The sequence below is a fragment of the Garra rufa genome, chromosome 7 (genome assembly GCF_049309525.1).
Source record: "Garra rufa chromosome 7, GarRuf1.0, whole genome shotgun sequence".
In the NCBI taxonomy this organism is placed as follows: Eukaryota; Metazoa; Chordata; class Actinopteri; order Cypriniformes; family Cyprinidae; genus Garra; species Garra rufa.
In genome coordinates this window covers 12,624,417-12,768,595 of record NC_133367.1, presented here as the reverse complement: position 1 = coordinate 12,768,595, position 144,179 = coordinate 12,624,417, and the positions used below count along the sequence as shown (strand labels likewise).

At 36.9% G+C, this 144,179-nt stretch overlaps 2 protein-coding genes and 1 pseudogene across 2 annotated transcripts in view; 1 reads left to right on the top strand and 2 right to left on the bottom strand.

The window, feature by feature from the left end:
- Nucleotides 1-50,831, bottom strand: part of LOC141337933 (NACHT, LRR and PYD domains-containing protein 12-like) — a 97,528-nt gene extending 46,697 nt beyond the window's left edge. Inside the window, exons 1-14 of the mRNA XM_073843508.1 lie at nucleotides 50,706-50,831; nucleotides 50,031-50,156; nucleotides 46,381-46,485; nucleotides 46,112-46,196; nucleotides 45,719-45,914; nucleotides 44,242-45,626; nucleotides 43,697-44,139; nucleotides 36,376-36,546; nucleotides 22,399-22,572; nucleotides 22,048-22,218; nucleotides 21,649-21,822; nucleotides 18,199-18,363; nucleotides 10,558-10,731; nucleotides 9,274-9,444 (exon numbers count right to left, since the gene is read on the bottom strand). Of these exons, the coding sequence (XP_073699609.1) occupies nucleotides 9,274-9,444; nucleotides 10,558-10,731; nucleotides 18,199-18,363; nucleotides 21,649-21,822; nucleotides 22,048-22,218; nucleotides 22,399-22,572; nucleotides 36,376-36,546; nucleotides 43,697-44,139; nucleotides 44,242-45,626; nucleotides 45,719-45,914; nucleotides 46,112-46,196; nucleotides 46,381-46,485; nucleotides 50,031-50,089 (3,473 nt within the window). The 5' untranslated portion in view covers nucleotides 50,090-50,156; nucleotides 50,706-50,831. The remainder of the gene's footprint in view (nucleotides 1-9,273; nucleotides 9,445-10,557; nucleotides 10,732-18,198; nucleotides 18,364-21,648; nucleotides 21,823-22,047; nucleotides 22,219-22,398; nucleotides 22,573-36,375; nucleotides 36,547-43,696; nucleotides 44,140-44,241; nucleotides 45,627-45,718; nucleotides 45,915-46,111; nucleotides 46,197-46,380; nucleotides 46,486-50,030; nucleotides 50,157-50,705) is intronic.
- A 9,612-nt stretch (nucleotides 50,832-60,443) lies between these two features.
- Nucleotides 60,444-139,190, bottom strand: LOC141337932 (NACHT, LRR and PYD domains-containing protein 3-like). Its single transcript, XM_073843507.1, has 20 exons — nucleotides 139,132-139,190; nucleotides 132,996-133,103; nucleotides 132,727-132,817; nucleotides 132,337-132,532; nucleotides 130,863-132,244; nucleotides 130,318-130,760; nucleotides 128,281-128,451; nucleotides 123,122-123,236; nucleotides 118,265-118,329; nucleotides 113,775-113,948; nucleotides 112,919-113,089; nucleotides 105,944-106,117; nucleotides 104,178-104,351; nucleotides 102,714-102,884; nucleotides 98,396-98,569; nucleotides 97,045-97,218; nucleotides 96,203-96,376; nucleotides 95,241-95,414; nucleotides 60,797-60,970; nucleotides 60,444-60,609 (listed from the first exon to the last, which is right to left on the bottom strand). The coding sequence occupies exons 1-20, from the start codon at nucleotides 139,188-139,190 to the stop codon at nucleotides 60,444-60,446; spliced, it is 4,530 nt and encodes a 1,509-aa protein (XP_073699608.1).
- Nucleotides 67,998-81,416, top strand: LOC141338853 (uncharacterized; annotated as a pseudogene).
- Nucleotides 139,191-144,179: the final 4,989 nt, after the last annotated feature.

Genomic DNA, 144,179 nt, shown 5'->3' with positions numbered 1-144,179 from the left:
TTTTGTGTGTGTGCCTTCTTTCTTTCTCTTTCTTTCTTTCTTTCTCTCTCTCTCTCTCGGTGCATGCTGGGAGTGTTGGGGTGTGTGTGAGGGTGCTCAAGGGGAGAGGACGATTGATTTATTTTTTTCAGCCTTTTTGGGTTCTTTACTTTTTTTTGTTATTTCTTTTCTTTTTTTCTTAGATCACACGATTTGGGTTTTTCCAAAAAAGTAACATTTGATTTTTTTTGTGAAAGTGTTTGGGATCTTTTGAAGCGGCATCGGGATGGCGTCTGCCCCTGCGGGGGTGGCGTCACCTGTGTCGCTTCGTCATGGAGTCAGGTGTGTACCAGCGCAGGGAGTCTCTGTTGAAGACGTGCTGCTGGCAATTGGGGAAAAAGTTGGATATGAAAACATTACTTCGGCATCCAGGATGAATAAAGCAGTAGTAGTTTTTGTCGAGAAGGAAGATTTAGTCAATCGGTTGGTAAGCGACGGAATTGTGGTAAGTGGCGATTTTCTTATCATTTCACCGCTTGTTACTCCGACGACTAGAGTTACAATATCTAATGTGCCTCCCTTCATTCGTAATGACGAAATTGAGAAAGCATTAACGCGATATGGAAAATTGGCTAGTGAGATTAAAATGATCCCTTTGAGGTGTAAAAACGCTGCTCTGAAACATGTGATGTCTTTTAGACGACAGGTGTTTATGTTATTAAATGAACCAGAGTTGGATATATCGTTTAGAGTTTTGCACGAAGGGAAAGCGTATGTTATCTACGCGAATACTGGCAGCATTAAATGCTTTGAATGTGGGGATATCGGACACAAAAAGCACGCATGTCCACATAAGGCCCAGGTTAGTGAAGTGGAAGTTAGGCCTAGTACTTCGGCTGCTGGTGAGAGTACCAAGTCAATTCATGAAGATGTGCAGCCTCAAGCTACTTTAGAGAGGAACATTGATAATGATAGACTGATTGAAAGTCAGACTGAGGATGTTATTGAAACAGTTGGTTCTGGTAGAAATGATGAGGTTTCTGAATTGGATGATAATAGTAAAATGCATGATGCTGTAACTATGGTTAGTGGTGAAGTTTCTTATGAAAATTCTGAAATATCTAACTCTGCTGAAAAGTGTACTGATGTTGATTTAGGGATGAGAGATGATGATACATTCTCTGATATATCTGACATCGGATCACAGTGTGGAAATGTGGAAGACGTGTATCCACTACAGGACATAAACGATTTTCTGAATGTAACTTTCGGTAGAACGGTTGAAGTTAAAGATTTTTTTTCCTGATGTGGATAAATTTGTGCATACAGTAAAATTGTTGCAGAAGAATGTTAGCTATGAGGCTTTAAGTAAACAGAAAAGGTTTAGATTGAAGAAGATGTTAACAAAGCTACGAAAGGATAAAGCAAATGCCTCACAAAGCAAATCAAATGTTTAAGTCACATGGGGTAAATAACTTTCTCTGCCTTTTTTCTCTTTTTCTGTCCTTTTTATATTTTCTTTTCTTTATGGAGCTGTTGAGGGTGGGCTCTTTAAATATAAATGGGGGTAGAGATGGAAATAAATTGGCAATGTTATCGGAGTTGTTTACTATTAAAAAGATAAATGTAGTTTTCTTACAAGAAACACACACAAGTTTAGATAATCAATCTGAGTGGAATAAATGGTGGCCGGGGAAAAGTATTTTAAGTCATGGGACAAATACAAGTGCTGATATAGCCATTTTATTTTCCAAAGATATGAAGGTCAATGTTTTGGCTGTGGAAGAAATTGTGAGAGGAAGAATATTGTTGTTAAAGATTGAATATGAGGGTTCTAGTTTTGTACTGATAAATGTTTACGCACCCAATAATGGACCTGAGCGTGTGAGGTACTTTTTAAAGCTAAGGAATGCTATTCAGAAAATTGATGATAATATTTGTACTATTATTGGAGGTGACTGGAATTGCACTGTTGATTTTATTATTGATAGAAATGGAGAGGAACCCCATCATGAATCAAGTGTTGTTTTGTCAAATTTTTTAAAAGTGTTTGGTTTAATAGATATTTGGAGAAGAAGAAACACAGGAATTAAACAGTATACCTGGCTTAAAGTATCTAATAGTAGGGTTAGTGGAGCCAGATTGGATAGGTTTTATTTGGGTAAAGAATGGAATAATAAAATTACGGATGTTTCTATTTCACCAGTTGGCTTTTCAGATCATCATTTAATATTGTTTGGGTTGAATATGAAGAGAACCTCAAAGCCCAACTATTTTTGGCATTTCAATGTTAAATTATTGCAGGATGTTTTATTTTGTGAGAAGTTTGAGCTTTTTTGGAATGATTGGAAGTTAAAAAAGGATTCTTTTGATAATTTGTGTATGTGGTGGGAGGTTGGTAAAGCAAATATAAGAATCTTTTGTCAAAATTATAGTTTACATTCTACTTCCATGGTGAAAGCAGGGATACAAAAACTTCAAAGAGATATACAAGCTTTGGAAAGTATTCTTGTGAACAGTAATGATGAAAATGCACAAAAAGAGCATCTGAATAAGAAGAAGGAACTTGGTTCATTATTACAAGAACAAGTGAAAGGGGCATTGATAAGAGCAAGAATTTGTTCCATTAAAGACATGGATGCTCCTTCTTCATATTTCTTTAATCTTGAAAAGAAAAGTGCTCAGCAAAAGCAAATGTATCATCTTCGTCGAACTGATGGAGTTATAACTTCTGACCCAGTGGAAATAAGGAAATTGGCAGTTAAATTTTACACAGACTTGTATGCTGCTGAGGCCTGTGATCTTGAATGTGCTTCTGATTTGCTAAATGACCTACCGAAGCTGGAAAATTAACAGAAAGAATCTTTAGATGAACTAATAACTTTTCAGGAGATTTCTGATGCAATGAGACAGTTATCAAATGGTCGTTCTCCAGGAATTGATGGACTGCCAGCAGAGTTTTATCAATCATTCTGGAATGTACTAGGAAATGACTTGTATGAAGTATTATTAGAAAGTATAAAGAATAAGTTGCTTCCTATAAGTTGCCGAAGAGCGGTCCTTTCTTTGCTCCCAAAAAAGGGTGATTTATGTCTTTTAAAGAACTGGAGACCTGTTTCTTTACTGTGTACAGACTATAAAATACTGTCAAAATGTTTAGCAAACAGATTGAAACATACTTTGGAATTATTGGTTCACAGAGATCAAACATACTGTATCCCTAATAGGTCAATAATGGACAATCTTTTTTTGTTAAGAGATGTTATTGATTTTAATCAATTTAATAATGTTGACCTGGGTGTGCTTTCGTTAGATCAAGAGAAAGCGTTTGATAGGGTCAATCATGCATATCTTTTTGAGGTTTTAAGAAATTTTGGGTTTGGAAATAATTTTATATCATATATTCAACTGTTATATTCTGAAGTTTTTGTGATTGTGAAAGCTGGAGGAGGTTTGAGTGCACCAATATTGGTATCAAAAGGCATTAGGCAAGGCTGTCCTCTTTCAGGACAATTATATAGTCTTGTTATTGAGCCACTGTTGTGCAGGCTAAGAAGGGATCTTAATGGAATTTGTTTCCCTGATGAAAACATTGTGCATAAAATATCACTATCAGCTTATGCTGATGATGTTACTGTTTTTATTTCAAGTCAAAATGATGTGAATGCTTTAACTGAAGCTATTGGACAATATGAGAGAGCATCGGCAGCAAGGGTAAATTGGGGAAAAAGCGAGGCACTCATTATTGGTCAGTGGAAAAGTGGGAAAAAACCTCCAAAATTACCAGGTGGATTGTTGTGGGTAAGAGATGGGCTTAAAATGCTAGGTGTTTTTTTAGGAAATAAACAATTTCAGAATAAAAATTGGGAGGGAATGCTGGAAAAGGTATCTGCCAGATTGTTTAAATGGAAATCGTTATTACCACTAATGTCATACAGAGGAAGAGTTCTGGTTGTAAATAACCTGGCGGCCTCAACTTTGTGGCATAAACTCATAGTAATGGAACCACCTGAAAAATTAATTTGTAAAATTCAGAGGACTTTTGTGGAGTTTTTTTGGAGTGGAGAACACTGGATTCGTGCAGCAACACTATACCTTCCCGTTTATGAAGGAGGTCAAGGTCTGGTGGATGTGCGGAGTAAGATCTGTGCTTTCAGAATACAAGCAGCACAGAGATTCTTGTATCATAAGGGCTTAGCATGGGCTCAAACTGCTAAAATGATTCTACAAAAAGCGGGCAGTCTTAAATTAGACAGACATCTGCTCTTAATGGAACTGGAAAAGGTGAATCTGTCTGGAGTTACATCTTTTTATCGGTCAATGTTGCGATCTTGGAGAACTGTTTTTAAAGTGGAAAGAGATTTTGAAGAACCCGGGAGTTGGATACAGGAGGAACCATTGTTTTTTAACCAAATGATCCAGACAAGACTTTTGTCATCTGTAAGTGTGAGCGCATGTTTACAAAGGCATGGCATTGTGAAGCTGGGACAACTTTTAAACAATAACCAATGGGAATCAGTGGATACCCTGAAAGAAGTAACCGGTTTAAAGTCCTCACGGTTGACTGAAAAGCTGGTGGAAGAAATTGTCAATGTATTGCCAAGCAGCTATAGGACAAATATTGGAAAAGAATTTCAATCAGACACGACAGGTGAACCGGACTTTCCAAAAATAAGAGTTGCTGCTGTCGTCAGTGAGAGGCAAGAGGAAAAATCAGCGGCTTCAATTTTATCTTTTGAAACTCCACAGCTGGATTTGTTTGAAAATACATCAAAGAAAGCCATTTATAATGCTGCAGTTAAAGTTTTGCATCAAGGTCTGCTCAGAGGACAAAGGATCTCAGGGTGGCCAGTTCTATTGACACAAGACTTTCTCGTGAGAGACAGGTGGAGAGCCCTGTACAAACCTCCAGTAGAGAAACGAACAGCAGACTTACAATGGAGGGTTATTCACGGGGCAATAGCTACGGACAAACATGTGGCACACCTTAATCCAGCAGTTGGGGTGGGGTGTAGGTTTTGTGGAATAGAAGAGAATTTAGAACATTTATTTTTAAAGTGTAAAAGATTGGAAGGTCTCTTTAATGCTCTTGACAGATTGTTTCAAGCTTTTGGTGAAGAATTTTCAGAGCAAGTGTTTATAAGGGGTGTGAAATATAAGCTCTCAGAAAGAAGAAAGATGGTTTTGTTAAATTACCTAATTGGAACTGCAAAACTAGCAATATGGAAAACTAGGAAGAACCAAGGGTTACAGTTGAATAGTATTAATGCTGAAGTGATGTTTATGAATTTAGTAGCTGGTAGACTAAAAATAGAATTTGCATATTATAGTATTGTAAATAATGAGATGGTTTTTAAAGATGTGTGGTGTGTTAATGTTTTATGTATTGTTCATGATGGAAATTTGGGTATGAATTTTTAATTTTTTAATTAGTTGAGTTGCTAATGTGAAAATTGTTACGAAATGGTTGTTAAAATAAAGTTGTGTTAAACCTCTCTCTCAATTCAATTCAATTCATATTGCTTTATTGGCATGACATACTTGGATACATATTGCCAAAGCATTCTATACATCAGAATAGAATCAAAACAAAATTACATATAATATACATCCATAAAAAATAAAAAATACATTCATATATATATTTATATAAACATTAATGGTTCTACTAATACAGATGTGTTCACTCTTTACTTCTTATTTTATGACATTTGTAAATATGTTGTGCTACCAAAGAGGAAGTAGGTCCTTCACCAAGTAGTATTTTTAATTTGTTGTTTTCATGGAGTGACTGGAACTCAGGAATAATCTGCTGTATTTGACTGTACAGTGAGTCTCTTAGGGATGTGTATTTGTCACAGTGGAGGAGAAAGTGTTCCTCTGTCTCAACTGCTCCTGATCTACATTCGTTACAGATTCGCTCTTCTTTAGGTAACCATGTCTTTTTATGCCGTCCTCTTTCTATGGCTAGCTGGTGGTCACTCAGTCTGTATTTGGTCAGTAAATGTCTGTGTGTTATATTCCTGACTGAGACCAGATACTCAGCTAGACTGTACTCTCTGTTGAGTTTCACATAACATTGGAGACGACTTTGGTCTTTGGTCTGTTCTTTCCAATGTTGTATGTATGTCTCCTTCTCTTCATTTAGAATTTCTTTGATTCTTCCATGTTTCTCAAGTTTGGTGATATTGAGTGCCTTGTTAGTCAGATTGGACACCATTACACAAAGATGACTTTTTTGAGCACACATTTTTTGTGTTTTTAGTGCTTTAAAATGAAGAGAATCCTCAGAACTAGAGTTTAAGTGGATCCAAAACTTTAAAACTCTTTTTTTAATGATTAGATTTAGGGTAAGACGGCCTAGCTCAGCTCTGCAGGCGTTATTAGGCGTGTTTCTGTGGACGTGAAGGATACTTCTGCAGAACTCCACATGCAGAACTTCTAAAGGGTGTTTGTGCCAATCTTTATGGCTGTAGTTACTCGCTGGGCCCCAGATCTCGCTTCCATACAGGGCAATAGGCAGTATGACACTATCGAAAATCTTTGTCCAAATTCTGATAGGGATATTTATTTTGAATAATTTTGTTCGTATGGCATGCAGTGCTCTGCGGGCTTTTACAAGTAATGTTTTTATTGCCACATTGAAATTTCCTGTGGGAGTTAAAACTAGACCAAGATAGCTGTATTGTAAAACATGTTGTAGAGTAGTGTTGTTTAAAATAAATATATGTTTATGTTCTAGATTTCTGGGTTTTTTCTGAAATATCATAATCTTAGTTTTTTGGATGTTGACTTCTAAGGTCCAATCATGGCAGAATTTAGTTAAAATGTCAAGGTTGTTCTGGAGACCTTCAGGTGTTTTAGATAAAATTAGCAAGTCATCTGCATATAGTAAATATTTTACTTCTGTGTCAAATAATTGTAGTCCAGGGCTGTTTGATTGGACCAGTAGATCTGCCAGTTCATTGATATATATGTTAAATAAAGTCGGGCTGAGGCAGCAGCCCTGTCTTACTCCTCGCTGTTGAGAAAAATAATCAGTCCTTTGCTGTCCAATTTTTACTGCACATTTATTTTGGTTATACATGTTTTTAATTAAGTCATATATTTTACCCCCTATGCCACTTTGAATGATTTTATAAAACAGTCCATTATGCCAAATGGAGTCAAAAGCCTTCTTAAAATCTACGAAGCATGCGTATATTTTTCCATCTTTCTTTTGGTGTACATGTTCATTTATTAATGTGTGTAGTGTGTGAATATGGTCAGTGGTTCGATGTTTAGGAAGGAAGCCAATTTGAGATTTGCTGATGACATTGTGCTGCATTAAGAAAGATGAGATTCGAGAGTTGATTATAGAGCAAAATACTTTTCCCAGATTACTGGTAACACATATCCCTCTGTAGTTATTAGGATCGGTTTTGTCTCCACTTTTAAAGATAGGAGAGATGAGTCCTGTATTCCAGACCTCAGGGAAAACGCCTGAATTCAAAATCATATTAAAAAGTTTGAGTAATGCAGTCTCAAATTCAGGAGAGCTGTTTTTAAGCATCTCATTTTTTATGTTGTCAGGGCCACAGGATTTCTTACATTTGAGGGATTTCAGTTTTCCATTAAGTTCTTGTTGGGTTATTGGATAATCTAGTGGATTTTGGTTGTTTTTGATACACGATTCAAGAGCATTCAATTTTTCAAGGACTTTTAACTGGTTGGGATTATTCTCTCTCTCTCTCTCTCTCTCTCTCTCTCAGGCTGGGGTGGAGCGTCTTTTTGGCGAGAGGGGAGAGAGATGTTGCTGGCGTTGTGTAGTAGCTAAAAGACTTGATAGCTGCTGTCGCTGGCTGGTGTTTCGTGATCTTTGAAACTGTGTGCCTAATGTTTGTTGTCTCCCATTTCTTTAAACTGACTCATTAAATTGAGAAAACCCCATTGTTGCCTGATTTCTTATGTTCGTTCCTTTAGCGTGGCAGTTGTGCTGCCCTACATTGCTGTAAGCATTGTCTCCCTTTCATTCCTGAAGCAGTAGGGGCTGGGTGCCTTTTTTTGTTCTTTTTGTAACTCCTTTTCTCCTTTTTTTTTTTTTTTTTTGGGATAGTTATGGAGATAGGAAAAGGACCACTGTATTTAATTTCCTTTTATTTTGTGGAGTTTAGTTAGTAGATGATCGGGTTCAGTGAGCGATCTTTTGTTTATTATTTAGGCCTTGCCCAGCCCTGAACAGGATGCTTCATTGTGTCTTTATGAAACTGAAAGAAAAGTAACGAACACAAGAAAACTGCTGAAACAGAACCTTTTAAGACTCTTAATTTATGTTGCCTCCCTGACCCTGGACCAGGGGCGTAACAGTTACAAATGTAAGTTCAAGACACCAACTAAATGCAAACACTAACCATTATAATGGTTGCTAAAAAATGTCATTTTCTCTCCAGGTGTCTTCAATAATGATCAACCATCACTTAATTAATCAGTAATTATCTCATTAACTTTAACTCGTTTTTAAGTGTTAATTTAACACTCTGATTTTAACACTTTACACTCTTGAGAGTGGATTAAAATAAACTCCCTGGAGAGTTCATTTAACTCATTTAATTCATTTTTGCTGCCAGTACTGTACTTTAAAAGTACAGAACAATATGTAAACTGAACTCTCTCTCACCATTAGGCCATGGGGCAGCCCTACGTTACAATCCTATTTTATAGTTTGAGGCTGTTTCTATGGAGTTGTTTTAATGATAAATGCCCAGAGCACATTATTGTAATGCTAGGGCACATCAAATGTGCGAACACAAATCTCTTTTCTTGTCTTTTACATAATATGTTCCTTTTCTTTCAGTCTGTGAGGAAATGGATGCCTTCCCACATGTTGCTGGTCAATGTTTTTAAAATTATCTTCAATCCTCAGTTAGTAGTCAGTAAACATGATTCATTCAGCAGTCACAGCAGAAGATAGAGACAAATCTATTCTAAGAAGGTTTGAAGGTGTATTAAAGGCAAATGATGGCAAACACATTCATCAAATACTGTCTATTTTTAATGTGTTCACATTATGTTCTCCAAGCCCTGTGCACTTAAAGGTATAGTTCACTTAAAAATTAAAATAACCCCATGATATACTTACCCTGAAGCCATCTTAAATCTATATGAATTTCTTCTTTCAGACAAATATGATCAGAGTTATATCATAAATATGTGCTTCCAAGCTTTATAACGCGGGGTCGGACTCAAATGAGAATTAAAATAGACTACTGTAACATTTCTAGTCATGTAACATGTGAAATGATGTAAGATACTCACTTCAGTGTGTTAAGTTTACAGTGTTTATCCTGCAGTAGAGCAGCGATCTGATTCACTCGTGTGTCTCCTAGTTCATGTTTACTCATATTCAGCTTTCTCAGGAGTAATGGGTTTTTACCCACAATTCCAGTCACATACTGACAGGCTTCTTCTGCAGCAGGACCCAAAAACCTGCAGAAGAGAAGATGAAGTAAGAGTCAATATAATGTGCATCGACATTTAAAAGCCTCCTTTAGCTATCTGAGGTGTAATTGTACAAAAAAATAAATAAATAAAAAATCCATATTTAAAACACAATCACTTTAATCTAGCTTGAGCAGTTGTACATAGAACTTGCTGCTTTGGGACTAAAACACCATCTAAGCTGTTCGCCGATTGAAACGCAGCTGGACTGCTAACCAATCACAACACATTTGGTTTTTCGAACATCGAACAAACATTTTTGTAACATAAAGGTCTAGTTCAAGAGTTCAAAAGTTGAACATTTTTAAATATACAAATTTATTATTATTATTATTATTATTATTATTTTTCATAAGACAGACAAAATAAAAAGCAAATTCTTTAAATGAAACTCAGGGGCAAAAGCTCACTAGATCATGATTCTCAAAAATCTCAAGATCTTTCTGGCTTGTAAGCATGAGATGAGGAAAGTTAGCAAAGGGATAACTAGTTTGTGACAGCTAAGCATTCATAGCAATATATTTTGTTGATCCTTTAATGCCGGCTCTTACACTAAACACTGGAATGCTGATCCACTAAAAGCGAACATGATCTGTGTTTAGACCATCTCTGGATAGTTTTATTTAACTGATGTCTGTGTTGATTCAACAGTAATTCTGCTCATTATGTGAGGAACCACAGGTTCAGACATTTGTGTGTGTTGAACTATCACTGATCCTCTCCTGACACACATCACATGTTTGTGGCCTGTTATAGATCTGCTGTAGTAGATATACAGTGACATGAATCTGAGTTTGATGGAAAATAATTTCCTGCATTCAGTTACATTAAAACAAACAGGATCAGTGACACTGAATTTTTTTTTTCATGAGAAATGAGCACAATAACACAATCATAAATGTTCTTTATTGAGGCACCAAACTACTGAATACCAGCACATCTAGTGACCCGAATGTATGATTAACCTGTAACATTCAAGATTCATCTTCTTCTTTTTTAATTTTTGATGCAACAAAAATTGTGACCCTTACTGAATTAGTGATATAATATAATATAATCATCATACGTATAATTTATTTACCTTATTTCATCACGTCTCACCTCAGTGTCTTGAGTTGACAGTTTGGATCCTGTAGTAAATCATTGAGCTCCTTCACTCCTGATTGTCCAGGATCATTTCCTGTGAGATCCAGCTCTATCAGGTGTGAAGGGTTTGATCTCAGAGCTGAAGCCAGAGCTTTATAACCTTCTTCAGTGAAACTGCAGTTTGAGAGTCTAGAACCATAAAAAAGAAGGAACCAAAAAAATAATAATAATAAATAAACGTTCTGAGTAGGCTGTTGAGTGTACAAAGCAACAACATTTTTTTTTTCAACTTTTAAAAGTTTTTTTTTTTCTTTTTTTTTTTTATTGCCAACAAATATACTATTTACAGGTGATACATCAAAGGCCAACAAAACATACATGACTGTAAACATGATTTGTGTGTGCATGTGAGTGTGCGTGTAAGTGGTAATTATAACTGTGTCGAGGTTGGAACACAAGGGAACATGTAGAAAAGTACCACAGACATAATAATAATAATAAATAAAAATGATGATAGTAGTATTAACAAAAAATGGAGGATGGAGGGTGTGAATGGTACTCAGGGGTCAGGGTGAGGAAGATGATAAATGGCAGTAATAATAATATTAATAATAATAGTAATGATAATAATAATAATAATAATAAAATTTTAAATGAACTACTTTAATCCAGGGTTTCTGCAGATATGAACAAGTGAAATTTAACTTTTTAAGACCTTTTTAATACCACCCTATATGAAATTTAAGACCGAAACCTGTAATGGAAATAGATATTATATTACATGCATATATGTAATATTTAATGTGTTTAATGTAAAAAAGTAAACACAATTTCATGGCTGTCATAAATTAAATTTATTACTACGATATACAGTGAACTTTTCATATCAGCAGATACTATTCCACACAAAATATCCTCATAAAAGTACCACTAGAAATATCTGATGTAAAAAAAATTCTGAAGCAAAATTTTCATCAGTGCTCTATTAGCTTTTACATCTTAAATCTGCATATTTGATTTACCTTTATAAAGGCCTTTTTTTTTTTTACTTTTGAAATGTATGCATTACCTTTGAAATTTATTTTAACAATTTATCAATAAATTCTAAATGGCTGTTAGCAGTGAGATTATATAATTTACACAGCAAAATTACAAGTGAGATTAATGTTTTAAATACATTTATTGATTTATAAATATATACATTAGAAATGTTGGGTGTGGAGGCATACTTTTAAACACCCTAAACTACCAGCAGGTGGCGGTAAGTCATTTCATGAGCGAGTTATTTCAACTGATTCGAGCAAAACGCTGAATCAGAGTAAAACGTTGCTAGGAGAATGCTTCTGCTAATGTTGCATATTGTCTAATATGTAAGTAACTACTTGACTAACTACTTTTTTATTGAGCTAAAATTAATGTAACATTTGTAATTGTGAGAATTTTCAGCAAAAAGCTCACTTGGTATATTACTGAACTATATCATGTTATAAATAAACTATACATTTGAAATTTTTACCTCAGTGTGTTTCTTTAGAGTGCTGTTACATTCATTTGTTTTAAAGTATGTCACAAATTGACCAAAAATACACTATCCATTATCAATTTCTGTTTACGTTGAATGTATTAAAATATGAATCTTGCTTGCCTTTCGATGCTTCGCTAGTTGTTTTTGTCACTTCAGTTTTAATCAGGCAGTTTGTTCGGTCCGGCAAGTAAAAAAAAACATTTTAAAAGTATCTCGAAGGCTGGCGGTCAGCTAGCTCGACCTATATTTATTATTATTATTGAGAACATTATATACAGAAAAAGGTAGTTCGACCCGTATTCTGCTACTGCGATTCTGTCTGAAGACGCAGTAACTTCCACAGAGGGAGAAAAAAAAATCTACAGTTGTTAGCAACTGGCCTTAGTCAAGCCCAATATTCATTTTTTTCAAGCTAAGTATCGCTAAACTTGGACTTCCCCTTAGCTATAAAGTTAAATCCATTTTACTTCTGCGGTTCAATCCGAGAGAGACTCGCGCCAATAACAGAAAGCTGATTGGCTATTGCATGCTGGTCTCATTTGTAGTTTAAATACAGCAATTTATATTTGGAATAGTGAAATAAAGAACTACAACACCACGGAAACAACAAAAAGAGAATTTAAATGAGCTTTCGAGGTAGCGTTACATGGACATCGGAAAAATAAGACCTGTGTAAAATTATTTAAGACCTAGAACAGCGAATTTAAGACTTAAGGCCTAAAATTTTTTATTTTAAAATTTTAGACTTTTTAAGACCCCGCGGAAACCCTGTAATCAAGAATGAGGGGAGGTTTGAGGATCAAGAAGAGGGCAATTCTATTAATATAGTAATTTAGTAATATATAGGATATAGAAATAGAATATCTATAAAATAAAATAAAAATAAGGTATTCCTTATTATTATAAAATTATAATATATATATTACAAAAAAAAACAAAAAAAAAACAAAACACTATTGAGTTATTACACAGCTGCCCAGTTAATCCCCTGCTCACGTCACCCGGACGGCCATCTAGTAGAGGTGCCGTGGAGGCACAGGGCCCTAACTCCCACCCCCGGGCCACCACGCACACATGTCCAGCTTACCCTATTTGTTTGTACTTTTATTTTTATTTTTTAATATTTAACCCTTTTTATCGTGATAGATGAATGTTCAACTAATGTGAGATGCATTAAAAGAAAAGTGTGACGTGCAGCGTGGGACTATCCCTGTGCAGTCACACTTACCCTATGTGTAATTTTTTTTTTTTTTTTTCTCTTCATGATGTATATGTATGTGTATGTCAACTAATGTATAAAGCATTAAAAAGCCAGACATGTAGTGCTAATCAGTGGCAATAAACTCAGGGTAATCTGAAGGTAAAAGGCCTCCCAATGCACCCACCTGCAGCCAATCCGAGCCACATAGAACAGGGTCACAGATGTCACAGCCAACTGGGGCCCAGAGGCAGAAAAGGAGAAAACAGAGGAGAAAAAAATAAATAAAAATTAATAAACAAATACAAAATAAAAGGGGGGGGGGGGGTAGATGTGGTGTTAGGAAGAGAGTTGAAGAAAAGAGAGAGCGAGCTTGAATAAGAGAAAAAAAATAAAAAATAAAATAAAAATTATACTTATATTAATAATGATAATAATAGTGTATAATGTTAATAATTTAAATAAACTTAAATACTTAATTAGGTGTGATATTACAACAATGTTGCTACCTCCTCTTAACCCTCTTTACCCCCTCAATTATTATTTATTTATTTATTTTTCTTTTCTTCTAGATATTGATGAAGTTGTATGGTTGAGGGTGGCTTCAGACAAAGAGGGTCAGCTTGTTTATAAGATTTAACCAAGAGGGTTGTAATTCTGATGGTGGTTTCAGACAAAAAGTGGTGAGTGGGTTCATGATTGTTGGAAGTTTACAAGAGATAACCAAGAGGAGTGTAATTCTGATGTATTTTTTGTGATTGAAGTGAACTGGTTATCCATGGACATGTACTCTATTAGTAAGTTTTTCCAAGATGCAATATGTATAGTATTCCTTGATTTCCAGTTCATGAGGATAGTTTTCTTGGCGATAGTTAGGGCCACTAAGAGCAACTGAGTGTTTGTATTATTTAAGTTGGTTAGTGATATGTCACCTAGTAAACAGAGGGAGGGAGACAGTGGGACGTGACATCCCAGAAGATTTGAGCCAGTTATGTTTTCCCAAAATGTGAAAATAGGTGTCTGGAGTGTTTTGTGTACAATGAGTGCATATTTCTGAAGTAAAACCCATTTTGAATAGTTTGCGTCCAGTTAGATGAAATCTATGAAGTACTTTATACTGTATAAGTTGCAGGTTGGCATTTTTTGTCATGAAGTAGATATTTTTGCAGATTTGTGTCCAGAAAGCGGCATCGGGAGTAATGGATAAGTCTGATTCCCATTTTGCGTTTGGTAGGCTCAATGTGTTGTCTGATTTTGATATTAACCTGTATAATTTGGAGAGTAGTTTTTTTAAGGAAGATATATTAATTAGTTCTGAGATTGGAGGTGAAAGGTCTAGATTAGTTGTACGAATGTCAATTTTTGATTGAATTGATGATTTGATTTGTGAATATTCCAAGAAACAATTACTCCCAATACCGTATTTCTGGACCAAGTGGGAAAATGGTGCCAGGTTATTATTTAAAAAGATATGCTGAAGTTGTGTTATGCCCTTTTCTGCCCATGTGCGTAAATTAAGTGGCTTCTTGTTAACTATAAAATCTGGGTTATTCCAAATCGGGGTGAATTTAGATGGTGCAAGCGTGGAGTTTGTTATTTGGTGAAATTTCCACCAGGCTGTCAGAGTTGCAGCTATTGTTGGCATTTTAAAACTGTAATGTTTTTTGATTGTCCGGTTAAGGAAGGGTAATTCTGAAGTGTTAATGTCCTTACAAATTGTTTGTTCAACATCTAGCCATGTGTTTTCTGATGGGTTAGGGTGAATCCATTTATGTATATATTGGAGCTGGTTGGCCAAAAAGTAATGATAAAAATGTGGTGCTTCCAGTCCTCCTTGTGTTTTTGATTTCTGTAAAGTAGTGAGTTTGATTCTTGGGGTCTTGTTTTTCCAGTAAAATTTGGTAATTATTGAATCTAGTGATTTAAACCAGGTAATGGTGGGCTGTGTTGGAATCATTGTGAATAAATAATTTAATTTCGGGAGTATAGTCATTTTAATTACTGATATTCTGCCCATAATAGATAGTGGTAAATTCATCCAGCGATGAAGATCATCTTCTATTGTTTTGAGTAATGGTGTGTAGTTTAGTCCAAACAACTCTGACAGCCTGGGGGAAACATTAATACCTAGATATGTGATATAATTGGTGCACAGAGGAATCGGTGGTGTCTGGGATGTCACATCTAAGCAGGAAGAGTGTAATGGAAGTATAGCAGATTTGCTCCAATTGATTGAGTATTCAGAAATTTTTGAGAATGAATCAATGAGTTTAATCGTTTCTTGTAATGATGAGGGGGGGTCTTGTAAATATAATAAAATATCATCGGCATAAAGACTTACTTTATGGTGTATATTTAATGTTTGAACTCCTTTAATGTAACTGTTTTGACGGATAGCTGCTGCTAGTGGTTCAATGAAGATGGTGGATAGTGAAGGGGAGAGTGGGCATCCTTGTCTAGTCCCCCGGTGCAGTGTGAAGCTACGTGATGTTAGTCCATTGGTGATAACAGTGGCTGAAGGTGACGTATACAGAATTTTGATCCAGTTGATGAATGACTCCCCAAAACCAAACCTCTCTAATGTGGAAAACAGGAATTTCCAGTTGACTCTATCAAATGCTTTTTCTGCGTCGAGGGAGACTATGATGGTTTTTGCTTTTTTAATTGATGAGTAATACATTAAGTTAAAAAGTCTGCGTGTGTTGTTTGATGCGAGTCTGTTTTTAATGAAACCAGCTTGGTCTGGATGGATTATGGATGGTGTGACTTTTTCTATTCTATGAGCTAGTGCTTTAGCGATGATTTTAATGTCTACATTAATTAGTGAAATTGGACGATAACTTGACGGAACTGTTGGGTCTTTGTTGGGTTTGAGAAGGAGTGAAATTGTAGCTGTATTCATGTTATCTGGGAGTTTAGATTTTTGTTTTGATTCATTTATCATTCGGATAAAAAGTGGTGATAAGATGGACCAGAAGTGTTAGTAGAACTCAGCAGGGAATCCATCTGGACCTGGTGCTTTATTGTTCGGCATTAAATTAAGAGCATTAAAAATTTCATGTTCTGTTAATGGGGCTTCAAGAATGTTTATTTGATGGTTACTAAGTTGAGGTAGGTTGATATTGTTAAGAAATGAATTGATGTCGTCCTGACTTGGATCTTTTTCAGAAGAATATAATTTATTGTAATAGTTTTGAAAGATTTGATTTATTTCTTCTGGTGAGTTGGTGGACTTCCCTGCTGTGTCTGTAATGACTGGTATTGTTGTTTTTTCTTTATTTTGTTTGATTTGATTTGCCAAATATTTACCAGATTTGTTACTATGATGAAAATTTTCTTGTCTTAGTCTCTGAATGAGAAATTGGGTGTGTTTATTGATTAATTCATTCAGTTTAAATTTGTATTTTCTTAATGCAACCTGTGTTTCTTCTGTTGGGTTATTTATGAGTTAATATTTTAAAAGTTTTTCTAATGCAAGACTTTTATTTTAACCAGATTAAGAATCTGTGGTCAAATGAGAAAAGGAAAAACATTAAGGCCTGACACATTTTTAAATTAAACTATACTTTTACCAAGTTTTAGATTAAGTTTGAGGATGATTCTAAGAAAACGTTTACTTTCTGCAAGACTGTTTCAAGATAAATTAAAACTTTTGTTGGTAACACTTTAAAATAAAGTGTAATTTGTTAAAGCTGCAGTCTGTATGATGATATGAAATTGATTTTTATTTTTTTTTTACTTATCATTTTGATGGAGGGTTCTAAAACAAAAAGCTGCAGCTAACATGAATGAACAATGAACAATACATTGCATTATTTATTAATTAAATTAATTGTTGGTAAATATAAATACAGTTGTTCATTATCTGTTTATGTTAGTTCACAGTGCATTAATGTTAACAAACAAAACCTGTGATCTTAATGCATTAGTAAATGCTGAAATTAATATTAGCTAAGAGTGAGACAGCAAAGACTGTGAGGAAAAAATAAATGTCATATTTGTTGAAAGTATTTTCTAAAACTACAAGTCAAGCTGCAATACCAAACAGGACCCCACTGGATGTCAACAGACCACTATACCAGTCGCATTAACCTGACTGTATATAAAAGCATACAGATCAATTCAGAATTATTAAATAAGCAAAAACCTAAAATAAATAAATAAATAAATAAAACATTATGAACTGTTTGAAAGTGGTGATTTGAAGGCAGCTCAACATGACTAGTGAACAGTTCCTAAGTGAATTTTGATGCCCATATGTATATAAACACTGCTGACCATTGCAAACTCATAATAAAGCACACTTCTTCAGTGAATGTCTATTATAAAACACCAGCCAGACATGTGACACTGAAATGTGCTTGTGCAAAAAGCTATCAGACACAGAGTGCACATTCACAGTTTGTTTATTTGCACACTAATAATAATGGACATGCACCTGTATGATAATGTATGACTCCACTGCAGTGGCTGCAGTAAAAAAAAAAAAAAATGTATGGAATTCTACAGTATGAGAACATTGGGTTGGTACTCCACAATGTGACTTGACACTGACTGGACTATATATCCAGAGACAGAACAAGTAGCTTAGAACAGTGACAGCTGTGGTTGAATGTGACAAAACATCCCTTCCTTTCACGTTTTGGTGGCATGTCAGTCACCCTAATTAACAAACCACCCCTGATACTCACATCAGTGTGTTGAGTCAACAGTGTGACTTCATGACTTCATTAGCATTTATTTCACCATTAGACTATTCCAATTTTTCATCACCTCAAAAAAGCAATGTGTTTGTCAATATTTTATAAATGATGAACTATAAATCTACACCGACACACTAATTTCACATTACTGACCCATTCCTTGCGAAACAGCACCAGTTTACAGTCCAGCTGTAGCTTCACATTCATGTTTAGATTAATCAAATTCAGACCTGAGTATCTGTAGTGTGCACTGTGATTTTCTCAGCAGACTGGAGATTTCTGTCACTCCAGAGTCTCCTATTTGATTCCTGCTCAGATCCAGCTCCCTGATGTTTGAATTAAACATTGATGCCAGAGCAGCACAACCATCATCTGTAATACTGATGCAGCTTAACCTGTAGAAGAGACAACAAAAATAATTAAGCTATACATACAATTACGCAAATAGCCGATTTAGCTACTAATTTTATCCACCAATATGAGATTTAGATGATAATCATACTGTGAAAAAAAAGGAAAAAAAAATATTTTACTTAAGTCTAAACCATACTTACAACACTACACAGAACAAGCAGCTTGGAGAAGGATTTCAGCTTTTAAGGATGGAATGACAAATTTAGAAATTAAATATTTATGTCTTAATTACTTTACTTTCGAATGTTAAACCCACAGGCTTTTATTTTGGTGGAAAACTACACAGTGACCTTTAAGTTTTTGTGTAGACAATAATCAAAATACAGACAGGGTGTTACATATCCCAGCAGAGACAGTAATATATTGGATCACTGTTACACAACAATTAAAGCAGCATATCACTCTGTCCCATGGGCAGCTTTGGGGCTCTCTGATCACTGTCTGGTTCATCTTATACAAACCTTAAAAACTTAAATCTGCTAAACCTGTAGTTAAGCCTGTAAAGAGATGGATCAGCGAAACAGAGCAAGTCTTACTATTATGTTTCTATTTAAAGGATTAAAGCTGCTGCCACTGATCTGGACAAGCTCACAAAGAGTGTAACATCATATATCAGGTTCTGTGAGGATATATGCATTCCTACCAGTACTTGTTTAACATTCAACAATGACAAACCATGGTTTACAGAAAAACTCAGACATCTACATCAGGCCAAAGAGGATGCCTACAGAAAATGGGATAGAATCTTCTACAACCAGACCAGGCACACACTTAATAGAGATTAGAGTGGTTAAAAGGACCTATGCAAAAAGGTTAGAAGATCAGTTCACTACGAATTATCCAAGTTTAGTGTAGAAAGGTCTGAAAGCCATAACAAACTATAAGACACCATCCCCAAGCACTGAGGTGAATGAACGACTTGCTGAAGATCTGAATGAGTTTTGTTGTAGATTCGAAACCCGTTCTCACGATCTCTTCACACAACCATTACCACCTCCAGCAATCCCCCTCTCCCCACTCCTCTATTTCAAATCAGCGAAGATGATGTGTGCCAGGTCTTCAGGAAGAACAAAAGAAGAAAGGCACTAGGTCCAGACGATGTGACACACCGTCTTTTCACAGATCTTCAACAGGTCTCTGGAGTCGTGTGAAGTCCCTGCCTGCTTCAAATGAAACATTATCCGAGTTTCAAAGAAACCCAAGATAACAGGACTTAACAACTACAGACTTGTGGCGCTAATGTCTGTGGTCATGAAGTCATTTGAAAAACTGGTTCTGGCTCATCTGAAGGAAATCACCGGACCCTTACTGGACTCCCTGCAGTTTGCTTACTGAACAAACAGGTCAGTGGATGATGCAGTGAACATTGGCTTGCATTTCATCCTGCAGCATCTAGACAGACCAGGGACTTATGTGAGGATCCTGTTTGTGGATTTCAGCTCAGCCTTCAACACCATCGGTCCTTCACTCCTCCAAACCAAACTAAACCAACTTTCTGTTCCTAGCGCTATCTGTCAATGGATCACCAGCTTTCAGACAGAAAGCAACAGCTGGTGAGACTGGGAAAATTTACGTCAAGCAGCCGCACCACCAACACTGGCACCCCTCAAGGTTATGTTCTATCACCACTGCTCTTCTCCCTCTAGATCAACAATTGCACCTATAAGACCCATCTGTCAAGCTCCTGAAGTTTGCAGATGACACTACGCTTATCGGCCTCATTTAGGATGGTGATGAGTCTGCCTACAGACAGGGGGTAAAAGAGCTGGCTGTCTGGTGCAGTCACAACAACCTGCAGCTCAAACAGCTCAAAACTGTAGAGATGATAGTGGACTTCAGGAGGAACTTTCCTCGCTCACCATCATGGACAGGACTGTGGATACAGTGGAGACATTCAAGTTCGTCAGATCTTTCATTTCCCAGGACCTGAAGCGGGACACTTACATCGACTCCATTGTAAAAAAAAAAAGGCCCAAAGGTTGTAATTCCTTCGCCAGCTGAGGAAGTTCGACGTACCACAGAAGTTGCTGAAACAGTTCTACTCAGCCGTTACCAGACAGTTATTGATGTGCACAGAACAGACTTGATGTTATCGAGTCTGTATTTTGTAGCGGAGCCAAACCAGACAGTTATTGATGGGCACAGAACAGACTAGATAATCGAGTCTGTTCTGTGCACATCAATAACTGTCTGGTTTGGCTCAGCTACAAAATCAGACATCAGAAGATTACAGAGAACGTTTTAGACTGCCGAGAGGATTATTGGTGCTCCCCTGCCCACCCTTCAAAAACTGTACACATCCAGAGTAAGAAAAAGAGCTCAGAAAATCACTCTGGGTCCCTCACATCCAAGCCATCCCCTCTTTGAACTTTTACTATCTGGCTGGCGCTAAAGAGCCCCAAATATCAGGACAGCCAGGCACAAGAACTGTTTTTCCCCAAGGCAATCCACCTTATAAACAGTTAAAATGTTCCTCCCATTGTGCAACAAAAAATGTGCAATAATCTGATATTTATTTGCTACCACCTCCACCCTACCACATCCCTACATCTTCTATTCTATACTATTCCACATTCTATCATCTATAGCACAACTGTAAATATCACTTATTTATTTTTCAATTTTTTGTCTTTTTATATTTACATATGTGTATTTTCTCATTGTCATCTTATTTTTATTGTCTGGGTGTTGTTGTCTCTGTTTACTGGAAGCTAATGACACAAACAAATTCTTTGTATGCGCAAGCATACTTGGCAATAAAGCACTTTCTGATTCTGATAAACACTTTGTTGTACAAATCTGATGAAATCTGTTAAAGTTATCTGGCAAAAAATGTTGGAAATTACCAGTCTTCCAGCTTAGGGTGAAGTCAGGACACACAAAAATGTGTCCCAAATTATTGTTAATGTAATGTAATGGAGAACTATGCGAGTTGTGATGTAGTTGATACCACTGACAGATTTTGAGTGATGCCATCGGTGTTTGAACACACATAGAAAAAGTTGAATTTCAAAGACATGGCTCTTCTTTTCCAGTGTGCTTTGTTTTGCTAAATGCTGGAGAGTACTGGCTGAAGGAAAATATTTAAACTCATTATCTGATCATATGTTAATGCACTTTTATGCATTAACATCTCACAATTTCAAGTTTATTTTGAATAATTGGGCAGTCCTGATAAGAAGTATAAAAATATGTTTAAATTTATGAAAGTGTGGTGGGTCACTACAGTCTGGGTAATTAATGGGATATGCTTTTAAAATACTTACTTCAGCTTTTCCAGTCTACACTGTACATTTTCAAACAGAGTCAAGATGATCTTTATTCCTGGGTTTCCTAGTTTATTCTCACTCAGATCCAGCTCTGTCAGATTCAAAGGGTTTGAATTTAGAGCTGCAGCCAGAACACGACAACCTTCTTCTGTGATACAGTTGTTATTCAGACTGCATAAAGAGAAAACACTTCATGTTTTAATCTTAATATTTATCAGTATGTTTTAGCTGAAATTTGATAAATACGGGTGATTATGATAATAATGATGACAACCACATTGCAAAAGTCACATATGTTGTTGTTGTTTTTTCTGTCAGCAATCTCTTATACAAGACACATAAAAACACTTATTAACAAGAATTTAAAAGTGTCCTTGTAACAATGAAAAAACGTACGTCAGTGTGTTGAGTTTACAGTGTTTATCCTCCAGTAGAGCAGAGATCTGATTCACTCGTGTGTCTCCTAGTTCATGTTTACTCAGATTCAGCTCTCTTAGGAGTAACAGGTTTTTACCCACAATTCCAGTCACATACTGACAGGCTTCATCTGCAGCGGGACCCAAAAACCTGCAGAAGAGAAGAGAAAACAAGATTCAATCCAGTTCTTAACCAAACTTGGTGAAAACAGCATCTGATTCTAGAACGACATATAATTAATTTTGAATTTAATTTATTGTAATGGTGAAATAATATTTCCATGAATAAATGACCTAAATATGACATATTTGGCATTACTTCATCTCTCACCTCAGTGTCTGGAGTTGACAGTTTGGATCCTGAAGTAAATCATTAAGCTCCTTCACTCCTGATTGTCCAGGATCATTTCCTGTGAGATCCAGCTCTATCAGATGTGAAGGCTTTGATCTCAGAGCTGAAGCCAGAGCTTTATAACCTTCTTCAGTGATACTGCAGTTTGAAAGTCTAGAACCAGAATGAAAATTTCACATTCACCATCTTATAAATTACTTAATGTAAATTATGACGGAATTACATTTTATTATATTTTTTTCCATATACAAATGATTAAAAATTTTATTGTAAAGCAAAATCTGAAAATGAAATATCGATTCAAACAAAGAAAGATAACTTTCAATTGTTAGACATTAATTCAATTTAGAATCTCCAGCTTACAGTGAAAATTTTCACTTTCAAGCTTTAATTTTCTGATGCTCCTCATTTGTGAGGTACACTTGTGGTATTCATGGTCAAAAGTGACTGAACACCTGAAATGTAACTTTTTTTTCTTTTTCAATTAAAATTAATGTAATTTTTGTTCTATATAGTACTATGCAACGTCTTAGGCCACTAGTATTTTCACCAGCTAAAATGCTTTTGAAGTCAGTTATTTCTAGGGGTGGGCGATATCTCGATATTTAAAATATATCAAGATATTTTTTAAACTCGATATGAATTTTGACATATCGTATATATCGATATAATGTTTATATTTAATTTTCGCCACTTTACTTGTTTGCCTTCTCTGTGCTGAGCTCGCCCCCGCCTCCTTGCTTTTATTCCTCCTCCCCTCGCCTGTCGTCTCATTCAACATTGTGGTGCCCGCAACCAGCTCGGAGGCTACAGAACTCGTTGCAAAAAAAAGGACAACTGGCTCCATTATATGGAGCTTCTAGCACCACGAACCGAGATTTTTGCGCGATCGTTAACAAGAAACCAAAAGTAAAACACGCACGCACATTCAAAAGCAATTTTAATACCCTGCGTTTAGAGAGCGACTTCCCAATGCACGCAAATTAGGCTACATAAAATATCTAGGCTGTTATTAGTATTTGGGCTATAATAATTTGTGTAGCTCGCTCTGTATCATGCTTGAAAAATTCGGTCTCTATTTGCACTTTGAAAATGAAAAGAGTAGTACTTTGATCGTGACAGATTTATGGACCAGCACAACAATTGAACCATAAATGAGCATGACGATCCATTAACCCCTTAACTGTTACTCCCATTTTTGAACAGAGACAAGAAAATGAAGAATTGAAACTTAAATCTTTATAATTCATGGGCAAAAACATTTTGTAATATGATTTTGATGTACATTGTCCGTTAATGCAATGTCTGATTTCAAAATGTCTTTCAAAGGATGAATTTTGAAATTTTAAGTTTTCATCTGATATATCATTTCTTATTATTTCTAAAGTGTAATAGGGAAAAAGGCAACAAGGATGTCTGTGAAAAAGGTCAGAACTCCTGTTATGAAGTAGATTTTTAAGGTGCACTCTACATAATTTGTAACATGACAAAATGTCAAATATCTATTTAGGAGCCTTAGACCTTTCCAATGCTGTATTAGTTTGTCATGATTAGATTAGGATTTATCTGTAAAATGGTGAAGTAAACTTGGCCATCCCACAGAGTGGACGGTGATAGCCATCAAATGTTGACAGGCAAGTGTTTTTAGCTAAGAATCTTTAAATTGCTTTTCTCTGACATAATAACTTTGGATGTTTGTTTTTTTTAATGTTTAATGTTTTTTTTTTTTCATTACATTATTACATTATTTTTCATTAAATTTCTTTAAATTTAAAGCCAAGTTTATTATGTCTTATTTTACTGCTATGTTACTGCTGTTTGATAACCTAATGTCCAGGGGTAAATCTTTAAAATAAAGTTCTCCAGAATCGTGATCTTTATTCTAAGCCAGGGGTGTCAAACATACGGCCCACTAAGCCGTCCAATACGGCCCGCTGGATGCTTTGAACAATAATATTAATTTTAGTATTTAATTAAATATTTTTATTATCATTATAATTAGTAATAGTAATATTAAATAAAGTCTATGTACAGGTATTCGCTGCAATATTGTCTTTGGTTTTATTCATTTTATTTTATTTTTTATTTTTTTTATCATTGCGCTTCAGCCGGAACCTCTAACACGCATGCGCATTCTAAAGCAGCGCCAAAATCAAATTTTGAATACGTCGGCTAGCTGAAGATGTGTGGCAAGCACTCTCGAATTTAAAAATGTCCAAAAAAAGAAAAATAGATGTAGAAGGGCGGATGTTTCAGGAGAAATGGAAAGAGAAGTATTTCTTCTGTGAGGTCAACGGCAAGCCGGTATGTTTAATCTGCTCACAAGCTGTGGCTGTGCAAAAAGAGTACAACATTAAACAACACTATGACATACACGCAGAGAAATATGATAAATACACTGGACAGCTCCGAACGGAAAAAGCTAACGATTTAGCATCAGCTTTGAAAAAAAAAGCAAGCAATGTTCACAAAAAGAGCAGGGACTGATGAAGCTGTAAAGGCCAGCTATTTGATTGCCAATGAAATCGCAGCGGCATCAAAGCCATTTTCAGAGGGAGAATTCGTCAAGAAGTGTATGGTAAAGGCAGCGGAGCTTGTGTGTCCTGAGAAAAAACAGGCTTTTGCCAGTATTAGCTTGTCAAGAAATACTGTGGCTGAAAGAATTGAGGACCTTGCAAGAGACATGAACCGTCAGCTGAAAGAAAAAGTTAAGACATTCATTGCTTTCTCTGTAGCACTCGATGAGAGTACTGACGTTAACGACGTATCTCAGCTGGGGCTATTTATTCGTGGAGTTGATGAATCTTTGAACATCACTGAAGAATTTGTTGAGCTGGTTCCAATGACAGACACGACTACTTCCAGCGACATTTACGCCAGCCTCATTGGTGCTCTGGATAGACTGGAAGTTGACTGGAGTCGCGCTGTTAGTGTGGCAACGGATGGCGCTCCATCCATGGTCGGGAAAAAGGCAGGCGTTGTGACGAAATTAAAAGAGAAAATTCAAAAAGAGAACCCAGCCCAAAAATTCTGGAATTTTCATTGTATTTTGCACCAGGAAGCGTTGTGTAGCAAAACCCTAAAGATGGACAATATTATGAATGTGGTAATAAAAACTGTTAATTTCATCAGAGCAAAGGGGCTCAACCATCGGCAATTTGATGCCTTTTTATCTGAGAAAAATATTTCTCACAGTCTACCCTACCACACCGAAATTCGCTGGTTGAGCAGGGGAGCCGTGCTCAAACGTTTCTTTGAACTGCGCTCAGAAATCAGTCAGTTCATGAAAGACAAGGGAAAACCGGTGACTGAGCTGGATGACCCTGAGTGGGTTCGGGACCTTGCTTTTATGGTGGACGTAACCGAGCACTTAAATATGCTCAATACTAAGATGCAAGGCCGTAACAAAGTCGTTACTGACTATTACGATTGCATTCGCGCATTTGAGATGAAACTAGATCTGTGGGCGACACAGCTTTCGCAAGGTAACCCAACTCATTTTCCCTCTTTAAAATCTGTGTACACCACTCGCGACAAAGCCAACATGGACAAATACAAAGAAAAAATTGTTGGTCTGCAGAATGAGTTTCAGAATCGCTTCCAGGTCTTCAGTAAACTTGAGAAGGAATTTTCTCTCTTCCGTTCACCGTTTACTGCGAGCGCAACAGATGTACCAGAGGAACTCCAAATGGAACTAATCGAACTGCAGTGCAACACACCGTTGAAAGACAAATTCGCAACAGTCACTGTGGATTTATTTTACCAAAACCTCGGACCGACGTTCCCAAAAATGACAGGTTTTGTGTCCAAAATCCTCAGCATGTTCGGGACGACATATCTCTGCGAGCAGGCATTTTCTGTAATGAACATTAACAAGTCAAACCTGCGCTCTCGACTCACACACAGACATCTTAATGACATTATGAGAGTGGCAACGGCTCAAAAACTGGTTGCTGATGTTGATGCACTGGTCGAGGAAAAAAGAAGTCAGGTGTCAGGAAGCAGGTCTTAAAATCGTAATGTGTACGTGCTGAACCTAATGCATTACAAATGCAATCTAGATTTATTTTTATTTGTTAAAGGCAAGTTCTAATTTCTAGTGTATATTTCATGTTCACATCAAATGAATGATTTTTTTTTTCATGTGAATTAACCATAAAGAATTTAATTTTGTATATATATATTTTACACATAACATATTGAGTTGTTAAATATGTTAAAGGCAGTTTTTTACAATTGTGAAGTGTTTTTCTAGTTTGTAAATTATATTGTAGCCTACAACTTCATATTTAATGTAACTGTCTGTACACAGTCTTTAGCATTTTTTTTATTTCTTATTTTCTCATTACTAAAAAGTATCTAACAAATAATATTCATTTTCAAAGGAAAGGGTTTGGTTTGCCATTACTTGGACTTTGTTTTCCTAAAAAGGAATAAGAGTGTTAATAAACAGTTTCTGAGGACTTGCAGTTTAAATGCAGTTATATTGAATATTGTGTCTTTCTATTTTTTTTTTTTTTTTGCAAATTAATTTGTAATTTAATAATTAATTTTTAATTTTGTAATTTTTTTATGATAAAAAAAAAGGAGATTCGGCCCGCACATGATCCCATTTCTTCTCATCCGGCCCTCACCGTAAAATGAGTTTGACACCCCTGTTCTAAGCCAAAAAAAATCGTGATTCTAATTTTATTCAGAATCGTGCAGCTCTAATATGTATACAGGGATTTTTTAAAAGAAAATTCGCAGAAGCACTTTTTTCTGAACTGCCTACCTCTGAGTTTCAATAAAAAAAGACTTTGAAATTTGGAATATTTGTTTTTGCAGTAGTTTTTGGGGGGTTATTTATCCTGTAAAGATATCGAGATATATATCATATATTGAGATATAGGAAAATATATCGAGATATATTTTTTGCTCCATATCGCCCAGCCCTAGTTATTTCTATCAATTACTGTAGTGTATGAGTAGGAAATATCAGTTTACATGGATTTTTTTTTTTTTTTTTTTTGTACAAGGAGTCTGACAACAGCCAGTTCTCCACAAAGAGATCAAATCTTCATCATCCAGTCAGTCTGGAATGGCATGAAAAAAAAAAAACAGAACAAACAGAGACAGACTAAATCCAGAAGTCTCAAAAAGGCTTCAAGAGAGGCTTGATGTTTTAGACATACTTGTTTACTTTTATTATGTTAAGGATTTGGATAAATATTCAGACATCCTCAAATACTACTTTTTGTTTTTGAAAAGTTGGTGTGAAGCAATATTATTACTACAGCCAAACCTGGACACAGAGAAAGCATTTTGTTACACATAACATGAAATTTCAATAAAAATGGAAGAAAATTACCAGGAGGCCTTTATTGGAGGTTAATTAATCTGTGTCTGATCTGATTTTACTCCTTATTCGAGTCTTCTGACTGTTATAGTGGTTGAGCCTGCTTTGCACTCATAATGTTTTACAGTTTAACTGCTTCCTTGCTGTGTTGTCACTGGTATTCACTATTCAAGTTATGGGGACCAAATATCCCCACAAGGACAGCAATACCAGTAAACTGTGAACATGATACTTTTTTTTTTAAATAAGCTTATAAATCCTACAAAAAGTTTTTTTTTTTTTTATCTAAAATTTTTGTGTGAGGAGTACATTTAGGGCAGGGGTAGGCATGATCGGTTCCGGGAGCTACTGTCCTGCAGAGTTTAGCTCTAATCCTGAAAAAAAAAACTGTCTGTACCTCTCTAGTGATTAGTGTTAATTTCGTCAGACGAGACGAGACGAGACGAGACGAAATATGTTCGTCAACGACCTTTTTTGTCATGACTAAGACGAGACGATGACAAGACTGCACCACTGTCCAAAAACGCTGACTAAGACTAAATTAACATGCATTATTGTTGACGAAAAAAGACGAGACGAAAATGTTTTGCATAAAATAAAAACTAAGATAAAATCTCTCTTCATTTTCGTCTACAATCGTCTCTGCTTTTTCATCAGCTGTTACGGCTTTAAAATATTCAAACTGCGCTTTGGCGCGCTGGCTGGCGCTGAGCCAGAGACGGACGAGCTCTGCACTTGTCATTTAATCACAACTATGCAGTGTTTTTAACCACATAACGCTTATTTTAGGTTTCAGACATTTAAATACACATAAGTACTAGTAAAAGGAGACATTTAGAGTTTGTAAAATAAAATAAAAAAGTAAAATACACACATAGGTCTATGGAAGCAGCAAATAACAATCTATTCAAATATAATTTGCCGATGTGTTTTATTCATATCACATACACATAGGCTTAGTAACTAAAAAGTTCACTCTATTCCTCTTCCAGTTCACCAGCCACTTACTTGCATGTATTTCGGGAGAAACGGATGAATGTATATGTGCTGTAAATACGGCTGACAGGACTCTCTGAGTCTGAACCGCAGCGCGAACAAACATGGCCGCGCCCATCTCACGTTACAGATTACGACCCAGATCATTTATATAGGGTTTTAAAGTACGAAACATACTAATTCACACATATTTGTGAATTGGAATATTAAATAGTTCATGGCATGGTAAGCAAGTGTGTGAGTATTTTGGATAAAAAAGGAAAAACGAAATAAAAGCGATCTATCTGTCATACAGTGTTGTTGTGTCTGTGTTGTGACACGTGACAAGCTTGATGCGTCGCCATGGAAACAATAAGGACGAACGTTCTAAAATAACGGTCGCTTAAAAAAAACTCACTCTCAGGGGTCCGCTAGAATAAAGTCCCTTTAAGGGTATTCTATAGTCTTTGGTAATAATCTCAGTAATAATGTGTTATTTTTAAAAAAAGACTACAATTTTTTGACTAAACCTAGACTAAAATATATTGAGTTCTTTTTTGACTAAAACTAGACTAAAATTAAAAGACTTTTAGTCGACTAAAACTTGACTAAGATACCTTGAGTTTTCTTTTGACTAAAACGACGAGACTTTTAGTCGACTAAAACTTGACTAACAAAAAAAGATATGTGAATGACTAAATATGACTAAAACTAACAAGGACATTTGGCACAAGACTAAGACTAAGACTAAATTAAAAATAGGTGACGAAATTAACACTACTAGTGATCCTCAAGACATTGATTAGCTTGTGAGCTAGTGTGTTTGACGTGTTAGGGCTAAATTTTGCATGGTTCTACGATCATGGTTTAGGGTTAGAGTTGGGGTAAGGGGATATAAGATTTGTACAGTATCTTAAAATATACTATAACTCAGCCATTACACAACACAGAGAGATGAGCGATATGTCTAGAGAAAGCTTGATATGTATACTTTTAAACAAAGTGTTATATTTAATTCAAGCACGCCCACAAGCTACGTTCGCTTTTTATATTAAAATTAGCCAAACAAAAAGCGTGGGAGGTAAACGCCCACCTTACCATAACAAAGCAGCGAGTTTTCTTCAAGTTCATTTGGCTTACTGTTTGTTTCTGGAAGAAAGATGACATGTGGAGGAGATGACGTGGAGATGACAAGAGTGAGGATGAAGTGATCCAAGGTATGCAGTGGAGTAACTAGCACATGATCAGTGTTGCAATGTTGTGTATAAATAAGTTCCAGTTGGTTGCCTGATTTATAAGTAGCAGTAGTTAACACTCGGTTGAGATTAAAAGAGGGAATTAGAATGTGAATGTCTAAAACTTGAGGTTTAACTAGATGGATGTGAAAGTCCCCAAGCATAACTAAGAGGTGCCATCTTCAAGAAAAGTATGGGAGCAGGACATTTAATTAATCCGAAAAATTACCTTGTGGGCCAGGGGGTCGATAAACAACTGCAAAATGGATTTTAAAAGGGTAGGTAATAATATAAGTGGTTTGGGATTAGAAAAATGTGTTTGAAAAAAATATGACCAGAATACCAATGTTCCCAATAATTATGCACACAGTGTAGTAATAGATGTACTGGAATCTGCTTAGTTCACTGTAGATTGGCAATTCCAGAGACGAATAGAAAAAGAAAGTGGTGTGTTAGCAGATATAGGCAAAGTACGCAGGTTGTTAGGTTTGCACTGCCTGCAATGTGTGATGTATGGTTTGCAATTGGTAATAATAGTAGGGATATGAAAACACATAGCAAGTGTTGGTAAAACTGAAACAGAAGTGAAGCAATGTGTAAGATAAGAGGATAATTCAAAAGTGATTCTTATGTCCATTGCCGGTGACCCCACTCGGTGGAGTCGCATGGTATAGTTGATGGTCTTTACACTCTTCACTTGGGCGCTGCCGCTGTATATTAACCTTATTTATACCCATCTGACAAAAAAAAAAAAAAAATTGGAATTGAATTCAGATGGACACACTTTACTGTTTATGGCAACAAAGAGCCAAGCAAGCGCACAACACTGACAAGGTATGCAATCTAGAAGGAGACCAAACGTGATTTGAGCACATCTTAACACAGTAAACAAACAAGCGTTTCGTAGCAAGGACAACTGTGTTAAACACTAATGAGAGTAGAAATACATAAACTTACAAGCTGCTTTTAACTTGCACTGATAAACTGCTTCTCTCAAAGAGTTATTCCTTTACACTGTCTTTTGCTAGCACTTGAACACACTTTACTGTGCATCACAACAAAGAGCCAAGCAAGTGCACAACACTAACAAGGTATGTGATCTAGAATGAGACCAAAGGCGATTTACATGTTAAATAGCATTTCATAATAAATAAATTATGCTTATAGCATTAGTTCTGGCAGGTCATGTGAGTCAAGCTTGCATCAGCTGACTCTCAGATGTACCTAAAGGATTGCTGGTTCTTATTCAAGCTCTATTCAGTATTATTCAGTAGCTTTTTGTTTGATCGGGAGCAAACTAGACGGTCTGCAAATTCCTATGCTTTCTGGCTGATGTATTGGTCACTTTTGAATGCTGGCGGTGCTTTCACTCTAGTGGTAGCATGAGACAGAGTCTACAACCCACACAAGCGGCTCAGGTAGTGCAGCTCAACCCAGCAGCAGGACCGCTACCTCCTACTTTGTGCAAGGAGGAATAGGAGGAGCACTTCCAGAGCCCTGCAAAATGACCTCCAGCAGGCCACAAATGTGCATGTGTCTGCTCAAACAGTCAGAAACAGACTCCATGAGGGTGGCATGAGGGTGCGACCTCCACAGGTGAAAGTTGTGCTTACAGCCCAACACCGTGCAGGAAGTTTGGCATTTACAATAGAACACGAAGATTGACAAATTTCGCCACTGGTGCCCTGTGCTCTTCACAGATAAAAGCAGGTTAGGGGTACATCCATTAAGGGTTTTAACTTCCGGGGGCGCGGCCTGCTGCTGACCTTGTGTCTCGCTGTTGTCTCGTGGTGTTTTTTTTTTTTGTTTGATCAGTTTTTCATTTGCCGTTTTTATTTATTTATTTATTGCTGTTGTTATTTTAAATTTGAAAGTATGAATGTGTTCGTGATCTGCGTGGTCATGGCGTTGGCTGGAGTGGTGCTAGCGGGCGAAGCCTTTGAAGATCGATTGGCGTTATTGGTGCCAAGGACTTATTCGAGAGACTTTTTTGCTATCCCTGCAACATAAGAACTATGCGGTGGAGAAGGAGATTCCATCAAGTTTGTGTCTGCATAAAAGAAGGAAAACAAGAATAAAGAAAAGGGGTTCGAGGGGAGGAATACGCAACAGACTGCGGAGACGCGGACGTTATCATCCACTCCCTGTGATCACGCTGTCTAATGTGAGATCTCTCAATAATAAGATGGATGAAGTTGCACTCCGAGTGAAACGAGAGGAGGAATTTAGGAGCAGCAATCTCATCTGTTTTACGGAAACTTGGTTAAATGAAAATCATAATTTGGACATCAAGGGATTTACCACAATCCGAGCCGACAGGGATAAGGTAAAATCACGAAAATCTGTTGGTGGGGGACTCTGTATATATGTTGATAAGAATTGGGCATCGCAGTATACTGTAATTGAACAGGCATGTACCCCAGATTATGAAATTTTGGGTGTATCGTTTAGACCTTATTATCTGCCGCGGGAGTTTGGTCGAATAACCATACTCCTTGTGTATGTACCGGGACCTAATAACAGCGAGGCAGCTGAGCACATTTCAGAGTGCTTTAATAGGATCCTGACAAAATCGGCAGATCAACCAGTGCTCATACTGGGGGACTTTAATACTCTTTAATACGCTTTCATTAAGTGAGCCGAACCTGCAGCAATATATTGATTGCCCAACCCATTTCTCTCGTACATTGGATCTGTGTTATGGTAACATCGCGGATGCATATAGGGCAATATGTAAAGCACCTATTGGCAGATCAGATCATAATGTAATTCATTTACTGCCAAAATACAGTCAACGTGTCAGAAGTGAGAAACCGGTGGAAAAGAAAATCCAGGTCTGGAATAAGGATACAGCGGACATGTTAAAGGACTGTTTTTGCACCACAAACTGGGATGTTTTCTTTGACTCATGCAGAGACCCTCATGAGTTAACAGACTGTATCACTTCTTATATCCAATTTTGTGAAGAAACTGTTATTGATACTAAAGTGGTTAAAATCTTTTCAAATAACAAGCCATGGTTTGCTAAAGATCTGAAGAAATACCTTAATGAGAAAAATATAGCTTTTCGTGAAAATGATTTTGAGGGATTTAAGGTAAAAAGAAAGGAAATAAGAGCTATGATACAAAAAGCGAAAATTGATTTTAAATGTAAGGTAGAGGATCAGTTAGCAAATCATGATGCAAGGAGTGCTTGGCAAGGTTTAAATAAGATGATGGGGCGTGATTTAAAAGGTCTTGATAATGATATTATAGATACAGATATTTTAAAATGGGTAAATGAATTAAACAGGTTTTATGGGAGATATGATGTAGTTGGCAAAAGAGATAAGGTTGATGAAATTTGTGCCAGGATTCCTGTGGGTTCACCTATCTGCTTGAGAAGTGAACAAACTAGAATGTATCTTAAACAAATTAAGTCCTGTAAAGCACCAGGTCCAGATGGCCTTAGGGGCCATGTCTTAAAGACATGTGCAAATGAATTAACGGACCCTTTAACAAAATTATTTCAGTTTTTATTAGATTCTCAGACTGTGCCTAATATGTGGAAACTGTCATTTATACGGCCCATTCCGAAAAAAGTTGGGGCGAAAAAACTTGAGGATTTCCGCCCTGTAGCCTTAACATCAATACTTGCTAAATGCATTATTAGTTATCACCTTAAATCATATGTATCTGAGCACCTAGATGTATTGCAATTTGCGTATAAGCCTCAAAGAGGGACAGAGGATGCTACACTCACTATGGTTGATACAATTGCTAGTCACTTACAACAAGCAAAGGCATATGCACGTGTTCTTTTTATTGATTACACGTCTGCATTTAATACGATGCAGATACATGTACTTTTAGAACGTCTCTTAGCTTTAGGAGTGAATGGAGTAATAATTCACTGGATTAAATTTTTTTTAACAGATAGATCACAACAAGTTTGCATCAGGGGGGTTAAATCAGATATTATGTTTTCAAATACAGGAGCACCTCAAGGATGTGTTTTGTCACCCCTATTATTTTCTGTCTATACAAATGAGATGCAAATTCAGAGTACAAATTATAAACTGTATAAATATGCAGATGATATGGCACTAGTTGGTACTCTTATGGAAGGATTGTATTAATTATGAGTATGAAGAGCATGTTTTGAAATTACAAAAATGGTGTAAAGCAAGTTCTCTAATGATAAATGTTGGGAAGACAAAAGAATTGATTTTGAATCATCCAGAACCCTTAACAGAAATGACGTTATGTGATCAACCAGTGGAAATTGTGAAGGTTTTTAAGTATTTGGGAACTATGATTGATTGTAAATTAAATTTTTCTGGTAATGTGGATTTTATCTGCAAGAAAGCAAATCAGAGGCTATATTTGCTACGGAAACTGAGAGAATTTTCCCTTAGCCAAGGTGTTTTACAAAGAATTTATATTAGTTTAATTGAAAGTGTTTTAGGGTATAATATAATGGCTTGGTTTGGGCGAATAACATCAGTAAATAAAGTAAAATTAAATAGGATTATAAGGATGGCAAGCAAAATTATAGAAGTTAAGCAAAAATCGATTGATTAGCTGTATGATATGGCAGTTAGGAGGAAAGCTTTGGCTATAAGCAGAGATACAACACACCCTCTGAACTATGCCTTTGAGTTGTTACCATCTGGGCGCCGTTATAGGACATTGAAAGCAATTGAAGTAATATACAGACACACCTTTGCACCATATGCAATAAGTCTTTTGAACAAAAGGTAAGACTACAGTGTTTTTAGGAGGGATGAATGTATTAGTTATTTATTTTGATGTGTTTGTGTATTGTATTGAAATGTGAATTGTTTTGTCTGTGTAAGCGAGAACAAAGACCAATTTTCAGCCAAGGCTGAACAATAAAGTAAAGTAAGTAAGTAAGTAAGTAAGGTTCACGCTGAGCACATGACAGAAGTGACAGAGTCTGGAGATGCCGTGGAGAACGTTCTGCTGCCTACAACATCCTCCAGCATGACTGGTTTGGCAGTGGGTCAGTAATGGTGTGGGGTGGCATTTCTTTGGAGGGCCGCATGTGTTTGCCAGAGGTATCCTGACTGCCATTAGGTACCAAGATTAGATCCTCAGACCCCTTGTGAGATAATATGCCAGTGCGGTTGGCCCTGGGTTCCTCCTAATGCATGGGGGAGTCTGGCCTATCGTTGGTTGGTTGCATGAATGGGCAGGGAGTTTTTGTCTAGAACAGAACTGTCCCGCCAAACCAAACTGTATGCTAAATGTATATAATTTTGACAATAGTGGTCCTGACAGAAATAAAGCATATAGCGTTAGTTCTGGCAGGTCATGTGAGTTAGGCTTGCATCAGCTGATCACATCTACCTGTAGTAATGCTACTCCCATAACGGTGTTCCAAATTAAGCATTATTCCCTAGAACAGAACTATCCCGCCAAACCAAACAGTATGCTAAATGTCTTTCATTTTGATGACAGTGGCCCTAACAGAATTATAATTAGGAAAGTAATTTGTATATGGCAAGACATTATAGAAGGAAAGACAATTTAAACTTTGAAAATTGAAATTATTGGATAAGAACTGATGATGAAATCACAGTTTTATCCACAACTGCTTTAAAAAAAGAATAACTCATATTTTCTGAAACAAATTGAATCAACACTGAACTGATTTTACCTGAACAATGACAATTTTCTGTTGATTTACAGCAGAACTGAATTCTGTTTAAATCCCAGATTCACTGTAAATCTGCTTTGAAACTATCTGGATTGTATATTGTATTGTCACTTTCCAGCGATATCGTATACTATTTGAACTGAACTGGATGATGATATCACTGAATTCATTGATGAACTGCATTTAACTGAAAATCATTGTTTACAATAATGCAATAATACTGTGCCGTTGTTTTGAATAAAGGTGACTTAACTATTGTATAACATGCTATATAACTAAGCATGTCTTGACTTTGCTAGTTATTTTTTATTCTGTTCACCATGAGAGCATTTTCATTATGCATGTTTGTCTGTTTGTTTTAGAAGATAGTTATTTTAAGCAAAATATAAAAACAGTACAGACATCAAGAGGAAAACTAACAAACAGTATATTTTATCAGTAAATGCAATACAAAAAATGTAAGAATAATAATAGTCTAAACCATCATCTGTATGTTAAGTTATTCCAAACTTGAGCATAACCAAATACATTTTGCAAATGGTATAGCACAATGTGTCGGCATAGGACAGTGTCAATGGCAGACTCAATTAACTAAAGAAAACGAACACTACAGAAGGCATAAATATAAAAGTATATCTATGCACAACATACAGACATGTTCATTGTCTGTTCACCATGTCTGGTCCCCCCCCCCCCCCCCTTATGTTTTGTTGAGCAAAATTTTTGTCTATTGTCACACAACTTACCTCAGTATCTCCAAATGACACTTTATATGTTCCAGTCCAGTGCAGAGCAGCTTCACTCCTGAATCCTGCAGATTATTATTGCTCATGTTCAGCTCTTTTAGACTGGTATCTGATTCAAGAACTGTGGCCAGAGCTGAACAGCTTCTGTTTGTTAAGCCACAATCATTTAGCCTACAAGGGAAATAAGATAACAGAATAATTATGAATACATTTACTAAATACAAATAATAAATATATTAGTTAATCTATAGAAATTTAATTACAATGAATTATACATTTGAAAGTGCTAGTTCAAAGGAAAATAATTGCTGAGTGAATTCTGATCAAACATTTACCATTGCGAACATGTTCGCTACCACTGGTTACAATGCACAATGCCGTAAAACATGTTGTAAAAACACAATGCTCTTTAGATAGTTCTCACAAAAAAAATATGCACAAATGTTTGAAAGCAGCTGTTCTGTTTACCCTAAGGGGGTAAAACCCCCTACTCCTATTTATATTTTAGGCTGCATGGATGGGCAGGGAGTTTTTGCCCACAACAGAACCATACTGCCAATCCAAACTGTACTGTCAATAGGGCTGTGATGGTCCCAATAACAATCATAATAGTCAACTGCCACCACAGAGGTCTGTTGCCACCGGCAGTAGTGCATGTGAAGTCACACACTCTATAACAGGCATAAAATACATAGTTTCTCCTGCATTAATTCTGCAGTGGTGGTGTTTAGTGTCCCCACCAACAGAAGCAGCAGCGAGTGCAAGTGCCTTCAGTGCAGCTGAAAGAGTTCCAAAGAGTTCCGCATTCAAATACATGCATAGGCTAAAGCTTGCCGGAAAGCCACAGCAAAAGTAATTACCATGTGGCGGGGGGAAATAGTAAGATATATCAGTGACATTGTCACAGAAATTAAGTTGACCCTCCTGACACACCATCTGGTCATTGAAAATACCTTTAGAGAGAAATGCATCTTTATGGATTACACAATGAAACAGTTTTGTTTTTGATTTGAATTATTAAGTTTTAAAGTAGTAAAGTAGGCTAAAAATGTACAGGTTTCTATATATATATTTATTGTGTCTGTGAGGCAATTAGCTGGGTTATGGTTAATTTGTGTAAAGTGCTCCTGTTCAACACAGAGACAACAGAAAGTGCATCCTTTTGTTTTCTTTATTTTACAAAAGCATGTTTTGTTAATAGTGTGAGTACACACAAACTAAGGTAGAAACTTTAGAGTTCCATATGATATATTACTCTTACCTTTAGGAGCAAAAATGACGGCATATATTTCAAGTTGTTTTCACATTATGCATGCTTTACAAACAAAAGAAATGCAGGGGTGTAAAGTAACAAATTACAAATACTCATGTTACAGTAATTATTAGTATATATGAGTAATTGTACTAAGTCGTTAAAAAATTGTGTACTTTTACTTGAGACCATTTTAAGTGATGTATCACAACTTTTACTCCACTATTTTCCCTCTGTTCGTGGTTGTTACATGCTTAATTTTATTTTATTTTTTATTTATCAATGTGACTGGATAGAGAGAGAGTAATCGGTCTTGTGACTCTTGTTATATCAACTTGTGCACAGAAAACTTTAAGCGCCGACTGCTGCTAATCATGGCTGTTAGGCATTCTTCAAGAAGCAATTAATTCAAGTTATCAGCATCTTCCTCTAAGTTAATTTTGGGTTTCTGCTCACTAAATGATTTGTATATATGCTTGCCTACCTATACATGGCCTGAAATTTGGTGTAAATTAGTGGGTATTGTGTACAAGGTTAATAACTCCGACATGTGCCACATTCATAATGCGGTAAATTCTCTCTCCCATTTACTGAAGATAGACACAATCTGCACTGCCGCGTCTCTCCCGCACATGTGTTGCTCAGCAAAAATGTTGTCAGATGTATGCTAATTATTTGTATGATAATTTGGACCTCTGTACGATCAATCATGCTTATACGTATAATACATATTGATCCAGCTGTGGATCCTTCATCTACCGTGCCCTGATTTTAAGCCAATAAGTACTATTTTGCGTCCATGACACCATCAAATCTGTACTGCAAAAGGACCCCCTCAACATCTGGCAACACACAGCCTTCTGATGACAGTGACTCAGAGAGTTTGGACCTTCCCATTTACTTAGTAATTTACCACATAGTTATTTATTTGTAGCTGGAATTTGCAGGTCTTGTCAGAAAGTTGTTGGTACAGATAAATAGCTATATTCCGTACGTTTGATTTGTCTATGATAATTTTCTTCCAAATACAGTACATTTGAGCTTCTGGTCAACACTTGGAAAAGTCGGCAGCTTTTTAACTCCTGCCTGAGTTTGAGTGTGCAATGCACAGTGTTATAAAGTGTGTTGGGAACACTCAAAAATGGCTGGAAATAAAGTACTGAAATTAAAGGACAAGATTCAGTATGCCATGAACCATTTTTACCACTTGAATAGTTTACCGTGTTGTTTTGATGTATTTTAAAACTGCTGGATGATAGATATTCTTAACTCTTTTTGACAAACAAGATAATGTGAATGACAGTATGTACATTTTCTAAATGTTTAAATTGCAGTGTACCACATTTATTACAAGGGGTAGAATCCACAGCTCCTACTGTACTAAGAGTACTTTTAAATTGACTAATCTTTTACTCTTACCCAAGTAGTTTTTTGAACAAGTTTTTACTCACAGTATATTTTTTTAAAAGTAACGCTACTTTTACTTGAGTATATTTTTTCAGTACCTATTCCACCACCACTGAAAATAAATATAATAAAAGCTAATAAAAGCAAAACCGAGCTACAATAATGGCAGCAACAGCAGCCGTGTAATGGGGAAGAGAGAGAGAAAAGACACAGGCTCTAGTCGGGCCAGTAATTCTGATAAGTTGTCGGACAAGGGCCTGGTGAGGTTGATATGACTTTTTTCCAGGGAATGTTTGTTTAATAATTTAGCATTCTTTATTTAGGCTACTTTCTTTTTTAACTGTATTGTTTCTTTAATATTTACTTTACTGTTTTGTAGGCTGCTTGTTCACAATTACAGCTCTTATTGTCAATAATGTTTGATAATGGCCCTGACAGAAATGGTTATCTATAGTTTTATCTGTCCAACATATACATATACATAACATATTTACTGAACCAAACTGAATCAACATTGAACTGATTTTAACTGAATAATGACTATTTTCTATTGTCTTTTTAGAGGTGCTTTACAGAAGAATTGAATTCTGTTTGCATCACTGATTCCCTATTTTCTTGTTTTTAACTGTAAAGCTGCTTTAAAACTGTTTGTGTTGTATATGAATAAACGTGTCTTGACTTTACTAGCTTTCACTACTTTTTCTGTTGTTTATCATGTTTGTTTGTTTTTAGAAGATACTTATTTTAAGCAAAATATAACAATGGTTCAGACTTCAAGAGGAAAACCCTAACCACACCAAACAGTATATTGTATCAGTAAATCTAAAGCAAAAATGCAAAAATAATAATAGCCTGAAATCATCTTAATCTTAGCTTTTGATATCCAATTTAATATATGCATCATATATGCATAGGATATGCATCATCATAGATTCAATTGAACCATCAAATGTTGTTTAAGTTATCCCTACCTTGAACATAACTAAATACATGAGCTGATAGTGTGCGCATGCGTGTCATTTTTCAAGCGGATGAAATGAAGCACGTTAGTCAAGTTGGTCTATTTTGTTAAACATTTTGTTAAACGTTTACTTAAGGATTCTGTATTGGCTAAAATGGTTTTTATGATCTTGGTCAGGGAAGTGCCGTGGTACCATAATAAATGAGATGTTTGATTAAAAGAAAACATTTGATTTATGAAATAGCTGCACTGTAATAAAAGATAATGACATGCACAAATTGTGTTTGTATTAAATAAACAATGTTTTAATGAAACAATACACAACTATAATTTGAACCATGTACAAACAAAAATTATTATTATAATAAAAAAAATTATTTAACTTTTAAACATGGTGGTATTATGATAAAAATGACGTAATCAAACTACTGCACGAGCAAACCAAGCGGCCCGTTTCAGTCACTCTCTGTGTGAGTTCTCGAATCTCATTCTCGACTCAAGAATCGGTTGCAGCGGTTGTCGGATCACCAGTACACTGAACGAGAACCGGTTTCTTTCGGATCACCAGTACACTGAAGGAGAACCGGTTTCTTTCGGAGCTGATACTGTGCGCATGCGTGACTCGTGCAGCTGCCAAACATAAACAAGCTCCTGCTATGACTGACTCCATCTGAACCGAACTAGTTCTTTTTTACCACTGTCTCTGTGCTAATGCTATGAGCACAGTTAACTGAGGACTTGAATGAGGGGATCTGGTGAAACGTACGTTTATAACAAATAAATCTTTATGGATTGTGCATGTGCATAGTAAGCTGATCGTGTTTCTGATTCGAATTAATTTATCTTATAATTTATTAAATCAAGACTTGTAAAACTTACTCATATGATCACTGTATGTAACTGTATATGGGTGCTTAACTTTTCAGACCAAAATAATGTTTAAGTTATTAGCTACTGACTTTATTTGAATGTTGGCTTGAGTTCCGGAATGACGTCATTACGTAATAGCGTAAAAGAACTGGTGAACCGTTTTTTTGAACCGGTTCGTTGAAGCGAACTGTCCAAAAGACCCGGTTCGCGAAAAAAGAACTGAACTTCCCATCACAAAAATCTAGTCTTTCTATATACTGTATATCTATGGACGAGCTGCTGAAGTCAGGTCCGTGCGTTATTAAGGACCGGTGCGCAGCCTCCGCTGACTTTTAGTAACGCCTGTTTACACCAATAGACGGAATAACTGCGGCCCTGAGACTTGTTTAATTCTTGATCTTCTTTATTTGTATTTTGTTTATTATACATGTATTTTATATTAGTCTTAGTTTCAGCATTTAAGTACTTTTGTTGTTGTTGTTGTTGTTGTTGTAGTACAAGTGTCTTGTCTTGTCTTGTTAAATGTGCCCCGGGTGTGTCATTTGGGGTGAGTTTGGTAGTACATGTTGAGTTTTGTTTGCTTTGATCATTTTCTTTGTTTCTTCATAGGCCTAGTTTTTTTGATGGTTGAACTTTTTGTCAAACCTTTGTTTTTTTGGGATTTATTAAAATAATTATTTTTTTGGAAACTTCTTTTTTTTATGGCCCTCACTATTTACTGCTCGGTCCCTCACAAGCTCAATTTTGTACAATCGTCACACAACTTACCTCAGTATCTCCAAATGACACTTCATATTTTCCAGTCCAGTGCAGAGCAGCTGTACTCCTGAATCCTGCAGATTATTATTGCTCATGTTCAACTCTTTCAGACTTGTATCTGATTCAAGAACTGTAGCCAGAGCTGAACAGCTTTTGTCTGTTAAGCCACAATCATTTAGCCTACAAGGGAAATAAGATTATAGAATAATTAGACTGAATACATATTTATATTTTATTATTTGCTAAATACAAATAACAAAAATATATTAATTTCATCTACAGCTAAAATTACAATAAATTATTAATTTGAGAGTGCTAGTTCCATTATTTCAAGAGGGGAAAAAGTGAATTCTGATTAAACATTTTAACCATTGTGATCATGTGCTCAACATCGGCTACAATGCACAATGCTATAAAAACATGATGTAAAAACTAAGGATGCATCGATCTATTACTCAGTATTGGTATTGGCACCGATACTGGCCTTTTCTGGAGAGACAAATCCGATATTGTGCGTACACTATTCTGTGTTATTGTTGAGCCCCACAAAAGGCACAAAAACATATAAAGCCTCATTAAGTTTTTGTGTGTAAGCTCCATAATTCAGTGTGAGGTACAGATTAATATTTAAGTCGTTAAATTGTTGCGAAGCTTAAAAAAAGGCTCAATAAACTAACGCACAGATTTAATACACTACGTATCAATATCTCTTCCTATTGTACTTTGCCCTTTTCTATGCAAACCCGGAGGGCTGCGCAGCCAGTGCGCTGTGACCCCATGTTGCTTTAAAGATCAACTGAAGTGCCTTGAAACACGCAGCGTTATTCTATGTGGTGACGTACTTTTAACTGAAACAAAAACATAACGCCCAGCCCTGCCCACTAATTTTGAATAGCCAATTGCGTTCCATTTATATCTGTTCGGGCAAGAGCCGTTGAGCTCGGTAAAGCCGCTTTTGTAGCTTATGATGGCCAAGGACTAATAAATTACCCCACAAATTCAATATGAAACTTGCTAAAACGAAATAGCGATCATTATCATGCTGAGGCTGTGTAGTGGCTGTGTAGTTTAAAACATGCTGACCGCACATATGAACGCTTATGATCTGCTCCGCGTCTCTGTGTAGGGGGCGGGACACTACGGACTCTAGAGAGCATTTGATTGGACAGAACATTTGATGAGAAACTGAAGTGCACGGTGATATCATCCAAATCCTTGATTCATATTGGCGGAAATGACGAGACTGTAAGTTTTGAATGCCCATATCTTGTAAACGCGAATTTTGTCTTTGTTTTGCAGCACACTAGCTTATAGATCACATTAAGGCTAATATATTCATACTAAAAGCCAAAAAACTTTAATTTTGATTTCAGGGGGACTTTAAGCACATCATTCCGAGCATGGGATGCACGTAAGCGTTTTGTGCTGTATTGGAGCTTTTGGTATAATAATACTTTTCAGCACAATTAAATATTATTAATAGTCTTTCTTGTTGTGTCCTTGGAGTTATCATATGTTGCTGCCTTGATTATCAATTTAAAATACATTTATTTGAATTTTATAGTATATATTTATATATAAATATATTTTATTAGGTTTTTTTCATCAATGTATTTTGCAACAATACAAATAGCAATGTGTAACATTTTGCCAGATTTATTCAAACACTTTCACTAGATTTTATAAAATAATTGTGCACCCATTATTTTTGTAGAGTATTTCTTGCTTCTGAATTATCCACTAACCGATTTTATAATAGATTTCGATATATATATATATATATATATATATATATATATATATATATATATATATATATTTATTTATTTTTATTTTTTTTGCATTAAAATGTTGTCTATGTACTAGATTGTGTTTAACAAAATGCTCAATTGAATAAAAAAAAAAAGATATATATATATATATATAATAATAATGAATATATATATTTCTCTAATTTTCCACATATTTTCCAGGATTTAAAAAAATCTGTAATTTATTTTCAAGTTTTCCAGGATGCACAGGAACCCTAGATATATTCATTTTTCAGATGAAAGCAAAAAAGATTAACTTACTGAGCTCTTTTGGAGGTTCTGATGACTGCTGATAATCTAATGAGACACTCGTCTGATTTCTTGAATTTCTGAAGCTCAAACTCCTCCAGCTCCTCCTCTGATGTCAACAACACAAAGGCCAAAGCAGACCACTGGGCAGGTGAAAGATCAGCAGATGAGAGACTTCCTTTGCTTAGGTGGGTCTGAATGTCTTTCACCAGAGTTTGGTCGTTCAGTTCATTCAGACAGTAGAACAGATTGATGGATCTCTCTGGAGACATATTAGCTTCCAATTTCTGCTTGATGTACTGAACTATTTCCTCTTTGCTCTGGTCATTTCCATTTTGCTGTGTCAACAGACCTCTTAAGAGTCGTCGATTGGACTGGAGTGACAAACCAAGGAGGAATCGAAGAAAAAGATCCAGATGTCCATTATCACTCTCTAGTGCCTTGTCCACTGCAGTCTTGAGCAAATCGGTCAAGTTTTTTTTGGACTGGAGTGACAGTCCGAAAAGGAAATAGTCCAGATAACCACTGCCACTCTCAAGTACCTTGTACACTGCTGCCTTGAGCAAATCTATCATGGTTTCCCTTTTATTTCCCTGTTCTGTAGAGTCTTGATCAAACACATATTTCTTGTTGATGTCTAGAAACAAATGAGCATAAAGGGCTGCAATAAACTCCTGAATGCTCAAGTGAACAAAGCAGTACGTGGTATTAAAAACAATCCCAGTTTCCTCCTTAAAGATCTGGGTACACATGCCTGAATACACTGATGCCTTATATATGTCAATACCACAGGCTTCCAGATCTGTGTCATAGAAGATCACATTGTTTCTTTCCAGCTGATCAAATGCCAGTTTCCCCAGTGAAAATATGGCATCTTTATCCCAGGAAACATCTGGTGTATATTCTCCATCATACTTTCGTCTGCTTTGCTGGATCTGAAATCTGAGAAAGTGTGTGTACATTTGTGTCAGAGTCTTAGGAGTGTCTTCAGTATTTGACTCCTGCAGTGTTTTGGAGGCATCTTCAGCAAGATTGTTTTTCACAACATTATTTCTTTTCTCCTCCAAAATATTTTGGAGAACAGTGGCTGAAATCCAGCAGAAGACTGGGATGTGGCACATGATAAAGAGACTCTTTGATTTTTTAACATGATCGATGATTTCTTTGGCCAGATTCTCATCTGTGATTCTTTTTCTGAAGTACTCCTCTTTTTGTGCATCATTGAATCCTCGTATCTCTGTCAGCCGTTCGATACAGTCAGGAGGAATCTTACTGGCAGCTGCTGGTCTGGTGGTGATCCAGATGAGAGCAGAAGGAAGCAGATTTCCCTTGATGAGGTTTGTCAGGAGAACATCCAGAGAGACTGATGATGAAATATCAGAAAACATCTCATTACCATTGAAGTTTAAAGGAAGACGAAATTCATCCAAACCATCAAGAATGAACAGGACTTTTTGGTTCCTTCTTGTAAGGTTCAGTCCTTTAGTTTCTGGAAAAAACTGAGTTATAAGGTCCATAAAACTTTGTTTTTCTTGCTCCTTTAAGTTCATCTCTCTAAATGGAAGAGGAAATATGAAGCTGATATCTTGATTTTCTTTTCCTTCGGCCCAATCCAGAACAAACTTTTGCACAGAGACTGATTTTCCAATGCCAGCAACTCCTTTTGTCAGTACAGTTCTGATCCGCTTGTCTTGTTCAGGTGCTTCAAACAAATTTGTGCATTCAACCTGTATCTCCTGTGATTCATGACGTCTGGAAGCAACTTCAATCTGTCTTACCTCATGTTCAGTATTGACCTGTTCACTACAACCCTGAGTGATATAGAGATCTGTGTAGATGTTGTTCAGAAGAGTAGAGTCACCTTGCTTTGCAATTCCTTCAAACACACATTGATACTTCTTCTTTAAGCTACACTTTAGCTGATGAATGAAGAGCAGCTCATCTAAACAAAAACAAAAATTCAGAATATTTTAATCTTATTTTCTCTCCTACATTTATAAGTGACAGTCTGACAAATTGTCACAAGTCTCTTACCTTCTAGAGTATCAGCAGCTTCATCTTGCTTCATCTCTCTCAGGAAGTAGAGAGTGAGATCAAGAGCTGCTTCTTTGATACTGCATCTATTTTCATTAAAATCCTTCACAAAGTATTGCAAGTCCTCTTTTTGTAATATTTTTTGAAACTTGTCCAGTTCTTTCTTTAGAAATGTGATTATTTTTCTCTCAAGGTCCTACAAAGCAAGACAAAAATACATGAAAGAAAAACAAAATCTTCATCCATATTTGGTCAAAACTATTATCAATTTGAGACAAACGTTAAATAGCTGTCAATTTCAATAATAAAACATACATTCTTATTAAAACAGAGAAATAACATTTCTCTCACACTCCTATCTAACAACATTTGTTTGTTGTGCTTTTTTTGTACCTGGAAGATCCACAGGAAACCATCTGTAAAGTCCTTGTGGTTCCTGTTAGTCTGGAAATCTGGATCTAAGGTTTCATTTTGAAGCCTGTTGCTGAATAGAATAAATCAAAATACTGCATTTCATGGGTAAATATGACTAAAATATCTTGACAATATTTTTAGCAAAGAGAAGGACAATATTTTGATAACTTTTTAACCAATAAAGTTTCATGATAATTATTCACTGATACAGTCCACCGGTGAATAAAAATAAGAAACACAGCAAATACCGTTTGGTTTGTGATGCTGTTTCTTCACTGAAGTTTGGTACTGCACCTTTTGACCAGTCACTCTTCACAGACACAGAGCTGGACACATGTGAGCCTGATCTTACACTAATGACACACAGAGAAAAGAAACTTTACTACAGGAGGTTCATCTGTGTTTTATATTGGCACTCATTCTCTCTAGTCCTTCACAGAAATGCTTGCAGAGTTTTAAAGATAGCAGACATTCTTGTTTACAGACTCACATTTGTTTAACAATTTCTGTAAAGCATTTCTGATCAAATTGAACACAACTTTTTCCTTGTTGAGAAAGGTCAGCGCTACACAGTTCTGTTAGCATATTTCAATTAAAGGCACCATATGACACTATAAAGGTATTTGCTTTGTTTATTGGGTATAACAATAACAGTAATGTAATCATAATAATTTTCATATCCATTTTACCCCGAGTCCAAGTCTGAGCTGAAAGTTTCACACTGGTAAACCTTTTTTGCAACTCTCTTACCATCAGATACAATCTTATAAAGTTATAATTTTTCTTCTTCACTGTAACAACCTTATGTCCTGAAGTGCCAACATAAAATACAGTTAAATAGGTGTGGTTTAATGTATTTTATTTACAATTTATTTAGGTGTGGTTTATTGTATTTCATTTAGGTGTTTAGCTCAGGTTTTTATGATCTGCAGCTCTGTAAAGTGTGCTGTACACAAGCTAACTTTTGGTCAGGAATGGCTCAGGAACTGCCTGAAAAATAAATCTTAACCACTGATTCCAAACAAAGCGGGTTTGCTTTCGCATCCAAACACACAGCGTCTCCACAACATGACGACAACACTACAACTCACTGAAGCCTCGTTCTCTATTTGTGTATACCTTTGGACAGAATTATGCAAATTTTTCAAAGAGTAATATTTGGACTTCAGTCAAGGCATTTCTGGGTCAGAGTTCTTTGTTAGATAAAATAAATCACTTTGCAAAAGATTATGATTCAGATTTTTAGTTCTCAGATGTTCATTATTTATTGGCTACTTTTTTGTTATTTTTTAATTAGGAAGTTATATAGCTCTGAAGTTCTGCAAAGCATTTGTAAAAAATAAAAGGTTTGTTGAGGTTTTTTTTTTTACAGCAAACATCTGAAACTCCAGCAATGTTTAAAATGATTCTCTGAAAACAGACTCAGTCTTACTCCTGTTTCTGTGAGAGACTCATCTCATCTTTCCTCACTCCTCTGACATACTGCAGATAAACTGGCAGTGATCAGCACTGGGTTGTGAAAACAATTTGCTGTTCAGTTTGGCCAAGATTCAAAAATAAAACATGATTATAAAAAAAATTCCAAAAAACAATCTCCTTCAAAAACAGAGCACACTGCTCCTTTGTCACACTATTTAAATTCAAAACAGGCAAGATCATTTAATGACTTGCAGAAATTAAAATCCATTAAAATTCTGGCTTACACAAGAGCAGAAAACAAAACAACAACATTCTGTCCAGCTATCTGTTCAATCATGTTTTTTCTGTTAATTTAGCTTGACCCACAATAAAATTCAGTAATTTATGACATTTCCTTTTTATATATTTAACACCTGAAATGAAAGTTTCTATCGAAGAGGTTTCATCAAAACAGGCAAAAAAGCTCCTTAATACACAGAATAAAAGACTTAACCTGGAACACTCAAAAGCATGAAAGACTAAGACTAAAAAAAGCATTAAAACAAAAAGGACACTAACTTAGGGTTTAAAACAGAAACAAAAGCATTGACAGCAATTGCACCATGGACAATTCTTCACTGTATATCTCCAACTCTTTTATCTAATGGTGGTTTATATAACACATTCCATTTATGCTTAACCTCCTTATCTAATAAAAAAAAAAAAAAGCACAAGCTTTGTACAATTTTTTCCATTAACTGATAGAACATGTAAACACAATGATTTACCAGATTTTAAAAAATACCCCATAAAATCATCTAGTTAATAAAAAAAAATATTAATGAATGAATTTAGGATCAGCCACCTTTACCAGCGACTTAATCGGGCTTCATCGATTATGGGCTCATTTAACAACCAAAAAAGAAGAGTCCATAGAAGATGTCCTCTGAGACTCTAAAGAGGTTGCGATAAAACACTGGGACATTGGCAAGGTCCAGTTTTAAAGGGTCCATCAAGAAAAGAGCTCTGTCCAGCTGAAAACCACCCAAACTCTCCAGCTGAAACGAGTTCATCCAGACAGAAATTTCTGTATAAACTGCAGATGAAAGGCTGCTGTCCTACTCTGCAAGTTTACTAACCCCTGGCCACTTTTCATCTTTGGGCAAATATAAAACACTATAAGACCCAGTGTAACTTATCCCACAAAAAATAAAGCTTGTACATCTGATACAAATTCTGGAGGTGGATCAATACAGGCTATCTTATGCAATAGAGATGAAGCAACCAAATTATTAATAATTAAAATTTGCCTCTTGTAGGACATTTCCACTTAGCCAAATGCCAAACGTCCTTTCCTCCATTTTTAACACTCATCCTTTTGGCATTTGACCATTACAATCAAATCATCGGCATAAGCTGATAAATTGACATTACAATTAGAACCAGATATTTGTACACCACTCAGATTACTCCTTATCTGCTGTAGGAATGGCTCTATGGCTATTAAATAGAGCATTCCTGACAAGGAACATCCTTGTCTGACAGCTCTTTCAACTTTGAGTGCATAAACCACTGTTAACCTTCAGCAGATTCTCAACATCAGTGTGCAAGACTTTTATCATATTCAGATTGATCTCAGACAAGTATCTTTTTTGGGAAGAGTGTAAGGGCTGCTCTGCGGCAGCTCAACAGCAGCCGCCCTTTGGCCAAACTTTCATTAAGCAATTCCTCTAAGCACAAGGCCTTGTTGAGTTTCCGGTTGTCTTCTTCAGACACCCTTGACAGGTTTTCCAGAAAACCATTGCCAACAGCAGGCTCTGAGTCACATTCACATTTGTACAGTTTTGCATAAAAACAATGGCTCTCTTTCTAATATCAGTGGGGTCAGTTAATAAAGTGCCAACTTCAGAAAGTAATGCATGGATAATCTTGTCTAACCATTCTATTTTTCTAAACAGAAAAACTATTATTATTTCACTTTCAGTTTGCATTATTGATCATATTTTGCTAACAAAACATGATTAAATAGGTTGGGACAGTGACCTCTCTTATACAATACTTTTGTTGTATCTGATCCCACCATGTGCCCAAGGGGCGACATATCCTGGGAAATACACAGCTAACCTGTATAGTATAAACTCAAAGTGACACTTAAAAAAAAAGATGAACACCAACAGCTTTTAAGCAGAAACAATGTGGAAAATTAGAGAGAAAGAACACTGTACAGCAAAATATACTTCAGTTAGCCATGATTATTTTGACTTGTTTAAGTTACCATATTAGTTACATTTTCCATCTACTAAATGTGCAACCTGAAACCAAAATGTAAAACATTTTAATTCTGCGGTTATACAGGACTTAACATATATGACAAATCAAACATATTTAACTAAATAGCCCTGTTTGTTTTAACCCTTGACAATCTAAAAAAATAGGAAGTTCTAATTTGTTTTGCAAAGCAATTGAAAACACAGCTTGTTGAAACCAGACTCAGTCTTACCTCTGTTTGTGTGAGAGACTCATCTCAGACGGAGAGTCCTTTCCTCGCTCCTCTGACATACTGCAGATAAACTGCTCAACACTGGGATCTTTGTGTCTCTGAAGACGATCAGATGCTCATCATGACCTGAACATGACAATGTGTCACTGAGATCAATATCATGATAGTTCATAGGAATAAATAATCAAGACAATAACTAGTGCTGAATGTTTGAGTTATTAAACAATCAATATAAACAGCATGTAATTCAGATCACTCACTACAGATGGCTTTAGTTACATGAACATTACTATGCAGCAACTTTCGAAATATTATAGTTTAAAAGAACATTAATGTGTTGATCGGGTTTATCGACCTCTCTATCCGGAAGGCCAGGTTTGATTTGATTTGACCACAGAATACTTTCGGTCTCGCGCCTTAACTTTGAAAAAGGGGACATAAATAACCCTTTTAGAATTATTCTTAATGCTACATTATTACAGAATTAAAAACGTTTTAACATGCGTCGTCTTTAAACGATTTGTTTTACTAATAACTTTTTGCTTCCCGGTCGTTTGTTACTTTGACGACAGGTATAACTTATAACTTAACAAAACACGCTTACATAGGGTACAGCTATGAAATCCGTTCATCATTCTCCTAAATAACTGTAATCGTGAAAGTATTCAAACTTACTTGCAATAGTTCAGACGATCTTGTGCTGTAGGAACAGAATCCAGAAGTCTTTAAACACTTTCGGTTTGTGATCGCTGATAAACACTTGTGTGATCAACACGACTGATGTTTGTCACATGATACCACTCCATTTTAGAGAAAATCAGTCCAGTTAACAACAGATCTAGTGCATTACTGACACCAACTGGACAGGAATATAATGCACAAACACACCTGCTTTCTCCTTTCTTCTAACAGCAGATCACAAACTAAAATAGTGCTGTTTCTTCCTATTCTCCCTCTCCTGCAGATAATGCAGAATCATCTCTATTCACCTCGTTCTTGTAAATGTGTGAACTTTGAAGGGTTCGTTGAATAATGACAGACAAATCATATAAAATAATCCATGCCAAACATATCTGAAAGGTAATAATTATTAAATAACAGAATTATATACAGTCCTGTTTTTATTTGAAGAAATGTCTTTACATTCCATTCATCAATAGCCTATGAATTCAAATTGAATGATTTCATTCAGTTAGCCTGTGGGTTATGATGAATAATTAAGATAGTGGGTTTGAAAAAGACAAAACAACACTTTACCTTATATTTAGACCTGAAAATATATTTTTTTTATCATTGTACAATCAAAAATGAAGTTATCTAATTTATGTATTTTAAATTCTACATTTAAGGAAATATTAGAACTAATGAATTTAGAGTCTTTATAATTTATGGCTTTCTGTACTCTTATTCAACATTTATAACACTGTTTTTTTATGTAATTTAAGTTTAAATGACAAATACCACAGCTGTCTTATTTACTCTCAATGTAATTTATTCTCTGATATTTTGAGCTCATTTATCCATTCCTGTCTTTACCACTGTCATCTAAATCCTGAATCAGAATCTGAATAACAAAAGAAAAGTGGATAAGCAAAGCACTTTAGGTGTCCCGGGTTCGAGTTTTAGCTTGTAATGAAGTTACTGATGTTATGAGGTGTTTGTGCACCTGTCGACTTATCTTCTTTTTATTATTATTACTGCAGAACTTATAATTACATACAAGCTCAGGGAAAGATGGTTGTATCTTTAACAATAAACATAATGATCATAATTAAAAAACAAAAACATAACTTTATAGGGTTTGCGCACATCATAGTGTGAGACTACATATACATAAAAAAAAATGCTAAATTTCTTTGAATAATCATAATATTAAATATTTATTTGTTGTTGTTTATAAGCCTGAGGGATGACAGTTCAATTCAACCAGAAAAAAGAGGAAAACGGGTTATGCCAGTTTTGCACACATAAAATAAAGAAATGAATAACATACTCAAGAGATAATGAGTAGGTACTCTTTTAGTGCTTCTTAAGTAAGTACTTATTGAAATTAAGTACCTACTTTATGATTGTTCTGTATTGTAAGATTAGAACCATTAAAGATCTTTAAATCAGTGGAAAACAGTCAACAGTAGACATGTATTTTGCTTTGTGTGTATGGTATTTACCAAATAAACATTTTGATTTTATTATCCATCTTCAATAAACCAGTAACATAAGACCATTGCATCAGTTATCAGAACACACTTATAAAACAGATCAAAAATAAACACTGAAACATGGGCCCAAAATAATTTTGACTCCTTTTTACAAAAACAACATGATGATGGATGCCCTTCTTTAAACTTACTAATAAAGTCATTACTTGAATGTTATTTTAAAGTAAATTTCATCAACTTTATTAAGAATTACATATTTATTTCTGACTAGAGTTGAGGAACAAAAAGAAAGTGATAATCATGTTTATTCTTCACAGCAGCATTAGAATAAAATCAATATATCATCAATAAATGTGACCCTGGAGCACAAAAACATTCATAAGCACCTCAGGTGTATTTGTAGAAACAGCCAACAATACATTGTATGGGTCAAAATGATACATTTTACTTTTAATGCCAGAAATCATTAGGATATGAAGTAAAGCTCATGGTCCATTATGATATTTTGTTAATTTCCTAAATTGATTAGTTATATACATTGCTAAGAAAAAAAAGTGAAAAAGTGAAAAGTGTTTTAAAAGTGATTTTCTCTCTAAATTTGGAGAGAACAGATCTATGAAATGGTTCATTTCTTTTAATAATGTTTGATATTGTAATCCCTTTTGACTTGGAAAGAGCTTTATTGAAATTCATAGAGAATATACAACTTGAATTTCAACAACTCTCAATTTAAAGTATGAAGGTTATTAGTATATGTTTTAAAAGAATACTTGTTCTTATACCCAAACTGTCACGGATTGGCCAGGCTCCACACCCTCCGTCACGCCCAGATCACCGTCACCTGAGTTTTAATCACCATCACCTGCACGCCATCATCACCACCACGAATAAAGCAGCACGCCACACCACACTCACTGTCCGGGCTCGTTCCCACGAAAGCGGACTGTAGTGTCTCTCTTCCCAAGAGTTTCGCTATCAATCGTTACCTGAAATTACTTACCTGTATTCTGTCTCGTTCCAGTCTTCCGAGTTTCCAGTCTTCCAAGTTCCAGTCTTCCAAGTTCCAGTATTCCAAGTTCCAGTCTTCCGAATCGCCATCTCCAAGTTTGTCAGCGTCTGCTCTAAGTGGTGTGTGCCATAAGTCTGCGATCACTCCGTCCACGGGATCGGCCACTCAATCCCCGCTGCACAATTCCTGCAAGAAAGATCACATCCCGATTCAATACCCTGCTCATTCAACTCCCATCCTCTCAACGTCTGCCATACTCACCAGTCTCAGGGTCTTCTCACATCTCCGGCATCGCTGCATTCAATAAACATATATATCTGTTGCACTTACCTTGTTGTCCTGTCTGCTTCCTAACAGAAGCCCGGACCTGAAAACAGTCAGCAGCATGAACCCACAAGACCCGTTTCAAGAGTTGGTGGACTCGCTGAGAAAAGTCCTTCTGGCTTCACCATCTGTCACCCCTTCCGCACCGCCGCTTGTCACGCCTCCCAGCACTTCTTCGGATCCGCTACCATCCAGTCCCATGGCCCGACCAGCGCCATACAATGGCGGGGCGGAGGAGTGCAATGGATTTCTTCTGCAGTGTTCTCTGATTTTTACAATGCAACCTGCGCTCTACCCCACTGATCAATCTAAAATTGCATTTATCACCTCTCTCCTCACAGGACCAGCGTTAAAATGGGCAAACTCTATTTGGCAGCAGAATGGACCGGCCACTCGTTCCATCCAGACTTTTATCACTCACTTCAAGGAGGTCTTCAGTCGCACGGATGGAGAAATATCAGCGGGTGAGCAACTGTATCATTTGTCTCAAGGATCTATGTCTACTCAGGAGTATGCCCTACGATTTCGCACCCTCGCAGCGGCCAGTGGATGGAACGAGCGGTCATTGCTGACCACTTACCGCCTTGGTCTCGAGCCTCGCCTTCGGCTCCAACTCGCTGCCCTAGATGACGCTATGGGGTTAGAGCGCTTCATCCAACAATCCATCCGATGTTCAGACCGCATGCAATCTTACCTCTCTGAAACCTCGACTACTGCACTCCTCCGCCCAGCGGACATCGCCAGCCCTCCAGAACCAGAACCTATGATACTGGAGTCTGGTAGACTATCTCCCGCTGAGCGACAGAGGAGGCTGACCCGGGGTTTATGCCTCTATTGTGGTGCTAGTGGGCACATCAGACTGACGTGCCCCCTCCGTCCTGTTACTGCTGCGGTGAGTGTCATCCAGTCAGACGTTGAAAAAATGTATCCCTTGTCTACATGTGTGCAGTTAACCACTCCTACATCTTCCATCGTAGCCCACGCCCTCATCGACTCCGGGTCAGCGGGTAATTTCATCTCGGGGAACCTCTGTCGCCAGCTCCAACTCCGAACCGAAGCTTCGTCGAGCGTCTACCAGATCCAGCCTATAACCCGTTCCATCACCACAAGACCAAGGATCCACCGGAAATGCCAACCCATTTACCTCCAAATCGGAGTCCTACATCAAGAGGAGATTCAGCTACTGGTTCTGGAGGGCGCCACTATGGACATCATCTTGGGGCGCCCGTGGCTGGCGAAGCATAATCCCATCATCTCCTGGGGCAGTGGAGAAATAATTCAGTGGAGCCATGCCTGTTTTCCCGAGTGCTTTCCAGAACTTCCCCTTCCTGTTCCGAGACCCATACCTGTCAACGCCACGTCTATTGAAAGCCCCTTGGAGAACCGTTCTACCCAGATTCCGGAAATTTACTCCTCCTTCCAGGACGTCTTCTGCCCCAGGAGAGCTTCCCAGCTGCCGCCCCATCGGCCATGGGACTGCGCCATCGACCTGATTCCAGGCGCCCCTCTGCCCAAGGGAAGGATCTACCCGTTGTCACTTCCGGAGAGTAAGGCCATGGAGGAGTACATACAGGAAGCATTGAACCAAGGCTATATCCGTCCGTCCAAGTCCCCAGCAGCTTCCAGCTTTTTCTTTGTCGCTAAGAAGGATGGAGGGCTGCGGCCATGCATTGACTATCGAGTGTTAAACCAAGGTACCGTCAAATTCAAATACCCCCTTCCTCTCGTCCCTGCGGCCCTGGAACAACTAAGGTCAGCCACCATCTTCACCAAGTTGGACCTCCGCAGCGCATACAATCTGGTGAGAATACGGAGGGGGGACGAGTGGAAGACGGCTTTCGTGACCCCTACCGGGCACTACGAATATCGGGTCATGCCCTATGGCCTGGTCAACGCCCCCTCCGTATTTCAGAACTTCATCCACGAAGTCCTCCGGGAGTTCCTCCACAGATTTGTTATAGTCTACATAGATGACATCCTCGTGTACTCCCGGAGTGAGACCGAACATATCCACCACGTTGCGGAGGTCCTCCAAAAACTCAGGGAGCACCAGCTGTTTCTCAAGGCAGAAAAATGCTCATTTCATCTTCCATCTGTTCAGTTTTTGGGTTACATCATCGACCATGAAGGTATCCGCATGGACGAGAGGAAGGTATCGTCCGTCACATCCTGGCCCCAACCATCATCTGTCAAAGAGCTTCAGAGATTTCTTGGCTTTGCCAATTTTTATCGTCGGTTCATCAAAGGATACAGTCTCATTGCCACGCCGCTAACCAACCTACTCAAAGGTAAACCATCCAAATTATCCTGGAATCCCGAAGCTGCCGCAGCCTTCCAGTCCCTCAAGAGAGCCTTCACCAAATCACCCATCCTGCGACACCCCAATCCTGAACTCCCTTTCATCGTCGAGGTAGATGCCTCCACTACCGGCGTGGGGGCAGTTTTATCCCAGCATCACGGAACCACTAAATTGCTCCATCCATGTGCCTACTTCTCCCGGAAGTTCAACCCGGCGGAGAGGAATTACGACATCGGCAACAGGGAACTCCTAGCCATTAAACTTGCCCTGGAGGAGTGGCGACACTGGCTGGAGGGAGCCAAACATCCATTTCTGGTATTGACCGACCACAAAAACCTCCAGTACCTCCGTGATGCCAAACGCCTATGTCCACGCCAAGCCCGATGGTCACTCTTCTTCTCACGATTCCAATTTACCATCTCCTACCGCCCAGGTCCAAAAAATGTCAGAGCCGACGCCTTGTCCCGAATTCATGATTCTTCCGATATCACTGAATCTCCCTGCAACATCCTCCCAGACAACATCATAGTCAGCCCCATAGAATGGTCAGCCCCTCCAAGTGTCGCCACTCCCGTCCCTCGTCCTCCGCCGGGCTGTCCTCCTGATCGTCGCTACATCCCCAGGACACAACGGGTAGATCTCATCCGTTCCATCCATACTTCCCTGGGCACCGGGCACCCCGGGACCAACAACACCCTCTCGCTGTTGTCCGAACGTTTCTGGTGGCCTGGGATGGCAAGGGATGTGCAGCGCTTCGTCAAAGGATGCCGAGAATGTGCTATGTCCAAGAACCCCAGACACTTACCAGCAGGCAAGCTCCATCCCTTGCCGATCCCGAACCGCCCCTGGTCACACCTGGGAGTCGATTTCATGACGGATCTACCGGAGTCGGATGGAAACACCTGCATCTTGGTAATTGTGGACCGCTTCTCGAAGTTTTGCAAGCTCCTACCCCTGAAAGGATTACCCACTGCCTTTGAAACCGCGGAGCTCCTGTTCAATAATGTCTTTCGTCAATACGGCATACCTGAGGATGTGGTATCCGATCGTGGTCCACAGTTCATCTCCCGCCTCTGGAAATCCTTCTTCCGGCTCCTAGGTGTGACCGTCAGCCTCTCCTCTGGCTACCATCCGCAGTCCAACGGCCAGACGGAGAGGAAAATCCAAGAAGTGGGGCGGTTCCTCCGGACATTCTGCCATGGCCGCCAGAACTCCTGGAGCCAGTTCCTGGGCTGGGCCGAATACGCCCAGAATTCACTGCGGCAACCATCCACCGGCCTCACACCATTCCAGTGCGTCCTCGGGTTCCAGCCACCTCTATTCCCCTGGAATGGTGAACCATCTGAGGTCCCCGCAGTGGATCACTGGTTCCGGGAGAGCGAGAGGGTCTGGGACGAGGCCCATCACCACCTACAGAGGGCAGTCCGCAGACAGAAGACCCAAGCGGATCGGAGGAGGACTGCGGCTCCTGAATTCAGGCCAGGTGACCAGGTTTGGCTGTCTACCCGAGACATCCGTCTGCGGCTGCCCTCCAAAAAGTTAAGTCCCAGGTTTGTTGGTCCCTTCCAAGTCCTGGAACAGGTAAACCCGGTAACATACAAACTCCAACTCCCTCCGGAATACCGCATCCATCCTACATTCCACGTCTCCCTCCTAAAACCATTTCACCCACCTCTCACTTCCTCCACAGAGCCTGGCCATGAAGAGGAACCTCCTCCCCCCCTGATGCTGGATGAGGGCGCCGTCTATTCCGTCCGAGAGATCCTCCGGTCCCGTCGTCGTGGTGGTCTCCTCGAATATCTGGTAGACTGGGAAGGGTATGGACCTGAAGAGAGGTCATGGGTCCCAAGAGAAGACATCCTCGATCCCACGCTCACCGAGGAGTTCCACGCTAATCACCCGGAGTTTCCTGCACCTAGGGGACGAGGGAGACCACCACGGCGCAGAAGATCTCGGCCCTCAGGAGCGGGCCCTGGGGAGGGGGGTAATGTCACGGATTGGCCAGGCTCCACACCCTCCGTCACGCCCAGATCACCGTCACCTGAGTTTTAATCACCATCACCTGCACGCCATCATCACCACCACGAATAAAGCAGCACGCCACACCACACTCACTGTCCGGGCTCGTTCCCACGAAAGCGGACTGTAGTGTCTCTCTTCCCAAGAGTTTCGCTATCAATCGTTACCTGAAATTACTTACCTGTATTCTGTCTCGTTCCAGTCTTCCGAGTTTCCAGTCTTCCAAGTTCCAGTCTTCCAAGTTCCAGTATTCCAAGTTCCAGTCTTCCGAATCGCCATCTCCAAGTTTGTCAGCGTCTGCTCTAAGTGGTGTGTGCCATAAGTCTGCGATCACTCCGTCCACGGGATCGGCCACTCAATCCCCGCTGCACAATTCCTGCAAGAAAGATCACATCCCGATTCAATACCCTGCTCATTCAACTCCCATCCTCTCAACGTCTGCCATACTCACCAGTCTCAGGGTCTTCTCACATCTCCGGCATCGCTGCATTCAATAAACATATATATCTGTTGCACTTACCTTGTTGTCCTGTCTGCTTCCTAACACAAACAATATTTAGTGTTTTGTAATAGAGAGGTATTTAATTTCCAATACTCTGGCTTCCTTAAGGGACTTTAATATCCAACATTTCTAACTCAATACATGCATGATCATACAGTGGAAATATCACAAGATTTGGCTAAATAATTAGATTATTCTCGAAACATTTCACAGTTATGAGTTACTCCATTTAATCTAATGGATATTATATTTTCCCAACAACAAAAACAAATCGATATAATATATATTTTTCATTTGAAAAAATCAGATTCTTTTGAATGAAATAAAACTGATGACATTTAATTTAACACTTAGAAATTTCATTTCAAAATAAAGATTGTGTCTTTCACAAGATATTTTATTTGAAATGACTTTAGTTTGATTTGTTATACAGTAATGACTAAGAACTTTGCACAAATGTTCCACACAAATGAGAAGAAATATTAACAGAGAGATCTGACTGATTGGTTCCTGCACTTTTCATTAATTAAATCAAATGCATCTAAAAACAAATATTTGGAGACCTTACTTCCTACAGTCTTACAGCAAGTGCCTGATTTCTGAGCAAAGAAAGTATTTTGACAGAGACAGAGTTCATGACAATACAATATTCTAGAGCTGAAATATGACACTTACATTTAAGACATAGCTCATTAACACTCAAAAAACATTATTCAACAGCTGACCGTCACAAACCAATGTCCTAAACATATTTATTTATTGTTTGTTTGTGTGATAAATTATTCAAAAAATAAATAAAAAATCTACACAAAATCAGATCATTTAAGAGTATTTTGTTAACATCAAAACTGCATCTAAGAAATCAGACACCACCAAGTTGTTTAAGTAAATGGTTTGAGAAAACACTCCACATAGAACTATTATTTTTAATAAACTGTTTTAACCCATTTATTTAAAAGTGCTTTTTGTACTGTTGAGAATGGCATGAAAATAAAGAGAAGCACAATATGATCTTTACAAAGTTTTCCTCCAAGGTGTGTGACCTCCTCCTTAACAGAGATCCCTTCAACTTCCTCAAAGTTAACACTCTTCAGTGGAAATCTCTCACATTTGCTAATATTAAGATTGAGACCAGATATCTCAGAAAAAATAAAACTGACACATGGTCATGATCGAAAAACTACGATAGACAGCATCTGTCTTCTGATGATTTAACACTATCAGAGTCTCTTGAGAATGGATCATTACTTACTCTGTAACATGGAACAGAAGAGAAAGAGACAAATCAGTGTTCAGTGGAACAAATCAGTTAGTATTTCAATTTTAAACAGTTTCTTCAAGTTAGATTTACATTATCTTGCATAAATATTTCTAAAGCAATATTTGTGTTTTAAAAGAGAAACACGTGCTAATGAGTGAACGCCAAATATAATAAACCACAAGAATAAATACTAACGTGATTTTGCCTTTCAGTTAAATGTTCCACTAGTTAAAGCTGTTTGTCCTCTAGTTTAAACATTTGTATTGGTCTCAGAGATTAAAGTAAGTGTAAAGTAATGTGACGTGTTGCTTGTCAAAGTAAAAACACACAAGAGACAGAGACATTGATCATGTGATGCTGGACGGCTGTGAGCTGAAGCTGGAATCTGCAATGATTTTACCAGCGTTTTCCTCCAATCTGACCAAATCTATTTCAAACTGGAATGATTCACTATTACTGATGGCATTAATAAAGCAGCTGTTGTTGGAGAAAGCTCTGAGAGTGTGCTTTTCTGCCCTCCAAAGGCAAAGCACAGTAACTACACATTTGGTCAACATTGAGTTAAGGCTTAAAATGGACTTTGTGACAACTGTTTTGTCTTGTGGCAAAGTCTCCTGGTTCAATTTTGTCCCGTTTCAGAGAAACGAGAGCATCAACATGTTTGACAAGCTGGCGTAAAAACTTTACAGCCATTTTTTCAGTTTCAGTGTTGGCGTACCCCTTTTAAATAAAGCTTGATGATCATTTGATCATCTCCTTTCAAAAATATTTGAAAGTTAATATTTGTCCACATATCAGAGGTAATTGAAGATCTCTTTAATATCACAAAGTTAAGTTTACTCACAATAGTTCACAGTTTGAGTCTCGTAGCACATCACTGAGACGCTGCTTTGAGTCTCCAATCTTATTGAAACTCAGATCAAGCTCTTTTAGAAACTGCAGTGCTTTTGTGTTTGTCAAAGACTGAGTTAAAGAAGAAACATCTGTAATGCCACAGTCTTTTAGACTAGAAAGAGACAAACAGAGGAAGAGAAGATCATCTTACAAACAAATCATTAAGGAGAAGAATTTGACACAAATATAATGTGAACCCATGAACCCACTCATCATGAGATATTGAGTAGAAAGTGTTTCGGTTTGAACTGTTGAAGTGATTTTAATCAATTTGATTCTTGTATGTGAATGTTACTGACCTCAATCTCTCCAGTTTACAGTGTGAATCCTTCAGTACGTCACATAAGTCATTCACTCCTGTGTTTGTGATTGGATTCCCGCTCAGGTTCAGTTCTCTCAGGTGTGATGGGTTTGATTTCAGAGCTGAAGTCAGGATGAGGCACTGTTTCTCTGTAATACAGCATACATGCAGACTGGAGACAGAAAGAGAAAGAACAATGACTCAGATCTATAATGATCATGAGCAAATGCTATACAGTCACTAATAAACCAGAAAACTCATGAAATCTTAATGATATGAAACAAACCAAGACAGGAGTATTTGAGGACACTAGTTACAATCCAAGTCTGGATTTGTCCTCACTCAACAAATGCATTTTATTAATTTAGATTAATATATAGGATAAATGTAGACACAATCGAGAAATGAACACTTAAAAGGTCTAAATTCATAATTTTAATGCAAGACAATCTAATACATTTTTTATACAGTTATTTTATTATGTCAAAAAAATCTACTGTCATTTGTTAAACTTGTTTTTATTCTCTTTTCACTTATGTCTTGTTTCACAGCAAACTTTCAGCAAGTTTATTTCTCTTGAAAGGACTGACTCACTGGCCCGAAAGTCCAGCGATCTGGTTTAAGGTTTTTTGCATGTCCGGTCTTTTCACAGCGCTTCAAGATTTAGTTTCAATTTTGATCTGGCTCCGTATTAATCTGACTCCCATTTTAAATATTTATTAAATTTAGACTGTATTTCCAATCAAAAGGTTATCATAAATATATATTATGAATTAATTTAAGAATTTTATTATTCTAGACATTCCATCTTTTCAATTATCCGTTCATCAGGGACCCAATGTCGCTTTTATGTCTCACGTCGGTCTTTACGTGGATCATACGTCACAAATAATTAATTAACTGATAATTAATCAGTTGTAGGAGACTAATGCACTCTTGACCAGCCGCCTACTGCTTGCTTCGTACAAAAGTGTAGTTTACTTAGTCTTTCCCATGCTCAACTTGTTAACTTCAGTGATAAGCAGAAATCAGGAGGTCTTCAGAGGATGTGCCTACTGCTTCATCCGTTCCCGAGCCTCCAGTTTGTCCAATCCTGGTCTTATTTTGTGGTAACATCGGCCTCCATGATTTAATAGTCATAATGATTTCAGGAAATATCAGAATAGCCGAATATACTGTAACATTTTATTTGTCAGGTAAAAATGTATTATGCCAATTACACAATTAAACAATGAGAATCCAATTCGGTTACAATTTAGATAAATACATAACCGCAATGACTCAAAGATGTATCTAAGAATAGGAAATGCATACCTGACAACAGAGAGACACACTGCAGCATTAGAGACCTGAAGCCTCATGCAGTGTGGGGGTTTTGACTACAAAGATCCCAAAGTTGTGTTTCTTCACTTGCCTTATATACCAGACCAACACAAACAAATCTTCTAATCAGTTGTAAAAATACAAAGACCTTTTGGTCTTTCAGGTGTTCTTGCAACCCCAGGCTCGCACCTGGTTGGGGGTTCCCATCTGCCCCTAAAGGGAAAACACACCCAATAGCAGCAAACCCAATTCTATGGAAGTTTTCATTCTTTCTTACAGTATATGTGACTGCTATGAAATTGAGACCATTTTACCAATCACACAGAGACCATTAAAATGATATACATAACATGAAGGAGAAAAACAATAAATTCACAAGATATAACATGTGGATGATCTTACTGATTTTCAGCAAAAGCTTTTAGGAAGAGAGGTGTGAGAGTGAGGGGCGAAGAGAGGGGGGTCAGGGTGGAGTTGATTCTTTCTCTTTGAAGATCGATTCTCCTGATTGCAGTAGTTTTATTGCTTTATTGCATTTATTGCGCGCAAGTAAGTACTTAAATACTGTATGTTAATAGGCAATTGTTGCGTTTGCTACTGCTAGATAAGACGTTCTTGCTTATATCTATTTTATACTTCTGTAGTTATCTATATCTCTGCCTATATATATATATATATATATATATATATATATATATATATATATTTATATGTATATATATATATATATGTATATATATCCATATGTATATGTAGACTTGGATTAATTCGTTGGTGATAGTACATTTTTACGCGGGTCTAGACGGACTGTTGTAGTTTGTTTACACAGATAATGTATTTATCTGGATTAATTCAACTGTATTTACATTAAATTACTCTCAGAAAGCAGTTATTCGTTCTGGTGCTTTGTATTGCTAGCATTTGTTGGTGTTAAAGTATAGTTTTGATTGCACTTATTCAAATTAGACTACTGAGCCACGGCCAAGGGAAGCTTTTGTTCTCACGTGGTTCCCTTTCCTGAGCGCGCTTAGATGTGCTAAGTGCGTTCAATCTTAGTTTCGATTTGAGCCATTTGAGCCATTTGCGTACGATCTATTTGGGCTGACTCAGCAGAGGGGGAGTACCCAGCTGTTTTCACTGAACAGTCATTTGGTGGTGTATTTAACTGCATCATAGCAGCTGACGCTGAAGCGTCAGCGGAAGCGTTCAGCCTCCTCGTGTGAAGACCGACAAGGGTAAAGACAGCGACTTGTCCTGCGCGACTTAGCCGAGCAACGCAGCCGACAACGCACTTCGGTATTCTTTTCCTTCATCTCACTCCTACTTCTGCCCTCCTCTATCATGTGTTTCCAATTCATTCCGGTGCACTCTACACATCGCGCTAACATCAAACGCACACGTCGACGCAATCTTTCTAATCTGCATCCTATTCACACCTCTTCCACTGAAACTTTCTCTTTGACTGTTGGCCTCTGGAACTGTCAGTCAGCTGTCAACAAATCTGACTTCATTTCTGCCTTTTCTTTGCAATCTGGCCTGAGCATCCTAGGTTTGACTGAGACCTGGATTCGTCCAGAAAACTCAGCAACCCCAGCCGCTCTGTCTAATAACTTTTCCTTCTCCCACACCCCTCGTTACACTGGAAAGGGCGGCGGTACTGGACTGCTCATTTCTAACAACTGGAAATACTCAACCCATTCTCCTCTTGGCAATTATAACTCATTCGAATGTCATTCAGTGACTATAACAACTCCCATCAAACTCCATGTTGTAGTAATTTATCGTCCTCCTACTCAACTTGGCATTTTCCTAGAAGAGCTGGATGTGCTACTATCCTCATTTCCAGAGGATGGCACCCCATTTCTAGTCTTTGGAGACTTTAACATTCACCCTGACAAACCCTACGCGACTGACTTCCATACACTCCTAGCTTCATTTGATCTCAAACGCACTATCACTACACACACTCATAAATCTGGAAACCAACTTGATCTCATTTATACACGTAACTGTACTACAGATAACATAGCAGTCAAACCCTTACACATCTCTGACCACTTCTTCATTACTTTCGACCTACATCAAGTTACCTGTGCACCACCAACCCCTCTACCTGTTACTTTTAGACGAAACCTACGCTCTCTCTCAACTTCCCGCCTTTCGTCTTTAGTATCCTCCTCTCTTCCCTCTCAAACCCACTTCTCATCCCTGGATACTAATACAGCAACGGACACCCTGTGCTCGACTCTCACGACTTGTCTAGATGATATCTGCCCTCTCTCCTCCAGGCCAGCACGGGCCGCTCCCTCAAACCCTTGGTTATCCGAGGTTCTTCGTGAGCAGCGCTCCAAACTTAGGGCGGCTGAGAGGAAATGGCACAAATCTAAGGATCCGTCTGACTTGAGTATGTATCAGTCTCTGCTGTCATCATTCTCTACCCAAGTCCACACTGCCAAATCTTCATACTTCCACAATAAGATCAACAATGCTCCAGACACACGAAGCCTCTTCAAAACTTTCAATTCACTGCTTTGCCCCCCTCCACCACCTCCCACCACTACTATAACAGCTGAGGACTTCGCCACATTCTTCACAGACAAAACTGCATCTATCAGCAATCAGTTCTCAGCTCCACACATACAGGAACTAAAATTGATCTCACCCGCATCTGGAACTCCCCTCTTCTCCTTCAGTCCCCACTCTGAGGCTGAAGTTAGCAAACTCCTCCTCTCCAGCCATCCGACGACATGTCCTTTAGATCCTATCCCCTCGCACTTTCTCCAAGAAATCGCTCCCACAATCCTACCGGCGCTCACACACATCATCAACTCATCTCTTCTCACAGGCACCTTCCCTACTACATTTAAGCAGGCCCGGGTAACCCCACTGCTCAAAAAACCCACTCTAAACACTTCACTTGTAGACAACTACAGACCTGTCTCTCTCCTTCCATTCATAGCAAAAACGCTGGAACGAGCTGTTTTCAACCAGCTATCTTCATTTCTTGTGCAGAACAATCTATTGGATACCAACCAGTCAGGCTTCAGGAGTGGCCATTCAACTGAGACTGCTCTACTGTCTGTCACTGAAGCCTTACGGATTGCAAAAGCTGATTCCAAATCATCGGTTCTCATTTTGCTGGACCTATCTGCTGCTTTCGACACAGTGAATCATCAGATCCTTTTGTCCACCCTCTCATCGCTGGGCATCACAGGAACTTCACTTCACTGGTTCAAATCCTACCTCACTGATAGGTCTTTCAGGGTGGCCTGGGGTGGTGAGGTATCCAAAACTCAACAACTGGTTACTGGGGTTCCTCAGGGATCAGTTCTTGGACCCCTCCTCTTCTCCATATACACTACATCTCTAGGCCCCATCATACAAGCACATGGCTTCTCCTACCATTGCTATGCTGATGACACACAGCTCTATCTCTCATTCAAACCAGATGATCCATCGGTAGCTGCACGAATCTCAGGCTGCCTGGCGGATATCTCTGCATGGATGAAGGAACACCATCTCCAACTCAATCTAGCAAAGACTGAGCTCCTTGTTTTCCCTGCCACGCCGACTCTACAACATGACTTCTCAATCCAGTTAGGTTCATCAACAGTTACCCCTTCAATTTCAGCCAGAAATCTTGGTGTAATGTTTGATGACCAATTGACTTTTAAAGACCACATAGCTAAAACTGCTCGATCTTGCAGGTTTGCACTGCACAACATCAGAAAGATCAGGCCCTTCCTAACAGAGCATGCTGCACAACTCCTCGTCCAGGCCCTGGTCATTTCCAGGCTGGACTACTGCAATGCTCTACTAGCTGGTCTTCCACCATGTACAATCAGGCCTCTACAAATGATTCAGAATGCAGCTGCACGCCTGGTCTTCAATGAACCAAAAAAGGCCCATGTCACACCTCTCTTCATATCCCTTCACTGGCTACCAGTGGCGGCTCGCATTAAGTTCAAGACACTGATGCTGGCATATAGGACAGCCACCGGCTCATCACCTGCATACCTACGTTCACTACTACGAGTTTACACTCCCTCTAGATCTCTGAGATCCTCTAATGAAAGACGCCTCGTTGTACCACCACAGAGAGGCATGAAATCACTTTCCAGAACATTCTCATTCAATAGTCCTGCCTGGTGGAATGACCTTCCCTCCCATATCCGGAATGCACATTCCCTAACTGCCTTCAAGCGACTTCTGAAAACCCATCTCTTTCGACAATATTTGACTCAATAAAAAAAAAAAAAAAAAAAAAAAAAAAACCTACTTCTCTCTTTTCTTGATCTTCCCTTTCTATCCAGTACTTATCCAACAATGCCGATATATGGTATTTTTGAGCACTTCCTAGGTTGACCTGCCTCCTTAGGACGAATCACTTGTTGCATCCCCAATTGTAAGTCGCTTTGGATAAAAGCGTCTGCTAAATGAATAAATGTAATGTAAATGTAATGGCAGCTGTTTTGAGTTCCTGTGTTTTAATTCCATGAGGAGATAATTTCACTCCTTACACTCTTTCTAATACACATACAAACCCATGAACTAATAGTATTGCTGAATCTTTCTGATGATGGAGAAAAAGCAGAAGTTGCAGCACTATAAATGATGTGACTTGAGTCTGTCGTCTTAAAATAATCTAAACAGTACATTGTAATCTGACTGTAACTACTGTACAGTATTGGGTTAAAATAACCCAACTAGTAACTCAACTATGGGTTGGCATAGCAAATTCATACTGTTTACAAAATGAGTAAAAAATATTACATTCAAAACACACAAATGTGCACATACAACTTATATTTGGGACAAATGTGACTCTACATAACAAATGTGACTGTATGGGTCAAAATTATCGATTTTTATTCAATGTATTTTTGGCTATTGTGCTACTTACGACTGGTTTTGTGGTCCAGGATCACAAATATGTATGAATTCATATTCATTCATATCAAAACATTCAGTACACAAACAAGACAACCGTAACATATAACTTTATCAATAAAACAAAAACAAAACATCATAAACACAAGTAATAATAAAATAATAATTAAAAAAAAACTAAAATCAGCTGCTGGACTAAAAAGGTTTTACTGATCACTAAATGCTACGTTTTTAAGGAAGAGGTGTGTTAAAACTGTGTCGAAAGACTGTTCTGCAAATGGGTGCAGATAGCTTTGGTTAGTTGATGTCATGCTTGTAGTAAGGTCTTCTGTTCCATTGCCTCCCCGTTGAAAATACTAAAAACTTGGGAGGAGTTCTTGGAATTAGTTCAGCATTGCTGGTGTCATCCAGTAGAGTACTTCCTTCATTCAATCCTTCCTCAATGATAAGATGAAGCAGAAGATGAAACATTTTTACAGATAAACTAACTTTTTTTCATAATTGTTAGAAGTCATGATTGAAGCTGAAAACCTATACTACCAATCAAAAAGTTTTTAATTAAATGTTTTTGAGCAGCACATCAGTAAATTAGAATGATTTCTGAAGGATCATGTGACACTGAAAACTGGAGTAATGCTGAAAATTCAGCTTTGAAATCACAGGAAAATTACATTTTAAATTGTATTCAAATAGACAGCAGTTATTTTAAATAGTACAAATACTTCACAATATTACTGTTTTAGCTGTATTTTGGATCAAATAAATGCAGGCTTAGTGAACAGAAAATAATTCTTTATAAAACATTAAAAATCTTACTGTCCAAAAACGTTTAACTGGTAGTGTAGATGTAAAAGTACCCGTACATGTAATTTGATGGAGGTAAATAAAATGCTTTTTTTACTATGTGAACATTTGGCACTTTCCCAGTGAATTGATATGTGATTCATCAATAATATGATCTCTTCACTAATCCTCCGTCTCTCTCTATGTCTGTACCTCGCTCTCGCTCTCATGACCTCTTCACCTGTGAGAGAGCACACATGTTCGTATGGTTGACCCCGAGAAACATCAGAATAAAGAAAACACAATCAATAAAGAAATTGATTTTCCCTCTACATTTGTCCAAGAATGATTGTTGTTGTTGTAAGGTTTGCCCAAAAAAAAAAAAAAAAAAAAACTTTAAAAATGTTTATAAACTAACTCTCTCACTATCTTAACACAGAGGTCTGTGCGCGCCTCTGTGTGTGTGTGTGTGTGTGTGTGTGTGTGTGTGTGTGTGTGTCTGACCGCCCCCACAGCTGCTCCTGTCATTTTCGCAGGAATTACGAATGTGTAATTCCTGCAGACACAGAGGTGCTGGTAGTGATTTAACACGGTGGGGAAAGCTGTGATCTGCTGATTGGTCAGTTTGAATGTCTCACATCTGGTTTTTAGTCACATGGTCAAAGGAAGGGATAAAAGAAGATTGTAAGTGTTGCTCAGTCTCTTTTTCTTAACTGGCTCTATCTTTTCTCTGGCTCTCTTCTTGGGGATCTGCTTCCAGGTAATATTTTATATGCATAATGGACACAATCACATCATCCAATACATGCATTTTGTAACCAATTCAGATGTAACCATAAGGAAATGCTGTTATTAAACTATATCAGTTATACATGTTGTGCTAACTAGTCTTGATTCAACATCAGCATTAAAGTGCTATTTACTGCAATACAATTAATTCATATAATAGCATATTTTGTCATTATTATCAGTAGCATTGGGTGGTCAACATTTCTTTCGTCATTTAACCGCTGTATTGAAACCACACTTACAAAGATATTTAGTCAATATCCAGTGGATTTTCATTCAAATGTTACTTTCCATTGGTTTACAACTTAACAGTTTTATACAGGTTTAAATTAAGTACAATTACAATTGTTTTCATAAATTAAATATCCATCTGATAGACCATCAGAACTGTAGCATTATTTTATAGGCTATTCATCTTTATATTGTGTTTTAAAACATTTAGTTACAGAAACATAGGTTTTGTAACAGTATTTCTTAACCCCTTAACTGTCACCTGTCCACTCTGTGGGACGCCTAAGTTTCTTCACCTTTTTACAAATAAATCCTAATCTAATCATGACAAACTATATATTGTCAGAAAGGTCTAAGGCTCCTTAATAGATATTTGACATTTTTTGTATGTTAGATTCATTTATGACAAGAGTGCATAACAGGAGTTCTGACCTTTGTCACAAACAGACTTCCCTGTTGCCTTTTTCTCTCACACTTTAGAAATCATAAGAAATATCAGTTGAAAACTTAAAATGTCAAAATTCACCCTTTGAAAGTCATTTTAAAATCAGACAATTTATTTACATGGGAAAAGTACATTAAATTCATATAAAAAAATGTTTTTGTTCATGAATTGTAAAAAAATAGGTTTGAATTCTTCATTTTCATGTCTCTGTTCAAAAATGGAAGAGACAGTTAAGGGGTTAAAGTATTTCATTTTATAAAAATGCATCAAATTGTTCTCTTTATGTAGCTGTTGTCTGCTTTTACTTGTCTGCAAAAACTCCATTGTCTGCATGATTTTTATTGTAATTGTTTTTCCTTTTTTTAATTCAGATCTGATGGAGGAAAAAACTGGAGAAAAAACTCGCTCACAGACTAAAAGTGTTTCTTTACTGAAAAGAAGAGACAAGAAAAGTTTCACCTGCACTCAGTGTGGAAAGAGTTTGAAGAGCAAACAGTATCTCAATGTTCACATGATGATCCACACTGGAGAGAAACCCTTCACATGTGATCAATGTGGAAAGACTTTCAGATACAAACAGAACCTCAGGGTTCACATGAAGATCCACACTGGAGAGAAACCCTTCACATGTGAACAATGCGGGAAGAGTTTCATAACAAAAGGACAGCTTAAGGACCACATGAACAACCACACTGAAGAGAAGCCATTCATATGTGATCGTTGTGGGAAGAGTTTTAAACTAGAAGTAAACCTGAAGATGCACATGAACACCCACACTGGAGAGAAGATGCATGCGTGTGATTATTGTGGAAAAGTATTTTTTTGGGCTACATGCCTGAAGAGGCACCTGAGAGTTCATACAAAGGAGAAACCATATTCATGCTCTGTATGTGGAAAGAGTTTTTCACGTCTGCAGACTTTAAAAGTTCATCAGAAGACACACACTGGTGTGAGAGATCACATGTGCTTTGAGTGTGAGAAGACTTTTATTACAGCTCAACAGTTAAAACGGCACCAGATGATCCACACTGGAGAGAAACCTTACAAGTGTTCAAACTGCGACAAGAAATTCAGTCGGTCAGAAACCCTGAAAGCACATGAGAGGATCCACACTGGAGAGAAACCGTATCACTGCACTGAATGATGTTTCTTAAAGCAAAGTTCGGGAGGAGCACGTCAGATACTTAGCCTAATTAACACAGCTGGTACTCACTCAAGCCAATCTACATCATGCATAAATACAGCCGACTCACCTCTACCCATTTGACGGATTATCAGCATCCCTCCACCACCCCATCTCCTCACTCCGAGTTCCTTCTACACATATACATGGGGGGGGGGGGTACTCTAGGTTCGGGCCATTCCCGAGCTCGGAGCCCTTCCCCGGACAGCACGCCAAACATGCTTACATACTCCAGCTAATTATATGTAAGTGGGAACTCGTGAAATGTGGGAAGAGTTTCACTCACTCACCTAATCTACTCATGCATACCAAAAGGATTCATAGTAAGTAGATCATCTTTCAGGACTCCTGTAGCATCCTCAACAAACCTGACACAATAATGAGTAGGAAAACAGAATCTCTTCTGTATAAATCTGTCCTAATCAGCTCTAACATGAGACGGGGAAAAAAAACATCTTCTGTAGTTTTCACAGCGAATAAAGTTTCACTTTTTCAAAGTTTGCATCACTATCTCTTTTAGTGAAGGACAGTATTTTATTTTATTTTTTACATGTAGACACCTTTCTTCTTCAGGAAGCTAAAGAGAATGTAACACTAATGTGAAATTAGAAAACACAAAGGTTGTCATCTTCTACAACATCCTGGACGTGTCAGCATTCAAATGTTGGAAGTGGAAGAGCTCTCATCACGCCTGAGATCCAGAGACGCACCTGTCCACCTCGATCTCCAGCGGCTTCAGCTTTTGTTGAGTCAGTGCAAGCTGGTAGATCCAGAGTCAGTTCCACAGAAAACGAAGAAGTGAGCAGAGATGTCGGGAAAAAAAGGAAGAGATGTGATGTGTGCCCATCCAAACGTGACAGCAAAACCAGAACCATGTGTGTGAAGTGCAAGAAATTCGTATGCAGAAAGCATGCACTTGCTGTGTGCTCATCTTGTCTTGAGTAATTCCTTGAATTTATGAATTTAGTCTACAGAACAAAAAATGACCCAACTTAGGCAAAAAGTGAATGTTTTTTTCATTATACAGCAATATTAAATTCTTCAGTTCTGATGTTTTGAGCAGCAAATGCAAAACAACAAAAACAAGTTAAAACAAACCAGCAAAAAAAGTCAGCATACTTTGTATTTTCAAAATTTGTCAAAACAAAACTGTAAAAAAAAAAAATAAAAAAAAATAAAAATGTTTTGGAAACATATTCATACATCATATGTTCCATTTGATGAGTATTCATATTAAAAGTTTACTGTTAGTACCTGAGTCTTTGTTGTTTTCATAGTGTGATTTTTGGCAAATTGTATTGAATCCAGTTAGGGTCAATTTGACCCAGACCGTACAGGAAGTAACTGAAATCGAACAGTACATGAGGGTTAAAAGAACATTAATTTGTTGCTCGGGTTTTTCGACCTCTATATCCAGAAGGACAGATTTGATTTGACCACAGAAAACTTTCGGTCTCGCGACTTAACATGGAAAAGGGGGAAATAAATAACCCTTTTAGAATTATTCTTAATACTACATTATTACAGACATAAAAATGTTTTAACATGCGTCGTCTTTAAGTGGTTATGTTACTAATAACTTTTTGCTTCCCGGTCGTTTGTTACTTCGGCGACATAAGTTATAACTTAACAAAACACGCTGATATATAGCTATGAAATCCGTTTATTATTATTCTAAATACCTGTAATCGTGAAAGTAATCAAACTTACTTGCGATAGTACAGACGATCCTGTGCAGCAGATACAGAATCCGGAAGTCTTTAAAACACTTTCGATTTGTGATCGCTGTTAAACACCTGTGCGATCCTTCACGATTGATATTTGTCACATGATACAACTCCATCTTAGAGAAAATCAAAGTCCAGTTAACAACAGATCTAGTGCATTACTGACACCAACTGGACAGGAATATAATGCACAAACACACCTGCTTTCTTCTTCTTCCTTCTAACGGCAGATCACAAGCTACAATAGTGCTGTTTCTTCCTATTCTCCCTCTCCTGCAGATAATGCAGAATATGCTCCATTCACCTTGTTCTTGTAAATTTGTGAACTTTGAAGGGTTCGTTGAATAATGACAGACAAGTCATATAAAATAATCCAAGCCAAACATATAAATCTGAAAGGTAATAATTATTAAATAAAATAATTATTTTATTTGAAGAAATGTCATTACATTCCTTTCATCAATAGCCTATGAATTCAAATTGAATGATTTCATTCAGTTAGCCTGTAGGTTATGATGAATAATTAAGATAGTGGGTTTGAAAAAGACAAAACAACACTTTACCTTATATTTAGAGCTGAAATTAACATTTTTCATCATTGTACAGTCAAAAATGAAGTTGTAATTTATGTATTTTAAATCCTACATTTAAGGAAATATTATCCTGTCTAATGAATTTAGAGTCTTTATCATTTACTGTCTCTCTAAACTCTTATTCAACATTTATAACACTGTTTTTTTTTTTTTATGTAATTTAAGTTTAAATGACAAATACCACAGCTGTCTTATTTACTCTCAATGTAATTTATTCTCTGATATTTTGAGCTCATTTATCCATTCCTGTCTTTACCACTGTCCTCAAAATCCTGCATCAGAATCGGAATAATAAAAGAGAAGTGGATAAGCAAAGCGCGGTTTACAAGAACTAAAACTGGTGCATCCATCAATCAAAATGCGAATGCAGGGGTTAAATTAGGATTTGTTATGTTGTTTGCAAAACGCCAGGCGTAAAACAGTGATTCTTGGGAATTTGGATAAAACAGGTTTTAATTTAAAAAAAAAAAGTGTTTAATTACACCATCTGAATGTATATTAATATAGACCAAGGTCTTAGCTTTTCAGCAATGTACTGGTGTCACCTCCCCATTTTAGGCGTTTTACTTTTTAGCGTTTTATGTTTACTTTTTGCTTAAATCAAACAAAAAATGTTTTTTATTTAACAAATGTATTTTTGTATTAAAAGAGACTATTACTTTAATAACTCAGCAGCACTGAAAAAATATATTGTAGGCCCCTATGCATATTTATTTAAAAAAATATATTAAAACTCCCTCTGACGGTGGTGACAGTGGCCTCATTACAACATAAAATTCCAAAATGTATACCACTCAAGTCAACGGCTTCTTGTTTAACAACTTTATTTAACTATTTGGTCCAACAAATAACAATCCTGAGCACTGTGATAAAATATTTTTCAAATATTTCAACACCGTCAGACAGAAAACCTGACGGTGGTGACAAAAACCTACTATTTCCCATGATAAGCATTAGTTGTTCACATTAGCCATCTTGTTTTCACTCTGTTGCTAGCTACTTCAGACTTGTTTTTAAAAAGTATACATTTATGTCATAATCAAATCTAATATTGTTTATACAAAAGAGACGGTGTTGACATGTTATGGTTGCCACAGTAGCAGTGTCCAAAAATATGAACAAGTTTAAGAGAAAATAGCAAATTTACAGGAGCTTGGCTGATCTTGAAGCATGCAGTAGAGCTGAAGATTTGATAATGTGGTCCTCAGGAATGCAGTTGACCTTGTAGTTGCCTGATTTTATTGCTTTTTATAAATATCTGACGGTGGTGACGCATATGTGGGACACATTTTGTGCAACCAAAAATAATTGTAAATATTATTCAAAACACAGTGTTTGTAATTTTTGATACATATTACAATGTACTCTTTCATATAGTAAAATTATTATTCAATTAAATGATTACTTTTTGCTTTTTTAAATCAAGCTGAAATGATTATCTCCTATCTGAGGACAAGTGATTTTGTAGGCAATGGGCCAGATTTGATAATTAAATTAATACAAAATTTAAAGAAAACTATAAAAGAGCCTTACATATGTGCAACTGACCCTCTGATTATAATCTTAATTCTTTTGATTATGAATGTTCTTCATTTCCAACAGAATGAGCACTTTTCTTGTTGGGACATGTTTTTGCCAAATTTTCAAGAATCAGTGAAAAGCGTCATTTTTTAAAGAAAGTGCCCGGAGCTGCTGAAGTTACAGTAAAACACGACTTGGTGGCGCTCAAGCACAAAACAGTGTTGCCGGCAAACGCAACAGCGACTACAAAAATCTCGATAAGAGGGAGTTGTTATGGAGTGGAATTGCAGATTAAATAGGATTCAATGGTGAGTTTCATGTCACTTAATTTTCTTTCATGTACATAGGCTTGTAACTTTTTCCTGCAAACTTATGATCATAGACATAATTTGTGTGTTGTATTGGAGGAGGTTAAACATAAGTGGGAAAGCTTACGTGATGCACAGTGTGTGAATGGTTTTGACAAGCATGTAAATACTGGCTTTCTTCTTCTGTGTGACAAGCAAGTGGCAGAAGCGTGAAGTTGCTCAGCGCTACCTTGTGTACCGAGGTATTTCTGTTTTTCATTAAAAGGATAGTTCACCCAAAACAGCAGAACACAAACGAAGATTTTTAACAAAAACTGCCAGCCAAATAATGGAAGTGGATGGGCACCAGACCTTTAAAAGTAAAAAAAAAAAAAAAAACATGCACAGACAAATCCAAATTACACCCTGCGGCTCGTGACGATACATTAATGTCCTAAGACACTAAATGATTGTTTTTTGCGAGAAACTGAACAGTATTTATATAATTTTTTACCTTTGATACACAACCACGTCCAACTGTGCCGAGCACGAGCTTATCATCCGGCTCGTTACACGTGTACGCGCTCTGGCGGAGTATACACCGTAAGGGGAAATCAGTGAAAAGTCCTGGATGAGTTCGCGCAAGCAAATGTAATCTTTTAGGTCTAAATCGGTTTGAACAATCAGTGCAACAATCAGTGCGATAAGTGCAAGTAATTACCATTTTGAATAGTCGCTATACCCACAATCTCTGTACACTGTGTAAACAATAAGTGGCGTATACACGCGACAGATCGCTTGTTTGCGTATACTACGGCAGAGCGTGTACACATGTAACGTGCCTGATGCTAATATCGTGCTCAAGACAGTTGGACGTGGCTGTGTATCAAAGGTAAAAAATGATATAAATACTGTTCAGTTTCTCACAAAAACCGATCATTTCATGTCTTAGGACATCAATGTATCGTTACGAGCCGCAGGGTGTAATTTGGATTTGTCTGTGCATGTTTTTTTTTAAAAGGTCTGGTGCCCATCCACTTCCATTATTTTGCTGGCAGACTGCACCGATTTTTGTTAAAAATCTTTGTTTGTGTTCTCCTGAGGAAACAAAGTCACCTACATCTTGGATGCCCTTGGGGTAAGCAGATAGGCTAAACATCAAATTTTCATTTTTGGGTGAACTATCCCTTTAAGCGCCATGCGAGTGAATTCGCCGGTGAAAATCGATTGGGTATCCTGGTGAAAAATGTCTCGAAAAACGCTGGCGATAAGCGCACACGATATTCGTCCCGGTGTGCACAGGCCTTAAGAACGTTTTAGACAACATGCATTGTATAATTGTCACGATTGCCAACTGGAGTGCTCATGAAGTCCTTTTCTGAGCACTCCAGTCTGGACTCCATTTGTTCCATTTCCCATAATCCCTCACATGACACTGATCACACAGTCAGTCACTTCCTGGTCACAGACTATATAAACGTCCTGTACACACACACACACACCTTGCAAAGTCTTGTTTTGCTGTAGCTAACATTTCTAAGCGTTTATCCCCCGTATGTTTTCCTGTTGCCGATCTGTCTGTTCCTGTTTTTTGATTGTCTGCCACCTGACTTTTAACCCTCGCTTGTTTTGTGGTTTTACTCTGTTTTGCTCACCGCCTGCCTCGACTTTCTGCCTGGACTCTGACTTTGATTCTGGATTGTATATATTGCCCTGTATGCTGTTGATCGACCTGGACTGTACAACTCTGATTCCTGCTTCTAATGAAGCTGCATTTGGATCCTCACCCCACTGTCTCCCTCGTTACATAAGACTTCGCCATACCCAGATCCAGCAGCTTTATTCAACGCCAGCTCAACCATGGGCCCAGTCCAGTTACTACATTTGCAACAAGGAAACTTATCTATTGAGGAATATGTTCACCGGTTTTGTAAGTTATCATACCAAGTACCGCTGTTTGATGAAGTTTTGTTTAAAGATCTGTTTCATTTTGGACTCAATGAACCGATTAATTCACAAATACCTGGAGGGGAATTTAATGGCAGTTTGATTTTCCCATAGTAACCTCCAACACAGAGCCACTTCACAAAATGGCAGACGAACCTAAACCTCTGCACAAGATGGCCGCCGACACAGAGTCGCTTCACAAGATGGCCGCTCTTCCAGAGTGTGCACCTGTCATGGCCACGCTTCCTGTGTCAAGGCGAGCCACAGTTGATCGCCAGAGCCAGCGCCCACTAACGTCAAGTGTTGCCGACCAAGCCAGCGCCCGCTAGCATCACACCTGCCAGGCCAATGCTCACTTACGTTGCTGCTGACCATCCCAGTCTGGTATCCAGCATGAGAGATAAGTCACTGATGTCTGCACACGCAGCTGGTATCCCCAAACCCATAGTCCTATGTCCTTCGGTTCCTGAACTAATTGCTACAGCGCTTCCCATGATGGGTGGCGCTTTATTGTGCGTCTGGGCTGCGTACACCACCGCCGCAATTTCCCCGGAGGTGTCGGCTAACGCCGTGGATCATCATGAGACGGGGACATCTGCTTCAGCTCTCCCCTGTTTGCCCCGTTCAAGCCACGGAGGCCATGTATGGACTGTCTGTGTGCCCTGTTCAGGCCATGAAGGCCATTTATGAACTACCTGCTACTACTGTACTAGCCATAGAGGCTGAATCGGAACTGTTTTCCTGCCTGAATTTCCCACCCTCCCTCCCTACTGCCTCTGTCTCCTGACAGTCCCTCGGCTCACCTTCAACCCATCATCGGTGCGGAAGGCTCAGCTCCCTTGTGCTTTTCAATCCAGAACTACCTACTATAGTGTCCACAGATGCCTCAGACTATGTGATAGGAGATGTTCTTACCCAGATACATGCAGACAACGCGGAGAGGACAGTTGCTTTTGCCTCACACACTCTTACTGCAGCAGAACGGAAAAACTCCATGGTAGAAAAAGAGGCACTAAGCATGCATTTGGGCCACAGAGAAATGGAGGACCTACATGTGAGGAGTTGGCCCCGATGCACACACACACACACACACACACACACACACACACACACACACACACACACACACACACACACAAGTGAGCACACTCCCACTAGTACTAGTACGCACTAAAAAAAATTGGGTTAAAAACTATGGGTTGGTATTGCACCTTCCCATCTGTGGGTTATTTTAACCCGGTGAATTGGGTTAAAATCCAGTTGGGTTAAAAGTGACCCAACAGTTGGGTTAATTATTTATATTAATTAACCTCAGTATTTTCTTATAAATTTACTTAATAAAACTACATTATAACACTACTATGTTTTCAAATACACATTTTGTTTATTTAAATATGCAAATAATACATTTTTAACAAATGCATTTCGAAATGTACAAGTTTTAGTAAGTACAGCAAATTCATACTGTTTACAAAATAAGAGAATGTGTACAAATGTTACATTCAAAATACACAAATGTGCACATACAACTGACATTTTCAAGATGTACACTGAATTTAAAACCAACAAATGTGACTCTACATAATAAATGTGACTGAATAAAAATCGATAATTTTGACCCATACAATGTATTTTTGGCTATTGCTACAAACATGCTACTTACGATTGGTTTTGTGGTCCAGGATCAAATGTGTATCAATTCATATTCATTCATATCAAAACATACACAAATGTGCACATACAGTACACAAATAAGACAAACATAACATAGACCTTTATCAGTAAAACAAAAACAAAACATCATAAACACAAGTAATAATAAAATAATAATAAAAAAATAAAAAAAACGAAAAACACTCAAATCTGCTGGCTGCTGGACTAATAAAGGTTTTACTGATCACTAAATGCAACGTTTTTAAGGAACAGGTGTGCTAAAACTGTCGAAAGACTGTGTGCTGCAAATGGGTGCAGATGGCTTTGGCTTTGTCATACATGTAGAAATGTTTGAAACACAGATCCGCTGCTTGTAGTAAGGTCTTCTGTTCCATTGACTCCCCGTTGAAAATACTAAAAACTTGGGAGGAGTTCTTGGAATTAGTGCAGCAATGCTGGTGTCCTCCAGTAGTGTACTTCCTTCATCCAATCCTTCCTCAATGATAAGATGAAGCAGAAGATGAAACATTTTACAGATAAACTAAACTATTTTCATAATTGTTAGAAGTCATGATTGATGTTGAAAACCTATACTAGCAATCAAAAGTTTTTAATTAAATGTTTTTGAGAAGCACATCAGTAAATTAGAATGATTTCTGAAAGATCATGTGACACTGAAAACTGGAGTAATGCTGAAAATTCAGCTTTGAAATCACAGGAAAATTACATTTCTAAATTGTATTCAAATAGACAGCAGTTATTTTAAATAGTACAAATATTTCACAATATTACTGCTTTAGCTGTATTTTGGATCAAATAAATGCAGGCTTTGTGAGCAGAAAATAATTCTTTATAAAATATAAAAAATCTTACTGTCCAAAAACGTTTAACTGGTAGTGTAGATGTAAAAGTACCCGTACATGTAATTTGATGGAGGTATATAAAATGCTTTTTTTACTATGTGAACATTTGGCACTTTCCCAGTGAATTGATATGTGATTCATCAATAATATGATCTCTTCACTAATCCTCCGTCTCTCTCTATGTCTGTACCTCGGTCTCGCTCTCATGACCTCTTCACCTGTGTGAGAGCACACATGTTCATATGGTTGACCCTGAGAAACATCAGAATAAAGAAAACACAATCAAGAAAGAAATTGTTTTTCCCTCTACATTTGTCCAAGAATGATTGTTGTTGTTGTAAGGATTGCCAAAAAAAAAAAAAAAAAAAAAAAAAAAAACTTTAAAACCGTTTATAAACTAACTCTCTCACTATCTTAACACAGAGGTCTGTTCGCGCCTCTGTCTGTCTGTCTGTCTGTCTGTCTGTGTGTGTGTGTGTGTGTGTGTGTGTGTGTGTGTGTGTGTGTGTGTGTGTGTGTGTGTGTGTGTGTGTGTGTGTGTGTGCGTGTGTGTGTGTGTGTGTGTGTGTGTGTGTGTGTGTGTGTGTCTGACAGCCCCCACAGCTGCTCCTGTCATTTTCGCAGGAATTATGAATGTGTAATTCCTGCAGACACAGAGGTGCTGGTAGTGATTTAACACGGTGGGGAAAGCTGTGATCTGCTGATTGGTCAGTTTGAATGTCTCACATCTGGTTTTTAGTCACATGGTCAAAGGAAGGGATAAAAGAAGATTGTAAGTGTTGCTCAGTCTGTTTTTCTTAACTGGCTCTATCTTTTCTCTGGCTCTCTTCTTGGGGATCTGCTTCCAGGTAATATTTTATATGCATAATGGACACAATCACATCATCCAATACATGCATTTTGTAACAAATTCAGATGTAACCATAAGGAAATGCCGTTATTAAACTATATCAGTTATACATTTTGTGCTAACTAGTCTTGATTCAACATCAGCTTTAAAGTGCTATTTACTGCAAAACAATAAATTCATATAATAGCAGCGATCGCCCACATATTTTGTCATTGTTATCAGTAGCATTGGGTGGTCAACATTTCTTTAGTCATTGAACCGATGCTGGGAAACCACACTTACAAAGATACTTAGTCAATATCCAGTGGATTTTCATTAAAATGTAACTTTCCATTGGTTGACAATTTAACAGTTTTATAGTGACTTAACAGGTTCAAATTAAGTACAATTACAATTGTTTTAGAAAATTAAATATCCATCTGAGAGATTGTCAGAACTGTAGCATTATTGTATAAGCTATTAATCTTAATATTGTGTTTTAAAACGTTTTATAAAAATGCATCAAATTGTTCCTTTTATGTAGCTGTTGTCTGCTTTCACTCCAAATTTTGCATGATTCATATTGTAATTGTTTTACTTTTTTATTTCAGATCTGATGGAGGAAAAACGTGTCAAAACTGGAGTAAAAACTCACTCACAGACTAAAAGTATTTCTTTACTGAAAAGAAGAGGCAAGAAAAGTTTCACCTGCACTCAGTGTGGAAAGAGTTTTAAAAGCAAACAGAATCTCAATGTTCACATGATGATCCACACTGGAGAGAAACCCTTCACATGTGATCAGTGCGGGAAGAGTTTCATACATCAAGGACAACTTAAGGACCACATGAAGATCCACACTGGAGAGAAACTGCACGAATGTGATTAATGTGGAAAGAGTTTCAGATACAAACAGAATCTCAGGATTCACATGAAGATTCACACAGGAGAGAAACCGTTCACATGTGATCAATGCGGGAAGAGTTTCAGACAAACCGCATACCTTCAGAAACACATGAACATCCACACTGAAGTGAAGCCATTCATATGTGATCGTTGTGGGAAGAGTTTTAAACTAGAAGTAACCCTGAAGATGCACATGAACACCCACACTGGAGAGAAGATGCATGCATGTGATTATTGTGGAAAAGTATTTTTTTGGGCTACTGGACTGAAGAGGCACCTGAGAGTTCATACAAAGGAGAAACCATATTCATGCTCTGTATGTGGAAAGAGTTTTTCACAACTACAGACTTTAAAAGTTCATCAGAAGACGCACACTGGTGTGAGAGATCACATGTGCTTTGAGTGTAAGAAGACTTTTATTACAGCTCAACAGTTAAAACGGCACCAGATGATCCACACTGGAGAGAAACCTTACAAGTGTTCACACTGCGACAAGAGATTCAGTCGGTCAGAAACCCTGAAAGCACATGAGAGGATCCACACTGGAGACAAACCGTATCACTGCACTGAATGTGGGAAGAGTTTCACTCACTCACGTAATCTACTCATGCATACCAAAAGGATTCATAGAAAGTAGATCATCTTTCAGGACTCATGCCGCATCCTCAACAAACCTGACACAATAATGAGTAGGAAAACAGAATCTCTTCTGTATAAATCTGTCCTAATCAGCTCTAACATGAGACGGGGAAAAAAACATCTTCTGTAGTTTTCACAGTGAATAAAGTTTCACTTTTTCAAAGTTTGCATCACTATCTCTTTTAATGAAGGACAGTATTTTATTTTATTTTTTACATGTAGACACCTTTCTTCTTCAGGAAGCTAAAGAGAATGTAACACTAATGTGAAATTAGAAAACACAAATGTACTGAAATTTAACATTTCAACTGGGTGCTACTTCCCTGTTTTTAATGAATGCTTTGCTATTTTGTTAGTCGATGAAATGCTCTTATTTGATTCACTTTTACTTTTCTTATTTGCTTCAAGGAATAGACTTTTATTGTTATTCTTTTTTTCATCACAATTGAACAATTTCAGAATTGTATTTACATCTAAAAAAGCCATGAAAGATTGCTTTTGGGGCTTTCCATATCTCTGTCTGTCTACATCAGAAACTCTATTACCCTAATTTTTGTTTAATATGTAGTTTTGCATATGATTTGCCAATTTAAACTGCATGTATATATATATATATATATATATATATATATATATATATATATACTGTTTAGTCAAAAAGTCTGTAAAGAGTATTATATGAACATAGATGTTTTACAAGTCTAGTTATATTGTGGTATTGTGTTTTCTAGCAAGTTTTTGTTTTACAAAAATAAATGGTTGAGAAATTCAAACTCATGTTCAGTGCATTTCATGCTAAACTACTAAAAATACTAAAATGTGGAAACTCATTGGACGTAATGTTTTGATTATTAAATTAACTTAGAGTTTGAATAGCTTAAAGGGGCTATATGCAACTTTTTCCCCAAAATAAACGTAACAATAGCATTTTTATTTGACATTTATGACTCAAACATCTCCTGATGAGCATACTGACACCTTGTCAGCTCACAGTGGGTGCACCTATAAGCCTGTATCCTATTTTTCCTATTTTCTGTCGGGTCGGATTTATCGCGCGCTGTCTCTGGATGTGACATCAAGCTAAGAGAACTGTAAATAAACTATAAACTGCCTGTTAAAGTTCATTTCATTCTTATCGTCAGACTTAAACTATGCAGTCACTGTTATGGCATATACAAGATACAAATGTCCAAACAGCATTTATTTCATTGGTCTGTTAAACTGTTTAACATAAAACACAATTATTTTTATGGTAACTTTCTTACATTAATTTCAGATCTGACGGAGGAGAATTCTTAAACTGTTCACTCGGTTTAACAAATCGTGTCCACGGATTAATTAATGTGTACCCATGAATTTCCGATCCTTGCGCTCAGATTTTGTAAACCATGTTTGATTTTTGAATCCTAACCCATAAATTCACAATCTGTGCGTATCCATTTCTGTGGATTTGTAAACTGATGAAGCCTAATTTTGTCCTCCTAACAATGTGAAAACTTTAGTAAATGTAACAAATACAGTGAATGCATTTCTGTAGGCTGTGCTACACATTTGCCAAAAAAAGAGGTTTAAAATATAAACATCACATTCTAAAATAAAAAAACTAAAAAACTAAAACATAAATCATTTCAAATGATAAAACAAAACACAGACTAAATGTTACACAGTTCACTGTGTTCACTCATCTGAATATAGTAAATGAACATAGCAGTTGTTTTACATCTGACAACTGTGGCAATTACCTGGATACCCCTTTTACAGTTACTGCTCTCTTAAATACAACATGTAGAATATTAAACATATATATTTTAGCAAAATGTATATTTTACTCTGAATGATTGCACTCTTAATCTCTTCAATTATTTCCAACATTAAATAAGGACTCAACCATCACATTTAAGTCATCTACTGGAGAAACATGATTTAAGTCCACATCACGCATCTGTGGAAGCATCTAACTGAGCAAACCACAAACAATATTAGTTTTTCTCTGCTCTTTTCAAGATTTGTGCTCTGTGTGACTCCTATCTACTCCAGTTATAAAAGCTGCTGCTGGTTCAGATTTAACAGATGAAGTCATGCCTCGACTGTTGTGTTCATTTGTCAGAAAACTTTTAGCTCTATGGATGTCGCCATTTTTGACAATACTTTACTCACCATTGCTATAATCACAGGTAATAATCACAAATATAATACTTTTTGACTTCAATTACTTGTTCTTACAGACTGCTTTCAAAAATGCCATTGTAAACTGTTGTGTGTAGAGAACGTTTCTTTTTCAGTTTGTGGTTTTGTTTTTCTTTACTTTTATTATTTTAATAATGAATTGGCTTAAACTGGCCTCTGCTTTACAACTCTGGACAAACATTAATGTTTTATCATTTTGAATTTACTTTTTCATGGTGCATTGCATATCCTACATTTCAAACTATTTGTTCTTCAATTTGCATTCTATGAAGAAGACTGGGAATGATGTGGAATAACTTGCCTTTTCAATAAATAAAGAACATAAATTGTGACAATTTATCCAAATAATCTGAAACATTATATGTTTATTAAAACAAGCTTGAAAATAAAACTTCAAATATAGACAGCTAAACAATTGTTTGCATGTAGGAATGGTGGAAAGTGGATGTTCCTCACCCAAAGTTTGGCCCGCAATTTCCACAGCTGGTGCACACAGGGGTTGTGGTGAGCTGATGGCAGAATGAAGGAGAAAAGCTTGGTCATGTGAGTAAATCCTTCTCAAGTGGTATTATAAAGAGAGCTGGTCGTTCACTCCCACACCTACAATCCCTGCTGACACTGAGACTCGAACCCATGACCTTCAGGTGACAAGTCTGACTCTATAACCATCAGGCCATTGGTTAGAGACCATAAGTAGTAACTGATCAATGTCTCCTTCGAGCAAACATTGCAAACATGGAGGAAAGTGTACTAGGTAGGGTTGTTGAGTTACTGATGTTATGAGGTGTTTGTGCACCTGTCGCTCTGATCTTCTTTTTTTTTATTGTTATTATTGCAGACCTTATAATTGCATACAAGCTCAGGGAAAGATGGTTGTTTTTTGAACATAATAATCATAATGACAAAAAAACACTTTAACAGGTTTGTGAACATCATAGTATAAGATAATACACAAAGGAAAAAAAAGCTTAAATATCTTTGAATTATCATAATATTCATATAATCATAATGCATAATAAAATTCCTATGTTGTTCACAAGCCTGAGGGATGAGAGTTAAATTTAACTAGAAAAAGAGAAAAACAAGAGAGATTTAAGCCAGTTTTTCTTGTGGAGGAAAAAAAATCTTCAAAAGATAATGAGTAGGTAATCTTTTAACAATTTTTCACTTTTTATTAGTATATGTTTCAAAAGAATACTTGTTCTTACTCTCAAAAAATATTAAGTATTTTGTAATAGAGAGGTATTTAATTTCCAATACTCTAGCTTCCTTAACAAACAGTTGTGAGGCATTGAGATGAGCAGCAGCAGGTCTTTAAGTCACAGCAGCAAACAAAGCTATCAAATCTACAAAGGTACCAGAGATAATTGTAGCTATAATATGAACAAACAAACAAAGGCAAATAATGCAGGACACCTGGATTCTTCTTCTAATGTTTGCCGGCGTTTGTCAATCAGCTTTAGTTCATTGCCGCCACCAAATGGACAGGAGTGTGAAGCACAAACAAACGTGGGCTTTTCTTTTCTTTCTGCCACTGCATTTTCTCCCTTCAGGATGACTATCGGAATTCCTATTTACCTCTGGATTCCAAGCAGAGCACCAAATAGAGACAATTAGCGTAGCTGCTGTTCAGAGTATTACAGAGTTTTGGAGCCAAATGTAAAAAAGCTTTACCTCCTCCTTTAGTGGACTTTGCTATCCTAGGTACCAAAAGTCCAGTGTTTAATGACCTTAGGGAGCATGATGGACTGTAGCGTGGTAAGCGACTATTTAGGTATGCAGGAGCTAAACCATTAAGAGCCTTAAAAGTAGTATTTGTAACTGAAACAGAACTTAATAGGTAGCCATTACAGAGAGCACTTACATCATGTGAACGAAGAAGAAAAGGAAAAAAAAAAAACTAAAAAGAGAAAAGAATGCATTTGTTTAGAAACCAGTAACAGGTTTGGAGTTAAGTTTGTGTTTATATTAACCCCTTAAGCCCTGAGGCCATTTTTGCCTCACTCGATGTATTTTTTTCAAAGTGACACAATAAAAAATCAAAAATAAAAAACAAATAAATAATGATTCATAACATGAAGACTGTAGCAAGTAGAGTCTAAAGGTTGGTATTGTTTGATAAAAAAACTTTCTGTACTTTCAAAAGGAAAAAAAAAAAAAAAAAAAACTAATTTGGACATTCTTTAGCTGAGAAATCACTGACAAAACTGTAAGAAAGATTTGAGTGCTCAAGAAATTTTTTTCATATCTGTCTTATCTGACATTCAATATCTCCGGACAGAAATAAGGAGAGAGGACTTTTTTTGCTAATGTTTCCCAGAATCTTAGCTGTTTTGGTGAGAGCATAATGTATTCAAAAGTTACAGTATTTTGTAGCAAAAGGGGTCTTTTTGTTTAGCTCTTGACTACGTGAATGAATGTGCCATACACAAAAATAATGACTCATAACTCCAAGACCATAGCAAGGACAGTTACAAGGTAGGTATCGTTTTATATAACTTTTTTTCAATATTTTTTAAAGGGAAAAAATGTTTGTGTTTGAATATGCTTGTGTTGAGAAACAAATGAAACACGCCAAGGGAAATATTTTATATCATTCTTTTTTGACATTCAATGTCTCATAAAAGAAATTAGGTAGGAAAAAAAATCTTTTTGGTCATGTTCCCCAACATTTGTGCTGTAAGTGAGTTCAATTTTGTGGTGATATCATGAAGTATTCAAAAGTTACAGCATTTGGAACCAAGGTAGCCCTTCGTTTAGCTCTTTAAAGTTGAAACTGTGGTTTTAAATTTGAAGTAATCAAATCAAAGCTCCAAACAATTATATTTATTTTATTGTATTTGATGAGACATTTCAAATGACTCTGACATATTAGAATGCATGGCACAAAAACATTTTTTCATAAATTATGAAAAACAAATCTATTTATCTGCAAATAACAAAATTAAGCTCAAAACCACAGAAAAGAGAGAGAGAGAGAGAGAGAGAGAGAGAGAGAGAGAGAGAGAGAGAGAGAGAGAGAGAATTTTGAATTTCAAACACCTTTATTCAACAACAGAATTAGTCACATAAAACAGTTTTCACAAAAAGCCCATCATTTTATAAACAAGGTGCAAAAAGAAGTTCATTTTCAAATATAGAACACAAAGCTCCTCTATGACACCATATTTTTTCAAAAACATTTAAAGAGTCCATAGCTTTATAAAAACGAAACTCAATTAAAAGCCTCAATTTTATCATGGCGGAAAACACCTTTTCAACAGTACATTCAAGATTCTGTTCAATTTTATCCCGCCTACTAACGTAAATGGCCATTTTGGCTGACCCCAAAATAAAGTTCAACAACTGGCATTCACTTTGACGTTTCTGAACATATTTAAAACCCAAAATAAAAATATGCACGGAAAAAATCTCATTAAAACAATTAAAAAAAAGTTGCAACCCCTCAAATAAAGGCTTGAGTCTTGGACAATATGCAAAAGCATGAAAAACAGTCTCCCTCTGAAAACAAAAGGGACATTCACTGCTAACATCTGGATTTAAAACAGAAATAAAAGCATTCACAGCAATAATACCATGCAGAATTCGCCACTGTAAATCTCCAGCTCTTTTAGCTAACGGTGGCTTATAAAGTGCTCTCCACTCTGGTCTTACATCGTTATTCATCATAAAAACAGTGCGCCATGGCGTATCCAGTCTTTCATGTAATCCCTTTTTGTTAAAAGATTTTACATAGGCTTGATACATTCTTTTTCCTTTGCTTTCACACAAATCTATACTTGTCACCTTTTCTGATTTTAGCAAAAAGCCAGTATAATCATCTAAATTCTGTGAAAGCAGAAGATTGGGAAAATTATCTTTTTCATTAGGGGTTAATTCCCCTTTACAATACCCCTGAAGCATTTTTAACTCTTCCGTTGTAAAAGTAGATTGTAACTTCTGTAATACTCGTGTGACAGTTCGAACAGATTTGACTCCTAAGAGAGCAGCTACATCATCAGCTCTTTCAAAAGTCGGGCCAGCCACTTTGATTAAACATCCGATCGTTACAATCCTGGATTTAAAGAAAGCTTCCGTCAGAGTCCCAGAACCACCTAAAATGTCCAAACGTGGTCCGTAAATCAGTGGTTCCTTCAATAGCCAGAACAAAGATGATGTGACGTCAGCCCTTTTCACTTGAAAGAGGTCCCAGACTTTAAAAAGGTTCCTGTAGAAAACTGGCATCCTGGATGTGTTTATTTTTTGGGGATTTAACAGAAACAAGGACTTATCCAAACATAGTCCTTCAGCAGTCTTTAAAATCGTACTGGCCACTGGCCTCCAAACTAAATTCTCTGGACCAGTAAGAAAACGCTGTATAAATTGTAAACGAAAAGCTGCAGTCCTACTTTGTAAATGTACAAGTCCTTGTCCTCCTTCTTCCTTTGGTAAATATAAAACATTATGTGGTACCCAATGCATTTTATCCCAAAAAAAAATCGATTAAAATAGATTGGATTTTCACAAGTAAACATGCAGGTGGTTCAATACAAGCCAATCGGTGCCATAAAGAAGAGGCCACCAAATTATTAATAATAAGGGTACGTCCTCTATATGATATGTTTTTTTACAATCCATTTCCATTTCATTAAGCGACCTTTCAGCTTTTCAGTTAAACCCTCCCAATTTCTTTGAACAATCGTTTCATCTCCTAAAAACACTCCTAAATATTTAAAACCATCTTTCTTCCAAATTAATCCATTCTGGAGTACTGGTACCCTTCTTTCCCATTTACCAACTAAAACTGCTTCACTTTTACTCCAATTAATTTTTGCTGAGGAAATTATTCCAAAATCCCTCAAAGTTTTTAATAACGTATCCACATCATTCTGTTAATTTAATACAATGACAACATCATCAGCATATGCTGATAAAACTAAAGTGCTTTTACAGACGTGTAAGGAAACTCCTTCTAAACCCCTTCTCAATTTGTTTAACAGTGGTTCAATTGCCAATGTGTAAAGTATCCCAGAGAGAGAACACCCCTGTCTTACCCCACGACATACTTTAAAAGGAGCACATAAGCCACCGTTAACTCTCAGTACACTCTCAATGTCATTATATAAGACTTTTATATATCCAATAAAATCAGAACTAAAACCAAATGCTTGTAACGTTTTCCACAAATAGTCATGTTCTACACGATCAAACGCTTTCTCTTGGTCTAAGGAAATCAAACCCATATCTATACCTAGAATTTTTGAAACATCAAATAAGTCCCTTATTAAATGAATATTATCAAAAATGGAACGTCCAGGCACACAGTACGACTGACCAGGGTGGATTACTTCCTCCAAAACTCTTCTTAATCTAGTTGCCAACACTTTTGAAAGCATTTTATAATCGCAGCACAACAAAGATACAGGTCGCCAGTTTCTTATGTCTCTCACGTCACCTTTTTTCGGCAAAAGGGTAAGGACCGCTCTTCTACAGCTCAGCGGCAGAAGTCCTCCGACTAGACTGTCACTAAGAACTGCTAGCAGATCCCTCCCTATCACAGGCCAAAAGGCTTTATAAAACTCAACTGGGATCCCATCTATCCCAGGAGCCTTGCCATTCTCCATACTTTGGAGAGCTTCATGCAGTTCACCTAGACTTATTTCTGTCCTGAGTGCTGCGTTAGACTCTTCAGAGACCTTTGGCAGTTCCTCAAAGAAACACTGTTCGACAACCTGATTTTCTCTGTACTCACGACTATAAAGCTTTTCATAAAAACCATTTGCTATTTTCCGAATTTCAATAGGGTCTGATATAAGAGAACCCGTCTCAGTGAATAAAGAGTGTATAACACGTTTTTGACCATTCTTTTTTTCTAGACTAAAGAAGAATTTTGAGGGAACATCCATCTGGTCTATGTCTTTAAATCGTGATCGGACCAATGCCCCCTGTGCTTTCACTCTTTGTATGTCAGATAACACAGATTTCTTTAAAAAAAAGGCTTCAATATGTGTTTGACTTCCACTTGATTGTGCCACTCCTTGAAATCTTAAAATTTCATCTTCTAAAACCTTTATAGATTTAATTATATCCTTTGTGACATTTTGAGTGTACTGTTGACATAATTGTTTGATCTGAGTTTTACCAAAACTCCACCATGTTTGTAAAGACTGAAAACTCATTTTAGTGTTTCTAAAATTTTCCCAAAAGAATTTAAATGTCTCCTTAAAATGTGCATCACTTAATAAATGTGTGTTAAAATGCCAGTAAGCACTTTTCACCTTAACAGAATTTAAGGTTACTGTACATATAACTAAACTATGATCAGAAAACCCGACTGGGGTTATGAAACAGGTCTTGAAAATACTAAGATGATGCTTAAAACAATAAAATCTATCCAATCTCGCTAGTGACAACACATTATCACGGGCATGTGCCCATGTATACTGTTTTACATTCCCATTAAAACTCCTCCATACATCACATAAATCATTTTCTTCAATCAACTGAATAAGTCGTTTACGAGAAAGCATGTGTGGTTCTACATGGTTTCTATCCACATTACTCTCCACACAGTTAAAATCTCCGCCTAAAAATAAATACTCTTCACTATTGCATTTTTCTAAAATTTCAGCAAGAGTTTGTAGAAACACCATTCTTTCTGTCGGCAAAGTTGGAGAATATGCACAAATAAAAACAAAAAACTGATTCTCAATCTTAGCTCGAATCTTTAGCAGTCTGCCTTTCACAATCTCTTCCATCTCGGTAGAACAGGGAGTAAAACTGTTTGCAAATAAAATAGCAACTCCTCCACTGAGTGAGGATTTATGGCTTAAAAAAGAAAGACCTTTAAATTCTTTTTCCCATTCAACAGCATTAAAAGCATCACTGTGTGTTTCTTGTATAAATAAAACATCAATTTGTTTCTGATTCATAGTTTCATATATCACTGTGCGTTTTATACGATCTCTAGCTCCATTCACATTTAAGGATGCAATGCGAATGTCACCCATTTGAAAATACAAAAATAAACTTAGATCATAAAGAAAAAAACAGACAAATTTGAGCCAGTTTACCTCCATTAACTTTTCAATTGGTTTTGCAATTTTGTCACAAATTTTTTCAACCTATATACTTCTTTGTTTGTGAAACATCCATCATTAATGGACATCCTAGTATTTTCCACAAAGCGTTTGATGTCTGGAAAATAGTCAGCAACCTGTACCCCCCTCAAATTTTTTGTCAGTTTTAAAAACTTCCTTATTTCCTCAGTATCATAGTCTTGACATGTCCATTCACTCTGAGAGCAACTAGATGCACCAGAATCAGAGAAATCACTCTCATTCCCATTATCATCGACATCTGACTCCTTTTCACCTTCTGTTTTTCTAGCTTGTTTCGATTCTGAGACTTTGTCATTCTTTTTCCTCTTTAAAGGTGTTTTAAAGACAGCCTGATCTATGTCCATCATTAAATCATCACCTAAACTGACACTCTCCGAAAGAGACCCTTTAACCGGCAATACATTGACATGTGAAGGATCCATACTCTCGTCAGCCTTGGACTCACTTTTACCCATGACAGGAAAAACTAACTGGTCTCCATTTTCCCCCACTATGGCCTGATTCACTCCTTCTGCCTGCACCAGAGGCAGTGTATAAGTCAAGCCACTGGTAGATGGCCTAGGTTCAACTTGAGCTGCTCCAGGAACATTATCTGTTGTTCCTTCATCTCTGACTTGCAAACCATTTTCACTCGAGTCATCTTGCGTGTTTTTATTTTTATCCGGGCAAAAACGCACTAAATGCCCTATTTTTCCACAGGAAAAGCACTTAATCACATCAGTACTTACAAAAACATTATAATCAAAATCCTCAACTCTGAGTTTCAGATTCAGATTAAGCTCGTCTCTATTATCACTCAGGATCATATAAATGAACCTTCGGAACGACACTACATGTTTAATCAATTCTGACTTACTCCCAAGAGCGATTTTTTTCATAGGACTAACTATCTTTCCAAACCGTGATAGTTCTTTGATTAACATTTCGTCCTTAATGAACGGTGGAACGTTGGACAGCGTGACTTTCTTAGCGGGGGTAGAAAGGGGAAGCACCGGGATAAATAGACCACTAATTATCACTCCCTTCTCCACTACTTCGTTCGCCTTCTCAACAGAACTCAAAAACAAAACAATAGCGCTATTCATTCTAGATGCCGCTAAAACGCATTCATGGCCAACAACATCTCCAACAGCCAGGATGCACTCCTCCACATTCACAACGGACACCACTTTCACTCCGTGACGCCGTGTAAGGGAGTCCAAACTAGTGTTTGTGTTTTGGGCTGCCATGCTTCCCAGTGAAACACTGGTTGCCGACGCCAAAAAAACTCAAATAAACCTTCTTTTACCAGTCAAAAACACCACTAATATATAAAAAAAAATAAAAATAAAAAAAGGATAGAAAAGAAAGAAAAGAGAAAGCAATTGTTTAGCCACAGCGGGCAAAACAGCACTCACACTCACCACGCGCTCAGCTCACACTCGCTCCACAAACACTCACGCATGCGCAGAGAGAGAGAGAGAGAGAGAGAGAGAGAGAGAAGGTTTAGAGGAACTAGGCAGCACTGGTAAGGAGTTGATCAAAAAGGTTGGATGCATTCCAAACCTGAATGATACTATTATTAGAAGAAGAAAAAAAGTTATATAAAAATATAAAATATTCAGAAATTCTCTAGGTTTTACATTCTGCTTGCCAAGTGTTCAATAGAGCATTCCAGCTGATTTCTTAAATTCATGGATCTAGGTATTATGTACACATTTCTATCATGAGAATCTGCTGTAAATAATGATATGCCATTTTCCATGATCTGAGCATGTTTCATGAAATAACAAGCGCAATAAACATGAGAATGTTACAACATGTGCGTATTTGGAGTTGTATGTTATAATTTGATGACTGATAGATATAAAAGACTGATTATAAAATGTTTGATGTCATTTAATGGGTGTACTTTTTGAAAATAATGAAGTTCTGAATAAAAGAGTAAAGCGTAACTATAATCATTTGCCCTGTTGCGCAGTAGGAGAATCCTAAAGAGATATTACAATAGCTTCTAACAGAGAGACCTGGTCAAGATTGCAGCGGACATGAGATTTTAAACCTTCAGTAAATCCGGCCAAATCAGTACTTACCAAAAACAATGATTCCGACTTTCAACTTATATAATACAATTTATGATTTAATTTATATGGTTTGATTTTGCTTTAAAGTTGCAAAGATTAAAGTGCTAGATGTCTTAAAGGGACAGTTCGTTTAAACCTGTATGTTTCTTGTTTACTTTCAATCGTCTGTTGAACGTATGTTTTGAAGAATGTTAGCAGCCGATCAGAGACACTGATACATTTCACAAAATATTTTCTCTAATGTTTTTGTGTTTGGAACAACATGAAGGAGAGTAAATGAAGAAATAATTTACTCTTTTTGGGTAAACTGTCTCTTTAAATACATATAATAGGAAGATTTCTGTTTTATATATTAGACAGAGCAGCACAGTTTCTTCTCAAACTATTTTAAAGATTACTCACAGTTTTATGTTTAATGTCTAAAATTCTGTAAGAAGGAGAATCCGTTTATGTAGCTTCAATACTTAAAACAGGCCAAAAATAATACTCAAAAAAACAAAAACAAATTGTTTTAACTGTATGTATCATTTTATTTACAAATGAATGAATGTATTTGACTATTTAGAGGAGAGTGAAAGACACAAATGCTGTAAACTGGTGAAAATGTTTAGTTGGTCTGAACTGATAAAGAAAAGACTCACTCAATATACTGGACATCTGTACATTAACAACAGAAACACACATAACTAACCTAATATAAAATGAAATGGAATTATAGTGTGTACAGAATAAGATATAATGTGTTTTAAGATAGAAATTACACACTGTAGACTTGTTTTATATCTTTTGATACATTTAAGTGCTGCACTTGACAATCACTTTTTGATTACAAACATTTGAATAATTATAAATGAGTTTAATTAGCCAGACAAACTCATCTGAGCTTCTTCCTCTGTTACATCTTTAAATTACACAAAATGATCATTTGCTTGAATACTAAATCAACATGAATCATTCAGTATCACATGTTTCTAACACACATGCTGCATTATTTGATTGTAAAGTCTGAGTCTCTTCACCTGTATGGATCACATTCACACATTTATCACACATTTCTTTCTCCTCATAGACACAGTAGTGAAGCTCATCTGTGGATCCTCTCCTGATGTTTACTGCTGTTTTCATCAGGATCGAAAACTATGATAGACAGCATTTACCATCTTTTTCTGAATCAATTCTATGAGGGACTCCTGACAATGGATTTTAATCTACACTGTAAGGTCGAACAAAAGAGAGAAAAATTAGTGTTCAGTGGAACATACTGCTTATCAGTTACTACTTTTAAAATTAAAGTTACATTTAGATGATCTTCCATAGATATTTCTAAAACAATATTTGTGTTTTAAATACATTGAACATGAACATTCATATGTTTGTCTGTTTGTGTGACTCCTGTTGAGACACTATAAAGAGAAACACATGCTAATGAGTGAACGCCAAATATAATAAACCACAACAACAAATACTAATGTGATTTTGCCTCAAAACTAAAACCTTTCAGTTAAATGTTCCACTAGTTAAAGCCGTGTTTCCTCTAGTTTCAACATTTGTATTGGTCTCAGTAAATAAGTGAAAGTAAAGTAAGTGTAAAGTAATGTGACGTGTTGCTTGTCAAAGTAAAAACACACAAGAGACAGAGACATTGATCATGTGATGCTGGACGGCTGTGAGCTGAAGCTGGAATCTGCACTGATTTTACCAGCGTTTTCCTCCAATCTGACCAAATCTATTTCAAACTGGAATGATTCACTATTACTGATGGCATTAATAAAGCAGCTATTGTTGGAGAAAGCTCTGACAGTCTGCTTTTGTTCTCTTTCCTCCTTTGTGTTCAACATTTTGATCAACTTTACATTTCATTCTGACACAAACCCTTTGAAATAAAGCTTGATGATCATTTGATCATCTCCTTTCACAAATATTTGAAAGTTAATATCTGTCCACATATCAGAGGTAATTGAAGATCTCTTTAATATCACAAAGTGAAGTTTACTCACCTCAGTTTACAGTTTGAGTCTCGTAGCACATCAATGAGCCGCTGCTTTGAGTCTCCAATCATATTGTCTCTCAGATCAAGCTCTTTTAGAAACTGCAGTGCTTTTGTGTTTGTCAAAGACTGAGTTAAAGAAGAAACATCTGTAATGCCACAGCCATAAAGACTAGAAAGAGACAAACAGAGGAAGAGAAGATCATCTTACAAACAAATCATTAAGGTGAAGAATTTGCCACAAATATAATGTGAACCCATGAACCCACTCATCATGAGATATTGAGTAGAAAGTGTTTTGGTTTAAACTGTTGAAGTAAAGTGTTTTTTTACAGAAACATATAAAACAGTATTTCTGAAACTTTTTCTTCAGATGGAGAAATGCCAGAAACTGCATTTCATGCAGCGCTACAAATGATCTGACAAGAGCCCATTGATTTTAATCTAAACAGTGAACTTTAATCTGACTGTAACTGCTGTACAGTATAATGATACTAACTCTAGTTTCTCCAGCTTGAATTGTGGGTTCATCAGTAGATCACTGAGGTTTTTCACTCCAGAGTCTCCTAGTTCATTCCAGCTCAGGTCCAGTTCTCTCAGGTGTGATGGGTTTGATTTCAGAGCTGAAGTCAGGATTAGACACTGTTTCTCTGTAATACTGCATCTCCACAGACTGAAGACAGAAAGAGAAAAGACAATGAATACGTCAATGTAAAGTTTTTAAATGCTCTACAGTTTAAAAATAATTCATTACACTTATTTTACTAAAGATTTTTACAATTTTACTTTTCATTAAAATTAAAATTGCTTAGTTGGGTCAACACAATTAAGCTGGTTTACATTAAATGAATTTACACTAGTTTGGGTTAGCTCAACCTTAGTACATTTGTCAAGCAAAATCTTGTGCGGAAACAAATTATTATTTATTTATTTACTGAGGTCTAATTATTATAATTATTGTTACTTTTAAACAAGGAGTTTCACTCATAATTATACACAAAAATGAACAAATAGGGGGGGGGGGGGGATGGTGTCCGTACTGACATTTGAATAGATTACACAAGTGCCACAGTCTAAGCACAAATGCAACACTTCTGCATAATAGGAACTACAAAATTCAATAAATGTACAGAAACTGTCCAGTAACTAAACAGTATTTCCCTTTACAGAAAAACACATAAAATAAGGCTTCTTCCATAAATGTACAATCATGCTGGGAACTACAAATCTTCTGCTCAGTTAGTTAAAAAAAACAAAAAAAAAAAACAATGCAGTTTTAACACAAATAAATGAAATACATTTCAATTTTAAATGAACACAATGCAATTTAAGACAGAATGCTCAAAAACGAGGTAAAAATAATTTAGGAGTGTACAGTCACAAATACACACAAAACTCTTAAAATAAACCGAACAGTAAACTAATAATACTGTAACTGCTGTACAGTATAATGATACTAACACTAGTTTCTCCAGCTTGAATTTTGGGTTCATCAGTAGATCACTGAGGTTTTTCACTCCAGAGTCTCCTAGATTATTCCCGCTCAGGTTCAGTTCTCTCAGGTGTGATGGGTTTGATTTCAGAGCTGAAGTCAGGATGAGACACTGTTTCTCTGTAATACTGCAATCATACAGACTGAAGACAGAAAGAGAAAGAACAATGACTCAGACAAGAGTCAAGTTCATGTAAATGTAGTAAATGCATTATGAGTATGGTCACCACTATACAGTGTAATAATTAAAACATTGCCAAAAACCTTATTATATGACCAGAAACAAAAACAGAAGAAGAAAAAAAAAAGATTTACAACATCATCAGAGGAGAGAAGAGATGTTGTTGTGAGGGAGAAGGAAAGTTGTACAGATGAAAGATCAGGAGGGCACATAAATTAGAAATACATTATGTGCACAGATAAATCATTTAATCAATACAATATTCCATTAAAAATAATGGTAACACTTTAGAATAGGTAACACCTATTAACTATTAACTATGACTTATTAGCATGCATATTACTAGAATATTGGCCATTTGTTAGTACTAATTAAGCACATAATAATGCCTTATTCTACATCCCTAATCCTACCCAATACCTAAACCTAACAACTACTTTACTAACTATTAATAAGCAGCAAATTAGGAATTTATTGTGGGAAAAGTCGTAGTTAATAGTTAATAGGTGTTACCTATTCTAAAGTGTTACCAAAATAATAACTGTCAACTTTAATTTCATGGTGAGTTTATGAAAGTAAATAGTCAACTTTAATCTGACTGTAACTGCTGTACAGTATAATGATACTAACACTAGTTTCTCCAGCTTGAATTGTGGGTTCATCAGTAGATCACTGAGGTTTTTCACTCCAGAGTCTCCTAGTTTATTCCCGCTCAGGTTCAGTTCTCTCAGGTGTGATGGGTTTGATTTCAGAGCTGAAGTCAGGATGAGACACTGTTTCTCTGTAATACTGCATCTACACAGACTGAAGACAGAAAGAGAAAGAACAATGACTCAGATCTATGATACATCATCAGCAAATGCCATAATTCACTAATACACCAGCAAAATCATGGAAACTTCTAACATATGAATGAACAAACCAAGAGAGGAGTATTTGAGGACACTAGTTCCAATCCAAGTCTGGACCCAACCTCAGTCAACAAATAAGTGAATTTTACTAATGAAAATTATAATATAGAATCAATGTAAAAACAAAAGTAAAGTTAAAATTAGATCTATTTTCACATTTTTAATGGAAGAATATCATCATATTAAGTATTTAAGCTATTTTAGAGCGTAGTTTACAATTTCAAACTATTCTAATATACTAAATATTAGGGCTGTCAGTTTAACACATTAATTAGTTCTTTAAACTTATGTGATTAAATATTTGAATGCAGTTAATGCACTGACTCCATCCCCAGACCTGTATGTCATCTTATATTTCATATAGTTAACAAATATGATTCAGGGTAACAACTCCATAAATGCATTCATGCAAAAATTCAACATGTTTGTGGAAAAATGCCCCGTATGAGTTTTTGTCTCATATTTATATCACAGGATAAATTATATTACATAAGCAGGGAGACCAGTAGCTACTGCACGAGAGCTGATTATGACCCAAATATCACACGCTGTAAAATTTGATTACAATTTTACAATTTGTATTTTTATTGCAATATTACAGTTTGTAATGCTAACTTGATACTTTCTCATTTAACACACAAAAATAATCTTTTGTGGGTATTTTCACAGTTACATTTCTTTAGCTTTTAAATAATTACGTTTCAATTAAGCTAATAAAAAAACTATCGACTGACAGCCCTACTAAATATGCATTTCCCTTGATAAAAGATTTAGTGAAATATAGCATTAGTCCCCTATAAATATAACTGTAAGATTCATCTGTCATATGTTAGACTGCTTTTTTATCTGTTGTCACTTCTGTTTGTTTCACAGCAAAAATATCTAATTTCGGCAAGTTTCATGCTGTTTTTACAGATACACATAAAACATAGTATTTCTGAATCTTTCTTTAGATGGATAAATGCCAGAATGTGCAGCGCAACAAATGATGTGACAAGAGCCCAGCGGTCTTAATCTAAACAGTGAACTTTAATCTGACTGTAACTGCTGTGCAGTATAATGATACTAACTCTAGTTTCTCCAGCTTGAATTGTGGGTTCATCAGTAGATCACTGAGGTTTTTCACTCCAGAGTCTCCTAGTTCATTACAGCTCAGCTTCAGTTCTCTCAGGTGTGATGGGTTTGATTTCAGAGCTGAAGTCAGGATGAGACACTGTTTCTCTGTAATACTGCAATCCCACAGACTGAAGACAGAAAGAGAAAGAATAATGAATCAGTCATGTTGTTAATGAGCGAGTTAAATTCATCATGAGTAAAAACTATACAGTGCAATAAATAAAGTGTTCTCTGAAAACAACAGAAGTAAATAAATAATCATACAGCCATAAACTAAAGCATTTTGTGATCTTATTTCTTCTTATTGTGATTCATGTCTGAGTGAAAGGTCAGGAACTCATTTTTGATGAAAGCCAGGATAATTGTTGTTTGTTATTGCTCTGATCTCATGTGACTGACAGGGTGAGAAGAGAAGAAATGCTTCTGTGAGGGAAAGGCGTAGTTATTTTCATTAAATATAGCAAAGATGCATTAATTTAGGAAATGTAATGTTTAGAGGAGATTAAATCATCCCAAAATTTCCTCTTCCTAAACGAAGACAAGGCAGAGGTAATTGTTTTCAGTCCTAATGAAAACTCTCACTGTATAAGCCCTGAGTTGGAAAATGTATTAGTTTTTCGATCCTTACAGGTGCGGAACCCAGATGTTCTTGTTGACCAACATTTAAATTAAAATAAATAAACATATCTCTTCTGTTATCAGATCCAGTTTCAGCTTCATTTACTGTCTAAACTGAAAAACCTTCTCACTCCTAAAACTCAAGAATGGCTGTTCATGCGTTTATGTCTCATCTAGATTACTGTAATTCTTTATATTAGTCTCAAATAGTGCGTCTTCAGTCTCCAATTCTTTTAAAATGTGTCGTAAACATGAACGTGACATCAAGCCAATTTGAATCAAATTAATCTTTAATTAATATAAATATTTTTTGCCTTAAAGGTGCTATAGAATGCATTGATACAATATTTTAAATTGTTCTACATAGAAGGTATATGGCTTAGGTAGGGGCAAAAAGTCTCCAGAAGCAGTTTTACAAGTCCATTTACAACCCTATGATTTAACCCTAGAATGAAATGTGCCGTTTTTACCTTATTTGAAAGGTTCATGAATAATAATGATTGGCTGTTTCTCCACTTAAAATCTAAACATGCACCCTGGCACGATGATGATCTGAGGTTATTAATGCTTCAAAGAGACAAGGTGAAGGAGGCTGCACAGATGTCAAGAAATGATCGTAACAAACTATTGTATCGTAAGTTAAGAAACAAGGTTACAAAATTACTTTTAAAAAAGAAGGAATATTCTAAGAAAAAACTTAGATGTGCAGGTGGTGATAGTCAGAAAATATGGAAAACATTACATTAAATAATGTATAAAAAGACAATTTTCAAGGGTGTGTGGAAAATGAGGGGCAGTTTATCATTAAAACCTTAGATACAGCTAATTATATAAACCTTTTTTTATTAATTAACTAAATGTACAATTTTGCATGCACAGTAACGATTTACACGTTTTATGTTATCCCATTGTTAAAATCATGAAAGAAGATATGTTGCATTAATTTTAGTCCCACTGATCAAAATAGAGCAGAACAGACATAAATTCCAGAAGACAAATCATTTCTATGCTAAATTGCTAAAAAACAGTAGCTAATCAGTCATATATTTAATCTATGTTTGCTTAGAGGTGTACATCTAAATCTATAGAAATAAAATTATACCATTACTTGAAAAGGGAAAAACAGATTTTTAAGGATCTAAGTGTAATTAGTATTCTTTTTTCCGTAGCCTAATGGTTAGAGAGTTGGACTTGTAACCCAAAGGTTGCAGGTTCGAGTCTCAGGTCCAGCAGGGATTGTAGGTGGAGGAGTGGATGTACAGCACTCTCTCCACCCTCAATACCCCTGAGTCCCTTGAGCAAGACACCAAACCCCCAACTGCTCCCCCGCTGCCCACTGCTCCAGGTGTGTTCACAGACATCAAGATCCAGTGTATGAATCTCAACAACGGGGACAAACAGCGTATTCAGATAAACGGATCAACTCAACATCACAAAACAAGCTCCTAAAAATTCACATAAAAACAACAAAAACAATTGAAAATAGTAAGAATAAATCAATTACGAAGACAATTCAGCCCATAATTTATTCATGCTGCAATGCATCATGGGAGTAAAGGATGAGTTTTGATTGGCTACGACATGCTTTTTGGATGGTCACTGTTGTTGTGATTCTCACACCGATTCTTCATGTGTGCCTTAAAAAAAACTTTTTTTTAAGACTTTGATCAAAACATTATTATTATTATTTTTTTTACATATGTGTCTGACTACAGATGTGATCCTATTCACAGAGTTTATGTAACCAGTGAAAAAAAAGCCCATAGACTATTATACAAAGCACTACAAAAAGATTTCTTGAAAACATGATCACCTTTGCTCTGGTTTGTCTGGCTGTTACAGCAGCAAAACAAGGTCTAATATTATGTTACGTTCCAGAACGTATTGTTTTTCCTGTGTGGGGTTTTGTGTGTGTGCCTTCTCTCTCTCTGTCTCTCTCTCTCTCTCTCTCTGTCTCTCTCTCTCTCTCTCTCTCTCTCTCTCTCTCTCTCTCTCTCTCTCTCTCTCTCTCTCTCTCTCTCTCTCTCTCTCTCTCTCTTTTTCTCTCCCGATCTCGCGCTCAGGTAGCTCCACCTTGAGTGGACGTGTTCGAGATGTGCCTGAGGATTGGCAGGCTGGGGTGGAGCGTGTTTTTGGCGAGAGGGGAGAGAGATGTTGCTGGCGTTGTGTAGTAGCTAAAAGACTTGATAGCTGCTGTCGCTGGCTGGTGTTTCGTGATCTTTGAGACTGTGTGCCTAATGTTTGTTGTCTCCCATTTCTTTTAACTGACTCATTAAATTGAGAAAACCCCATTGTTGCCTGATTTCTTATGTTTGTTCATTTAGCATGACAGTTGTGCTGCCCTACATTGCTGTAAGCATTGTCTCCCTTTCATTCCTGAAGCGGTAGGGGCTGGGTGCCTTTTTTTGTTCTTTTTGTAACTCCTTTTCTCCTGTTTTTTTTTTTTTTTTGGATGGTTATGGAGATAGGAAAAGGACCACTGTATTTAAATTCCTTTTATTTTGTGGAGTTTAGTTAGTAGATGATCGGGTTCAGTGAGCGATCTTTTGTTTATTATTTAGGCCTTGCCCAGCCCTGAACAAGATGCTTCATTGTGTCTTTATGAAACTGAAAGAAAAGTAATGAACACAAGAAAACTGCTGAAATTTAACCTTTAAAGACACTTAATTTATGTTGCCTCCCTGACCCTGGACCAGGGGCGTAACAGTTACAAATGTAAGTTCAAGACACCAACTAATGCAAACACTAACCACTATAATGGTTGCTAAAAAATGTCATTTTCTTTCCAGGTGTCTTCAATAATGATCAACCATCACTTAATTAATCAGTAATTATCTCATTAACTTTAACTCATTTTTAAGTGTTAATTTAACACTCTGATTTTAACACTTTACACTCTTGAGAGTGGATTAAAATAAACTCCCTGGAGAGTTCATTGAACTCATTTAATTCATTTTTGCTGCCAGTACTGTACTTTAAATGTACAGTACAATATGTCAACTGAACTCTCTCTCACCATTAGGCCATGGGGCAGCCCTATGTTACAATCCTATATTAATAGTTTGAGGCTGTTTCTATGGAGTTATTTTAATGATAAATGCCCAGAGCACATTATTGTAATGATAGGGCGCATCAAATGTGCAAACACAAATCTCTTTTCTCGTCTTTTACATAATATGTTCCCTTTCTTTCAGTCTGTGAGGGAATGGATGCATTCCCACATGTTGCTGGTCAATGTTTTTAAATTCGTCTTCAATCCTCAGTTTGTAGTCAGTAAACATGATTCATTCAGCAGTCACAGCAGAAGATAGAGACAAAATCTATTCTAAGAAGGTTTGAAGGTGTATTAAAGGCAAATGATGGCAAACACATTCATCAAATACTGTCTATTTTTAATGTGTTCACATTATGTTCTCCAAGCCCTGTGCACTTAAAGGTATAGTTCACTTAAAAATTAAAATTACCCCATGATATACTTACCCTCAAGCTATCTAATCTATATGAATTTCTTCTTTCAGACAAATATGATCATAGTTATATCATAAAAATGTGCTTCCAAGCTTTATAACGTGGGGTCGGACTCAAATGAGAATTAAAATAGACTACTGCAACATTTCTAGTCATGTAAAATGTGAAATGATGTAAGATACTCACCTCAGTGTGTTGAGTTGACAGTGTTTATCCTCCAGTAGAGCAGCGATCTGATTCACTCGTGTGTCTCCTAGTTCATGTTTACTCAGATTCAGCTCTCTCAGGAGTAACGGGTTTTTACCCACAATTCCAGTCACATACTGACAGCCTTCATCTGCTGCAGGACCCAAAAACCTGCAGAAGAGTTAGAGTCAATATAATGTGCATCGACATTTAAAAGCCTCCTTTAGCTATCTGAGGTGTAATTGTAAAAAAAAAAAAAAAAAAAAATCCATATTTAAAACACAATCACTTTAATCTAGCTTGAGCAGTTGTACATAGAACTTGCTGCTTTGGGACTAAAACACCATCTAAGCTGTTCGCCGATTGAAACGCAGCCGGACTGCCAACCAATCACAACACATTTGGTTTTTCGGAAGGCGGACCTTCATCAAACCCAAAACTAATCGAGCCATTTGTGCCATCGAGCCTGGGGAGAAAGCTATTGTAATAATGTAAATTATGTAAAAAAAAAAAAAAAAAAATGCGTTTTTTGAACCAATAAGCATGAGAGCATGTTCTAGTGCTCCCCCAAAACAAAATAAAGACTGTGAAAAAGAAACATCGAACATCAAACATTTTTGTAACAAAAAGGTCTAGTTCAAGAGTTCAAAAGTTGAACATTTTTAAATATACAAATTTATTATTATTATTATTATTATTATTATTATTATTATTATTATTATTATTTATTTTTTTTCATAAGAAAGACTAAATAAAAAGCAAATTCTTTAAATGAAACTCGGGGGCAAAAGCTCACTAGATCATGGTTCTCAAATCTCAAGATCTTTCTGGCTTGTAAGCATGAGATGAGGAAAGTTAGCAAAGGGATAACTAGTTTGTGACAGCTAAGCATTCATAGCAATATATTTTGTTGATCCTTTCATGCCGGCTCTTACACTAAACACTGGAATACTGATCCACTAAAAGCGAACATGATCTGTGTTTAGACCATCTCTGGATAGTTTTATTTAACTGATGTCTGTGTTGATTCAACAGAAATTCTGCTCATTATGAGAGGAACCACAGGTTCAGACATTTATTGTGTGTTGAACTATCACTGATCCTCTCCTGACACACATCACATGTTTGTTGCCTGTTATAGATCTGCTGTAGTAGATATACAGTGACATAATTCAGAGTTTGATGGAAATTAATTTACTGTGCATTCAGTTACATTTAAACAAACAGGATCAGTGACACTGAATTTTTTTTTTCATGAGAAATGTCCACACAATCATAAATGTTCTTTATTGAGGCACCAAACTACTGAATACCAGCACATCTAGTGACCCGAATGTATGATTAACCATGATTATTTTTTTAATTTTTGACGCAACACAAATTGTGAAGCTTACTGAATTAGTGATATAATATAATATAATCAACATACGTATAATTTATTTACCTTATTTCATCACATATTACCTCAGTGTCTTGAGTTGACAGTTTGGATCCTGTAGTAAATCATTGAGCTCCTTCACTCCTGATTGTCCAGGATCATTTCCTGTGAGATCCAGCTCTATCAGGTGTGAAGGGTTTGATCTCAGAGCTGAAGCCAGAGCTTTATAACCTTCTTCAGTGATACTGCAGTTTGAGAGTCTACAAACCATAAAAAAGAAGGAACCAAAAAAATAATAATAATAAATAAACGTTCTGAGTAGGTTGTTGAGTGTACAAAGCAACAAAATTTTTTTTTCAACTTTTAAAAGTTTTTCTAATGCAAGACTTTTATTTTAACCAGATTAAGTATCTGTGGTCAAATGAGAAAAGTAAAAACATTAAGGCCTGACACATTTTTAAATTAAACTATAATTTTACCAAGTTTTAGATTAAGTTTGAGGATGATTCTAAGAAAACTTTTACTTTCTGCAAGACTGTTTCAAGATAAATTAAAACTTTAGTTGGTAACACTTTAAAATAAAGTGTAATTTGTTAAAGCTGCAGTCTGTATGATGATTTGAAACTGAATATTTTTTTTAAACTTATTTTGATGGAGGGTTGTAAAACAAAAAGCTGCAGCTAACATGAATGAACAATGAACAATACATTGCATTATTTATTAATTAAATTAATTGTTGGTAAATATAAATACAGTTGTTCACTGTCTGTTTATGTTAGTTCACAGTGCATTAACTAATGTTAACAAACAAAACCTGTGATCTTAATGCATTAGTAAATGCTGAAATTAATATTAGCTAAGAGTGGGACAGCAAAAACTGTGAGGAAAAAAGTAACGTCATATTTGTTGAAAGTATTTTCTACAACTACAAGTCAAGCAACAATACCAAACAGGACCACACTGGATGTCAACAGACCACTATACCAGTCGCATTAACCTGACTGTATATAAAAGCATACGGATCAATTCAGAATTATTAAATAAGCAAAAACCTAAAATAAATAAATAAATAAAACATTATGAACTGTTTGAAAGTGGTGATCTGAAGGCAGCTCAACATGACTAGTGAACCGTTCCTAAGTGAGTTTTGATGCCCATATGTATATAAACACTGCTGACCATTGCAAACTCACATTAAAGCACACTTCTTCAGTGAATGTCCATTATAAAACACCAGCCAGACATGTGACTACACTGAAATGTGCTTGTGCAAAAAGCTATCAGACACAGAGTGCACATTCACAGTTTGTTTATTTGCACACTAATAATAATGGACATGCACCTGTATGATAATGTTTGACTCCACTGCAGTGGCTGCAGTTAAAAAAAAAAAAAAAAACATTGTATGGAAGTGTATGAGAACATTGGGTTGGTACTCCACAATGTGACTTGACACTGACTGGACTATAAATCCAGAGACAGAACAAGTAGCTTAGAACAGTGACAGCTGTGGTTGAATGTGACAAAAAATCCCTTCCTTTCACGTTTTGGTGGCATGTCAGTCACCCTAATTAACAAACCACCCCTGATACTCACATCAGTGTGTTGAGTTGACAGTGTTTATCCTCCAGTAGAGCAGCGATCTGATTCACTCGTGTGTCTCCTAGTTCATGTTTACTCAGATTCAGCTCTCTCAGGAGTAACGGGTTTTTACCCACAATACCAGTCACATACTGACAGGCTTCATCTGCAGCAGGACCCAAAAACCTGCAGAAGAGAAAATTAAATAAACTACATTTCATAAATAATTACTTGTATTTTATTTATTTTGCATTATTTAATCACATCTTACCTCAGTGTCTTGAGTTGATAGTTTGGATCCTGTAGTAATTCAGTGAGCTCCTTCACTCCTGATTGTCCAGGATCATTTCCTGGGAGATCCAGCTCTATCAGGTGTGAAGGATTTGATCTCAGAGCTGAAGCCAGAGCTTTATAACCTTCTTCTGTGACACTGCAGTTTGAGAGTCTACAGTGAGAGAAATGCACACACACACACAGACACACACAGACACACACACACACACACACACACACACACACACACACACACACAGACACACACAGACACAGACACACACAGACACACACAGACACACACAGACACACACAGACACACACAGACACACACACACACACACACACACACATTACAATAGTGTGACTTCATGACTTCATTAGCATTTATTTCACCATTAGCCTATTCCAATTTTTCATCACCTCAAAAAAGCAATGTGTTTGTCATTATTTTATAAATGATGTACTATAAATCTACACCAACACACTAATTTCACATTACTGACCCATTCCTTGCGAAACAGCACCAGTTTACAGTCCAGCTGTAACTTCACATTCATGTTTAGATTAATCAAATTCAGACCTGAGTATCTGTAGTGTGCACTGTGATTTTCTCAGCAGACTGGAGATTTCTGTCACTCCAGAGTCTCCTATTTGATTCCTGCTCAGATCCAGCTCCCTGATGTTTGAATTAAACACTGATGCCAGAGCAGCACAACCATCATCTGTAATACTGATGCAGCTTAACCTGTAGAAGAGACAACAAAAATAATTAAGCTATACATACAATTACGCAAATAGCCGATTTAGCTACTAATTTTGTCCACCAATATGAGATTTAGATTATAATCATACTGTGAAAAAAAAATATTTTACTTAAGCCTAAACCATACTTACAACACTACACAGAACAAGCAGCTTGGAGAAGGATTTCAGCTTTTAAGGATGGACTGACAAATTTAGAATTTAAATATTTATGTCTTAATTACTTTACTTTCGAATGTTAAACCCACAGGCTTTTATTTTGGTGGAAAACTACACAGTGACTTTTAAGTTTTTGTGTAGACAATAATCAAAATACAGACAGGGTGTTACATATCCCAGCAGAGACAGTAATATATTGGATCACTGTTACACAACAATTAAAGCAGCATATCACTCTGTCCCATGGGCAGCTTTGGGGCTCTCTGATCACTATCTGGTTCATCTTATACAAACCTTAAAAACTTAAATCTGCTAAACCTGTAGTTAAGCCTGTAAAGAGATGGACCAGTGAAACAGAGCAAGTCTTACTATTATGTTTCTATTTAAAGGATTAAAGCTGCTGCCACTGATCTGGACAAGCTCACAAAGAGTGTAACATCATATATCAGGTTCTGTGAGGATATATGCATTCCTACCAGTACTTGTTTAACATTCAACAATGACAAACCATGGTTTACAGAAAAACTCAGACATCTTAATCAGGCCAAAGAGGATGCATACAGAAAATGGGATAGAATCTTGTACAACCAGACCAGGAACACACTGAATAGAGATTAGAGTGGCTAAAAGGACCTATGCAAAAAGGTTAGAAGATCAGTTCACTACGAATTATCCAAGTTTAGTGTAGAAAGGTCTGAAAGCCATAACAAACTATAAGACACCATCCCCAAGCACTGAGGTGAATGAACGACTTGCTGAAGATCTGAATGAGTTTTGTTGTAGATTCGAAACCCGTTCTCACGATCTCTTCACACAACCATTACCACCTCCAGCAATCCCCCTCTCCCCACTCCTCTATTTCAAATCAGCAAAGATGATGTGTGCCAGGTCTTCAGGAAGAACAAAAGAAGAAAGGCACTAGGTCCAGACGATGTGACACACCATCTTTCACAGATCTTCAACGGGTCTCTGGAGTCGTGTGAAGTCCCTGCCTGCTTCAAATGAAACATTATCCGAGTTTCAAAGAAACCCAAGATAACAGGACTTAACAACTACAGACTTGTGGCGCTAACGTCTGTGGTCATGAAGTCATTTGAAAAACTGGTTCTGGCTCATCTGAAGGAAATCACCGGACCCTTACTGGACCCCCTGCAGTTTGCTTACTGAACAAACAGGTCAGTGGATGATGCAATGAACATTGGCTTGCATTTCATCCTGCAGCATCTAGACAGACCAGGGACTTATGTGAGGATCCTGTTTGTGGATTTCAGCTCAGCCTTTAACACCATCGGTCCTTCACTCCTCCAAACCAAACTTAACCAACTTTCTGTTCCTAGCGCTATCTGTCAATGGATCACCAGCTTTCAGACAGAAAGCAACAGCTGGTGAGACTGGGAAAATTTACGTCAAGCAGCCGCACCACCAACACTGGCACCCCTCAAGGTTATGTTCTCTCACCACTGCTCTTCTCCCTCTAGATCAACAATTGCACCTGTCAGACCCATCTGTCAAACTCCTGAAGTTTGCAGATGACACTACACTTATCGGCCTCATTTAGGATGGTGATGAGTCTGCCTACAGACAGGGGGTAAAAGAGCTGGCTGTCTGGTGCAGTCACAACAACCTGCAGCTGAACAAGCTCAAAACTGTAGAGATGATAGTGGACTTCAGGAGGAACTTTCCTCGCTCACCATCATGGACAGGACTGTGGATACAGTGGAGACATTCAAGTTCCTCAAATCTTTCATCTCCCAGGACCTGAACTGGGACACTTACATCGACTCCATTGTAAAAAAAAGGCCCAAAGGTTGTAATTCCTTCGCCAGCTGAGGAAGTTCGACGTACCACAGGAGTTGCTGAAACAGTTCTACTCAGCCGTTACCAGACAGTTATTGATGTGCACAGAACAGACTTGATGTTATCGAGTCTGTATTTTGAAGCTGAGCCAAACCAGACAGTTATTGATGGGCACAGAACAGACTTGATAATCGAGTCTGTTCTGTGCACATCAATAACTGTCTGGTTTGGCTCAGCTACAAAATCAGACATCAGAAGATTACAGAGAACGGTTCAGACTGCCGAGAGGATTATTGGTGCTCCCCTGCCCACCTAGGGCTGGGCGATATGGCTGAAAACTATATCACAATATCAGTGTTTCATATCGGTCGATATCGATAATTATTGATATTTTTATGACCCTTTTAAAATAAGGACCAGGAGAAAAATATATTACACTCAAGCATTTTTATTTTAAACTTAACCTGCCTTTGATCATAATCCCCTCAGTTATTAAGACAGAAATGTCAACAACCATGGAAAACTCAAATAATTAAAATGTAAACATAAGTCTAAAGTCAAAATATACACTTAATTATCTCTTAATGCTCAATTCAAACCCCATTCATTGTCGATGAAGTGAATGGTCAAGCTAATATATGGCTCAGAAGTACGGCTTGACCACAGGTCAGAGGTTGTTGCAAAGTACTTGGCTGATAATATTTATTTCTGAACAGATTGCTGGTTGCCAGTAGCCAACTATACTTCTTTCCCAATACTTTAGCCTATACTTTGTGTAATAACAAAAATATTTATTTAAGTGAAAAAATAAGTCCAAAACTTTCAACATTTTGAACAATAGGGCCTTACAATCTTTTTTTTTTTTCAGAAATTCTTGTTTTAATTTTTCTGATAATCAAATGAAAGCAAAATCACTGATTTATTTTTAAAAATAAAAATGAACGGAGCTTTACTGTTAAAATTAATACATAGAAGAAAAATTATATTCAGTTAAAAAAAGGTTTAATAATAATAGTATTTTATCAACAATTAAGTGGTGACTCATTATTTTATTTTTTATCATAGAAATTGTTTTATGTAAATTATTTAAATGTGAACATATAAACACCTACATTATACTGTACAAAGTAATACAAAACTAGTATTGTTCTGTTACATGTTAAACCGCACTTTTATTTTGACAGGTTGCCGTGAAGTTTCAGTGTGTAACAGTATGAATGATGCTAGTTTCACTAATGAAACGGTAAAATTGACAAAAAGTGACACTCACAGCAGCTTTGGAGATGTAATTATTGGAGTTTGTCTGTTCATGTGAGATGCAAAGGCCAAAAATTAGCGGGAGCGTCAGGTGTGCAGTATGCGTGTAGTGAAAATAAAACGCATCTCATCCATTCATACATATAGAGGCAAACGGAACATGCAGGATTCTTATTGAAACGGTCTATTTGCATTTCAGTTTTCACAGACACTAGTCCATATCGCGATCTGAATTAATTCACAGACCAACTTTTGATTTATTGGTAAAAAATCGACGAATTCCGGGTCATTCCGCCTTATAGTAAAGTCCGTTTTTATGAATGGAGTCCGCGATCCCGTCTGTGAGGAGACATTGTAAACGCGCGATCATGTAGAGACAGAAATCAAATGCCGTCGTGTAAATAAGATAAATAACATAAGGCTATTTAGTTTGTTTAATACAACAACATGGACCCGTTCTGTAGGAAAGATAACCTTAACTTCTATTGTGATCTGGCGCTATGAACTGAACGTTAAAGGGGGGCTGGGCGGGCCGACGAAGAATACAAAATATCGAACGTTTTATCGAACACATTTTTTATTGATATCGATCTCTTGTCTATCGCTGTATATATCGTTATCGTTATCGTTTTATCGCCCAGCCCTATGCCCACCCTTCAAAAACTGTACACATCCAGAGTAAGAAAAAGAGCTCAGAAAATCACTCTGGATCCCTCACATCCAAGCCATCCCCTCTTTGAACTTTTACTATCTGGCTGGCGCTAAAGAGCCCCAAATATCAGGACAGCCAGGCACAAGAACTGTTTTTCCCCAAGGCAATCCACCTTATAAACAGTTAAAATGTTTCTCCCATTTTGCAAAAAAAAATGTGCAATAATCTGATATTTATTTGCTACCACCTCCACCCTATCACATCCCTACATCTTCTATTCTATACTATTCCACATTCTATCATCTATAGCACAACTGTAAATATCACTTATTTATTTTTCAATTTTTTTGTCTTTTTATATTTACATATGTGTATTTTCTCATTCTCATCTTATTTTTATTGTCTGGGTGTTGTTGTCTCTGTTTACTGGAAGCTAATGACACAAATACTTTCTTTGTATGAGCAAGCATACTTGGCAATAAAGCACTTTCTGATTCTGATAAACACTTTGTTGTACATATCTGGTGAAATCTGTTAAAGTTATCTGGCAAAAAATGTTGGAAATTACCAGTCTTCCAGCTTTGGGTGAAGTCAGTACACACAAAAATGTGTCCCAAATTATTGTTAATGTAATGTAATGGAGAACTATGTGAGTTGTGATGTAGTTGATAGCACTGACAGATTTTGAGTGATGCCACCGGTGTTTGAACATACATTGAAAAAGTTGAATTTTAAAGACATTGCTCTTCTTTTCCAGTGTGCTTTGTTTTGCTAAATGCTGGAGAGTAATGGCTGAAGGAAAATATTTAAACTCATTATCTGATCACATGTTAATGCACTTTTATGCATTAACATCTCACAATTTCAAGTTTATTTTGAATAATTGGGCAGTCCTGATCAGTGATGGGAATAACGGCGCTATAAATAAACGGCGTTACTAACGGCGATACTTTTTTCAGTGACGAGTAATCAAACGAATTACTGTTTCCTCCGTTACAACGCCGTTACCGTTACTGACTCTAAAATGCCCGTTACTATAACTGAGAACACTGAAGCGGTTTTCATGCGAGCAACGTCTCTCTCATCCATAGATTCTCTCTTTCTCTGGGGGTGTGTGTGTTCGGGGCCGGGGCGGGACACATAACCAGTGATGATGATTGGTGTGTCTGTAAACGTGGTGTAACTGAGAACGTGACGATTGGCTTGGATTGAATTTCTATTGTTTGCCAATCAGAGGCAGAGTAGTGCGGGTGTTCACATACAAGCACGCACAAAGTCAGTCTGACACAACAGAATCCACAACATCACAACGATGGCAAGTCCAACAAGTTCAAAGGTAACTTTTGCAAACTGGAAGTATAAGCACTACTTTTCCCTTGCTGAGGTGAAAGGCAAAAATGTTTATGTAACGTACAACTTATGTCCAGGAAAAAAAAGAGACTCTCTGCATCGGTGACAGGTAATTCTAATCTACCGCACCTCACATCGTCAGATGCCGCCACAACATTAGTGGCTAATAACGCAGGTGAAAACAATATTTAAAGTTCTAAACCATCGATTGTGCTTTATTGTACCACTATAGTAATGATAATATTTATAATATTTTGAATTTTAAAGTTGTCTCTCACGTTGTCCCACAACAACGTTAAAATAGTGTAGATTAGTGTACAACATTTCATATTTATTTTAAAGTTATATGAAATTAGATTTTTTAAAGTAACGTAATAGTTACTTTGCCTGGTAATTAGTTACTTTTATAATGATGTAACTCAGTTACTAACTCAGTTACTATTTGTGAGAAGTAACTAGTAACTATAACTAATTACTTTTTTAAAGGTATGTGCCCAACACTGGTCCTGATAAGAAGTATAAACATATGTTTAAATTTATGAAAGTGTGGTGGGTCACTACAGTCTGGGTAATTAATGGGATATGCTTTTAAAATACTTACTTCAGCTTTTCCAGTCTACACTGTACATTTTCAAACAGAGTCAAGATGATCTTTATTCCTGGGTTTCCTAGTTTATTCTCACTCAGGTCCAGCTCTGTCAGATTCGAAGGGTTTGAATTTAGAGCTGCAGCCAGAACACGACAACCTTCTTCTGTGATACAGTTGTTATTCAGACTGCATAAAGAGAAAACACTTCAGGTTTTAATCTTAATATTTACCAGTATGTTTTAGCTGACATTTGATAAATACTGGTGATTATGATAATAATGATGACAACCACATTTCAAAAGTCACATATGTTGTTTTTTTTCTGTCAGCAATCTCTTATACAAGACACATAAAAACACTTAACAAAAATGTAAAAGTGTCCTTGTAACAATGAAAAAACGTACATCAGTGTGTTGAGTTTACAGTGTTTATCCTCCAGTAGAGCAGCGATCTGATTCACTCGTGTGTCTCCTAGTTCATGTTTACTCAGATCCAGCTCTCTTAGGAGTAATGGGTTTTTGCCCACAATTCCAGTCACATACTGGCAGGCTTCATCTGCAGCGGGACCCAAAAACCTGCAGAAGAGAAGATAAAACAAGATTCAATCCAGTTCTTAAAGGAAAACTCCGGTGTGATATTGACCTAAAGTGTATTGAATCATGATACCGAGTGTGAACGTACCTTGCATATTTCATCTCGGTTTGTGTCCAGCTGTCCGAAATCTGGGGTCAGTTAGCCGATGCTCACAACAGGCTGTCTATGAGAGTGAATAGGGCATCGGAAAAGCCATGTAAATAAATAACTGTTTTACGCCATTTACGAGGCACAAAGTAGCTCCACACTTCATCGGTAGACTTCCAAGGGCCCTGACATTTAAAACGAGACATTGAGAACTCAGAAAAAGCACCGGTAGTTTATTTACAAGAAGATTTATACAGACATCTTCCACCAGGAACAGAGCGGTCGCCGCCATCTTAAATGTAGTCACGATAAGTCGAGTGTTTCCCCCCCAGATTTCGGACAGCTGGACACAAACCGAGATGAACTATGCAAGGTACGTTCACACTCGGTATCATGATTCAATACACTTTAGGTCAATATCACACCGGAGTTCTCCTTTAACCAAACTTAGTGAAAACAGCATCTGATTCTAAAACGACATAGAATTAATTTTGAATTGAATTTATTGTAACGGTGAAATAATATTTCCATGAATAAATGACCTAAATATGACATATTTGGCATTTCTTCATCTCTCACCTCAGTGTCTTGAGTTGACAGTTTGGATCCTGTAGTAAATCATTGAGCTCCTTCACTCCTGATTGTCCAGGATCATTTCCTGTGAGATCCAGCTCTATCAGGTGTGAAGGGTTTGATCTCAGAGCTGAAGCCAGAGCTTTATAACCTTCTTCAGTGATACTGCAGTTTGAAAGTCTAGAACCAGAATGAAAATTTCACATTCACCATTTTATAAATTACTTAATGTAACTTATGACAGAATTATATTTTATTATATTTTTTTCCATATACAAATGATTTAAAATTTTGTTGTAAAGCAAAATCTGAAAATTAAATATCGATTTAAACAAAGAAAGAGAACTTTCAATTGTTAGACATTAATTCAATTTAGAATCTCCAGCTTACAGTGAAAATTTTCACTTTCAAGCTTTAATTTTCTGATGCTCCTCATTTGTGAGGTACACTTGTGGTATTCATGGTCAAAAGTGACTGAACACATGAAATGTAACTTTTTTTTCTTTTTTAACATGAAATTTCAATAAAAATGGAAGAAAATTACCAGGAGTTATTTATTGGAGGTTAATTAATCTGTGTCTAATCTGATTTCACTCCTTATTCGAGTCTTCTGACTGTTATAGTGGTTGAGCCTGCTTTGCACTCATGATGTTTTACAGTTTAACCGCTTCCTTGCTGTGTTGTCACTGGTATTCACTATTCAAGTTATGGGGACCAAATATCCCCACAAGGACAGCAATACCAGTAAACTGTGAACATGATACTTTTTTTTAAATAAGCTTATAAATCCTACAAAAAGGTTTTTTATTTTTTTTTAAATCTAAAATTTTTGTCTGCAGAGCTTAGCTCTAATCCTGAAAAAAAAAAAAACTGCCTGTACCTCTCTAGTGATCCTCAAGACATTGATTAGCTTGTTAGCTAGTGTGTTTGACGTGTTAGGACTAAATTTTGCATGGCGGCAGCTCTCTACGATCATGGTTTAGGGTTAGAGTTGGGGTAAGGGGATATAAGATTTGTACAGTATCTTAAAATATACTATAACTCAGCCATTACACAACACAGAGACATGAGCGATATGTCTAGAGAAAGCTTGATATGTATACTTTTAAACAAAGCATTATATTTAATTCAAGCATGCCCACAAGCTACGTTCGCTTTTTATATTAAAATTAGCCAAACAAAAAGCATGGGAGGTAAACGCCCACCTTACCAGAACAAAGCAGTGAGTTTTCTTCAAGTTCATTTGGCTTACTGTTTGTTTCTGGAAGAAAGATGACATGTGGAGGAGATGACGTGGAGATGACAAGAGTGAGGATCCAAGGTATGCAGTGGAGTAACTAGCAATGTTGTGTATAAATAAGTTCCAGTTGGTTGCCTGATTTATAAGTAGCAGTAGTTAACACTCTCTTGAGATTAAAAGAGGAAATTAGAGTGTGAATGTCTCAAACTTGAGGTTTAACTAGATGGATGTGGAAGTCCCCAAGCATAACTAATAAGTGCCATCTTCAGGAAAAGTATGGGAGCAGGACATTTAATTAATCCGAAAAATTACCTTGTGGGCCGGGGGGTCGATAAACAACTGCAAAATGGATTTTAAAAGGGTAGATAATAATATAAGTGGTTTGAGATTAGAAAAATGTGTTTGAAAAAAATATGACCAGAATATCAATATTCCCAATAATTATGCACACAGTGTAGTAATAGATGTACTGGAATCTGATCGGTTCACTGTAGATTGGCAATTCCAGAGACGAATAGAAAAAGAAAGTGGTGTGTTAGCAGATATAGGCAAAGTACGCAGGTTGTTAGGTTTGCACTGCCTGCGATGTGTGATGTATGGTTTGCAATTGGTAATAATAGTAGGGATATGAATACACATAGTAAGTGTTGGTAAAACTGAAACAGAAGTGAAGCAATGTGTAAGATAAGAGGATAATTCAAAAGCGATTCTTATGTCCATTGCCGGTGACCCCACCCGGTGGAGTCGCATGGTATAGTTGATGGTCTTTACACTCTTCACTTGGGGGCTGCCACTGTATATTAACCTTATTTATACCCATCTGACACAAAAAAAAAAAATTGGAATTGAATTCAGATGGACACACTTTACTGTTTATGGCAACAAAGAGCCAAGCAAGCGCACAACACTGACAAGGTATGCAATCTAGAACGAGACCAAACGTGATTTGAGCACATCTTAACACGGTAAACAAACAAGCATTTCCTAGCAAGGACAACTGTGTTAAACACTAATGAGAGTAGAAATACATAAACTTACAAGATGCTTTAAACTTGCACAGATAAACTGCTTCTCTCAAAGAGTTATTCCTTTACACTGTCTTTTGCTAGCACTTGAACACACTTTACTGTGCATCACAACAAAGAGCCAAGCAAGTGCACAACACTAACAAGGTATGTGATCTAGAACGAGACCAAAGGCGATTTACATGTTAAATAGCATTTCATAATAAACAAATTATGCTTTTAGCGTTAGTTCTGGCAGGTCATGTGAGTCAAGCTTGCATCAGCTGACTCTCAGATCTACCTAAAGGATTGTTGGTTCTTATTCAAGCTCTATTCAGTATTATTCAGTAGCTTTTTCGTTTGATCGGGAGCAAACTAGACGGTCTGCAAATTCCTATGCTTTCTGGCTGATGTATTGGTCACTTTTGAATGCTGGCGGTGCTTTCACTCTAGTGGTAGCATGAGACAGAGTCTACAACCCACACAAGCGGCTCAGGTAGTGCAGCTCAACCCAGCAGCAGGACCGCTACCTCCGACTTTGTGCAAGGAGGAATAGGAGGAGCACTTCCAGAGCCCTGCAAAATGACCTCCAGCAGGCCACAAATGTGCATGTGTCTGCTCAAACAGTCAGAAACAGACTCCATGAGGGTGGCATGAGGGCGCGACGTCCACAGGTGAAAGTTGTGCTTACAGCCCAACACCGTGCAGGAAGTTTGGCATTTACAAGAGAACACGAAGATTGGCAAATTCGCCACTGGTGCCCTGTGCTCTTCACAGATAAAAGCAGGTTCACGCTGAGCACATGACAGAAGTGACAGAGTCTGGAGACGCCGTGGAGAACGTTCTACTGCCTACAACTTCCTCCAGCATGACCGGTTTGGCAGTGGGTCAGTAATGGTGTGGGGTGGCATTTCTTTGGAGGGCCGCATGTGTTTGCTAGAGGTATCCTGACTGCCATTGGGTACCAAGATTAGATCTCAGACCCCTTGTGAGATAATATGCCAGTGCGGTTGGCCCTGGGTTCCTCCTAATGCATGGGGGAGGGTGTCTGGCCTATCGTTGGTAGGTTGCATGAATGGGCAGGGAGTTTTTGTCTAGAACAGAACTATCCCGCCAAACCAAACTGTATGCTAAATGTATATCATTTTGACAATAGTGGTCCTGACAGAAATAAAGCATAAAGCGTTAGTTCTGGCAGGTAATGTGAGTTAGGCTTGCATCAGCTGATCACATCTACCTGTAGTAATGCTACTCCCATAACAGTGTTCCTAATTAAGCATTATTCCCTAGAACAGAACTATCTCGCCAAACCAAACAGTATGCTAAATGTCTTTCATTTTGATGACAGTGGCCCTAACAGAATTATAATTAGGAAAGTAATTTGTATATGGCAAGACATTATAGAAGGAAAGACAATTTAAACTTTGAAAATTGAAATTATTGGATAAGAACTGATGATGACATCATAGTTTTCTCCACAACTGCTTTAAAAAAAGAATAACTCATATTTTCTTAAACAAACTGAATCAACATTGGACTGATTTTACCTGAACAATGACAATTTTCTGTTGATTTACAGCAGAACTGAATTCTGCTTAAATCACTGATTCACTGTAAAGCTGCTTTGAATCTATCTGTATTGTATATTGTATTGTCACTTTCCAGCGATATCGTATACTATTTGAACTGAACTGGATGATGATATCACTGAATTCATTGATGAACTGCATTTAACTGAAAATTCATTGTTTACAATAATGCATTACTTACACACTATTGTGCTGTTTAAATACTGTGCAGTTGCTTTGAATAAAGGTGACTTGACTATTGTATAACATGCTATATAACTAAGCATGTCTTGACTTTTTGTTCTGTTCACCATGAGAGCATTTTCATTATGCATGTTTGTCTGTTTGTTTTAGAAGATATAGAAACAGTATATTTTATCAGTAAATGCAATACAAAAAATGTAAGAATAATAATAGTCTAAACCATCATCTGTATGTTAAGTTATTCCAAACTTGAGCTTAACCAAATACATTTTTCAAATGGTATAGCACAATGTGTCGGCATAGGACAATGTCAATGACAGACTCACTTAACTAAAGAAAACGAACACTACAGAAGGCATAAATATAAAAGTATATCTATACACAACATACAGACATGTTCATTGTCTGTTCACCATGTCTGGTTTCCCCCCCCCTTATGTTTTGTTGAGCTAAATTGTCGTCTTTTGTCACACAACTTACCTCATTATCTCCAAATTACACTTTATATGTTCCAGTCCAGTGCAGAGCAGCTTTACTCCTGAATCCTGCAGGTCAGGATCTATTTGGACGTCACACGTCAGGTCACGTCACACGTCACTTCCTGTTTGTCCTAGCGCGCACCTTGAGTTGAAGCTCCGTCGAGTCAAATTACTATTTTCTATTTTTAAACCTAAAAACAATTATATACACCATCGTTCTTGTTTTTCCATAACATGTGAATATACCCGTCGTGTGGTACAACAAAAACAATCGGAACGCCTTGTTATCATTAGTTTTTATTTTTGCTTTCCCGAGTCTGCTACTAAGCTAGCTTATAACCCGTTTAGCTTTGCCAGCGTGGTCGCGGCTAATCTTGCATACATCGTTTATTCTCTATTCACAAACACTTAAACTGCTTACTCACCGTTACTTGCTTTAATGGCGAATTTGTGTCTACCTTTGAGTGCAGGTGAAGACACGTTCGAGCTGCACTCGGTTCTGATGGAGCTGGAGGCAGTGGAGAAGCAGATCCAGTAGCTCCTGGCAAGACAGATTCAGCTGCGAATCCGAAAGGATGCTCTGGAATCTGTCCGGGTAAGTGTACAGCTCGATCCTAACACTCCCATAACCTCTACTCCGTGTGATTCTCTGCACAGATCCGCCGCACCCAGGACGCGATCCTCCCAGATGTCGTTCACTCCGGCGCCGGGACACCACGGACCCTGGGTGCAGCAGCAGAGGAAAGCGCGAGCCAGACCCCGAGCCAGGACCTCTCCCCCTCCGCCGCCCCCAGTCTTCGAGATCTCCACCCGGAACCGCTTCGCTCCCCTCCGCGAGACGGAACGCGACGCTGTGATCGTCGGAGACTCCATCGTCCGGTACGTTCGTGCTAACTTAGCTAACGGTAAAGTGCACACTCGCTGTTTCTCTGGTGCTCGCGTTGTTGATGTCTCTTCACAGATACCTGCCATCCTGAAGGACGATGTGAGCGTCGGCGCGATCGTCCTGCACGCAGGGGTGAACGACGTCAGGCTGCGGCAGACGGAGGTCCTGAAGAGGGATTTCAGGAGCCTGATCGAGACGGTTCGCAGCACAGCGCCCGCGACGAGAATCATCGTGTCAGGACCGCTTCCCACGTATCGACGTGGACACGAAAGGTTCAGTAGACTTTTTGCTCTAAATGAATGGTTGTTGTCATGGTGTAAAGAACAGAAACTGCTCTTTGTCAATAATTGGAATCTTTTCTGGGAGCGTCCTAGGCTTTACCGCGCTGATGGCCTGCACCCCAGCAGAGTCGGAGCAGAACTCCTGTCGGACAACATCTCCAGGACGCTGCGCTCCATTTGACTAGTAAGCAATTCTTCAAATAGTTGCGTTGATGGCTTTTGTTATGCACATTTAAACAATAGTATTGGTGCTGTCCAACCTATAAAGACTGTGTCTGTTCCTCGAATAGTGAGGTCAAAACAAAAATTTAATGCAGGATCTAGAACAAATCTAATCGTGATTAGACCAAAAAAATGCACAATAAATGAACAAAATCAATTTTTAAAGCTTGGGCTCCTAAACATTAGATCACTCGCACCCAAAGCACTTATTATAAATGAAATAATCACAGACAACAGTTTTGATGTACTCTGCTTGACTGAAACTTGGCTAAAACCAAACGATTATATTGGTCTTAATGAGTCTACTCCACCAAACTACTGTTATAAGCATGAACCCCGTCAGATTGGTCGTGGCGGTGGTGTTGCAACAATTTATAGTGATATTTTCAATGTTACCCAGAAAACAGGGTACAGGTTTAATTCATTTGAAGTACTCCTACTCAATGTTACTCTGTCAGATATGCAAAATAAATCTCTCCTATCTCTTGCTCTGGCTACTGTGTATAGACCTCCAGGGCCGTATACAGAATCCCTAAAAGAATTTGCAGATTTCCTTTCTGACCTATTGGTTAATTTTGATAAAGCATTAATTGCTGGGGATTTTAACATTCATGTTGATAATACAAATGATGCGTTAGGACTTGCGTTTAATGACCTGTTAAACTCTTTTGGAGTCAAACAAAACATCACTGGGCCCACTCATCGTTTTAATCATACACTAGATCTAATTATATCGCACGGACTTGATCTTACTAATATAGATATCATACCTCAAAGCGATGATGTTACCGATCATTTCCTCGTATCGTGCATGCTGCGTATCGTCTGGGCAGAACTATTGTTCCTGCTACCAAAGATAGATTCGCAAATAACCTGCCTGATTTATCTCAACTGCTCTGTGCACCCATAAATAAACATGAACTAGACAAAATGACTAGTAACATAGGCACTATCTTCTCTAACACATTAGAAGCTGTTGCCCCAATCAAGCTAAAAAAGGTTAGAGAAAAACGTACTGCGCCATGGTACAACAGTAATACCCATTCTCTCAAAAAAGAAACTCATAATCTTGAGCGTAAATGGAGAAAAACTAACTTAGAAGTTTTTAAAATTGCATGGAAAAACAGTATGTCCAGCTATAGACGGGCTTTAAAAGCTGCTAAAGCCGAGTATATCCACCAACTCATAGAAAAAAACCAAAACAATCCAAGGTTTTTATTTAGCACAGTGGCTAGATTAACAAATAACCAAACACCTCCTGACCTGAATATTCCTGCACAGTTTAATAGTAATGTCTTTATGAATTTCTTTACTGATAAAATAGACAACATTAGAAATACAATAACTAATATAGATACTACAGCAACTGATACTTCAACATTAGTCATTACACCGGAAGAAAAACTCCAGTGCTTTAAAACTATAGAACAGAAAGAATTAAATAAACTTATCACCACATCTAAACCAACAACATGCCTATTAGATCCTGTACCCACTAAATTACTAAAAGAGTTGTTACCTGTAGCAGAAGTACCGCTTCTTAATATTGTTAACTCATCGTTATCTTTAGGTCATGTCCCAAAACCATTCAAACTAGCGGTTATTAAACCTCTTATTAAGAAACCACAGCTAGACCCTGGTGAATTGGCAAATTACAGACCCATTTCTAATCTTCCATTTATGTCTAAAATTCTAGAAAAAGTTGTGTCTGCTCAATTGTGCTCCTTCTTGCAAAGTAATAATATCTTTGAAGAATTTCAGTCAGGTTTCAGGCCCCATCATAGCACAGAAACTGCACTTGTAAAAATCACAAACGTCTTGCTACTTGCGTCAGATCTAGGCTGCGTCTCATTGCTAGTTTTACTAGATCTTAGTGCTGCGTTCGACACTATAGATCATGAAATACTCATAGATCGATTACAAAACTATACAGGTATTCAAGGGCAGGCTTTAGGATGGTTCAGATCATACCTGTCCGATCGCTACCACTTTGTTTATTTAAACGGGGAGTCATCGCAGTTATCACCAGTAAAGTATGGAGTGCCACGAGGATCTGTCCTAGGTCCTCTGCTATTTTCAATTTACATGTTACCCCTCGGTAATATTATTAGGAAATATGGGATTAATTTCCATTGTTATGCTGATGACACTCAACTATATATTTCAACAAGACCAGATGAAACTTCTAACTTAGCAAAGTTAACAGAGTGTGTTAAAAATGTGAAAGACTGGATGACCAATAATTTTCTACTGTTAAATTCAGATAAGACTGAGATATTACTTATTGGACCAAAAAACAGTACACAGAATCTCTTAAACTGCAACTTGCAACTAGATGGATGTACTGTTATTTCCTCTACAGTCAAAAATCTGGGTGTTATATTAGACAGCAACCTGTCTTTTGAAAATCATATTTCCTATGTTACAAAAACAGCATTCTTTCATCTTAGAAACATTGCTAAGCTACGGAACATGTTACCTGTTTCTGATGCAGAAAAGTTAGTTCATGCATTCATGACGTCTAGACTGGACTATTGTAATGCACTACTAGGTGGTTGTCCTGCTTCTTCAATAAATAAGCTTCAGGTAGTCCAAAATGCAGCTGCTAGAGTCCTTACCAGGTCAAGAAAATATGATCATATTACCCCAATTTTACAGTCTCTACACTGGCTACCTATTAGGTTCCGTATCACTTACAAAATATTACTTCTTACCTATAAGGCCCTAAATTGTTTAGCTCCTGCATACCTAACTAGTCTCCTACTACGCTACAATCCCTCACGCTCCCTAAGGTCGCAAAACTCTGGACTTTTGGTAGTACCTAGGATAGCAAAGTCCACTAAAGGAGGGAGAGCCTTTTCTCATTTGGCTCCCAAACTCTGGAATAGCCTTCCTGATAACGTTCGGGTTTCAGACACACTCTCTATGTTTAAATCTAGATTAAAGACTCATCTCTTTAGCCAAGCATTCACATAATGTATCTCATAACGTTGTAATTTCAGTTACATCTGATCAAATGCACATTAATATTCCTCAGCTTGGGCTAAACACATCATTTTTGTTTGGTCGGAAGTTGGAACAGCAGCTACGCTAATTATTTCTTTGTTTCTCTGTCTCTGCCACGGGATTTCCATCCCGTGGTAACTAGGGTTTACACAAGATTCAGCCCGGATTCAGAAGAAGAGATGATGCCAACCCCTCAGAGGACCGCAGATGATGCCAGCCTTGAAACAACATACAGCACTACATAATTTTCCTACAAGTCGATTACAGCACATAACCATTGCAATTAGTGTTCATCATCTGTTTGATTACACAGTTACTGATTTTAATATTTATATCATATGTACATCGACTCAACATACAGTATTCACCACTAATAAGCTACTAAATATATTGTAGTAGCCTAAAACTTTTGTACAGCTGCTCTGCAACAATTTGTATTGTAAAAAGCGCTATACAAATAAACTTGAATTGAATTGAAATTATTATTGCTCATGTTCAGCTCTTTTAGACTGGTATCTGATTCAAGAACTGTGGCCAGAGCTGAACAGCTTTTGTTTGTTAAGCCACAATCATTTAGCCTACAAGGGAAATAAGATTACAGAATAATTATGAATACATTTACTAAATACAAATAATAAATATATTAGTTAATCTATAGCTTTAATTACAATGAATTATACATTTGAAAGTGCTAGTTCAAAGGAAAAAAATTGCTGAGTAAATTCTAATCAAACATTAACCATTGCGAACATGTGCGCTACCACTGGTTACAACGCACAATGCCGTAAAACATGTTGTAAAAACACAATGCTCTTTAGATAGTGCTCACAAAAAGATATGCACAAATGTTTGAAAGTAGCTGTTCTGTTTACCCTAAGGGGGTAAAACCCCCCTACTCCTATTTATATTTTAGGCTGCATGGATGGGCAGGGAGTTTTTGCCCACAACAGATCCATACTCCCAATCCAAACTGTACTGTCAATAGGGCTGTGATGGTCCCAATAACAATCATAATAGTCAACTGCCACCACAGAGGTCTGTTGCCACCGGCAGTAGTGCATGTGAAGTCACACACTCTATAACAGGCATAAAATACATAGTTTCTCCTGCATTAATTCTGCAGTGGTGGTTTTTAGTGTCCCCACCAACAGAAGCAGCAGCGAGTGCAAGTGCCTTCTGTGCAGCTGAAAGAGTTCCAAAGAGTCCCGCATTCAAATACATGCATAGGCTAAAGCTTGCCGGAAAGCCACAGCAAAAGTAATTACCATGTGGCGGGGGGAAATAGTAAGATATATCAGTGACATTGTCATAGAAATTAAGTTGACCCTCCTGACACACCATCTGGTCATTGAAAATACCTTTAGAGAGAAATGCATCTTTATGGATTACACAATGAAACAGTTTTGTTTTTTATTTGAATTATTAAGTTTTAAAGTAGTAAAGTAGGCTAAAAATGTACAGGTTTCTATATATATTTATTGTGTCTGTGAGGCAATTAGCTGGGTTATGGTTAATTTGTGTGAAGTGCTCCTGTTCAACACAGAGACAATAGAAAGTGCATCCTTTTGTTTTCTTTATTTTACAAAAGCATGTTTTGTTAATAGTGTGAGTACACACAAACTAAGGTAGACCCTTTAGAGTTCCATATGATATATTACTCTTACCTTTATGAGCAAAAATGACGGCATATATTTTAAGTTGTTTTCACATTATGCATGCTTTACAAACAAACGAAATGCAGGGGTGTAAAGTAACAAATTACAAATACTCATGTTACAGTAATTATTAGTATATATGAGTAATTGTACTAAGATAAAAAATTGTGTACTTTTACTTGAGACCATTTTAAGTGATGTATCACAACTTTTACTCCACTATTTTCCCTCTGTTCGTGGTTGTTACATGCTTAATTTTATTTTATTTTTTATTTATCAACGTGACTGGATAGAGAGAGACTAATCGGTCTTGTGACTCTTGTTATATCAACGTGTGCATAGAAAACTTTAAGCACCAACTGCTGCTAATCATGGCTGTTAGGCATTCTTCAAGAAGCAATTAATTCAAGTTATCAGCATCTTCCTCTAAGTAAATTTTGGGTTTCTCACTAAATGATTTGTATATATGCTTGCCTACCTATACATGGCCTGAAAGTTGGTGTAAATTAGTGGGTATTGTGTACAATGTTAATAACTCCGACATGTGCCACATTCATAATGCGGTAAATTCTCTCTCCCATTTACTGAAGATAGACACAATCTGCACTACCGCGTCTCTCCCGCACGTGTGTTGCTCAGCAAAAATGTTGTCAGATGTATGCTAATTATTTGTATGATAATTTGGACCTCTGTATGATCAATCATGCTTATACTTATAATACATATTGATCTAGCTGTGGATCCTTCATCTACCTTGCCCTGATTTTTAGCCAATGAGTACTATTTTGCGTCCATGACACCATCAAATCTGTACTGCAAAAGGACCCCCTCAACATCTGGCAACACACAGCCTTCTGATGACAGTGACTCAGAGAGTTTGGACCATCCCATTTACTTAGTAATTTACCACATAGTTATTTATTTGTAGCTGTAATTTGCAGGTCTTGTCAGAAAGCTGTTGGTACAGATAAATAGCTATATTCCGTACGTTTGATTTGTCTATGATAATTTTCTTCCAAATACAGTACATTTGAGCTTCTGGTCTACACTTGGAAAAGTCGGCAGCTTTTTAACTCCTGCCTGAGTTTGAGTGTGCAATGCACAGTGTTATCAAGTGTGTTGGGAACACTCAAAAATGGCTGGAAATAAAGTACTGAAATTATTTATTTTAAAACTGCTGGATGATAGATATTCTTAACTCTTTTTGACAAACAAGATAATGTGAATGACAGTATGTTCATTTTCTAAATGTTTAAATTGCAGTGTACCACATTTATTACAAGGAAGTAGAATCCACAGCTCCTACTGTACTAAGAGTACTTTTAAATTGACTAATCTTTTACTCTTACTCAAGTAATTTTTTGAACAAGTTTTTACTTACAGTATATTTTTTTAAAAGTAACGCTACTTTTACTTGAGTATATTTTTTCAGTACCTATTCCACCACCACTGAAAATAAATATAATAAAAGCTAATAAAAGCAAAAACGAGCTACAATAATGGCAGCAACAGCAGCTGTGTAATGGGGAAGAGAGAGAGAAAAGACACAGGCCAGTAATTCTGATAAGTTGTCGGACAAGGGCCTGGTGAGGTTATGATTTTTTGCAGGGAATGTTTGTTTAATAATTTAGCATTCTTTATTTAGGCTACTTTCTTTTTTAACTGTATTGTTTCTTTAATATTTACTTTACAGTTTTGTAAGCTGCTTGTTCACAATTACAGCTCTTATTGTCAATAATGTTTGATAATGGCCCTGACAGAAATGGTTATCTATAGTTTTATCTGTCCAACATATACATTTACATATACATATACATTACATATTTACTGAACCAAACTGAATCAACATTGAACTGATTTTAACTGAATAACGCCTATTTTCTATTGTCTTTTTAGAGGTGCTTTACAGCAGAATTGAATTTTGTTTGCATCACTGATTCCCTATTTTCTTGTTTTTAACTGTAAAGCTGCTTTAAAACTGTTTGTGTTGTATAAAGTGCTATATGAATAAATGTGTCTTGACTTTACTAGCTTTCACTACTTTTTCTGTTGTTTATCATGTTTGTTTGTTTTTAGAAGATACTTATTTTAAGCAAAATATAACAATGGTTCAGACTTCAAGAGGAAAACCCTAACCCCCCCAAACAGTATATTGTATCAGTAAATGTAATGCAAAAATGCAAAAATAATAATAGCCTGAAAGCATCTTAGTCTTAGCTTTTGATATCCAATTTAATATACAAAAGGATATGCATCATCTTAGATACAATTGAACCATCAAATGTTGTTTAAGTTATCCCTACCTTGAACATAACCAAATACATGAGCTGATAGTGTGCGCATGCGTGTCATTTTTCAAGCGGATGAAATGAAGCACGTTAGTCAAGTTGGTCTATTTTGTTAAACGTTTTGTTAAACGTTTACTTAAGGATTCTGTATTGGCTAAAATGGTTTTTATGATCTTGGTCAGGGAAGTTCCGTGGTACCATAATAAATGAGATGTTTGATTAAAAGAAAACATTTGATTTATGAAATAGCTGCACTGTAATAAAATATAATGATGACATGCACAAATTGTGTTTGTATTAAATAAACAATGTTTTAATGAAACAATACACAACTATAATTTGAACCATGTACAAAAAAAATTATTATTATAATAAAAAAAATATTTAACTTTTAAACATGGTGGTATTATGATAAAAATGACGTAATCAAACTACTGCACGAGCAAACCAAGCGGCACGTTTCAGTCACTCTCTGTGTGAGTTCTCGAATCTCATTCTCGACTCAAGAATCGGTTGCAGCGGTTGTCAGATCACCAGTACACTGAACAAGAACCCGGTTTCTTTCGGATCACCAGTACACTGAACAAGAACCGTTTTTTTTCTGAGCTGTTACTGTGCGCATGCGTGACTCGTGCAGCTGCCAAACATAAACAAGCTCCTGCTATGACTGACTCCATCTGAACTGAACTAGTTCTTTTTTACCACTGTCTCTGTGCTAATGCTATGAGCACGGTTAACTGAGGACTTGAATGAGGGGATCTGGTGAAACGTACGTTTATAACAAATAAATCTTTATGGATTGTGCATGTGCATAGTAAGCTGATCGTGTTTCTGATTCGAATTAATTTATTTTATAATTTATTAAATCAAGACTTGTAAAACTTACTCATATGATCACTGTATGTAACTGTATATGGGTGCTTAACTTTTCAGACCAAAATAATGTTTAAGTTATTAGCTACTGACTTTATTTGAATGTTGGCTTGAGTTCCGGAATGACGTCATTACGTAATAGCGTAAAAGAGCTGGTGAACCGTTTTTTTGAACCAGTTCTTTGAAGCGAACTGTCCAAAAGAACCGGTTCGCGGAAAAGAATCAAACTTCTCATCACTAACATCTAGTCATTCTATATACTGTATATCTATGGACGAGCTGCTGAAGTCAGGTCCGTGTGTTATTAAGGACCGGCGCGCAGCCTCCGCTGACTTTTAGTAACGCACGTTTACACCAATAGACGGAATAACTGCGGCCCTGAGACTGGAGGACCGAGGATTGTTTGTTTAATTTTTGATCTTCTTGATTTGTATTTTGTTTATTATACATGTATTTTATATTAGTCTTAGTTTCAGCATTTAAGTACTTTGTTGCTGTTGTACTTTGTAGTAAGTGTCTTGTCTCTTCCTCCCCCCCTCTTTAAGTAATATGGACTAGTCCAATTGTTTAAATGTGCCACGGGTGTGTCATTTGGTAGTACATGTTGAGTTTTGTTTGCTTTGATCATTTTCTTTGTTTCTTCATAGGCCTAGTTTTTTTGATGGTTGAACTTTTTGTCAAACTTTTTTTTTTTTTTGGATTTATTAAAATAATTATTTTTTTGGAAACTTCTTTTTTTATGGCCCTCATTATTTACTGCTCGGTCCCTCACAAGCTCAATTTTGTACAATCGTCACACAACTTACCTCAGTATCTCCAAATGACACTTCATATTTTCTAGTCCAGTGCAGAGCAGCTGTACTCCTGAATCCTGCAGATTATTATTGCTCATGTTCAGCTCTTTCAGACTGGTATCTGATTCAAGAACTGTAGCCAGAGCTGAACAGCTTTTGTCTGTTAAGCCACAATCATTTAGCCTACAAGGGAAATAAGATTATAGAATAATTAGACTGAATACATATTTATTATTATTATTTTCTAAATACAAATAACAAAAATATATTAATTTCATCTACAGCTAAAATTACAATAAATTATTAATTTGAAAGTGCTAGTTCCATTATTTCAAGGGGGGAAAAAAGTGAATTCTGATTAAACATTTTAACCATTGTGATCATGTGCTCAACATCGGCTACAAGGCACAATGCTATAAAAACATGATGTAAAAACTAAGGATGCATCGATCTATTACTCAGTATTGGTATTGGCTCCGATACTGGTCTTTTCTGGAGAGACAAAACTAATCCAAATCCGATATTGTGCTTATACTATTCTGTGTTATTGTTGAGCCCCACAAAAGGCACAAAAACATATAAAGCCTCATTAAGTTTTTGTGTGTAAGCTCCATAATTCAGTGTGAGGTACAGATTAATATTTAAGTCGTTAAATAGTTGCGAAGCTTGAAAAAAGGCTCAATAAACTAGCGCACAGATTTAATACACTACGTATCAATATCTCTTCCTATTGTACTTTTCCCTTTTCTATGCAAACTCGGAGGGCTGCGCAGCCAGTGCGCTGTGACCCCATGTTGCTTTAAAGGTCAACTGAAGTGGCTTGAAACATGTAGCATTATTCTATGTGGTGACGTACTTTTAACTGAAACAAAAACATAACGCCCAGCCCTGCCCACTAATTTTGAAAAGCCAATAGCGTTCCATTTATATCTGTTCGGGCAAGAGCCGTTGAGCTCGGTAAAGCCGCTTTTGTAGCTTATGATGGCCACAGACTAATAAATTACCCCACAAATTCAATATGAAACGTGCTAAAATGAAATAGTGATCATTATCATGCTGAGGCTGTGTAGTGGCTGTGTAGTTTAAAACATGCCGACCGCACATATGAACGCTTATGATCTGCTCCGCGTCTCTGTGTAGGGGGCGGGACACTACGGACTCTAGAGAGCATTTGATTGGACAGAACGTTTGATTAGAAACTGAAGTGCACGGTGATATCATCCAAATCCTTGATCCATATAGGCGGAAGTAACGAGACTGTAAGTTTTGAATGCCCATATCTTGTTAACGCGAATTTTGTCTTTGTTTTGCAGCACACTAGCTTATAGATCACCTTAAGGCTAATATATTCATACTAAAAGCCAAAAAACTTTAATTTTGATTTCAGGTGGACTTTAAGCACATCATTCTGAGCATGGGATGTGCATAAGCGTTTTGTGCTGTATTGGAGCTTTGGGTATAATAATACTTTTCAGCACAATTAAATATCATTAATAGTCTTTCTTGTTGTGTCCTCAGAGTTATCATATGTTGCTGCCTTGATTATCAATTTAAAATACATTTATTTGAATTTTATAGTATATATTTATATATAAATATATTTTATTCGTTTTTTTTTCATCAATGTATTTTGCAACAATACAAATAGCAATGTGTAACATTTTGCCAGATTTATTCAAACACTTTTATTAGTAAATAAAAATTTCACTAGATTTTATTAAATAATTGTGCACCCATTATTTTTGTAGAGTATTTCTTGCTTCTGAATTATCCACTAAACAATTTTATAATAGTATTTTGTCATAGATTTTGATATATATATATTTTTTTTTTCATTTTTCATTAATATATATAATAATGAATATATATAATAATAATGAATATATATATATATATATATATATACCATTTCATTTTATATTTCTCTCATTTTCCACATATTTTCCAGGATTTAAAATATCAGTAATTTATTTTCAAGTTTGGATGCAGGATGCACAGGAACCCTAGATATATTCATTTTTCAGATGAAAGCAAAAAAGATTAACTTACAGAGCTCTTTTGGAGGTTCTGATGACTGCTGATAATCTAATGAGACACTCGTCTGATTTCTTGAATTTCTGAAGCTCAAACTCCTCCAGCTCCTCCTCTGATGTCAACAACACAAAGGCCAAAGCAGACCACTGGGCAGGTGAAAGATCAGCAGATGAGAGACTTCCTTTGCTTAGGTGGGTCTGAATGTCTTTCACCAGAGTATGGTCGTTCAGTTCATTCAGACAGTAGAACAGATTGATGGATCTCTCTGGAGACAGATTAGCTTCCAATTTCTGCTTGATGTACTGAACTATTTCCTCTTTGCTCTGGTCATTTCCATTTTGCTGTGTCAACAGACCTCTTAAGAGTCGTCGATTGGACTGGAGTGACAAACCAAGGAGGAATCGAAGAAAAAGATCCAGATGTCCATTATCACTCTCTAGTGCCTTGTCCACTGCAGTCTTGAGCAAATCGGTCAAGTTTTTTTTGGACTGGAGTGACAGTCCGAAAAGGATATAGTCCAGATAACCACTGCCACTCTCAAGTACCTTGTACACTGCTGCCTTGAGCAAATCTATCATGGTTTCCCTTTTATTTCCCTGTTCTGTAGAGTCTTGATCAAACACATATTTCTTGTTGATGTCTAGAAACAAATGAGCATAAAGGGCTGCAATAAACTCCTGAATGCTCAAGTGAACAAAGCAGTACGTGGTATTAAGAACAATCCCAGTTTCCTCCTTAAAGATCTGGGTACACATGCCTGAATACACTGATGCCTTATAGACGTCAATACCACAGGCTTCCAGATCTGTGTCATAGAAGATCACATTGTTTCTTTCCAGCTGATCAAATGCCAGTTTCCCCAGTGAAAATATGGCATCTTTATCCCAGGAAACATCTGGTGTATATTCTCCATCATACTTTCGTCTGCTTTGCTGGATCTGAAATCTGAGAAAGTGTGTGTACATTTGTGTCAGAGTCTTAGGAGTGTCTTCAGTATTTGACTCCTGCAGTGTTTTGGAGGCATCTTCAGCAAGATTGTTTTTCACAACATTATTTATTTTCTCCTCCAAAATATTTTGGAGAACAGTGGCTGAAATCCAGCAGAAGACTGGGATGTGGCACATGATAAAGAGACTCTTTGATTGTTTAACATGATCGATGATTTCTTTGGCCAGATTCTCATCTGTGATTCTTTTTCTGAAGTACTCCTCTTTTTGTGCATCATTGAATCCTTGTATCTCTGTCAGCCGGTCGATACAGTCAGGAGGAATCTTACTGGCAGCTGCTGGTCTGGTGGTGATCCAGATGAGAGCAGAAGGAAGCAGATTTCCCTTGATGAGGTTTGTCAGGAGAACATCCAGAGAGACTGATGATGAAATATCAGAAAACATCTCATTACCATTGAAGTTTAAAGGAAGACGAAATTCATCCAAACCATCAAGAATGAACAGGACTTTTTGGTTCTTTCTTGTAAGGTTCATTCCTTTAGTTTCTGGAAAAAACTGAGTTATAAGGTCCATAAAACTTTGTTTTTCTTGCTCCTTTAAGTTCATCTCTCTAAATGGAAGAGGAAATATGAAGCTGATATCTTGATTTTCTTTTCCTTCGGCCCAATCGAGAACAAACTTTTGCACAGAGACTGATTTTCCAATGCCAGCAACTCCTTTTGTCATTACAGTTCTGATCTGCTTGTCTTGTTCAGGTGCTTCAAACAAATTTGTGCATTCAACCTGTATCTCCTGTGATTCATGACGTCTGGAAGCAACTTCAATCTGTCTTACTTCATGTTCAGTATTGACCTGTTCACTACAACCCTGAGTGATATAGAGATCTGTGTAGATGTTATTCAGAAGAGTAGAGTCACCTTGCTTTGCAATTCCTTCAAACACACATTGATACTTCTTTAAGCTACACTTTAGCTGATGAATGAAGAACAGCTCATCTAAACAAAAACAAAAATTCAGAATATTTTAATCTTATTTTCTCTCCTACATTTATAAATGACAGTATGACAAATTGTCACAAGTCTCTTACCTTCTAGAGTATCAGCAGCATCATCTTGCTTCATCTCTCTCAGGAAGTAGAGAGTGAGATCAAGAGCTGCTTCTTTGATACTGCATCTATTCTCATTGAAATCCTTCACAAAGTATTGCAAGTCCTCTTTTTGTAATATTTTCTGAAACTTGTCCAGTTCTTTCTTTAGAAATGAGATTATTTTGCTCTCAAGGTCCTACAATTTCAAGACAAAAATAAATGAAAGCAAAACAAAATCTTCAGCCATATTTGGCCAAAACTATTATCCATTTGAGACAAACATTAATTAGCTGTCAGTTGCAACAATACATTCTTAATTATTAATACAGATAAATAACATTTCTTTCACACTCTTATCTAATAACATTTGTTTGTCATGCTTTTTTTTACCTGGAAGATCCGCAGGAAACCATCTGTAAAGTCCTTGTGGTTCCTGTTAGTCTGGAAATCTGGATCTAAGGTTTCATTCTGAAGCCTGTTGCTGAATAGAATAAATCAAAATACTGCGTTTCATGGGTAAATATGAGTAAAATATCTTGTCAATATTTTTAGCAAAGAGAAAAACAATATTTTGATAACTTTTTAAACAATAAAGTTTCATGTTAATTATTCACTGATACAGTCTACCGGTGAATGAAAATAAGAAACACATTAAATACCATTTGGTTTGTGATGCTGTTACTTCGCTGAAGTTTGGCAGGTCACCTTCCTTTGAGCGGTCACTCTTCACAGACACAGAGCTGGACACATGTGAGCCTGATCTTACACTAATGACACAGAGAGAAATTAAACTTTACTACAGGACGTTCATCTGTGTTTTATATTGGCACTCATTCGCTCTAGTCCTTCACAGAAATGCTTATTAAAGATAGCATTCATTCTTGTTTACAGACTCACATTTGTTTAACAATTTCTGTAAAGCATTTCTGATCAAATTGAACAACATTTTCCTTGTTGAGAAATGTCAGTGCTACACAGTTCTGTTAGCATATTTCAATTAAAGGGACCATATGACGCTATAAAGGTATTTGCTTTGTTTATTGGGTGTAACAATAACAGTAACAATGTCATCATAATAATGTTCATATCCATTTCACCCTGAGTCCAAGTCTGAGCTGAAAGTTTCACACTGGTAAACTTTTTTTGCAACTCTCTTACCTTTCAGATACAATCTTATAAAGTTATAATTTTTCTTCTTCACTGTAACAACCTTATGTCCTGAAGTGCCAACAAAAAAAAATACAGTTATTTAGTTGTGGTTTATTGTATTTTATGTTTTGTTCTCAGATGTTTATTATTTATTGGCTACTTTTTTAATATTTTATTTTATTTTATTTTTTAATTAGGTAGTTATATAGCTCTGAAGTTCTGCAAAGCATTTGTAAAAAAAAAAGATGTTTATTGAGGTTTTTATTTTTTATTTTATTTTTTTTACAGCAAACATCTGAAACTCCAACAGTGTTTAAAATGATTCTCTGAAAACAGACTCCTGTTTCTGTGAGAGACTCATCTCAGACGTAAAGTCCTTTCCTCGCATACTGCAGATAAACTGCCAGTGATCAGCACTGGGTTGTGAAAACAATCTGCTGTTCAATTTGACCAAGATTCAAAAATAAAACAATTCTCCTTCAACAATTCTCCGTGGCCTAATCGTTAGAGAGTCGGACTTGTAACCCAAAGGTTGCAGGTTCGAGTCTCAGGTCCGGCAGGGATTGTAGGTGGGGGGAGTGAATGTACATGATACCATGACTGAGGTGAGTCCCTTAAGCAAGGCACCGAACCCCCAACTGCTCCCCGGGCGCCGCCCACTGCTCCGGGTGTGTGTTCACTACTGTGTGTGTGTGTTCACTACTGTGTGTGTGCACTTGGATGGGTTAAATGCACAGCACAAGTTCCTAGTATGGGTCACCATACTTGGCCTCACTTCACCTCCTTTCCCCCCTTCCCTAAAAGCAGAGCACACTACTCCTTTGTCACACCATTTCAATTCAAAACAGGCAAGATGATTTACTGACTTGTAGAAATTAAAATCTATTAAAATTCTGTCTTTCTCAAGAGTAGAAAACAATTCTGTCCAGCTATCTGTTCAAGCATGTTTTTTTCTGCTCATGTACACTGCTAATTTAGCTTGACCCACAATTAAAATTCAGTAATTGACATTTATGACATTTCCTCTTTACATATTTAACACCTAAAATGAAATTTTCTATCGAAAAGGTTTCATCAAAACAGGCAAAAAAGCTCCTTAATACACAGAATAAAAGACTTAACCTGGAACACTCCATAAGAGCATGGAAGACTGTTTCTCTTTTAAAACAGGTTGCGATAAAACGCTGGGACATTGGCAAAGTCCAGTTTTAAAGGGTCCATCAAGAAAAGAGCTCTGTCCAGCTGAAAACCACCCAAACTCTCCAGATGAAACGAGTTGATCCAGACAGAAATTTCTGTATAAATTGCAGATGAAAGGCTGCTGTCCTGCTCTGCAAGTTTACTAACCCATGCCACATTCCTCTTTGCGCAAATATAAAACACTCCTAGAGACCCAGTGGAACTTATCCCAAAAAAATCTACTAATAAAGCTTGTACATCTGATAGAATTTTGGAGGTGGATCAATACAGGCTTGCTTATGCCATAGAGATGAAGCAACCAAATTATTAATAATTAAAATGTGCCCATTGTAGGACATTTCCACTTAGCCAAACGCCCTTTAAGTTTGTCAATAACACCACCCAAAATTCCTAAACATTTAAAACCTTCTGTGTTCCAATGTAAACCTTCAGGAAATTTTAACCTTCCTTTCCTCCATTTTCGACACACCACAGCTTCACTTTTCTTCCCCTTAGCAGAGGATAAACCTTTAAAATCATTAAGTAATTTCATTTAAATATCTATATCCTTTTGGCATTTGACCATTACAATCAAATCATCAGCATAAGCTGATAAATTAACATTACAATAAGAACCAGATATTTGTACACCACTCAGATTACTCCTTATCTGCTGTAGTAATGGTTCTATGACTATTGAATAGAGCATTCCTGACAAGGAACATCTTTGTCTGACACCTGTTTCCACTTTGAAAGGAGTGCATAAACCACTGTTAACCTTCAGCAGATTCTCAACATCAGTGTACAAGACTTTTATCATATTCACAAAATCTTGGCAAAAAACAAACAATTCTAATGTTTTCCACAAGTAAATAGGTTCAACATGATCAAATGCCTACTCTTGTTCTAAAGAAATCAGAGCACAATCTAGATCCGATATCTTGGAGACATAAAAACTCCTGCAATAAAAAAATATTATCAAAAATAGACCTACTAGACACACAATAGTAGGGATGCACCGGTTGACCGGCCATAAATCGAAACGGTTTAAATCGGTTTTCGTTTTTATCCCGGCCGGTTTTTTTCCGGAAGTGTGTACGCGGGCCGCGGCATTCGATTCATTCAGAAACATGTCACTTGTGAGGCGGTTTTTCGAAATCTGTGAGCAGGACGTGAAGATTGCAATCTGCAATGTCTGCAAAGGACAGCCGCTTTTCTGTGCTCGCTGAAGTTGCGCAAGCGTACCTGTCCTCGCCCTGCACAAGCGCAGACAGCGAACGTTTGTTCAGCTCAGCTTCTCACGTGACAGATGAAAAAAAGAAACAGACTCACTTGTGACAAAGCTGAGATGCTTATTTTTGTAAAAAGCATTACTTTACTTTTGAAAAGCCAAAAATAAAAGTCTGTTCTGTTAAGAATGATTATTATTATTTTACATTAAAATGCCTGTTGGCTTGCTGTTTTACTTTACTAAAAGCATGTTTTACTTATTAAACTGTATTTACTTTCATATTTTTTATTTATTATTTAATTTCAGATGTCAGATGCTATTGATTCAATAGCCAAAGCCAGATTGGCCTGTTAAATAATAAATAAACATGTTGTTTATGTTGTTTACTTGCATAACTTCTTGTTTTTGAAAAAATCGGAAATCGGTATCGGAATCGGCCAGCTTGCTTGTAAAAAATCGGTATCGGAATCGGCCATGAAAAATCATGATCGGTGCATCCCTACACAATAGCTCTGGTCCGGGTGAATGATTTGCAGTCTGTACATAAAAGGGGCACAGGCCGCCAATTTTTTAACTCAGACAAGTTTTCTTTTTTTGGTAAGAGTGTAAAGACTGCTCTGCGGCAGCTCAACAGCAGCCGCCCTTTGGCCAAAATTTCATTAAGCACCGCGAGCAAGTCCTCCCAAACACTGTCCAGAATGACTTATAAAAGTCAACAGGGAGACCGTCGATGCCGGGAGCCTTTCCAGACTCCATACCCATCAGGGCTTCATACAATTCCTCTAGGCACAAGGCCTTATTGAGTTTCCGGTTGTCTTCTTCAGACACCCATGACAGGTTTTCCAGAAAACCATTGCCAACAGCAGGCTCTGAGTCACAATCACATTTGTACAGTTTTGCACACAAACAAACAGCTCTTTTTCTAATATCAGGGGGGTCAGTTAATAAAGTGCCAACTTCAGAACGTAATGCATGGATTAATCTTTGTTATAATGCATCATTTTCCTAAGCAGTGCAAAAAACTGCCAAGCATCTGTGATTATGAAAACTATTGCTAGCAGCTGAATCTCCTGATGGTGATTTAGAAGAGGGTTTTAATTTTGGTAAGATTAATTAATTTTATACTTTACACATTAATTAGGAATAAAAAAAAAATTGACAATTTATTAACCTCAAATGCTTATCTTGTCTAGCTCTGTGTGAGCTCTGTGTGAACTCTGTGTGAATCTGTGTACTCCGGTTCATGACAGTTGGGGTATGTCAATGTATCTCATTTTCTTCTCCAACTTCAAAATCGCCCTACATCGCTGTTTTACCTTTTTTTGTAAAGGGCGTTTGATCTTCTTTGCATGTTCACTTTGTAAACACTGGGTCGGTACTTCTGCAGCAATGTAGGACAATTTTGAAGTTGGAGAAGAAAATGAGATGGGAGTTTAAATTTGTGTTCTGGAAGTAAAAGATTTAGTCCCCATAATTATTTATTTTTTCTTAATTTTTCTTTAATTTCACTTCCAGTTTGCATTATTGATCAAATTTTGCTAACAAAACATATGTTTAAATAGGTTGGGACAGTGACCTCTCTTCTATAATACTTCTGTTGCATCTGTTCCCAAGGCTGGAAAAGACCAGGAAAAGTGTCTACTTCTCAAGCAGAAAAACACCTTGTTATCCACAAGTTGTTTTTTTTCTTTTTCTTTTCTTTTTATATATATATTTTTTTGTTTTATATTTAACATATTAGTAATAGTTCTCTTCAATTTGCTTGGTTTTCTCAGAGTGGAACAAACATTGAAGAGCGTCTTCATAAAATCACAACTATTGCTCAGCCCTCCTTGCCGTGGGACCTCAGAAGAATTCAGTTCACCAGTACTTCGTTCTTGATCAGCACGCCATTCCATGCAAGTCAACCTCTTCACTTAATGTCTTTGAGTTGTTTAAGGCACACTTTGTTTTTGTTTTTTCTTCTTATAACAGAATGCTACACAACATGTACACTTTCATTCAGACCACTGTGTACAACATAGATGTTAGCAAAGTGAAAGAGTCCTTGTGTTGCTGAGGTTATAGCAAGGCTGCTTAACTAGGTGCTTTAAGTTTTTCTGCCCTCATGAAATGTTTTGTTTGTCAGGCTGAGTTATATGGTTCAAAATTGCTTCTAACTGTGCGTTCAAGTTTTTGAAATTGTATTATTTGAGTCCCAATAAAAACAAAAATAGCAATAAATAAATTTTCTGACGTCTCTTCATGGTTTTGCCCTTTTTAGGGTAAGTCACATTCAGCAAGTTACATTAAATAATTATAGACCAGGTTCCAAAATCAAATCACTGAGGTTGCTTCTGAAATTAGTTTAGGGATTATCTAACCTTAATATTAAGTATATACAGTATAGGCCTAGCCATAATATAGTGGTTATTTGTTATAATGAGATGATTCACAATCATGCAGAACTCAACACTGAAGAAAAACACCAGCATTTTGAGTGGAGGATTCTAACTTAAAAGCATCTGACTGGCCACTGCGTTAAAGAAATTAGCAGATATGACTGTGATTGGCTACTCCGCAGAGCACGAACACAAATACAAATCTGTTTCTGCATCCTCTAGCACCCGAAGGAACGGGCCTGAATAATTATCTATACCCCATCCTCCCTGCCAAAAAAACACAGGTTTCCCCCTGTTTCCAAACTTATTTGTGTTTCATGTACAGGTATATCAATTTATTTTAATTTTTCAAGCTCACCTGCACTTCTATTTTTTTTTTTTATCTGTTTAAATATTTCTACATTAATGGAATAATAGGGCCTCACAATCCTATGGGCCAGCACTGCTAACCTGTGTGGTATAAACTCAAAGTGACACTTAAAAAAGATGAACACCAACAGCTTTTAAGCAGCAATGTGGAAAATTACGTACACTCAGACAGAAAGAACACTGTACAGCAAAAGATACTTCAGTTAGCCATGATTATTTTGACTTGTTTAAGTTAACATATTATTTACATTTTCCATCGACTAAATGTGCAACCTGAAACAAAAATGTAAAACATTTTAATTCTGCGGTTATACAGGACTTAACATATATGACAAATCAAACATATTTAACTGTTTCAAGCTGTTTCTAACCTGTGACAATCTCTAAACATAGAAAGTTCTAATTTGTTTTGCAAAGCAATTGTGAGAGAAAACACTCCTTGCTGAAAAGTGATCCTTCTTTCTCTGAAAACAGACTCAGTCTTACCTGTGTTTGCGTGAGAGACTCATCTCAGACGGAGAGTACTTTCCTCGCTCCTCTGACATACTGCAGATAAACTGCTCAACACTGGGATCTTTGTGTCTCTGAAGACGATCAGATGCTCATCATGACCTGAACATGACAATGTGTCACTGAGATCAATATCAGGATAGTTCAGAGGAATAAACGATGAAGAAAAATAACTTATTAACTTATCGGAGTTATCAAACAATTAATATAAACAGCATGTAATAAGTGTCATAATCTCTTCAGATCATTCAGATCACTCACAACAGATGGCTTTAGTTACATGAACATTACTATGCAGCAACTTTCGAAATATTAAGAAGTTTAAAAGAACATTTATTTGTTACTCGGGTTTTTCGACCTCTATATCCAGAAGGACAGATTTGATTTGACCACAGAATACTTTCGGTCCCGCGACTTAACATGGAAAAAGGGGAAATAAATAACCATTTTAGAATTATTCTTAATACTACATTATTACAGACATAAAAATGTTTTAACATGCGTCGTCTTTAAACGGTTATTTTACTAATAACTTTTTGCTTCCCGGTCGTTTGTAACTTCTGCGACATAAGTTATAACTTAACAAAACACGCTGATAGCCTATATATGAAATCCGTATATTATTGTTCTAAATAACTGTAATCGTGAAAGTAATCAAACTTACTTGCAATAGTTCAGACGATCCTGTGCAGCAGAAACACAATCCGGAAGTCTTTAAAACACTTTCGGTTTGTGATCGCTGTAACACACCTGTGTGATCCTTCACGATTGATGTTTGTCACATGATACGACTCCATCTTAGAGAAAATCAAAGTCCAGTTAACAACAGATCAACTGCATTACCGCCACCAACTGGACAGGAATATAATGCACAAACACACCTGCTTCTAACAGCAGATCACAAACTAAAATAGTGCTGTTTCTTCCTATTCTCCCTCTCCTGCAGATAGTGCAGAATCATCTCTATTCACCTCGTTCTTGTAAATGTGTGAACTTTGAAGGGTTCGTTGAATAATGACAGACAAGTCATATAAAATAATCCAAGCCAAACATATGAATCTGAAAGGTAATAATTATTAAATAACAGAATTATTTTATTTGAAGAAATGCCATTACATTCCTTTCATCAATAGCCTATGAATTCAAATTGAATGATTTCATTCAGTTAGCCTGTGGGTTATGATGAATAATTAAGATAGTGGGTTTGAAAAAAACAAAATAACACTTTACCTTATATTTAGAGCTGAAATTAACATTTTTTATCATTGTACAGTCAAAAATGAAGTTATAATTTATGTATTTTAAATCCTACATTTAAGGAAATATTATCCTGACTAATGAATTTATAATCTTTATCATTTACTGTCTCTCTAAACTGTTATTCAACATTTATAACACTGTTTTTTTTATGTAATTTAAGTTTAAATGACAAATACCACAGATGTCTTATTTACTCTCAATGTAATTTATTCTCTGATATTTTGAGCTCATTTATCTATTCCTGTCTTTACCACTGTCCTCAAAATCCTGCATCAGAATCAGAATAATACAAGAGAAGTGGATAAGCAAAGCGCGGTTTACAAGAACTAAAACTGGTGCATCCATCAATCAAAATGCGAATGCAGGGGTTAAATTAGGATTTGTTATGTTGTTTGAAAATATGCCAGGCGTAAAACAGTGATTCTTGGGAATTTGGATAAAACAGGTTTTAATTAAAAAAAAAAAAAAAAAGTTTAATTACACCATCTGAATGTATATTATTATAGACCAAGGTCTTAGCTTTTCAGCAATGTACTGGTGTCACCTCCCCATTTTGTATTTTTTTCATAAAATAGGCGTTTTACTTTTTAACGTTTTACGTTTTCTTTTTGCTTAAATCAAACAAAAAAGGTTTTTTATTTAACAAATGTATTTTTTGTATTAAAAGAGACTATTACTTTAATAACTCAGCAGCACTGACAAAATATATTGTAGGCCCCTATGCATATTTATTTAAAAAAAATATTAAAACTCCCTCTGACGGTGGTGACATTGGCCTCATTACAACATAATATTCCAAAATGTATACCACTCAAGTCAACGGCTTCTTGTTTAACAACTTTATTTAACTATTTGGTCAAACAAATAACAATCCTGAGCACTGTGATAAAACATTTTTCAAATATTTCAACACCGTCAGACAGAAAACCTGACGGTGGTGACAAAAACCTACTATTTCCCATGATAAGCATTAGTTGTTCACATTAGCCATCTTGTTTCCACTCTGTTGCTAGCTACTTCAGACTTGTTTTTAAAAAGTTTACATTAATGTCATAATCAAATCTAATATTATTTATACAAAAGAGACGGTGTTGACACGTTATGGTTGCCACAGTAGCAGTGTCCAAAAATATGAACAAGTTTAAGAGAAAATAGCAAATTTACAGGAGCTTGGCTGATCTTGAAGCATACAGTAGAGCTGAAGATTTGATAATGTGGTCCTCAGGAATGTAGTTGACCTTGTAGTTGCCTGATTTTTTTGCTTTTTATAAATATCTGACGGTGGTGACGCATATGTGGGACACATTTTGTGCAACCAAAAATAATTGTAAATATTATTCAAAACACAGTGTTTGTAATTTTTGATACATATTACAGTGTTCTCTTTCATATAGTAAAATTATTATTCAATTAAATGATTACTTTTTGCTTTTTTAATCAAGCTGAAATGATTATCTCCTATCTGAGGACAAGTGATTTTGTAGGCAATGGGCCAGATTTGATAATTAAATTAATACAAAATTAAAAGTAAACTATAAAAGAACCTTACATATGTGCAACTGACCCTCTGATTATAATCTTAATTCTTTTGATTATGAATGTTCTTCATTTCCAACAGAATGAGCACGTTTCTTGTTGGTACATGTTTTTGCCAAATTTTCAAAAATCAGTGAAAAGCGTCATTTTTTAAAGAAAGTGCCCGTAGCTGCTGAAGTTACAGTAAAACACGACTTGGTGGCGCTCAAGCACAAAACAGTGTTGCCGGCAAACGCAACAGCGGCTACAAAAATCTCGATAAGAGGGAGTTGTTATGGAGTGGAATTGCAGATTAAATAGGATTCAATGGTGAGTTTCATTTCACTTAATTTTCTTTCATGTACATAGGCTTGTAACTTTTTCCTGCAAACTTATGAACATAGACATTATTTGTGTGTTGTATTGGAGGAGGTTAAACATAAGTGGGAAAGCTTACGTGATGCACAGTGTGTGAATGGTTTTGACAAGCATGTAAATACTGGCTTTCTTCTTCTGTGTGACAAGCAAGTGGCAGAAGGGTGAAGTTGCTCAGCGCCACCTTGTGTACCGAGGTATTTCTGTTTTTCATTAAAAGGATAGTTCACCCAAAACAGCAGAACACAAACGAAGATTTTTAACAAAAACTGCCAGCTAAATAATGGAAGTGGATGGGCACCAGACCTTTAAAAGTAAAAAAAAAAAAAAAAAACATGCACAGACAAATCCAAATTACACCCTGCGGCTCGTGACGATACATTAATGTCCTAAGACAAGAAATTATTGGTTTTTGCGAGAAACTGAACAGTATTTATATAATTTTTTACCTTTGATACACAACCACGTCCAACTGTGCCGAGCACGAGCTTATCATCCGGCTCGTTACACGTGTACGCGCTCTGGCGGAGTATACACCGTAAGGGGAAATCAGTGAAAAGTCCTGGATGAGTTCGCGCAAGCAAATGTAATCTTTTAGGTTTAAATCGGTTTGAACAATCAGTGCAACAATCAGTGCGATAAGTGCAAGTAATTACCATTTTGAATAGTCGCTATACCCACAATCTCTGTACACTGTGTAAACAATAAGTGGCGTATACACGGGACAGATCGCTTGTTTGCGTATACTACGCCAGAGCGCGTACACATGTAACGTGCCTGATGCTAATATCGTGCTCAAGACAGCTGGACGTGGCTGTGTATCAAAGGTAAAAAATGATATAAATACTGTTCAGTTTCTCACAAAAACCGATCATTTCATGTCTTAGGACATCAATGTATCGTTACGAGCCGCAGGGTGTAATTTGGATTTGTCTGTGCATGTTTTTTTTTAAAGGTCTGGTGCCCATCCACTTCCATTATTTGGCTGGCAGACTGCACCGGTTTTTGTTAAAAATCTTTGTTTGTGTTCTCCTGAGGAAACAAAGTCACCTACATCTTGGATGCCCTGGGGGTAAGCAGATAGACATCAAATTTTCATTTTTGGGTGAACTATCCCTTTAAGCGCCATGCGAGTGAATTCGCCAGTGAAAATCGATTGGGTATCCTGGTGAAAAATGTCTCGAAAAATGCTGGCGATAAGCGCACACAATATTCGTCCTGGTGTGCACAGGCCTTAAGAACGTTTTAGACAACATGCATTGTATAATTGTCACGATTGCCAACTGGAGTGCTCATGAAGTCCTTTTCTGAGCACTCCAGTCTGAACTCCATTTGTTCCATTTCCCATAATCCCTCACATGACACTGATCACACAGTCAGTCACTTCCTGGTCACAGACTATATAAACTTCCTGTACACACACACACACACCTTGCAAAGTCTTGTTTTGCTGTAGCTAACATTTCTAAGCGTTTATCCCCCGTATGTTTTCCTGTTGCCGATCTGTCTGTTCCTGTTTTTTGATTGTCTGCCACCTGACTTTTAACCCTCGCTTTTTTGTGGATTTACCCTGCTGAAAAAACCAGCATATGCTGGTTTTTTCAGCAGGGTACTCTGTTTTGCTCACCGCCTGCCTCGACTTTCTGCCTAGACTCTGACTTTGATTCTGGATTGTATATATTGCCCTGTATGCTGTTGATTGACCTGGACTGTACAACTCTGATTCCTGCTTCTAATGAAGCTGCATTTGGATCCTCACCCCACTGTCTCCCTCGTTACATAAGACTTCGCCATACCCAGATCCAGCAGCTTTATTCAACGCCAGCTCAACCATGGGCCCAATCGACCAGTTACTACATTTGCAACAAGGAAAC

Bases quoted from the DNA above. Each gene is read 5' to 3' on its own strand.
- LOC141337932 (XM_073843507.1), bottom strand. From the start codon at position 139,190: ATGTCAGAGGAGCGAGGAAAGTACTCTCCGTCTGAGATGAGTCTCTCA. The intron at 133,104-139,131 runs GTAAGACTGAGT...CTGTGTCATTAG, and splicing joins AGTCTCTCACGCAAACACAG to TGTAAGATCAGGCTCACATG. The intron at 132,818-132,995 runs GTATTTAATGTG...TATTCTATTCAG, and splicing joins ACAGCATCACAAACCAAATG to CAACAGGCTTCAGAATGAAA.